The 144,179-nt window shown below is 41.2% G+C and overlaps 2 protein-coding genes across 4 annotated transcripts; one reads left to right on the top strand and one right to left on the bottom strand.

Annotated features, from left to right (window-relative positions):
• Positions 1-47,157: 47,157 nt before the first annotated feature.
• On the bottom strand, positions 47,158-94,528 carry LOC131250680 (uncharacterized). The gene is made up of 6 exons (XM_058250964.1): positions 94,176-94,528; positions 78,336-78,466; positions 53,219-53,329; positions 52,991-53,141; positions 49,560-49,834; positions 47,158-47,701 (listed from the first exon to the last, which is right to left on the bottom strand). The coding sequence occupies exons 1-6, from the start codon at positions 94,467-94,469 to the stop codon at positions 47,455-47,457; spliced, it is 1,209 nt and encodes a 402-aa protein (XP_058106947.1). The 5' UTR covers positions 94,470-94,528; the 3' UTR covers positions 47,158-47,454.
• A 26,525-nt stretch (positions 94,529-121,053) lies between these two features.
• LOC131250664 (elongation factor 2) lies at positions 121,054-128,728 on the top strand. 3 transcript variants are annotated; one of them, XM_058250954.1, is made up of 4 exons: positions 121,054-121,188; positions 125,492-125,546; positions 125,647-125,734; positions 125,970-128,728. In XM_058250954.1, exons 2-4 carry the CDS (start codon positions 125,544-125,546, stop codon positions 128,408-128,410), a joined length of 2,532 nt encoding a protein of 843 aa, XP_058106937.1. In that variant the 5' UTR covers positions 121,054-121,188; positions 125,492-125,543; the 3' UTR covers positions 128,411-128,728. The 3 variants fall into 3 exon arrangements, with proteins under 3 accessions (XP_058106937.1, XP_058106941.1, XP_058106932.1); XM_058250958.1 differs by having other exon boundaries at positions 121,073-121,092; XM_058250949.1 differs by lacking the exons at positions 121,054-121,188; positions 125,492-125,546 and having other exon boundaries at positions 125,641-125,734; positions 125,970-128,448; positions 128,502-128,728.
• The last annotated feature ends 15,451 nt before the right edge of the window (positions 128,729-144,179 follow it).

The raw sequence follows: 144,179 nt of genomic DNA, 5'->3' as shown, positions 1-144,179 counted from the left end.
CCAGTCCTAATCAAGATGATGATGGTGATGTCAATTTGATTAATATATCTGACTCTTCATCTAAATCAGACAATACTAAGTTAAGGTTAGTCAAAGACTGTCCAACTAATCAAACACTTGGTAACCTTCGCACTTGCGTTCAGACAAGAAGAGAACTAGAAAGTATATGTCATCATGTCTACTTCACTTCTCAAATTGAACCACGAAATGTAGATGAAGTACTCGCTGATGAAAGTTGGATTAATGTCATGCAATAAGAACTAAATCAATTCATTAGAAATGATATATGGTTTCTGGTTTCCAGACCTAATGATAAACATGTGATTGGAACCAAGTGGATTTTTAAAAATAAAACTGATGAAATGGAAAACATTATCAGAAATAAGGCACAACTAGTGGTACAAGGGTATACTCAAATAGAAGGTATTGATTACGATGAAAACTTTGCACCAGTTGTGCGCCTTGAATCAATCAGGTTATTTATTTCCATTGCATGCCATAAAAAAATCAGAATTTATTAAATGGATGTCAAAAGTGCATTTTTAAATGGTGATTTGAATGAGGAAGTATATGTTGAATAACCAAACGATTTTAAAGATCCCAAACTTTTAAATCATGTTTACCATCTTAAAAAGGCTCTTTATGAGTTGAAACAAACTCCTAAAGCATGGTATGAAAAATTGACTAAATTCTTACTTAGTCATAATTTTATTATGGGTAATGTTGATAAAACTCTATTCGTCAAGAAATATAATGATCATATCCTGATAGTTCAAATCTATGTTAATGATATCATTTATGGATCTACGTGCGCTAACTTAGCTATTGAGTTTGCAGATCTAATGAAAGCCAAATTTAAAATGAGTATGGTTGAGGAACTAAACTATTTCATTGGATTATAAGTTAAACAACTTGAAGATGGAATGTTCATCCCACAAACTGAATATACATTAAACCTTGTAAAAAGGTTTCGCTTTGAAAATAGTAAAGATTTCGATACTCCAATGAGTACAACTCTTAAACTCTCAAAAGATGAATCAGGTAAAAGTATAGACTCTCAATTATACTGAAGTATGATTGGTAGTCATTTGTACTTAAATGCTAATAGACCTGATATTGCATTTACTATTGGAATATGTGCTAGATATCAATCTAATCTTAAAGAATCGTACTTAACTGTTGTTAAACGGACAATCAAATATGTCGCAAGTTCTACGAACTTAGGACTATGGTATCCATATGATACGTTTGTACAAATTTTCGGATATATAGATGCAGACTGGGCAGGAAATGTTGATGATAGAAAATCTACCAGTGGTTGCTTGGTATCTTGGCTCAGCAAGAAACAAATTTTCATATCTTTTTTTACTGTTGAAGCTGAATATATTGCAACAGAAAATGGTTGCACTCAGCTAATTTGGATGAAAAGAATGATAGCTGATTGTGGAATTATGCAAGATATAATGACTTTGTATTGCGATAATTAAGCGTAATTAATATCTCTAAAAATCCCATTAAACATTCTCGTACGAAGCATATCAATATACGATACCGTTATATTCAAGAATTAGTTAAAGATAAATCTATCATGTTGGAATACATTCAAACTGAGAAGCAGCCTGCAGACATACTGATTAAGCTGCTTGACAAAGCTAAATTTTCAAACTTGAAGCATGATATTGGTTTGTGTATCGTTAAATAATTATTTTATTTCTCTTTATAAATTAATGTTTATGTTTATTTTTAATAATGAAATGCATAAATTAAAAATAAATTTTTTAATAAAAATTAAGTGTCAAAAAATCCAAATTTTTGAGATTTTTCGACTAGCCAAACACATGGGGGGAAAATCCCCAAATCCATTTCATTCCACATCTTCTTCCTCAGCTAGCCGGTGCCCATTCGACCAACCCATCTTCCAAACTTGCTAGTAAGTGATTTCTTTTCAAATTTCTTTTAGTATTTAGTGGTCTCTTGCTAGAAAAACATATTTAAGTAGTTTTTTTTATCATTTGAAACCCTATTTGTTGTGGGTTTTGATCAAAATCTGATCTACACATTTTCATATCATTTTCTTTGATATTTTTCTTATACAAACTGATATGGAGCATAGATCTAAGAAAATGAATCGAAAGAATCATGCTAGTTCTTCTTCTAGATCAACTCCCATTAGTGTTCAGACCCTACAGTCGACGGAGGATGATCTAGAGTATGTTCGATATTTTCGCACAAGAGATATCATCATTGAAAAAATATGTTAACTTAGACCATGTTGCTTGATTTGGTCTTGTTCCTATTCTCTCAAAGGTTGGATGGGAAAGCATCTTGGGTTGGGGTGGAACGGCATATCGCTCCATTGTACAGGGCATGTATGCGTCCATTTGTGACGTCTCACTTGAGAATTTGACATTCTCAGTTAAATTTGTTGAAGAGACATTCAAAATAACCCTGCAAGTTATTTAGACATTAATGGATATAATTTGTGTGGATGATGGAATACCAATAGCCACATTATCAGAAAAAATGTCAAACTTTGAAAAACAAGTCATCACCCGTAAATTATGTCACTTTAATGCTAAATAAAGATCGGATAATGCCCTCCCCGTAAACCAAATGCTCCCAAAATACTGCATATTGCATCAAATTTTTACATCCAATGTTTATCCTCAAGCCGGGAATAAGACTGATCTTACTCCCTTCATGGTTAGAGTCTTTCATTATGTTGTGTTTGGTATGCATGTCAGTTTTCCGTCCTTAATTTGTTATATCATCATTCAGTTTCGCTTGCATCCCAAGCATGATTTGATTCCCTTTGCTCATCTCATGACTTGTCTTGCATTTCATTACAATGTCCAAATTCCTACGTTTGAGGCACCAGAATCTGAACTCCTATTTAATAACTTCAATCTGAATATGATGAACCTCGAACCTCTTCCTGGATAAAACGAAGAAGAAGAGGAAGCACAGCCAGCTACAGACACGACCATGGAAGATATTTTTAATGAGTTGGATGATTCAGATTATCACGCCCCAAATCCGGGGACGGACAGCTTCCGTGATGCCCCAAATCCAGTACTCGATTCCATACACCAAGTCCCGAGTTCGGCGCACCACAAGGAAGATTTTTGATTGAATTTTTTTTATTGTATATACATATAATAATACCTGAGCATGAAGATCCATGATCAAAATACTAAGCAATACTCTCCATTATAAATCCTGATGGTTACAAGTACAATGTTTTCCAAAAGGTACACGATGTCAACATTGTCAAATTGAAAAATACATACAATGCATCAAAAAAGCTAAGTCTTCCAAGCTACTCCAACCCTGAAAAAAATGGAAAATAGAAAACTTCGACAAAAAGCCTAGTAAGTACACATGTGTATGCAGTGTGTCCTACGTGCAAGCAAGATAAATATGCTACAAGGAAATCATATATGTGAAAGGCGTGTAGCACATAAGTATGATGTTAATGCCAATGCAATGCATATGCATTATAGTAATACTCTGAGTCAATACTACTAGCATCACCAAGTCACGTTTTCATTTCTTCTTTACCACAGCCATAACCGTATTACACGCATCTGTAATCACATCATCATTATCATATTGTCATATCATATCATAATTATATATCTCAAGAAGCACTATGGTCAACACCCATGCACCAGACACTAGCAATCGACCTCGCATACCCACCCTGTTGTGGACTTCCACCAATTGTATATCATGGGAAACACCGTGGTCGACACCTATGCACCAGATACCAGTAATCGACCTCACATACACGCCCTGCGGTGGACTTCCACTCGGCATGCCAGTAGCAGACTTCATTCGCGCTTCTCCTCGCCGACGAGTCAGACCGGTCCCTGTTTGCACCTCAACCTTTGAGCAGGTTGGACCCACCTCTTCTCAACCCGACGTCGTCAGTGGGAGTCAAATCCATGACCCATGTATCCACTCAGCCCGAAGATGAGGCAACCCTAGCTAACATAGGGGTTTAGGGACTTTCAACCCAAGGGGCACATCATCCCCTACTATTTCCACACTTCCAGTGTCCCTAAAAATTCCAAGTCATCATCATAGATGTACATTTCATCATCAAGATCCAACTCATGTTATACGGCACGACTGTGGTATTTCAATCATCATGTATGTCATGATTATACATGAATTCAAGCAACCATAATAAGGCATACATTCAAGTGCATGTGGTATGCATATAATGTCATGAGTTTAGGGTCTGCTTAACCTTTAAGGCAAAAATGTCGTATAATCATCATATGCCACTATCAACTATATCAATCCATGATCATGTGACTAAACTGAAGAGGACATATCTTACACATGAACAAATGTATTGAAGTACACTTACACATACCATCATTCCATAGTACATGAGTATGATCAATATCAACATGGTTAAGTAGATGAATTTAGTATGCTAGGGAGTGGAACAACATTAATCAAGTATTAAATCACATGCTTCTATTAACCACAATTACTGACATCACTAATATCATCCATAACTATCATAATCACGAGCATTAATTGTAATAAGAGTTACATTATATCCTTCGCAAGATAAATATTCCATTAGTGGCTTTGGCCTGATATGATTTTCTTCTATTGGGACCACATGGTTATACCCTAACTGGGCCTTATGGTTAATGAGTGGTGGTGACACGAAGTACATGCACCAAGTGGTTATGAGATGAAAGGCTTAGACATAACATATAGTAAATGAGCCACAGGATGAATGGTGCTGGCGAAACTCATATAATGTAGTGAACTTCATCTTCACATGGGTTGTTAGTAGATTGGATTTATAAATAATTATTGTAGTAGTTCTACAATAGTTTGGAAGGCACATGTAAACTTCATAAAATATAGTGAGCCCTAAGTTGAATGACTTAGTATATAATATACACATAAGAGTTAGTTACGGTTGGATAATGCGGGTTTGTCTTATACAACGTACTGGGTCCTACTTCCAAATGGTACTACAAGCAGACGGGTCTACACATAAACATTATAGTGGGTCCCAACAAGTAGAAAGTATAGGTATCTCACATAAATTAAGGTAGTACAAGGAAGAACAGTTCAAATGCACAAGGCACACGTCAACGGGTTCCATCATCAAACTATTTGGTTAGCAAAACAATTGAACAGTGTGGATAAAATACATACATTGAGTGGGTTCACAAGTGTTTGAAAGTTATACATTCAATTAACACTATTTCATGTCATTTAACTTATTTAGGAATTGGATCTAGGTCATTTTGGAATCATATTCTAGATTTAGCTAGCCCAATGAATAAATGATGAAATATGCAATACTCACATCAAGGTAAGGTCTATAATCAATCTGACACATGCCCTAAGTTCACATATAGAAGAGGTTACACCATCAGCATAGTCCACGAGTCTGATAAATCACATAATTCTCATATGCCCACATGGTCTTATGGCTACTCCATTATCAGAAGTCCGTATGGTTGAGTGGCCATAGAAATGTTACTCTACTTGTCATAATAAGAGACTTAAGGTGAGATGGTTACTTACTATTATTATTATTATTATTATTTTAATTATACCATAGCTCGCATAATGGGGCAACCACTTTACTAAACTTTCACATGGTCAGGCGGTAAGTACCACAATTTCACATAGTTTAGTATGTATACGATTACTATCATGATCTAGTGTCCACATTTCAAAATATCCAAACTAAATCGAGCAATCATAATCCTACACACTAATACAAGGCTACACCAATTATGATAAGTCTTATATTACAACCACTTCACATGTCACATAGTTAATGACTCATATTCGGTGTCGCATGGTTAAGGGCCAAGGGCCACATTTCATCATACCATTTACGATTTAGAGATCACATCGCATAGAATCTAGGACCTTGATAGCATTAGCTTTGGTAACATAACCCTCCATCACATTTGGTTTAGTATACAACTTGGTCATATGTGATTCAAGTGGCGGTATCTATATCGATAAGCGCAAACCTACATTGTTGAATGGCCATCAATGCTACTTGATTTCATATGGTTAGGTGGCCTTGTACGTATTTCACATTCATATAGTTAGATGACTATATATACTACATATACTCCACCATTACCTATGATTAGGTGGCTATACATATATCAAATACCCACATGATTAATGGGCCAAACATGTATATCACACCCTCACACCACTAGAGTCTACATATTTATTATAATTAAACATGTTTAAGGGTTTAAACACAAATCACATGATCATATTACTTGGGGCCGCACTCTAACCAAAGTGCCAAGTGATCAAGGGTTGTCCACAATCAGCCCATTTAAGGGATTAATCATTATTACTCCAAAAATTACAATACCAGTTCGTCATATATTTAACACATGGAGATTACAAACTCTTGTCGAAGAGACCCAATGGTTGGCCCAAACAAGGCTACCACTGATGGGCCCACATGGTATTCACTTAAAATGGGCCTTAACATTCTTGAGCCAATACATCAATGGAATTCACAATGGGTCTTATGCAGTGGAGTCCATGGGGATTCCCATGAGGTTGAATTGTGTGTGACCCACTTAAGACTTAGGTCTGCTTTGATTTTAGTCCAAATCCTAAAATGATATGAGGAAGTGGATGGTCCGCATGGATTAAATAAATACACCATGGTGGTCTTAGCTTGGATTCAATAGTTAGGTACTTATTCTCACAGCCTTGTATTGTATGGTCCAATTCAGGTTGGATTGACTAATCTTTTGGACAATGCCCTAAAGGGGACCCGGTACATGGGCTAGATGGGTTGAATATATAATACATCATCTGGATGACCCATAACAAATTTTTAGTGATGAGAGTTCAATTTACATTATTTCATAATGTACGACTATCTAATCATTGGATGGGCCTGATTCATGGTAACATACCGTCAAAAGGGTTAATAAAATAGATAAACAGTAAGGATCTTAAATATATATCATGTCATAGCCATGGTAGATTAAGTGGCATAACACTTACATCAAAGTGGGTCATACCACACACAAGTTAAGAGGGTTATCCTCCATTAAATATTCATAATCATTTGTTGGGCCCACGAAGATGTGGTCCATGAATCCAGCCCATCTATTATGTGTCCCACTTGGTTAAGGGGTCAAACCAAGTTTCACATGCATCAAAATTTCAAGTGGAGCCCGCAAGTGCTTTTATATACTTAAGCTCCGAGTTATATGAACGGTTCAAGGAAATCAAAGTTACATGGGTCCCAAAGTGATGTATTTATTACATATACAGAGTTCATCTATTTTTATTTTTATTTTTTATTTATTTATTTTAGAGATCATTTTATAGAATTATTCAAAAACGAATTATATCCAAAGATTATCTAGACCTCACCACAAACAGTAGTGGAGATAATGATTTCACCATTAAACAATTTACAGGGCCCACCTTAATGTTTATTTTCCATCCAATCTGTTCATAAGGTCACAAAGACCTGAATTAAGGGGGAAAACAAATTTCACACTGGTCCAAAACTTCTGACCCAAAAAGGGTTCCAATGGTAGATGTTCAATCCCTGCTGCTTTTGTAGTGTGGCCCACTTGATAGTTAGATCTATCTTATTTTTCTTCTCAAGCCTTAAGGCAAGCTCACCAAATGGATGGACGATTTGGATATAACACATACCTCATGATCAGATTGATGCAACTTCTTTTTTTTTCTTTTTCTTTTTTTTATTTTTTTTTATGGTGTGGGCCATTCGAGTTCCATGTACGGCTGAATTTTGGGGGTGACCCATTTTTAAAGGGGACCCATCAAATGCATCGTGTAGATGCTCGACAAGCATCAAGGTGGGGCCTGTGGTGGGGCCCACTTCCCTGCCCGTTCTAGGAAGCAGCGTCCTCTGGATGCTGGACATTAGCAAGGGGCTGACACCCTTGCCATATATTTTATTTTTATTTTTTTTATTTTTCAATGGTTTTTCACAGGTGAGGCCTATATCCTGGTGATCCACTCCATCTATTGGATTTTATCGCCCGAGACAGATTTAAGAAGCCCAATATTCAGTATTTTTCAATGTATAAACATCACAGAGTGCCCTAATAGATTATTACTGTTAAAATAATATTTTTGATGGTGTAGCCTACTAGAGATTTGGATTGGCTCCATTTTTCGGCTCAATGCCTAAAATGAGCTGGGAAATTGAATGGACGGCGTGGATTGAATATATACATCATGGGTGGGGCCCGTTATGGACCCACATCCTCTTCCTTTTTTTTCTTTCAACAGCAGCAAGGTCTGGACGCTGCAGCAAGCAGCGTCCAGCCTTCCTCTCTCTTTCTTTCTTGGTTTATTTGTGGTGTGTGCACGTGTGTGCATAGGTGTGTGTGTGTGGCCAGCCCAATGGGCCATATTTGGATGGTTTAGATGGCTTAAAAACATCACAGTGGATCCATGCCCTTTTGTCAATTAATATTCATGTATTCCCTTCATCTAGGTCTTGGAATGTTATGGACAGTGGATGAATGTCAAACATCATAGTGGGGCCACGATCAACAAGTCCCACATCCTCATCATCATCAATAACAACAACATGTTATCATCATGATCATCATTATCCAAACCATAAAAGAATAAAAGACTAAGTGAAAAGGGGGTGTACTCACCTTGATGAATTAGATGGATGGTTAAGATGGATGGAAGGGATGGGGTTGATGGCCCACCAAGATCACTCCTCTCTCTCTCTCTCTCTCTCTCTCTCTCTCTCTCTCTCTCTCTCTCTCTCTCTCTCTCTCTCTCTCTCTCTTTGTGTAGAAAAATGGTGAAATGCTAAGGGATAGAGGGGTATTTGTAGAGAAATTGATAAAAATTTGGTTAAGTTAGGCTAATGTGATTAATATTAGCTTAGGCTAGGATTATGGCAATTAATTCATGATTAGTAATTAATGATGGATTAAAGGAGCATGGGATGGCATGGTGTGATGATGTCATGCATGGGGTATGACATGGAAAAGCGTTGACTTGAGGTATACATGAGAGAGAGGTATGGGTATGTGAAATCACACACATGGGTAGAGATTCTCTCACCCATGTGTGGCATATACATGTGTGCATGGCATGTGTTGTGCACATGTGTGGAATGGAGTACATGGCACATTGCGCACATGATACACTGATGATTCTTCACGGCGTATCTCACTAATGGAGTATCGTATAAATGCATGGGTTGTACCTACGCGATCGCAACGACAGGGCGATCGATATGAAATAAGTTTCGAGGTCTTAAGGTTCCGGTTAGTTGGGTGTGTACTATGAACGGCTAATTCAGGTTTAGCTAAGGGCATCAATCATCATGTACATATGCATAGAAAATGGTACGGAATGGACGGGGTGTAACACAGATGATCCAGCTGATTCCACTACCAACCCTCTTAAGTTGATAAGAGACTTAAATCACTGGAGGAGAAAGTCGAAGCCTTTCATGTATCGCGTGAATCATTGGTCCAAACCCAGAAGTCTATAATGAAGTACATGAAGAAGCACTTCCATCACGTCACCCAGAGTTTGAGCCAACATGATCCATCGATGCCTACTCCTTCTTCCTCTGGGTCGAATTGAGCCTGATTCTCTTTCTTGTTCAAACTTATTATGGTTCTGTAACTTAACTTTATTTTGTGTCTTGGTACTTGGATGATTTCACTGACACTTAAACTTTAATCCCTTTCATATGCTTTCCTTTATGATTTACTGTTATTAGCACTTTCATATGCTTAATACTATTCTCTTTCTATATGTTCCTTGGTATTGGAAATTTCATATGCTTTATGAGATTTATCTTATTCTTCCTTTATCAAACTTGTGACAAAAGGGGGGAGAGTAGTTATAGAATTATTGATACCAATGCTATTATTACTATATTAGTATGGGGAGAATTAAATGGAAAGAATGGCATGAATGTTATGTATATGGAATGTTATATGTGTATTTCACAAGGGGAGTGCTAGTTGAGGGGGAGTGCCAGTTGAGATTCATCGGTTACTAAGCTGAAGATTATAAGAAGATCCTTTACAAGACTTACTTCAAATTACCAGACTTCAATGATTACATATTTGTAATGATAATTGTCTTGTCACAAAATTGACAAAAGGGGGAGATTGTAAGTGCTAAAATGTTGAGCACACTTTAGTTGTCAAATTTCATAAAAACAAAACCACTTAATAATAGATTTTCAAGATCGGTCTATGTTCAAGAGAAGGTCAAGCTTAAAACTGGTCTATACTCCAGAGAAGATCAAGCTCAAGATCAACTAATGTTCAAGAAAAGATCAAGCTCAAAGTCAAGATGAAGTCCGATACTAAGTTTAAGTTAAAGAAGTATCATATATTTGATATATCTTAGGTGGTATAAAACCCCTAGAAAGACCTGAGGACTAGATACTTTTAAAAATGTGTTTTTTTGGGCTTTTATACTTGTTTTGCTTAGAATTGGGCCAACCTAAGCTTTCTCAACTAGCCCAACTTCAAGCCCGAATTAACAACTAATTTTTGTTCCAAATTCGGCTAGCTCGAGTTTTGGTTCCGCTAGCCCGAGAAAGTTCGAGTCAAATTCCAGCAACAACATCTTTTGGAATTTGGGGAAATTTGACCAGCCGAAGGGCAAACTCGGCTAGCTAAACTGTGTTGTTTGGCCAGCCGAAGTTAACCTCGGGCCAGAAGATTTTTGGATAAATCTTATCCCATGCGATCCAAAATCTGTTGAGCCGAATCCGCTGAACTTAGGGTAGTCGAAGACTAACTCGGGCTAGCCGAAGTTCTAACTTCTTTCCTTATAAATTGAGTTATTCTCTCATTCTGAATAACACAAGTTAATTATCAGAATCCTTCTGTAAGAGAAAGAGAAGCTCAAGTTATTAGCAAGCTATTGAATAATATGTATAATTTAATTTATATAGCTTTTTTTTAATTCCCTTTATCTCAGAAATTTCAAGTTTGATTATAAAGAGAGTAAACTATACTCCTCTTTTGAGATCTAAGAGAATTAATTTAAGTAGCCTTTGGGTTTAATATAATTAAAATCAATAGAACCCTAGACCCTTTCTATCAGACTGAACCAGGAACAATCTACATTCAAGAAAGAGGTTCTTCTGCTACAAGCTTCTGAAACGTCTTCTATGGTGAAGATAAGTATACCTTCTAAACTCTTTTAGGTTTTTCTAAGATAGCCTGTTAAAATCTCAGTTAAGGTTTTGTCTGAGATAGCCCGTAAAATCTCAGTTTAGGTTTTATTGTGATAGCCCATAAAAATCACAAGAATTGTATAAGGTTATTAAGGTAAACCTGAGAAAACCTTTTCATAGTAAAAGCCAAAATTACGAGGGAAGTAATTTTGGGAGTGGAGTGGGTGTGGTTGTTTTTAAAGTACCGAACCACTATAATCCATGTGGCGAATGCCTTTATTTTATTTGTGGTGGATTGATTATATTTAATTTTAGTTGAGTGGTGAATGTTCTAATATTTTTAATTTACTCTTACAAGTTTGAGGTTTTGATTTTAAAGAAATTCATGAAATTAGGTTGTCCTGCCTAAAACTTTAGGTGAAAGTTGTCCTATGAATTATTTGGAATCAACGTTTCAATACTTAAGCAATTGATATCTTTGCTTTATTTACATATTCAACACTTATTTCAATTATTTGACATTGTCCTATTCATTCCCCCCTCCCCCAAGGACATCTTAAGCTCTTCTTTTCATTTTCCATCTAACATATTGGTCAAATCACTTATATCTAGATTAAGGAATAATGTAGATGTAAACTTAATCCAAGATCATTGGACCCACCCCAAGATGGCCAAGCAAATGGATGGGGTGGATTGTGTTGAGATTCAAATATTGCATATTATCCCCTATTTATATCTTGGTTTTATAAACATGATAATGCTTAATATTTTATTTTACTCATGTTTGTGTTGTAAGGTGAATTTAAAAGCTTGAATTAAAAAGGGTGCTTAAAGCATAGATTTGATGCTCAAGAATCACCAAGGCAAGGGATGGATCTTAGGAGACCAAGATTAAAGAATTCACATGTCAAAGATCCAAGAAAACTAAGTGAGGAATGAAGAGAATCAAAGATTTGAAGTGGAGAAAAGAAATCCTAAAATCGTCCTGAAAAAGCATATTTTAAAACTCTAGGTCATTTTGTGAAATTGCGCAAAGTGAAGTATATTTTTAAAAACTGCGTAGAGTGAAGTCTATTTTATCAAACTACGTAAATTTGAGGCAGTTTCGAAAGTTTTCCAACTAGGTGCGAAAGTTGGAGTTCCACAACTATAAATAGGACTCCCTAGGATGTTCCTAAGCATCTTTTAGGGTTTAAGGAGTGGACCAAAAGGGTGGAGAAGTCGTCGCCAAGAATTTTTCTTCTTCTTCCTTAGTTGTTTTCACGCTTTCTTCTAGGGTTTTAAATCCAATCATGTCTATGGTTAGCTAAACCTCTTAGATAGGGCTAAGAGGTGAAACTTGTAGCATGATGGGATGTTTCTATTGCTTTGATTCATGTTTATGTTGAACTCAATGGATTCTAATTTGATATTTAAGGAATACTTTCAGATTTTAATGGTTTATTATGACTCAAATTACAGTAGATCTACAATAGCTTTGAGTATCTTCTTTTTCTGATTTGAGATTGTGAAATTAGTAAGTCCTATTATTCACCATCGTCCCTTGGGCATGGTAGGGTGGTGCAATCCTTCCTAATCTTCACAATTCTCCTTCTTTGAGATTATGGGATTGGCAAATCATGTTGTTTGTCATTGTCTCCTATGCATGGTTTGGTGATGGAATCCCTGCCAATTATCATACTTCTCCTTAATTAAGAATTAGGTCAATGAAAGTTTAGATTTGGTTTTATTGAGATATCTTCCAATTAGATAGGATAGGACTCCAATTCCAATTGTGTTACATGAATCAAGTAATAGGGATCCCTGATCACTACAAGTGGATCCTTAGCACCGTAGTTCCCACCTTTAAATTCTTAGTTTTAATTACTCTATTCACCATTACTCTCAAATACTTCAGAATTAGTTTCACATCTTCTTCTAGTTCTACTTCTAGTTAATTTCAGAAACGTACAAGTTTTAGTCCCTGTGGATTCGACCTCGGTCTTACCAAGATTATTACAACATCGTGACCCTACACTTGGGGTTGTGAACAGATTGCCACTTGGATGAAGAATTAAAAAAAAAAAAGTTTTTAGATGCTGGTTGTCCAGTGACCAAGGGCGGAAGCTCTATTTGGGCGTGACTAAAGGCCCAATTTGTAGGGCCCATCTTGATGTATATGTTTCATCCATTCCGCCCATCTACCTTGCCATATCATTTTAGGCATAGAGACCAAAAATCAAGTTGATCCAACTCTCGAGTGGGCCACACTGCAAGGTGCATGCATCATAAGCTCTTTGCACGAGGAAGGTTGGGGTGGGTTTCCACTAATTAGACCCACCCTGATGTCTTATTCTAATCCACACTGTCCATCTGTTTCTTAGCTCAAGTTAGTTGTAGGGCCAAAAAATCAGGCTGATCCAACCATCAGGTGAACCACACTATAGGTGACAGTGGGGGTGGGAGCACCCCCTCACGTCAGCCATGCAATGTGGAGGGGGGAACTCCCCACTCGTGCACCCCACCTTGATGTATATGTGAAATTCATGCCATCCACCTATTTATCCAGATTATTTTAGGCCATGGGCTGAAAAATGAGACAAATCTGATTTATGAGTGGGCCGCATGGAGGGAAACAATCCCCTACTGTTAAAATCTTCCAAGGCCCATCGTAAGGTCACTATTCGCCCAAACCAGTCCAAGTCAGGCCCATTAGACCCTGCTCGAGATGGCCTACTATTAAGTGTGAAATATTGCATATTTCCTCCTATTTATACCTTGGTTTTATAAACATGATAGTGCTTAATTGATCTAATTATGCATGTTTTCATGTGCGAGGTGATTTCGAGAGCTTATGGTGAAATCGATGCCAAACGGAAGATTTATGCTCGAAAGATTACTAAATGAAGATTTAGAGATTTGAAAATTATTAATGAAGAATTCACATGCCAAAGATCTAAGGAAACCAACTAAGGAATGAAAAGAATCAAAGATTTGAAGTGAAAAAAAAGAAAAGGAATCCTAAAAATTGTCCTAAAAAAATATATTCCTGAAAATTATCTTGAAAAAGCATATTCTGAAACTCTGAGTCTTAAAAAGGATAATTTTGAAAGTATATTTTGGGAAACTGCGCAGAGTGCGTAAATTTGAGGCGGTTTCTAGCTTTTTCTAACTCCATGCAAGAGTTAAAGTTCCACAACTATAAATAAGACTCCCTAGGATGCTCCAAAACATCTTCTAGGGTGGGTTTGGAAAGGGAGAAAAGGCCTAGGCGAAGCGCTAACAACGTTCTACCACTTCTATTTCTTCATGTATTCAATATATCTTTTACTTTTTCTTTTGTTTTTGAGTTAGCTATGATTAGCTAATCTTTTAAGTAGGGCTAAGAGATGAAGTTGTAGTTTATTTTGATGTTTCCTTTACTTTGATTCTTGTTTATGTTGAACATCATTGATTTATAGTTTGAATTTAAGGAATATTTTCAGTTTTCTATGATTTATTGTGACACAAATTACAATAGATGTTGTAATAGCTTTGAATATCTTTTTTTTCTATTTTGAGATTGTGAGATTGGTAAAACTCGTGATTCACCATCGTCTCCTGGGCATGGTAGATGGTTGAATTCTTTTCTAATCTTCACAATACTCCTTCATATGTGAACTAATTCGATAAAAAGTTCAGATTGTGCTTTAATTGCCTATCCTCCAACTGGATAGGATGGGACTTCGATTCTAGTTGTGTTTATTAAATCAAGTGAGGTATTATCCTGGTAGCTACAAGTGGAGCATTAGTGCTCTAGTTCCCTTTTAATTATTGATAATTCATTCACAATTATTCTCAAATATTCCAGATTTCAATTTAGATTTTATTTTTCTAGTTCTAGTTCTAGTTATTTTCAGAATACGTACAAGTTTAGTCCCTGTGGATTTGACCTCGGTCTTACCAATTTATTACTACATCGCGACCCTACACTTGGAGTTATGAACACCTACATGGTGGACGGAGTAGATCATCCTCGTAGGGCCTATTTTTCTGCTGAGACACTATATATAAAGAGGACATTGTTACTAGCGCCCTGGTTAGGTGGACGCCTAGCGTGGGCGTGAAGTGGGGCCCACTCGTGGGACCCCCCATGATGTATGTATCTTATCCACTCCGTTCATTAGTTTTACCGTTTCATGTTAGGCCATAGGGCCAAATTTCAGGCCAATCCGAATCTCAGGCGGACCACAACTAGGGTAACAATGGGCTAGTTAGTGTTGTCCATTTTGGCAGCAAATGGGGCCCACTCATGGGACCCACCTCGATGTTTCCGTGCCATCCACATTGTTCATCCTTTTCTTCAGGCCGTATTGGGCCATGGGCCCAAGGTTCAAGCCGTTCCAGGTCTTAGGTAGGCTGCACCACGGGGAACTATGGGGGTGGAAACCCCTAGGACTTTAGAACTCATGGACTTGGAATTTTCTTGGATTTGGGAATCCCTGAATGTGGGATCCCTTGGATTTAGAGCTCTCTTGGACATTGAATTCCTATATTTTTGGAATCCTGTGGTTAAGTTTGGCACCCTGGATTCAGAATCCCTATAATCCTAAGTTAAATGCAAGATGCATTTGCAAGGTTTGAAATTAATTATTAAATCAATTTTAAAATCCTTAATTGGTGTGTGTATGTAATGTTGACACTATGGTTGTATTAAATCCGTTGAGGCATGTACTTTGCTTGAAATGATGAAATTCCAAGACTCAAATGGCCACAAGCACAGGATCACATCCTAATGACTAATCAAATGTCGATTACATCGGCAATGTTCAAACTATGCAAATCATCCTATTAGAGTAATTATAGTGATGTTAAAGATATTCTGGTCATTTTGGGATATCATTAGTGGGCCATGTGCCTAATAGATTGATAGCCTGATGGCACATATTTTGCGCATGTGGGTGTCCATCCAAGTCTTTGCCAATGGACCCTGCCTTTGCATATGTATCTTATCCATGTCTTACATCCAGTTACTAGATTTTTACATACAGGCTACATGAGGAGCCTAAAATTGCCCTTATTTGTCAATATATGTGAATGGTAAGTTTGTCTGTCAAGTAAGCCCCAAATTGAAGACCACAAGTTCAAGACTCATCAAGATGAAGATATACGAATGTGATTAAAAGGTAAACTAAGCCTCATCTACCCAAACAAAACCTAATCAAGTATATGCCCTAATATAAAAACATAAAACTTACCCAAAACTGCTTCTGGATATCCCTTGGTAATCTTGGTTTTGTACTTTGAGTATTGGAGGAAAAATGAGCTAAAATAGGTAAACTCAATGTCCTAACAATTACATCGATATGCAATCGAGGACAATTTTGATGGCATCGAACATGGTTCGATTGCATCGAAACCAAGCCCATATAGTCCAGCAACAAGCTGAACATATGCTGGGGATTGTCGATGACATCGAAACTTCTGTTTCAATGGCATCGAACCCACTTTGATTAAATCGACCTTGGGCTTATTCCCTCCATTTCTAAAATACTAAAAGTGTTCCTCGATGTAAATGAACCTTCTTTGATAGCATCAAGAGTAAGTTACAATGGCATCAAAGCTCGTTCGATTACATCGATATAAGGACTAGTTTGTCCAATAAGCTTTTTAGGAAAATTTAATATTTGCAATTGCATCGAAGATAGTTCGATCACATCGAAATTTAAATTTTGATGGCATCGAAGGTCTGTTCAATTGTATTAAAAAAGGGACAAAAATTCCAACAACCAAAGAGAGCCTTACAAAGAAAATCTGGATGGAATCGAAGCATGTATTGATGACATCGAAGACCTCTTTGATAGCATTGAAGTATGTTGATAGCATCGGACAAAATCTACTCCGCACCTATTTGAAAAACTTTGGTACATTAAGTCGATGGCATTGAAGACTATTCGATGACATCAACAAGAGCAGATTTCTGCCCATTTTTTTGTCATTGGGATTCCTCTTTATATAAACTATTGGGTTACTACTTGTGAAAAAGAGCTAAATTTGAAGAGAGCTTGAGAGAATTATTGTAATAGTTAATACCCTCATCCTCAAGCCCTATTTCTCATAAGAGTTCATCATTCAATCCATAGCTCAAGCATTAATTCTCATCTTCCTTGCTTGGATTGAATTATGAACTCTGGCATTCATTAAATTTCCAACAACATCCTTTAATGGCAAATCATTGTGTTGGAATACTTGAATGCTTAGCTCATGGGAATCTTCTCTAACATCTAAAGACAAATCATTTATTAAAGAAGATCAGACCAAACCTTAAACCAACAACCTTAGATCATTGATTAGATCATCAATAGACGGTTGCGGTTTGAGGGAGCTGAAGACTCTTCAACAACAGAAAGATCTTCACCAATATGTGATGACAAGGGGCTCGCTCACTTATAAGTAATAGAGTCCATAGAGTCTGAAGCCTCTTCCTTGTGTAGGATTTGGTTTTAGAGTTTGTTCTCAAACTTACTAAGACCTTTTGTAGACCTCCGACAGGAGAATATGTGTAGTGTCCTTGTGTAGGACCTATTTCCTTGTGTGGGCATGTGTGTTAGCCCTGTGTAAGCATAGTGTGTTTTCCTTATGTAGGCATTATGAGTTACCTTGTGTAGGCACCTAAGGATGTCTTATATAGACTCATTAGTTAACCTTGTATAGGTTGTAAAGGTTTATGGTTAACTTGATTTAAAAGCATCGATAGTAAAATCTGGCACACTTTAGGATGGAGTGCGTCAGTCGAGAGTGGAGTAGGCATGTAGCCGAACCACTATATATTGTTGTGTTTGTGATGATTTCTCTTGCTCAATGTATTGATTATTAGAATGTTTACATTATGCATAATACATGTTTGATATAATGCAACACTTAGATTTCTCACTATCTTAGAAATTAAATATGAATGACTTCGTGATAATCCTACTTAACTTGTTTTTAAATTGGTGGAATTTATAGTTTAGTAGGATTAGAGTTTTAAAAGTCATATTCACCCCCTTTAGGACACTTGAATATATATCCATACTTCAATAGTAGCGGTCCTACCGCAATTTCAAAGCCAAAGTTAGTCTAACGTGTGTCACACCACATAGACCTCTATTGTAAGGCCTATATCCTAGTAAGTACCATTCTGTTGGCTTCCGCGGTCCTTTCGATCAAATTTCAGCAACCTTCGACCCGTATCCGACGTTTGCACGTGATCTTAAGCCGAGTCCTACATGTCGAAGTCAGGTCAAACTGAAACTTGTACCTTAGCGACCGCGCCGTCGCCGTGGTTCTAATGCTACGACTCGCGCATCGATCCGATACCCAGGTCAAGAGATGTGGGCCTGCATTCATTCTGAAGAAATGCCGCACGTTGTGAACTACGAGGGAATCTCTACGATATGTCACATCAAATCAAGTCAGGTACACCACCTTACCTCCATGCCACCTCACCCAACAACAAGTACAAGTGGCCTCTCTCTCTTTTCCCATAAGTCCACTCTCTCTCTCCCTACCCATCCCTCTTTTACCAATTTTCAAATCAAACCATACCCATCCATCTCCTTTCCTTACAACCACCACATCATCCCATCCATATCATTTCATCCCCTCTCTCTCTCATTTCTTAACCCTCCCAAACAACACCACACGTCCAAGCTTTTCCAAACTATCCCAAAGCAACAAGTGTGGCCCACCCTCTCATCTCCCATCTCAACCATTCATCTTTCATCAACCTCCATTAAAATCGAAGGCAAGAAGCATAGGAGTCCAAGGGATCAAGAAGAAGGAAGATAGGTGGGTGATTTACCATTGTTTTTTATTTTAAGGGCCACTTGTTGTGGGACCCACATGATGTATGCTTTGTATTTAGGGAGGGCCCATAGTGGCGGGGTCCATCCCCTTCTCACCGATCTTCTCTCTCTCTCTCTCTCTCTCTCTCTCTCTCTCTCTCTCTCTCTCTTGTAATGGGCGTGGCCACTGGATCAACACCGATCGTGGACCCACCATGATGGATGTATTTTATTGATGTCGTCCATCTGTTTTATCCAAGCGATCCAGTGGGCTTGGATGATGAGAAAACACAAATATTAGACCCATCAGGTGGGCCACGTTCATGTGGGACCCACCTTGATGACACGTGGGCCACCTACATGTCGGATCCACTATGATGATTGTGTTATATCCATGCTGTCCAGCGTCTAGGAGACGCTGGACAGGGAGTGGCTAACATGGAGTGCGTGTGCTGACATGGGTAAGTACTAACAAGCTAACAAAAAAATATATATATAATAATATAATATTATATTGCAAATTTGGGGCAGACTGCTCCTACAGGCCTCACTTTGATGTATGTAGTTGATCCAAGCCATCCATCCTTTTTCTCAGATCATTTTAGGCGTTAAGCCGAAAAATGAGGCTGATCTGGTTTCCTGGCGGGCCATAATATAGAAAACAGTATTCCTACCATTGAAATACTCCCTGGTGTTTCTATACATCAAAAATCATCCAATATTGGACTTGATATGTTTGTATTGAGCCACAGGGACCAACGGCTTGGTTGGATTTTTCTGATGCGGGCCCCACCTATGAAAAACCGTAAGAAAACATTTTTTTAAAAAAAAAATGAAGGAAAGGAAGCAGCCGCCGCTGCTGCTGCTGAGGACGTAGCAGCGTCCTGCGCTGGCAGGCGGACGGACGGGCTGGACCCATGGTCCAGCCGTGGGCCCCATCATGATGTGTGTTTTGTACATCCACGACGTTCATTTGTTGGCCCCCCTCCCTAGCTGTGGGCCACCCAAAAATAAGCCATATTCAATGCTCAGGTGGCCTACGACAAAGGAAACAATGGGATTGAATGTATACCATTGAAACCCCTTTTTGGGGTCAAAAGTTTTGGATCAAAATGAAATTTGTTTTTCCTCCTCAATTCAAGTCACGTGTGACCCTATCAATAGGTTTGAATGGCAAACAAACATTGCAGTGGGCCCAGGTCACGTGTGACCTTATCAGCAGGTTGGGTGGAAGATAAACATTATGGTGGGCCCCACATGGGACCACTGATGTATGTATTGTATCCACGCCCTTCATTGGTGTGGAACCTCACCATGAAGTAGGTACTTTATCTATGCCGTCCATCCCTATGGGACCCACCATAATGCATGTGTTTCATCCAAACCGTCCAACCATTTTGGAGATTATTTCAAGGCCTGTGATGGAATATAAATATATATATATATATATATATATATATATATATATATATATATATATATATATGTATATGTATATAAAAGACAGATCTAGGATCAAGTGGGTCATATTACAAGAAACAGTGAGTTTGAATGTCCACCATTAAAACTCTTGGGGGCTACCAGGTTTGGACCAAAATAATATTTGCTTTCCCTCTTAATTCGGGTCTGTGAGACCTTATGATCAGATTGGATGGGAAATACATGATTTGGCAGGCCTTGAGAATTTTAAATGGTGAAAATCATTATCACCACTTATATTTAGGTGTGGCCTATTTGATATAGTTAGGGCCTATTGGCGTAGCCCATTATAATGTACATAAGGCCCATTAGTGCGGCCCATTGATTTGGCCCACCTGATGAATATAATGCCCATGTGATTAGGCCCATCTTGATGTATTTATGGACCGTTGTTGAGGCCCACCTTGTTATATATACGAGACCCATGTTATAAGGCCATTTGATGTATTAGAGGCCCTTGGGTCGAGGCCCAACAGGATGTACATAAGGCCTATTGCAATGTGTGATTCGTCATGCCTTGGGAGCAATGTTGGTTTGATGTCCACATTGTAAGGATAATGTTGGTTAAATGTCCGCATTACGACTCTCCCTAAGGCCCATTAATAGGCCTATACTTGTAGTGTGTAGGCCGTCAAGGCCCATCTTCGTTATGAACAGAGCACATCACCACATAACATGCTTAGTATATATCCATGATTCATGATCATATGCATCATATGTATGCCTGATGTGAGGAGTGACTGATCATAGCATATGCCTTTGGGTAGATTGTTTATGGGCTCCCTGATAGGCAAAGTTACCCTACATGAGCGCGTAGTACGTGCAGGATTGTTGCATGACTGGTAGTGTGATTCATGCACTTACATTTGTGTGGTTGTGATTATTATATGCCCTAGCGACATCAGGGCCATAGCCTCCATAAACACATCGTGGGTGGCTAAATTGGATAACGAAAATATTGTTACTAAGCATCGGGGCGCCATAGATGTCCCTGGGTGAAAATTCCTAAACCCGATGGTACCAGAGGATGACTCCAACGTCAAGACCCAGTGGATATATGAGCGCACAAGGGTCGAATACCAGGAGGTCGCATCTCCCACTGTGCCATGGTCCGTTGGAAAGGGGTGTGGCCTTACTCGCCCGAGAGTAGGGGGCAATGCTAGGCTGAGTTTGACCAGCTCGTGAATGGTTCCGCTATTAACGTGCCGGATAGGTATTAGCAGACTATTAGCCAGGCGGATAGTGAGGTTTCTTACGCTCACTTGGACTGTGCGGCTAGGAGAGCGACAGTGCCATTTAGAGTGTACTGAACCCCGGTGATTATCGAGAATGAGAACTGTACTGATATCTGATTAGGATTGGCATGCTTGAGCTGCATCTCGCATTGCATGGTCTGGACATGGCCGATAGCATTCATGTTCTACACCGTATAGCCTTGGTACGGCTGATTGAGTTCATATACCCATTAGTATGACTCCGCATTACTCTGACCTTGTATTCTGAGCACGCTTATCTTGCGCACACACTTACACCACCCTCTAAGCTTTCTATAAGCTTATGTACGATTGATGCGTGCAGGTGATGCCAGGACGCAGCCGTAGCCTCGTCAAAGTTAGAGTGTGCAGTCGAGCTTTTGGAGTTTCTGTTATTATCATTATCTTGTATTTTCATTTCATACGCATTGTACTTAAAAGTTTTTTATCATAGTGGATTTTGTGATGGTGTTCTTGTGGTTATTGTTCATGGGTTATGCTTATGGTTATGCTCATTATGAATTAAATTGATATTAGAAATCCTCCTTATAGGATCCCAAAATCGAAACCTGGTAAATGGGTGCCGGGAGCCGAGAATGGGGTTCTATGGAGGTTGTCGGCACCGGATTCGGCGATCGAAAATTTTGTGAGCCCAGTTTTCGAGTTTGGGGCGTGACATCTATATTTCTGGCAGGGCCTATCATTCGGCTCTCACTCTCTGTGTATGATGTGCCAATTAGGGCCGATTATATCATGATATGTTTAATAACATGCTAGTGTGTTTGGCCTGATAGGACACATTGATAACATGCTTAGTGTAATGGATATCATGCTCGGTTATATGTCCATACGCATCATTTATATGCCTATTGTGGAAGAAAATTGTTCATAGCATATGGCCCTTTGGCTTAAGACACTTAGAGGACTCTAGATGAGATAGGATCGCCCTGCATGATTCATGCAGTACGCACGGGTTTGATGCATGTCCTAGATAATGTGGTTCATGCATTGTGTATTATGTGCAACACATTACATCAACTCCCTGGTGACATCAGGGAGGTGGTCCCGTAGCCTTGTTGTGGTTGGCCGATGATTTTATGGATACTGTTGATGCAAATGTCCGATTCCTCCTCTTGGACCTTCGTGTACCTGCACAAAAGAAAAAGGGACAAAGGAGACCCTGGCTTGAGCAGGGGACCCTCCGATGCCAAAGTCAGGCCTGGATTCTAGGTCTAAGAGTATTGAGGAGCTTTTTAGAGAGGATTTGTTCCGTACCTCTCAAGGTGACAGGGGTCCTTCTTTTATAGCTACTGGGGCATGTGTCGCACGAGGATTCTCTTCTCGATATTGAGCGCGGGATCTTCTCCTGGGATCACGGGGATAGGATCGTGCCCATCTTGAGCCTTCATCCGATCCCGTGAGCTTCGGGGTCGGAGATCTTATCCCAAGATATCCGGGATGAGGCTCGTCCTAGCGATGGTCGGTCTGGCAGGGTGGTCCGCCCGACGCATGCCCGGGACGCTGATGAGTCGTCCGAACCGACTCAACCTTTGTCTCGGTTTAGCGCACCATGCCTCGGACTTGACACATCCTTTTGTGATCCGAGGCATTAAGTCCGAGTCTGCGGACTTGTATTTTTTATCCCCAACAGTAAGCCCCCCCTACTCCGTGTGTTTCATATGACACTTAGGAGTAGCGAGTTTTGAGTCGGTTCATAACCCAGTCCGAGACAGTAGGTGGTCATTTAATGCGTTCCATGTCGCCTTTGACGGGAGGCGGTTCGGTTCCTGACATCGCATGCGCCGTCAGCCGTCAAGTCGCTCATCCCGCCAATGAGGGTTGGACACGTAGCAAGGCCATTATTGTCGTCAGTCGACGAGCGCCACGTGTCGAGTGGGGGAATCGATGCAGGCGTCGAATCATTTCCTCATTAATTACTCCCGCCGTATGGCGATCTTATAAATTGGTGGGGGTCCGCATTTTGAACTTCTATTGCCATTCCTACTTTTCATTCCCTTTGGAGCCTTCTCAGTCTTTCATCTTCTTCCTTTCCTCTCTCTTAACCGTCAGCGCTTCCTTCCGCCATTTCCGTTTTCCTTTCTCCCTCCGGTGAGTTTCTCCTTCCTCTCTATTAGATAATAATGGCGGATAGGGGTTCTCGAAGTCCCCAGGGGGGAGCTTCCGGAGACGAAGGCGAAGCGCAACGTTTTTGGAATGTTGCGGAATCGCCTTCCTTACTGACGGAGATAGCAGTGGATGCCAACGCTGCTTTTCTATCTGAGAGAGTCATTGAAGCTCCGGCGGAGCGCCGTGCTTCCGTTGTTCCTTCTCGTGGTGGGTCGTCTTTATTAACCCGCCCGGGAAGGCCTAACTTCCCAAGGGGCATGGAGGAAGATGAGGAGGAAGAAGATGAAATGTTGATTGCCGAGGGAACCTCTGACCCAGTTCCTGTCGATGAATCGGAGCAAGCTCGGGGGAAGATTTAAGCGGTCCAGTTCCCTCAGTTTTAACTGAGACGGACTTAGACAGAATCCGGATCGGGTATCACATCCCCGAGTCGGTCATCACCTATCTCCCCCGTCCAAATGACTTGCCGGATCACCCTCCTGCCGGGGCGGTCGCCATTTACCAAGTGTCAATGCAATGCGGCTTGCGTCTGCCCCTTCAGGCCATTGTCCGGGGAGTATTGTCTCGCATTCAGATTGCCCCGGGGCAGATAGTCCCGAATGGGTGGAGGAACTTATTCGGGTGTGCGGTGTTGTGGGCCGAGATGGAACAGCCACCGCTTACAGTCGACGAATTTCTCCACCTGTACCAAGTGCGGGTGAATCCGAACTACCCTGGCTTCTACGTCTTCGCTGCTTGGCGAGGCGGAGGCGGTTCCTTGATAACTGACCCTCCCACTTCCAACAAACATTGGAGAGAGCGTTGGTTTTGGGCGTGTGGTCGATGGGAGACTGATGACTCCGGGTCTTACGAGGCTCGTGTTCCTCGGACATTCTAGAGAGCAGGTGACTTGGGTCTTCTCTCTCTGGCCCTTCTTCATTTTTTGTAATATTCTGGGTCTGAAGGACTTGTGTCTGGCAGATATCCCGAAGAAGCGGGCGAAGCTCGGCTCCTGTGCCTCGGCTCGGATCAAGGAGTTGAGGACGTTGGATCCGGCAGACAGGTCTTGGAAGGTGCTTCTACAGCCGGAACGCCTTCATCTTGCAGGTCTAGACTCGGAAGTCACAGGTAATTGAAAACGTATCTTCTGAGTATTCCGAATTTCCCCTGACTTACTTCGTTTTTTTTTTTTTTTTTTTTTTTTACAGATCTGCCTGAAGCCCGTCCCAATCTCAGGGTTATTCACGAGCCGGCTCCTTCTGAAATGACTGGAGCTCGTCCTCCCCTTAGGGCAGTCACGAAGTTGAAGGCTCCTCCGCGGTCAGTTCTTTTGTCGGAGCCTCGGCCGCCTAAGAGGCAAAAGGTGGTGCGGAAGGAGAAAGAACCAGCGAGTTCTTCTGCCCCTCCCGTCGTCGTAATTCCCGACCCAGAAGAAAGGGCTGAAGAGACGGCGGTTGCTGCCTCGGAACCTCAGGCGGCACCCGACTCGGCGAACGTTGAAACGGACGTTCCGAGACGGGAGGAAGAGACCAGGGCCGCGTCTTCCAGAGGGGAAGGTGAGACGAGGACCGCATCCTCCGGAGGGGAGGAGACGAACCAGGAAGGGCCGTCTGTCCTGCAGCAAGTGGTATCGGGGATGGTTCCCTGGGCCTTAGCCCACGGTGGCGAAAGAGAGTTCGTGAGGCTCTATAACGCCCCGTCATCGCAAACCGTCAGCCATGCAGCGAGGATGCTTTTCGAACTCGCTCCCTGCTTGATTAAGGCCAGCAAGGAGCTATCCTCAACTCATCGGCTGCAGACCCTTCTGTCAGAAGCTGAAGGGCGGCGCGAGGAGGCCGAAATCTGGGTCGGCATCCTGACAGGCGAGGCGGCTCTTGCCCGGAAGGCTGCCGAAGATGCGAGAGCAGAGGCGGCTTCCTCCAGAAGAGCCTTGGATGAAGCGAGAGCGGAGGTCGCTCGGGTACTGGCTCTGCTCTCCGAGGCTGAAGAAGAGAACCGGCGAATTCTCGCAGTTCATGCTTCGTGCGCAGATGACTTAGCTCAGGCTAAACTTGAGGCGGCGGAGCGTATTCGACAGGCCGACGAGAAGGCTCGGGAGGCTGAGAAGGCCAGGGACCAAGCCGTCCAAGCTTTCCTTGAGTCGGCAGAGTTCGAGGACGAGAGGGACCGCTTGTTCCAAAGCGGATATCTGGAATGCGTCAAGGATATAAAGGAATCTTTTCCTGACCTTGACCTTTCGGAAATCGAGGATGGAGCAGCCCCGGAACCCAAGAACCCGGACGCCGCTGCCGAAGACACTGCTGCTGGGGGCGAGGCCGGTGCATGAGGACAGTTACCAGGGCCCTTTGATTTTTTTTTTTATTCACTTTGATGTAGTCACACATTGTATTTGTACGTGCTTTGATGAATGAAAGAAAAATACTTAGCTTTATTCTTTTGATTTGGCTTTAACCTTTCTTAGTTCAGAGTCTTTAAACATTGAGTACCGAGCTAGGGATAGTAGACCTTGAGGTGTTCAGCGTTCCAAGGGTGAGGCAATGGTTGTCCGTTTAGGTCTTCTAGCCGATACGTTCCTGGTCGTATGGTGCCCGAGACGATATAGGGTCCTTCCCAATTGGGTCCCAGCGTACCCGATCCAAATTCCTTGGTGTTGGAGAAAACTTTCCGGAGAACCATATCTCCCATTCGAAACCTTCTAACCTTAACTCGGGTATTGTAGAACCGAGCCACTTGTCGTTGCCGCGCCTCCGTGCGCAGCCGCGCCACTTCCCTTTGTTCGTCCAAAAGGTCGAGTCCGAGTGCAAGGAGTTCTTCATTCTCTTCTGCATTGAATGAGGTGATTCGAGCCGAAGGTAATCCGACTTCAACGGGAGTGACGGCTTTCGAGCCATAAGCTAGTGAAAACGGAGTCTCTCCTGTGGCTGTTCGAGCTGTAGTTCGGTAAGCCCAAAGAATCTTCGGGAGCTCTTCGGCCCATGCTCCTTTGGCCCGGCCAAGCTTGGTCCGAAGATGTTGCTTGATAATCTTGTTAACCGCCTCAACCTGTCCGTTGGTTTGAGGGTGATGAGGTGAAGAATAAACGTTTCTGATTCCGAGGTTGTCGCACATCTCGCGAAAGCTCCTATTATCAAATTGCCTTCCATTGTCTGTGACAATGGTACGGGGGCACTCCGAATCGGCAGATAATGTTTTTCCACACAAACTCGGTGATCTTCTGCTCGGTTATTTTAGCTAATGGCTCCGCCTCGGCCCATTTCGTAAAATAATCTACTGCTACCACAGCAAACTTGGTCTGACCTTTTCCCATAGGGAGCGGGCCTATGATGTCGACACCCCATTGTGTGAAGGGCCAGGGACCAGTCATCGGCGTCAGTGCCTCGGGGGCTTGCCTCGGAATTGCTGCGAATCGTTGACATTTGTCGCATTTTTGGACGAGCTGGCGAGCGTCGTGTTGGATAGTGGGCCAGTAATATCCCTGTCGTAGGACCTTATGGGCGAGAGATCGCCCTCCAGAGTGGTTTCCGCAGATTCCTTCATGGATTTCCCGTAATACATAGTCTGCCTCGCTGGGTTTGAGGCACCGCAGCAACGGGGCGTAGTAACCTTTCTTATAGAGGGTTCCGTTGAGTATGGTGTAACGGGAGGCTCGGATCTTAATTCGTCGAGCCTCGGCGCGATCCTCGGGCAACTTCCCTTCGTCAAGGTATTGGCGGATTGGATCGATCCAGGATGGTTCCGAGTTGATTGTATTGACGGCCTCGCTAATTGGTTCATCTATACTCGGCTTATCGACGTATTCGACGACCTGGGTATTTCATCTTCATCGGCCGAGGCGAGCTTTGCTAGTAAATCGGCTTTGCTGTTTTCCGTGCGAGGGATCCGAGTGACACGACAGAGTTGAAATCCGTTGATAAGTTCTTTCACTTTCTGCATGTACGCCCTTAACTGGTCTTTTCGTGTCTGGTATACACCGGTAACTTGATTAACAACCAACTGAGAGTCGCTGAAAACACTGAGGTGCGTGACCTCCAAGCTAGCGGCGAGACGGAGGCCGAGTAACAACGCTTTATATTCCGCCGTATTGTTCGACGCTTGGAATCCAAGTCGTAAGGCATACTGTATATAGGTATGATCGGGGGTTTCTAGCACAACCCCAGCCCCACTTGCCTTCGAGTTGGAAGAATCGTCGACAAATAGTTTCCAGGGAATAGGGTAGGTAAGGGTCGGGGGAGCGGTTGTTGTTGGAACTGCAACATCCTTTGGCATATCGTTGACCGGGAGCTCGAATGGTGGAGTTCCTTCGGCGATAAAATCAGCTACTGCTTGCCCTTTGATTGCTGCCTTCGGTTTATATTGAATGTCAAATTCACTCAATTCGATGGCCCATTTCGTGAGTCGGCCGGAAGCTTCTGGTTTCTGCAATACCTGGCGAAGCGGAAGATCGGTCATTACGATGATGGTATGGGCATGGAAGTACGGCCTGAGTCGGCGAGAGGAAGTGATTAAAGCCAAGGCCATTTTTTCCAGGCTTGGGTATCTTGTTTCCGCCGGCAATAATGCTTTGCTGACATAGTAAACCGGCAGTTGCTTTCCTTCGGATTCTCGTATCAAGGCCGAGCTAACCGCTGCCTCGGACACCGCTAGGTAAAGGAGCAGAGACTCCCCCGATTCGGGCTTTGATAAGAGAGGTGCGGAACCGAGACATGATTTTAATTGTTGGAATGCCGCTTCACATTCTTCCGTCCAGTCCATTGTTTGTCTTCCTTTCAACTGTCTGAAGAAAGGGAGACATTTATCGGTGGCTCTGGACAGGAACCGATTAAGTGCTGCGACTCGTCCAGTCAACCTTTGTATGTCCTTTATGGTTTTAGGGGATTCCATATCAATCAAAGCCTTTATCTTCTCAAGGTTTGCCTCTATTCCTCGCTGACTAACCAAGAAACCGAGGAACTTTCCAGAGCGCACCCCAAAAGCGCATTTATTTGAATTCAGCTTCATCCGAAACTTTCGTAGGGTGAGAAACATTTCTTCTAAATCATTCACATGATCTGCCGCGTGTATACTTTTGACGAGCATGTCATCAATATATACTTCCATGGTTCGGCCTATCAGCCGAGCAAAGATTTTATTAACTAATCTTTGATAGGTTGCGCCGGCATTTTTCAGACCAAATGGCATCACTCGGTAATAATAAAGGCCTTTGTCGGTGACAAAGGTAGTTTTTGATTTATCTGTCTTATGCATTGCAATCTGATTATATCCTGAATAAGCATCCGTGAAGCTAAGGAGCTCATGTCCGGCGGTGCTATCTACTAGTTGGTCTATCCTTGGAAGCGGAAAGCTATCCTTTGGGCAGGCTTTATTTAAGTCAGTATAGTCAATACAGACCCGCCACTTCCCGTTGGATTTCTTTACGAGCACGACATTCGCGACCCACTCTGGATAGTATACTTCTTCTATGAAATTAGCCTGGAGGAGTTTGTCGACTTCTTCCTCAATGATAGCGTATCGTTCAGGGCCGAGCGGTCGCCGCTTCTGTCGGATCGGTCGATACGACGGATTGATGTTGAGTCGGTGAGTTACCACAGAGGGGTCGATCCCGGGCATATCTTCATGACTCCAGGCAAAGACGTCGGCGTACCTACGGAGCAGGCCTGTCAGCTTTTCTTTCAAAGGGGACTGCAGAGACGAGCCAATTCGTACCGTCTTGGATCCATCTGTCTCGGCCAAGGGGACCGAGACAAGATCCTCGACCGGCTGTCCTCGTTCATAATTCTCGCCCCGAGGGTCCAATGATTCAATCGTTAATATGTTGGTCGAACTTTTGTCGGCGGCTCCTTTTACGGCTATCATGTAACATCGCCTTGCATCCTGCTGGTCTCCTTTGACAATTCCGACTCCCGACTCGGTCGGGAACTTCATTGAAAGGTGGTATGTGGATATCACGGCCTGGAGGAGACTCAATGAAGGTCGGCCGAGTATTGCGTTGTATACTGAGGGTTGATCAACGACCAAGAAGTCAACCATCATCGTCGTCTGACATGGGGCACTACCAGCGGTGAGCGGCAACGAGACAATCCCTTCAGGCAGTACCTGTCCTCCGAAAAAACCGGTCAATGGGGTCCGAACTGGGCGTAGTGTGGACCGTTCGATCCCCATTTTGTCGAACGCCTGGGTAAATAACACGTCTGCAGATGACCCCGTATCGACGAGTATCCGAAACACCTTTCGGTTAGCGATAGCCAGGGTGACAATCAATGCGTCATCGTGGGGGTGATAGATGCCTCGGGCATCTTCGTCCGTGAAAGAGATGCAATATCTTTCTCTTTTCTTCTCCTTTGGTGGCCGATCTATGATCATGAGCTCGGACTGAGGCTGAGTAAGTTTTCTTGCATGATTCCTTCGTGCATTGTTTGAGTCGCCCCCACCTTGTGGACCGCCGATAATCGTCCGGATTTCTTCCATAGGCTGGCTCTCGGTCGGGCGCGCCTCGGACAGCTTTAACCATATGTTCTCTGAGTCGGCCGTCTTTTATGAGTCGTTCGATCTCTTCTTTTAGATGACGGCAATCACTTGTGTTATGTCCGTGATCACGGTGATAATGGCAGTATTTATCCTTGTCCCGCCGATTAGGATTACTCCTGAGCTTACTGGGCCAGTTAACAAAGCCTTCATTTTTTATTTCCATCAATACCTCTTCCTGAGTCTTGTTCAAGGGAGTATACGCGGAAAATCTTCGGTCCGGCCGCTTTCCCGACCTTCGCTCATCGCGCGCTTGATCATCCTTGCGTTTCCTTCCTCCGGCCGAGTCGGCTTCCTTTTTGGTTGACTCTTTGGCTAAGGTTTTAGTTTCACGCAGGATTCGCGCTTCCTCGGCATTCGCATACTTATCCGACCGTGCCATAAATTCTGCCAGAGTATCGGGCGGAGTTTTGTCTAGAGATGCCAGGAATGGCTTATCTCTAACTCCTTGCATGAGCGCATTGAGAGCCGTTTCTTCCGAATGTTTTCGAACCTGAAGGGATTCGAAATTAAAACGCTTGATGTAATCTTTCAGTAGCTCTCCCTGCTTTTGAACTACGTTGTTCAGATGTGCAGGGGGCTTCAATTTCTTCTTTCCGCCGATGAAATTGGTGAGGAAGGCGTCACTCAGCTCAGCGAATGAACTGACGGACTTTGGTTTCAACTGTTTGAACCACAGTCGAGCTACATCGGTCAATGTAAGAGAAAAGGCCCGACACATTACTGCGTCCGAGGCATCGTGGAGCTCCATATAGGTTCTGAAGCATTCGATGTGCTCCGTTGGGTCGGTCTTGCCGGCGAAAGGAGTGATTTGAGGTAATCGAAACCTCTCGGGCAACCGGGCCTTCAGTACCGAGTCCACAAAGGGGGACGCCTTCGCTTCGGATCCGGTTGGATATACATTCCGGCCGTGCTTTATGTCCGCCATCTCTTTCGCCATTTCTTCCCGCACTTCTCTTTTAAAATTTTGAATGTCGGCTTTCCAAGGTTCACTGCTCTCTGTCGTGCCTTCCATGGATGGGCGATTGCGCCTTCTTCGTTCTATCTCGTGCCGAAGATCAGTCGGGGGGAGGGAAGCGTTGGCTGACTGCGCTGGAGATGGTTCTGATCCGCCTTGGGGTTGGCTCAGTCGGAAAGACTGCGGCGCGGAAGGTTGAGGATCAACCGCCGCCGCCGGTACGTGCGCTGTCTCCCCTTGAGGATGCGGGAGTGGCTGCATTTGCTGCTGATACATTCGTTCCAGCATCTGCTTCATCATATTCATATCGGAGCGGATTTCTTGAACCTCCTTGTCCAACCGCCCATCGTCGCGACCCCGCTGATTGTTGCTTGTTCCGGTCGCCCCTTGTCGGCGGTTGTTAGGTGGGTTCTGGGCTGCGGGAACCGCGATTGGACCCACTGGCCCTGTAATCGCATTCTCATTCAAATCTTCTTCTGGGACCGTCCTTCTAGTCATCACCATTGAAATCGGTATAGAGATACGAGATGGCTTTTTGTACGTTTCCCACAGACGACGCCAAGCTGTTGATGCAAATGTCCGATTCCTCCTCTTGGACCTTCGTGTACCTGCACAAAAGAAAAAGGGACAAAGGAGACCCTGGCTTGAGCAGGGGACCCTCCGATGCCAAAGTCAGGCCTGGATTCTAGGTCTAAGAGTATTGAGGAGCTTTTTAGAGAGGATTTGTTCCGTACCTCTCAAGGTGACAGGGGTCCTTCTTTTATAGCTACTGGGGCGTGTGTCGCACGAGGATTCTCTTTCCGATATTGAGCGCGGGATCTTCTCCTGGGATCACGGGGATAGGATCGTGCCCATCTTGAGCCTTCATCCGATCCCGTGGGCTTCGGGGTCGGAGATCTTATCCCAAGATATCCGGGATGAGGCTCATCCTAGCGATGGTCGGTCTGGCAGGGTGGTCCGCCCGACGCATGCCCGGGACGCTGATGAGTCGTCCGAACCGACTCAACCTTTGTCTCGGTTTAGCGCACCATGCCTCGGACTTGACACATCCTTTTGTGATCCGAGGCATAAAGTCCGAGTCTGCGGACTTGTATTTTTTATCCCCAACAGATACCAAAAACTATTGAGGTTACAGGACGTCACATGTGTCCCTAGGTGAAAGTCCAAAAACCCTGTGGTACTAGTAGGATGCTCCAATGTCTAAACCGAGTGGATTTATGAGCACACGATGACTGGATATTAGTAGACTACATCTCCCACTGTGTCAGGGTTAGTTGGAAGGGAGTTTGACCTTACTCATCCGAGTCTAGAGGGTTATATGCTAGGTTGAGTTTGACCAGCTCATGAAATGGGTTCGCTATCGATGGGCCAAGTGGTTTTCTGTGTACCACTGACGAGGCTAATAGTGAGGTCTTTTGCACTTACTTGGTCTTGCGCACAATGGGCGGTAACCAGTGTCGGAAGTGTACTAGACCCTGTTGATGATACAATTATGAACTATTCTGACATGTGGACTAGTGGAGGATTGGCACGTTAGATTACATCTTTAGCATATGACATTTAGCCATGTAGGCCCTTGCATGGCATAGCTTGGGTATGGCTTATAGCATTTATGGACTTACCAATTTGTCCCTCCATCATTTTCGCTTACTCTAATATTTGTATGCTTGGCACATGCATTGCGCACATACGCACGCACTCTATAAGCTTCCTAGTGAGCTTACGCACGTTGTTTATGTGCAAGTTATGCTAGACCGCAGCAATATTGAGGCAGGAGAATGTGCCTGATCTTTTAGAGTTTTGTTATATCATGTATTTCAATATTGTACTCAAAGATTATATTAGTGGATATGTGGTGATGATGTTTTGTGACTTGGGTACACTTGTGGTTATTCTCCTTTACAAAAAAAATACCCTGAAAATCCTCTTTGTGGGACCCAGGATCGGAACCTAGCGTATGGGAGCTAGGAGCCGAGAATAAGGTACTATAGAGGTTGTCAGCACCGGATTCGGTGGCTAAGAATTTTGTGAGCTCGTTTCCTAATTTTGGGGCGTGACACTGCCCTTTCCTCCCCTTAGGCTTTATAATGGAGGAGAGATGGGCAATGATATCTTGTGGTGATCTATTGATTAACTTTTGGTAATGGTTTTCCCATCAAACAATGAAGGTGTCCATCACCCGAGGCTGATTTGGATAACAGGGAAAGATGAGAAATATGTTGTGTTCTTGAAAAGAAGAGATGAGAGAATGGTAAAGCTCGACGTTGTCTATGATCAGCCGATTATAAGGTGGTTGATTGCATGTTAATTAAGTAAATGAGCAGAGGATACACTGGACTAGGCCAAATTGGAGAGCAAGCAAATTCGGGCAATATTGTTTGACCCCGACTTAGCATTCTTGCTAGAGTCAATCGTCCATAAGGTAGGTCTCTACAGATGAGATAGCTTTCCCATGACTAGTGGAATTGGGTTGTCTCTTGATTATGTCTTAGTTCGAATAGGACAGTGAACTAGCCAAGGCCATATTATCCATCATGGAATGGAGTGAATGTCCAATTTTTCTTATCCTTATCTAGAGAAAAGAATAAAGTGCTCATAAATTCAGAAAATGATCAAGTTTCTTGAGGAGAGTGGATAACGCATTTACCGTAAGAAGAATAAACGGCCTTAGTGTGGATGGAATGATGTACAAGAGACAGATTTAAATACTCATAAATACACATTTGAAGAAGCCACAATGGTCATCCTCCTTGATATAGACCTTTGGTGGTGACTTCGTACATGCCTCTGTATAGGTGGCCAAGTACATAAGGTGCTAGAGCAAGTTTCCGACCTTGAGCTAGTGCCTCAGCCAGTGGAATATATTTAGTTGTATTTGCAAAGCATTCACACGGATTAAATGTCGGCAGATTCAGAGTAGCAAAAAATTTATATGTTCATCATAATCGATCGATCCACTACACTCGCGATAAGCCTATAAGATGTGAGAATAGGCTTTTCCGGCCTTGTTTGTGAAGCGCTTGGTCTCTTTTTACACAAGACCAGGAAACACAGCTTCACCAAAAGGAAGAAGCTGAGTCAGGGCCGTAACATCCAAGACATTTGGACTCATGGGGCCGCAACTAAAGAAAAATGTGTTAGTCGACAACTCCAAAATGTTGAAGCTGTGGTAAGGAGAGTAAGATCTTATAGATAATCGTGGATGGAGATCTTGATGCATTCATAGATACCCGATTCTCTCCATGTTACCTCATATTGAGAGGAAACACGAGCGAACCAAGCATCCCATTCCAGTAGTGGCTTCAGCTACGTCCAAGGATCATTCAGAGCATTGGCAGAATCAAGGATCGATTCGGATTGAATCAACGGAGTTTCACTTAGACAAATGGGAAATAAGGGGTCCATCATGCTAACATCATTAACATCTGTTATGGGGGAAAAGGGTCGACCAATGGGAAAAGGTCAGGTCAGAACCTCACATGCTCGACCGAGCCATGCAATGACAGAAACTCCATACCCGACCTCCAGCTCTAAAGCTGAAAAAGAAACAAGGTCAAGCTCAATGACCCGCCAGCAAGCCGGAGGGACCATGGACCTCAATGAAAGAAATTCGGCCACTCAACTAAGGAGACAGGTCGACATGCCCCAGCTCGGCATGACCCAGCTTGGCGGGACCCAGACCGGCACGTCCCGGGTTAATATACTTTAGATCAACACAGACCGCCTACTATCGAGATCCGACCTCACCCGCCTGAGATCTTGGCCGAAGATCAAGGAAGCCTATTGCGATACGGATTCACCCGACCTCAGTTGAGAATCTAGGGCAGATATTAGGACTCCCAATAGGATTGTAATCCTATTATGAGATATCATACTAAATGAGGAGACACCTCTTACGTCACCACCTCTCCTAAAACTATAAATACAGGTACCTCTAATGGTGAAAGGTACACATAATCTTCAGCCTACAACCCCCTACTCAACTAAGACCCAAATTCCCTACCTGACTTAAGCATCGAAGAGTCCCTTGCTGTAGCAAGGGTTTCCTTTATCTGCTCCCTGTGGAGGTATTCAAAGGTTTAGGGATGGCTACCAGATTTCTGCATTAATAGTTACCAGAAAACTACAATGGTAAAAAGAAAGAAGAAAGCTCTAGCTGTCATTGTTACAGCCATCCCAGCTCTTCCTGAATCATCAGCCAAGCAAGGTGCCCAACCCTACCAGCATACCAACCAACATCCAGAAAGTTACTTCCATTGGTACACTCCCTTGAACACCTAGCTAGAGTATGTACTGAAAGAAGACGAGTTGAACCAATTGACCAAGCTCGGTAATAAGACTCATCAACCAACTCTAACCTCGACATCAAATACTGAGAGACTTATCGAATAGAAGACATGGGGGGCTCTTACCTTGCCCATGGAATACTGGCCACTTAAAATATCTACTACTCCTGAGGACTCAAGAAGTCCTCTGACCAGAAGTGCATTAACTGACCGACCTACTTGATGAGGGTAACCTCCCTTTCTAAAAGGGAAAAAGGTGTTCGCGATATTATCGCCGTGCTTTCTACTATTTGACAATTTTCTACAATAAAAGAACTTCCCTAGGTCAGGGAAGAGAACTTCTTTCAAATTTCTACAATTCGAGATATACGAAGTACTGAGGACTTCCCTTAGTGCAAGGGAAAATTAATCCTCAACTAGTCGTCCGACCCTTAGAGAATAGGTCGGACCATTAATTAATAACACTACTCGGATTGCGGGATCTACAATAAGGACTTCCCTTCGTGACCGACTAAAAGACTCCATTTCTTATGTTACTTTATATGTATTGAAAAGTCTTTTCATATGGAAGGCAAATGTGTAACACATCATCAGTCGGTGAGCCCTACCGTCTGATTATCGCTTGATCATGTTTACACATTGAGTGAGTAGCTGAATAGGTGACCGATCTCATCAGATATCGATCATATGCTACGTGTCTACTTGTAACGTCTCGAAAAAATCCGTACAAAGACCCGAGTACCACCACAGGCAGAAATCTTTAATAAGCGAATCCTTTAGAAATTAGATGAAAATTAATTAAGTAATAAACTAAATTAATCAGTAAATTATCTTGAATCACTATCTATATGAACTGCAAGACCCAAAACCATTAAAATCGCTAACTCAACATTACCTAGAAACTTAGGAGAAATCTCAAAACCCAGTTGCCCTCAGGAGCGCATTGAAACTCCGTATCGGACCTGGACTGCGCATCAAAAGTCCGATTATCATGAAACTATAAGGTTATGACTACCTTATTGGGCTTGACAAGCATCACGGGAATCGAACCTAAACGTGTCCAGAAACGCATAACTTGAGCCCTGAGCAAAGTGTGTGAGAAACGTAAATATCTTTAGAAAATGAACTCAAACTTAAGTGAATTAGACCATTCGCTTGCGGGCCAAATTGAAGATTTCAGATTGTCAGTCTCTGACCAAACTTTACCCATGGATCAGGGAAATTTCGCTACACATGTCAGTATACTTGTGACCCTGATCGAGTAACGATGACCGTTGAACTGAAACAGGTCCTCCACAGTCGATCTACAAATTTGATCAGACCAAAACCTTAACCTGGCCTAGATCCATGGTCAGGGAACTCACTCCATGACTTAGGTGAGAAATGGGCCTCCAGACGAGTCCCGTTAGCCCAAAATGAACACCCTTTGGCTATAACCTAAGTATACAATGACCCTGGGGCCATTGACATCAGTTCTGGGCCTATATAATGCCCTTAAATCACCCCTCTCTCATTCCATACGAATTCTCTAACCCTAGGAGAGAGAAGAGAGAAAAGAGAAGAAAAGAGTGAGGAGAAGAGAGAGAGATCTGTGGATTGTCACTGGGATTCACTCCCACTACTCCACGTACCGAATCTCCACCACCCCATCGCTACACCATCGATTCCAAATACGATTTGGGTAAGAAATCCTAGCCCTAATCTTATTTTAGGGATTCAAATAGAGGAAACGACAAAATAGCTAACCTATTTCGTGATTTAGGTAGTCGTTGTACTGTAAACGGAAGCGTAGTGTACGAACCGAGTTCGTAACGAGCAAACCGACGAAAGGTGAGGACTATGTTTAGGTTATGGTTTTTAAGGCCTTCAATGTCAGCAATGATTTATGTCTGGCTTGATTGCGACCACATGACCTTAGTTACAATATATTTGATAAGTTATACATGTGTGTGAACTATGCGAATATATTATGCATTCCATGTGTTTGTTGAAATGTTTGAATTAAAGTGAAATTATGATTTATGCTTGCCATGACTATTAATCTATGATACATGTGTGTTGTGTGTATGATAACTCCTTTATAAAAGGATTTGCCAAAATATATGCTATAACTAATTTAGTTTGTGTACATGGTATTATATAGTTTAAGTGTTTGATAAAATGTTTGAATGAGAAAGTGTTTGATAAATTGCTTCCAACAAGGGTGTTGAGATAGGATTCTCAACTACCTTGTCCACAATTATAGTTTCTTTCATGTAATGTAATTTGCTACTACGCAATTTATGGTTGAAATGCATATGTATGACAATAGGTTCAATGTGTTCGATAAAATGCTCGAATGGGAATTATATTTAAGTTGTCTGTTAAATGTTGTTATGAATATCACATGTATCCACATGTTGCGTTTGAGTATGTTTGGGACTACCACATAGTCTAGTCAATCGGTAACGATTCTCGATTTAGTGGCTGAATTTGTTTTGCCACATTAGACACGTTCAATGAATCCGAGTCGTAAGCCGATTATCGACAGTGGTTAGGCCACGCGGAGGGCTTACGGGCTCCATGTCGATCAATTCAACGTGTACTCGTACCAGTCACACTTGTCAAATAACCCGATTAGCCTATTGAGTGTTTACCATGTATGGACACTACTGTTTGAATCTAAGGTACCACTTACCAATGTAAAGCCTATTTAACCATGGTACCAAGATCCCCTAAGACTCATGAGCTGGGCATGGTGGTGTATGGGACACCGGGGTCGAGTTATCGGCCTACGCTGGGGTGACGAGCCTCCCCGTAGTGACCAGTGAGCAACCCAAACTCGTGAGATAAATATGGTGGTGTATAGGACACCGTATTTGAGCTGTCGCCCTATGTTCAAGTGATGAGCCTCTCATAGGGACCTCGAGTGTAAATTTAGGCCTACGCTGAGGTGACGAGCCTCTTCGTAGTAACCTCGAGTGTAAACTCAAGAACTTACCTATCCACTGCTTTTCAATAGGGGTGATGCCCTACAACTTGTTTATCGTATGTGATTAACTAGGACTAACGACCCTAGATGGATCATTGTTTGGGTAAGTGATATAAAGGGAGGTACCTTAGCTTCCCGAATCTACTGTGTGAATATGCCTAATAAATTACTTGGCTAACACATTCATGCACCACATTGCATGTGCATTGGCGATGAAGCGCACGTTTAGGGAGTTTGTCATACGCGACTGTGAGATGAAGTCACTGAGGGAGTGCAGGCGAGGGCATGCATTATTACGCATTTCATTCCTGTATTAACAAGAGTTATTAGGATATGATTGTTATACTGCTTTATCATTACTGTTTGACTGAATTGATAACATGTTAACCTTTGCCTTATAGTACCACTGAGTTGATCACTCACTCCCACTCTGGGATGATGTTTTAAAACACCAACCAGACTCTGATTTAGATGCAGGTTATGATGCGGCTTACATGGCGAAGCCGGACTTCATGGATGAGGAGGAGGAATTCTCCTATATTCAGCTATCAGGCGAGTCTCTATAGACCTTATTCTAATTCGATGGGATTACAGGGTTATATGGACTAGTTGGACAGTTACATCTTGATATTTTGTGATTTTTGGAACAAACACTTGTATATATTCAGCCTAGAACAGATTCATACTCCGGATGGTGAAACACTTTCATGTCATAATTCAAGTACTTAAGTCTTCCGCTTGCTTAATTTAAATGCACCTGGAGTATGATAAGTTATTTTGGATTAATCCCACTCATGTTAAATGCACTAAGATGAACAACATTTAATCATCATTATCTATGCTGCATAAGTGATGCGTTGTAACTCAGGAGTTGAGTTTTGCTCGACCCCCAATTTTCGAGGCGTTACACTGCCTATCTTAGCACTTGGGGGTCTTAGCTATTCGCTTTAAATTGAGCCGCAAATCCAATTCTGACGCGTCCGCACATATACACTCGAAAACCAATCACCAATAATAGTTGTTCGGTTGGAATTGGGCCACAAATTCAATTCCGACATGCCCGCAGTTATCGCGTGACAAAATTGGAAAAGACTGGCAACAAATATCAGTTTTCATTAGGGTTGTACATTCAGCCGAGTCGAGTCGAGGTGGGTCAAGGTTGGCTTGGCTTGTCCGTGCTCTCCTCGAGCTCGAGTTCTGCATTGAGCTTACCATTGGAGCTTGGCTTGTTTGCCAAACCTTTCAAGTCGAGAGCTCAAGGCGAGCTAGGGATCGAGTCAAGCCGAGCTTACCTCGAGTCGAGTCGAGTCTGCTCCCAACCTGACCCAACCCGTACCTGACTCAACCAAGCAACCAGACCCAACTGACCCAACCCCATGAATCAAATATTCAATTAATAATTTATATATGTATATAATATTAGATAGAGTTATAGAGAGTACCTTGTTGTTTATGCAGAGAGAGAGTGAGAGATAAGTTCAAGTGTGACGAGTTATATAAGGAATGGAAAGGGTAAGAAAGAGACGGACAGGTATGGTATGTTTTAAGTTTTCTTATTTTAAAAAAAAAAAATTAAATATAATATATAAAATATAAAATATATTCAAGTCGAGTCGGTCAAGTCGGGTTCAAGTCGAGTCGACTCAAGCTCTACTATATTCAAACTTTGGCTTGTTTTCAAAATAAGCCGGGTGATATGAAGTTTGGCTCACCTCGGGGTCATCGTTCGAGTTGAGTCAAGTCGAGCTGGATCGAGGCAAGCAGAGCGAGCTTTTCGAGCTATCTTGTCTCATGTACAGCCCTAGTTTTCGTGCAAGTCATGCCGAGGCTAGTTAGATGAATAGATTAGATGGCATGTAAACACCATAGTGGACCTCCCATACAAGTAATGCTGGCCAGAGTTTTGGATGGTCCTGATTTTTTAAATACTGGATGGACATGGGGCTGCACACCTGATGGACGGCGTACATCTTATGCACGTTTTCTCCTCCACAAGTGATACGCTGGCCACGCAGCGGTGTTGATGTATTTGGGAATTTGGACGGCTACGAGAAGATAGTTTTACCGCATGCCTTTCCCAACGTGGGACAGGAAGCGGATTGCATGGTGTGCCAAACACCACCAACCTCGTAGTGTGTTGACGTCACCAAACCTCTGGGCTACCATGATGCATGTATTATATCCAAACGGTCCATCGGTTTGGCAAGATCATGTAAAGGCATGAGACCAAAAATACAGTGGATTCAAAGTTCAGGAGGACCACAATAAGGAAATCAGTGTGGATAATGATGTGCACCGTTGAAAACTTGTGGAGGGCCACGGAAGGTTTGGATCGATTGATATATATTTTTTCCCTTCACCTAGGTACGTATGACTTTTGGTTGGATGGCAACATGGTAGCCTTAGGAATGTTTCAACGGTAGAAAATTAAAAATCATTGTCCCCATTGCTGTGTGTGGTGTGGTGTGGTGTGGTCCACCAGAGATTGTGATCTGCCCCGGTTCTTCAAATAGATGAAGGGGGTGGAAATGAAACATGAATCATGGTGGATTGAACTAGTGAACTTAGTGACAACAACAAACCATCGAGGTCGGTGGTGTGCAGCACACGACACAATCTGCTTCCCGTGGAACGCGACTTTCCAAACACGGGCTTTAACGGTAACTTTGTGCCACAGGAAGTTAGGTGGGGCCCACCTTCATGTTAGTGGGAAATCCACCTTGTCCATCTGTTTTTTCAAATCATTTTAAGTAGGGGTGTACATCGGGCCGAACCGAGTCGAACTGGGCTCAACTCGGCCTGGCCCGGTCACCAGCCAAACCCAACCCGAACCCGGCCCGGCTCGGTCACCGGGCCAACATGTCTAGCCCAAACTCGGCCCAATTGACAATCAAGCGAGTTCGGGCTAATTTTGGACCTTACAGCAAGTTCATGGGTCGGGCGGCGTTCTCACTTTTCTATCTCAAATGGTTAGAGTAAGGATTTAAGATATATATATATATATATATAGTCGGGTCAGGCCAGGTCGAGTCCGGTTTCGGACCGAGTCGAGCCAAACTGGGATCTGTTGGAACTCGGCCCCATCTCAGTTTCGAGCTGAAGAAAATGGTCCGTCCCGGACCGAACTCAGTTCCGGGTCGGGCCGAGTCAAGTGAGTTAACCGGGCTAGCTCGGTTCATGTACAGCCCTAATTTTAAGACATGGCGAAGAATGACACAAATTCAAAACTCAAGCTGACAGTACAACGTAGGATTGAACGTCCACCGTCAAAACATTCGTAGGGCCACCAAAGTTTTGGGTCAGGTTACTATTTTGTGTTTTCAATTCAACCTAGTAGGAATGCACTTATGAACGGTATGGATAGCACATAAACATCACGGCCGACCCATGATAAATTTCAACGGTAGGCGTTAAGATGGTCCCACCTAACTTCAGGTCGCAGGAAGTTCCCGCCAAAGGCTTTCTTTCGTACGGAATCCCGTCCCGAATTTCCGAAACCAAAGCGGACTGAAACACCACCGACCTTAGCGGTGGGATGATTTCACCAAATTCTGTGGGTCCTACGACGATGCATGTGTTATATCCTTACCGTTCATCCATTTTTTGAGATCATTTTATGGAAAGAACTTAAAAGTGAAGTAGATATAAGGTCAAGTGGATTTAAATGCTTACTATTGAAAATTTGGAGAGACCACTCTTAGATATCTTAAGAAGGTTTCAAAACTGTGTGCGTCTGCTTCCTGGTGTGGTATGGTCACGTGAGCTTTGGATCTTCTTCACTTCCTAAAAATCACGGCGAAACTTTCTAACGTGAACATACCATCGACGTCGGTGGTGTGTGTGACACGACGTGATCCGCTTTCACGCATAGGGACGCCGATTTCCTGCGAAAGGCTTTCACATAAAGTTCCCACGCAAGGATTCTGTGTGGGGCCCACTGTAATGTTTGTGAGAAAGCCAATCCGTTCATCCGTTTTCTGATCTAATCTTAGTACATGCGACCAAAAATAAAGTGTATCCAAAACTTAAATGGGCCATACGAGAGGAAACAGTGGGGATTTAGTGACCACCGTTGAAACATTTATATGGCCACAAAGTTTTGTATAGGTTTAAGTACTTGCTATTTTCACTTCATCTCAGTAAAAATGACCTTATAAACGGTTTGGATGGAATATAAACATCAAGGTCGAGCGTAGGAAGGTTTCAACGGTAGGTATTCCTTTATCCACTGTTTCTCTCGTACGGCCCACTTAATTTCGGATCTGCCGGACGCGGATTGCCTAATACCCCGCCCGTCCCTAGCTCCGAACGGGCAGGTCTGTGGGTGGGCCCACTGTGATGTATCTGTGCAGCCAAACCGTCAATCCCTTTTCTTATATTATTTTAAGGCATCGACACAAAAGTGAGGCAGATCCAACGCTCAAGTGGGCCACACCATATAATAAGCTTGGTTGCATTAAAATGCACAAGCATTAAATGTCAGCTGCATTAAATGCAAGAGTCATCTTTGGTGTGGTCCATTTGATCGTTGGATCTTACCTCATTTTTGTTTTGATGCCTTTAAATAATATGAGAAAAGGGATTGACGGTTTGGATGTACAGACACATCACGGTGGGCCCACCCACGAACTGCCCGTTCGGAGCTAGAGACGGGCGGGGGTAGTACGCAATCCGCGTCCCGGATCTTCCTCATTTTTTGCCACGGGTACTAAAATGTGCTTGGAAAACGTACGGACGGGTTGAATTTCTCACGAACATCATAGTGGCCCCACCCAGAATCCTTGCGCAGGGACTTGTTGCGAAAGGCTTTGGAAGGAAATCCAAGCCCCCCGCTGAGAGGCAGAAGCGTCGGACCAACACGATGTCCGTGTGATAAATCCACTCCCTTCAATCAGTTTCGTCAGCTTAATGTGTTAGAGGCAGATCCGAACCCTAGTGGGCCACTCCATGAGAGGCAGTAGGGGTCCGTCCATTCATGATGACATGTAACCGTCACAGCAGGCCCCGGAAGGTTCCGACGGTGGGCGTTTCCACGTTGAATTTTGAATCTGCCTTGTTTTTGGGGTCAGCGAAACTAATGGATGGATTGGATTGGATTGGATTGGATTGGAGTTCATGCGGACATCGCGGTGGGCCCCATATAGCTTCTGCGTAACTGGAGTAAGAGAGTCGCGTGGAGACGACTCCTTGTCCTACTACAACAACGTTAAGGGTTTTATTTTATTTTGTTTCTATAAAACGGTAAGGCACTTCCCTCTTTTCTTACTGCTTCTGTTTTCTTGTTTTCTGTTTTTATCGTCGAAATATGGATATGGAAGAGGAAAGGAAAGAAAAAAGTAGTTTCCCTCCACCTCAATCAGGCCCTTGGCTTGTATTCCATCATGGAAAGCGTGGCCATCGCCAAACCTTTTTCAGCTTACGCGACGGAATCAATCGTGTCACAAACATACCGAATATGCGCCGTCAATACTGTTTGGTCTCCTCCAATGGCTGGCTCCTGCTTCACGGTCGCAAATCCAATGACTGTTCCTTGTTGAACCCTCTCTTCCCTTCAGAGAAAATCCAACTACCCCCGTGGAACACACGCAACTACTTCATCCCCGTGCTCTCCTACTCATCTGAGACTCAGACCATCCCCACCGTCGTTTTCATTCGAACCGACATACCTTTCTTCTTCTTTTGGAGGCCCAACGACCGTGAATTCACTAAGCAAGAGTATAATCATCTTAGAGAAGATGATTTTTTCACTACTGCCATGGGTTGCGGCAATAAAATATATGCTTTAACGCTCAAAGGGATGGTGGCAGTTATCGATTTTTTTGTTTCTTACCCTATAATGAGAATGACGCTATTCCAACCGGAGATCTCCGAAAGCTTTTTTGGACATGGACACAGGAACTATCTTCTTGAATCTTCCGGCGATATCTTCCTTGTCACTATGATTATCTTTGGGCTAACAGAAAGTAAAGTCCGCACCTTGCATGTTTTCCGGTTGGATTTCACTAGGACGGCATGGGTACAGGTATACAGCCTCGACGGTCGCGTTTTCGTCATAGACGTTGATGGTTGTATGTCATGCTCCGCAGACGAAGAATCTGGATTTAGAGGAGACTGCATCTATTTTACACAGTGGGACGATGAAAGCTTGTACATGTTCGACGTAGTGGATGGAAGTCTCACTTTGGATTCGCCATTTCCAAATTTGTCCAGCCCTTGGTTGCTACCGTATTGGTTGATGCCTAATCAACCTAACCATTCTTCTTCTTCTTCTTCTTCTTCTACTTCTTCTTCTTCTTCTGAATCTAGTAACTAATTAACATGAAGCAGAGCGTAGCATCTCTTCTTATCAGCCACCTAAAATAAGTGTATTTACAATCCAAATTACATTAGTTATTGCTCATTTGTGTAACTAAATAGCTTATTTATATTTCATGAACTAGTTTTATCATCTGAATTCATTGTTAGGTGTGGATCCCTTCTTATGGCTTGGCCCTTCATGAGAAAAAAAGAAAAGAAAAAAAAAAAGAAATCACATTGATTGTTTAGGTGAAGGGAATACATTCATCTATATGTCAGCATGAAATGAATTTGTTCACAGGTCAGGACTCAAGATTACACTGGATTTAGGTATAGCTCAAAACATTGCTTCTATTAATGCAAATCGTCTAATTAGCAAGCTGCCAATGCACAGTCAGATGACAACAGAGTAATCAACCACCAAAACTGTTTTCTCTATTGTCTATTGGCAATCCTGAAATTTGGAAGTTCGGTTCCAAGTGTTTGTTCCGACTTACGTAATAGGGTGTGTTGGTTCAAGATCAAACGAGAAAATACAGACAAGACTCATAATTTGCTCCAAATCCCAACTCTTTTATAAATAATATAAAATAAAAAAATCATATAAATAGTAAGATAGATAATGAAACCAACAAAGAAAGCAGCTACTCCAAGCCCCCAAGGTAATAACTTTGAAGTTAAAAGGCTACAAAAACGCGGGAAAACTTGCCCGTTTCCTGATATTTTTTTTTAAACCCCCACCATGTCTACATTAATTTCGACATATCCCTATTCAACTCACCGAGTCAGCCAATTTTTTTTCTTTTTTCTTTTTCTTTTTTTAATTTAAAATGCCCACAGAAGGCAGGAAATCCACGTCCCGCTTGTTCGGCAATACAGCCACCTGGCGCTCCTCCAAATCCGCATCCAATTCGCTAGGCCCATTATAATATATGGTACATCCACATGACCATTCATTTTGTAAGGTCATCCACCTGCATTTTGGTTTCTTGACTTCTCCATCCACAATGCAACCATAAAATTAGGATGGTCAGATGATAAGTCACTGCTGTATTCTCAGAATGTCACCCAACTACCACAAGAGAAGAAGAAAGAGAAGGTTGCTTGGGTCAAGGGACTCATCTGAGCCACCTGAGTCATACAAAAACGCAGGAAAACTTGCCCACTTCCTGCAATTTTTCACCTTCCACCGAGTCTACATCAATTTCAGACATTCCTATTCAACTCACCGAGTCAGCCAACCTTTTTTTTTTTTTTTTTTGAAACATGCCCACACACTCACACCACAATACGTACTCGAACCCATGACCCCATGTTGAAACTCTTGTGAGTCTACCACTAAGGCATGAGTAAAGACCCAAGTAAGCCAACCTCAGGCAGGATGAGAAATTGATAGTTTACACTAGTAGAAACCCAACATTGACTCTGATTCTGAAATAGACCAACTCACCCACACTCCAAAATAGCAGTCTACACAATGTCGTCGGATCAAATGGTGAATCGGTGAGGGATCTTATGTTCACCAGCTGGAGATAGCACAGGGATTGATTGCCAGGACGATGTGGATTTATTTCAAGTGCAGCTTTGGTAAGCTTGAACACCAAACCTCCACATTCCAACCACACCGATGACCTCACCTTTTAATAGTGGATAGCTTAGATGGGTTGAGAAGTCTCGACTTGTCCCACACGTGCAGCTATGCCTCACTTAAGGAAGGTCTGGTGGAGATTTTACATGAATGTTTCAGGCTTTTCTAATTCGAGGATTCAAAATAAGATATATGAATCCATGTGGAGGTTTCTTTCTTTGCAGCAAAAGGGGCAAATAAGAGAATATTAAGATCTGGAAATTGTTGTTGCTTCATGCACTCGATGATTTCAAGTGAATCTAGATATTCCATTTCAGAAAACATTTTGGATGCAGCTACCATTTTGAAATTTCAAATTTCAAAATATCATGAAATTTCACCATACATGAGGCAACCAAACACACCCTAAATTATAAATGGCTGTTAGGATAAATTACTAATAATGAGATATCCAACTTCATTAATTAGTGAGAAGCCCCAAAATGGCAATAGGGTGCTTTTCATTCATTTGACAAAACAATAACCAAAGTAAAACCTCCCATGGAAATGTGTGGCACATCATCGGTGAGTTTGCAGGTGCTTTTGGTTGCACCAAACATCAAGGAGTTTCATGTGATTATATCATGGATCACCAAAAGAAATTGGAGTTTTGTTTTGGGTTTCTTGCATGGAAACAGGCCTTTATAGCAACCTAGCCTAACATCCATGACTGCAAATTAAATCAGGTTACTAGCTTATACAAGCTTAGTTTTATATTAAAACCTACCATACCGGAATGAAAGTTGAACACTTCTGTAAAACGTTCAATTGACGTTGTTAAGCAGAAATACAGAATTTACATATGACTTACAATGCCCTGATGGAAATGTACTCTCTAATAAACAAACCTTCAACCCATCTTCAAAACTTGATTGTTCGGATGGATTTTCATGTGATCTGCTCACAATCTTACACCTGTTCCAAGACCACACTGGTATACAGGAGATCCACAAGGAAATTGAATTGTTGTCTCCTCAGTTGACCAGGATGCTGCCAGACATGGTTGGAATGTACTGCTCCCAAAAGTTACTGAGATTTGATTGTTGAATGTCATGATTGTCTTCTGATGAACAGATTTTCCTAGGCCCGTCAAAGCGAAAGACCTTTGTTTCATTGTTGTTGGTTTTAGATGGTGTTGAATCGCTGACCTTCCAAGTGGTAGAAAGCTCAAGGTATTTCCCATAGAGTGCTAATGCCATTGCAGGATTGATTTGATTACTCCTGCAAATGCACCCACACTACAAAGTGAGCAATAGAACAGCAGGACAGGACATCAAATCCACTGATAAGAGAGAGAATCAGTATTGAAACATTCATACTCAGTCAGATTTACTTCCAAAAAGAAGATTATATGCCTTTTTTCCAAATATTGATTTCTGATTTCTTGATTGAGGAAATATGGAGTGCTGGCGCATCAGGGCATGTATAGTGTACTAATGCACCAACTCCATGCGAGTGGCCCATGTTGGGTGATCCAAACCATTGATCTCTTGGGCCACACTTTATATGGGAGACATTAAAAACCTCCCAGCTTGGAGGGGTTCATCAATGTGGTAGATTCTGAAATATCCCCATTCCATCCATCTACTTGGGGCTCATCAAGGAGGATGTGAATTGCCTATAACCAGGGATTACAGGAATCCCCTGTAACCCTTGAGATGGCCCGATGACAAAGCATTGAGAAGGTCAAAATCATCATTTCGCACAGGGGAATCTCTGCGTTTCACTGCAAGCTCCACATCTGACACACGCACGTGAAACTTTTTTATTCGGCCACCTCATGAACTCTGTAAAACTTGGTTACAGGCAAGTCAAGTGCCATCAAATAAGTCTTGACCACCAAATTCATGGGACCCACTTATACAGACTGAGTGCATCAGAAGTCTCTCAACTCTATACATTTCCTGATGCCTTAGCATCTATAGTTCCTCTTTATAACGGGTATCTTCTTCAATGACGTGATAAATATCACCAATTCGCGGAAGCATCCAACTCAAAGTCGTTTGGATGCTAAAATTCCACAAGAGATTGAGCACCAACGAGATCAGCTAAAGTAATGCTAGGGCGATTCATTTGAGGCTATTGGCCCAAGAAAATTGCCCTGTTCTTTTGACACGTCTTCATTTGCACCAATAAATTCGACAGAGTTCATTTGAGTAACAGAAATCTGTGTGGGCTGTACAAAATCCAGTCCATCCATCACACACCAAGTCCTTTTAGGATATTAAATAAACAATTAGATTGATCCAAAATTCTAGTGGGCCACACCATAAGAAACAATGGGAAGGTGAATGTCCACATTGAAACCTTCCTGGGGTCCATTGATATGTTTATATGACATCCAACCCGTTTAAAAGGTAAGCACGGTTAGGTGACCAGGAAAATCAAAGATCAGCCCGATCTAAACTTCAATGGGTCCTATACTGTTTCAAAGTTGCGCATCCTGTCCACGTTGTTCCATTTCAGGTGGCCCACTAGTTTTTTAATTTTTTTTAGTCCTGATGTATTATCTCAAGCCTAAGCATGAGCTGGTGCACATGATGGACGGAATGGATTTCGCATGCATCATGGTGAGCCCCATGGCGATTTATGATAGCTAAGACTCCATTGCAATAACTACCAGCCAAGAAAAAACATTTAATGTGGGTAGAGGGGGCACTTGGTACAATAAGGTGTCAAATCGCCGTAGCATTACTTTAGGGAAATGAATACCCATTCGGAAGGTGAGATTGTGTTCCAAAACTTCCGCCATGGCAGAAATCCCTATGCACATCAACAAGGGACTTTTTTATATAAGATTTGAAATCCCATGTTGAATATGCATTGGGATTCCTTCCCATAGTTAATGGACAGTGGGAGATCGGGAAACATGAATTGGGAACTTATCTTTACAGTAAAATGAGGTCAATCAGTGTATGAGAGGTGTAATGACTGCCGAACCTCACGCCAAAATGAGTTAATGGTCTTCAGAGATTAGAGAGGCAATAATACTTGAAACCAGAAAGGACCATAGCATACAAGATAACAATGTAACTTCAGTTAAATGCTATCAAATGGAAGAAGATGGAGAGTATCAAACCATTTGTGCCCACTGTTCAGAACTTTACTCCACCATACAATGGCTTCCACGAGATCTTTCTCCATTTTTCTTGCACTAATTAAAAGCACATTAAGATCGGGCGCGCAGGCAGTCTTCTCATAAGGCTTCATAGACACCCAAGGCTTTGCAGCCGATCTTTGTATGGCATCCAAGACATCAAAATTAACATAGTCACTCAAGTGTTTACTGCAGTCCTCAGCAGCTGCAATGGCATAGCTTCTCAAATCAATTCCAAAGAGTTCTTCAATGCTTCCCTGTACATGCAAAACAGAAAACACCGACAGTCACTGAGAGAAGACGAGAATCATTGGCTTCATGCAAGTTGCAAGGGACGAAGAAATGAAATCTAATCCCGTTACTTTGGGGTTCGTTAGAATCTTTCTGATTTTTTGCAGCAGATGGAGTGGACTCACCCAAACTGATATACATTTCCTTAGGACTACCAAAAGCAGCATATGATGATATGTGGTGGAAAAGGTGGGAAGACAGTTCGCATTTTCCTTGCCGCCCAAATGCCAAGCATTGGGTTTCACCCAAGAAGCAAACCGTAAGTGATTAGAGAGTACATCCAAAGAGGCCTTCATATTACCATTTATACCTAATCAACACATAGAACAGCCCAACCAGTATCCATTGGGAAGAGGACCTCAAACTTTGAACTATTTTACCCAAGTAATGCATGGGTCCACTGTTGTCATGTGTATATCCATATGTGCATATCATATGTGCATATCCATATGCAATCATGGCACATATGCAATCATATATGTGGCATATTGATGCAGACAACAATGGTGCACCCTTTAGAGTGTACCAAAGGAGGAGGCGTCGCCGATAGAGTACCAAAACGGAGGAGTTGATATGAATATACGTTAGGTCCATCAGACCCATTTTCTGACGCGCTACAAGTGCAGGAGCGGCATAACCGCGCCCTGACCACAGGCCCATGAGGCGAATTTCATAGCCTGTCGCACGGGTGTTTTAGTTTTAGGCTTTTTTTTGTTATTTTCCTTGTTCAAGGGCTTTAGTGCACTTTTTTTCTCGTCTTTTTATTATTTTTCTTGTTTTCGGGAGCTTTAGTACACTTTTACTTTTTCAATGGCTCATATATACATTGAGAAATCCTATTTTGAGGATAGAATGAATAAGAATTCGTATGTTTTATTTTCTCCCTCTTATATCAAAGATATTAGGGTTTCAGGATTAGCCCTTGGGTGCTGAGGATTCCACCCCAGTTTCAGGTTTCCTTCTTTCTAGATCTTCGAAGTGCAGGAAAAGGTAAGAATCAGTCGTTTTCTTTTCTTTGATGCCCTAGAATCCATACCTTCTTCATCTCGAACCTATTTCTTCTTCATCCCTTTCGTTCCTTTCTGGACATTCCCTTTTGGTTTGAACGGAAAAGAGTAATGGCTAGTCAGGAGAATCAGATCCAAACTTGACCGTGGACTGACTTATGTTAAATCCAGGATATCCTTATATCCCTAGGTCCTCCCTTTTTACTGTTTACGTGATTTTAAGCTAAGGGGCATGATCCTGACGGAATGATTTCATATCTATGTTGAAATTTGTTTAATCCCCTTGATTGAAAATGGTTAGTTGATTAATTTATTTATTTGAATCACTTTACCGTGATTATACATGCATCTAGGGTTAGTTTATCACATGTCCCTGCATCACATATGCGATGTACATGATCGCATATAGCATATGCGATCACATATTGGCCATGGCATATTAAATTTTTATTTTTATTTTTTGCAAAAAAAAAAAAAAAAAAAAACTTTTTGCCTATAAAAAGGCTTCCAAACCTCCTCCATTTGCAATATTCTCACCCCAAAACTCTCTCTCTCTCTCTCTCTCTCTCTCTCTCTCTCTCTCTCTCTCTCTCTCTCTAAAGTTGGAAGATCAAGATTCAAGCACTTTCAAGTATCAAGGAAGATAGCTTGTTGATTTTCTACAATAATAAATAAATAGATTGTTGATTTTGTTGTTACTTCTTACTTGTTAACTATATTGTTTAATGTTGATGACTTGATGTTTAATTCATTGTTTAATTGATTTTATTTTTCTCAAATGTATTTTAAATATGTAAAATTAGTTATCTATTAACTTAGGAAAGTTCCCCTTTGTTTTTTTATGTTTTTTTACATTTTTTTAATTTATTTTAGTTTCTTTAGTTATTTGGAAAAAAAAAAATTTGCGGTCACATATGTGATTGTGCGATCGCATATGCACATAGGCATATGCAATCACACATGATCACATATGCGATTCGACAACATTGCATGGGTCCACCATGGGTATATAGGTCTTGAATCAGCTTTATGTTTTGGAATTAGATACAACCCCTTTTTTTTATGTTTACAGGTAATATAGTTTTCAGATGGCTCGTTAGAATCATGGTTCAAAAACCCGAAAACTTGACTGGATGTGCAGCCAGGTTGGGCTGACATGATGACTTGACCAAGTACTTGCTTGACTCAACTCGATATTGAATAATAAATTAAAAATACTTAGAGGAATAGTAAATATTTGAAATAGGTAAGTTAAAATATATAAAAAGCATAAGACAGTAAGATGGGACATGGCACGCTGGTTAAAAACTTGGACTCAATCAAGACCATGTATATTATACTGGACATTGAGCATGGCTAAAATGTTCACATTGATTCAACGATCCAGAGTCCCAACCATACAAGCATTGGTCATCAAAAGAATAGACAGAGAAGTCATAAATGGTCCAATTCAACAGCCCAATATCCATATATTGGGCTACTCTTATCCAGTGGGGCTCACAAGATGGTCTAAATTGAGTGGAAGTACTCGTGTACAGTGGATGCATGCATGGGTATCTGCAATATATCATATTAGCTCATGAAATAATATTATCTGGAAAAACATGACCAGATAAATAAAATAAATTAAGAGCATCTAAATAGTATCTAAATTATGCCAGGAGATCACTGAAAAAAAAAAAAAGGATCAACTTAGACTTCTTACAATTCTGTTGATGTGTGCGTCTGGCACATATTTGACACTGAAACTAGTCCGATAGAGCGAATTTTTAAGTTGAGTGCCCTTTTTACATAGGATGCAACCAGAATATAAAATGATATCAAAATATATTTTCACGTTTAGGTAAACTAATCATGATAATACGAAACAGCAACAATTAGTATAAAACATCAGACGTGATGCTTGTGAACAATATCATAACCACTGTTTTTTTAACCCCGAAACCAAAAAAGAAAAGAAATCATCATCAACATGCCTTATCCCAACTAAATGGGGTTCGCGAAAAAGAAAAAAAAAATCTGAATGATTATAAAAAGTGGAAAATAACTAATAAAGTAATTTATCAAGATTTGAAACAAAGAAGAGAAACAACATGAACAATGGAGTCGACAAACCTTCAAGATTATATCCGGCGAAACATATATGAACCTGCTCAAAGATGGATGGGTGCTTGGGATGATAAAAGGTGCTATTTCATGAAGAGAGGGCCACACATTTTCACCTAGAGAGGTAGCAATCTTCAATTTCTCTTTGACTTCCTTTTGCCTGTATTTGAAAAACCTCATAAACATATGAACTCAAACGATACACCAAAAAGTAGCTGTTAACTAGGCTATGCTTACCCTATGATATCAAGGTTTGAATGTGGAAATAGCACTTTCAGCTTATAGTAGGATACTTTATCTTCATTCCCTTCAGGTGTGAAGAAATGGAAATGAATGCGCTCTGGATATCTGGAAAAACAGAAGCAACGAAGCTGAAAAGCGTGAGATAAATATTCAAATATAGATAACAAATATTTAAAAAAAAAAAATTGAGTAATTGGTGTTGATAGTAAAGGCCTTGTCCCAAGTTATTGCACTTGAGAACTTCACTTTCGAAGCCAGGTTCTTGATTCCTGCATAGTAGAGTTTCCCCTTCATAGTACTATGACCATTGGAGCTAAAATGTTCTGACATCGCATATGTTTTCTGAGAATTTTCAGCTTTAACAAAATGAGAGGTATTCCAATCACAAGGGGATACTAATGGTCCTTCAAACTCTTGCATTAGCCATCTCTAGGGCCATGAATGACTTAAAAGCTTCACTAAGATTGTTGTTAAATATTTTCTATGTGCATGTTTCAGTACCACCAACAAAAAAAGGTTATGGCCGACATGTCAGAGAAACTGTCCTCACCTTGAAACTGTGTGCCAGATGTGTGAGACCCAAATGCATAGAACAAACATGTAGGCTGAAGTCGTGGGGCATAATCTAGCCAAGTACAAGTTCCCAAAAAAACTCATTAAACCCATTTTTCACTGGCACCCAAACGTGCCTTAAGATTCTTCTCGTTCAACTTGCAATTGATTCCCTCTAATAAAAAAGCATAGTTTCATTCTGATTAGGAGGGCGACACCATTTGATTTGAATTTGTTGTTCTACACATCGGTATTGGCAAGCATATTAGCTCGACCGAAAAACAATACGGCGTGAGTGCGTGCGTGCGTGCGTGGTGTATTGGACCATTCTTTGGTAAGAAAGCTATCCTGTTGCAAACTATAATGTTGAGCCTTTGAGCTATAAATTTTTAATGTATGTTGTAAATTGACATGATAGATGATATAATGATTATACTCTTTTAAGATAAAAAGTCCAAGAAAACAACATATAATTATAGACATCCCACTGTGAGTAAATCCATATAAAAAATACAAACTCAAGTTGATGAAATTTCGAATGAATTTGGATGATCTATGAAGATGTGTGTGCCCACATGTCCATTGGATGGCCCACCTTGATTTCCGGCACGAAAGCCTTGTTTAGGCGAGTAAAATTTACACGCTTGTCAAGGCGAGTAAATTTTACTTGCCTATTATTGTGCAGGAGTAGCAAACTTCGGAACATGATCCCTCATTTTGAATTTGATGATCTTAGAGACTATCAAGTAGTACTCAAAAAGATCTACACAATGGTAATGTATTTCTGGGATCAAATGAATATATTGTGATTACTGGGCCCCGCAAGTGAACAATATACTCACCCACCATTGACAGATGAGGCTAGCATTGTCCAAAGATGGTACATGCTCCCACTTTACGTCCGATTGGGTTGATCATGGACCCATTCTGAAGCACTTTGAAAGATCTATCAGTCCTAGGAAAGCTTTTGTCGAATGGATGCGCTGATTTTGAATAATGAGTCCCACGAGAAAATGTGACTCATTGGGCCCAAGTGAGTGGACCATGATCAGGATATTTTAACCATACTTTGGATAATGGTCATAATTACTCTTGATATTCTATACCATCGTAACAATTAATGAAATAGCTTTCTGGTGGTATAAAGATCATGAGATTTAGGCCTAGGAATTGGAAGATTTGTAGCCTTATTTAGCCACTTCTAAAGGATTCTAAGCCTAATCTATTTTTTCTCCTTTATAAGCTTGATTATTGAATAAAATCATTTTTTTAATCTCTTAAACCCAAGGATAAGTCCAAGGAATCTTTCTAAAAACTACATGAACCAAGAAAATTCTAAAAATAACCTAAATGGGCAACTTCTAGGAAATTTTCCAAGATTCCTTCTTAACTACCTATTGTTATCCAAAAGAGGCAATGACAATTTTATCCTTGCAGATTTAATGGAGGAAAATAAGCCACCCAACTTTGTTCACGCCATTTTTATTGCCACTAATATTCTCTTATTTTATAGGATTTCCATCAAGGATGCTTATAAAATAGAGGTGACTTCTGCAAGATAAAGACTTTTTGACCTTTAAACTCTCATGTGTTAGAAACCTAGCCAATAGAGATAAATGAGAGTTAGAGAAAGAGAGAGAAATGAGCAACGAAGGAGGAGAAGGGATGGTATTTGAGTGGACGGGATCGGGGCTCAAAAAGGATTATTTTGGCTCGAGTCTGTCTTGATAAGCCAAATACCGTCAATCGAAGAGAAGTTGCTGACATGAACCATGAGACCAAGGCCTAAATAAGAAAATCAACGGGAGTTTAGCTCATTTAGTTTCATTTCATGTGTCCTATTTTCTGATATTTTTATTATAACTTGCATCATTTTCATATGAAATGCAATGAAATTTGTCTTGAATCTTCACTTCCTTTCTTCGTTCGATGTTGGAGACCACATAGTCGAGCAGGAGGAGGTGCCTAACACCTTCTCCTTCCGTAATTGGATCCCTTGACCATGTATTCTTTGGGATAAGTCAATGAGTTTGGATTCATTTTTCATTTTCATGTAGTTCTAACTCTCTACATGTACTGATTTGCAAGAGCTAGTGGCAACTCCCATTTGTTTGACAATTTCAGTTAAACCATACCTAGCTTCAAATAGTGATCTTGTAGCCACAATAATCATGTTTAATATAAAATTTAAAATAAAAAATAAAAAAATAATAATAATAATAAAGAAACAAAGTTAAGAAAATCGTTTTAAAAAAATTTTAAAAAAAAAAGAGAGAATGTGAAAATAATTGGATTGATCTCATACATGCATAAATATATGTTTAAAATACTTACAACATCTAGATCCCCAAAGAAACTAAAAAATGTCCCCAAAAAAAAAAAAAAAAAAAAAAAAACGATGAATAGTAGTCAAGTTACCATCCCCAAAAAATGGCTCGAAAATGCAAAAATATTTGGAATTGAGCACATCGATGCTAGATCTATGTTCTACACACATTGAACAATAATTCCCCAAACTGTTTTTAGATTTTATTTTTTATTTTTTCAAAAAGTTCTGAACAATGGTAACCCATGCCAAAAAATGGCCTGAAAATGACCAAAAATACTCAAATACCTTTAAAATGTTCAAAACAATTGACTTAATGAATGACACTATAGATCTAGACTACCATCATGTTATTCATGCATTGTTGTAAGAAACATTTGAGAAAAAATAAAAAGAAAAGAAGAAAATATGGAAATTTATGAAAAAACAATGACAATTGAAACATTGGAAAATAACCAAAATGCCCAAGTTGAAAGAATCTTCCTTGGAATTTTGATGGGGACATCACGCGCACACGCGCACTCAAGCTGCCCCCCTACGCACGTACGCCAGAAGAAGGAGGGCCCCACCGTCAATCTGGATCGATGACGACGTCCAGGGAGGGCCTCCTAGTTAAAAGACGGAATTTTGGTTCAAGAGAGTGGGCCCAATAGCCAAGAAAAGCCCATCATGGGATCTCATGATCGTGGCCCACTAGTCGGATAGATTTTATATTTTAGGTTTTATTTATTGTTATTATTTAGAACATCATGAACATTTTAGATTTCTTTGATTGATTTTTATTTTAGTTTACTTCATCGCCAAGTAATAGGTTGCGCACATGGTGCAAGTTTTGGGATATAGAGTTTTCTTATAAATAGGCACCCCTTGTAGCTTTTTTTCATTCATTGAAGATTAATAAAAATTCTGCGTTTTCCTACTCTCTGAGTTGTGAAGCCTAATTGGGTGCGAAGCCCTCTCTTTATCGAAGGGTTAACTACCGTGGTGCGAAGCCACATCTATCCCGATTCGCCCCATCCATCGTCATATCTAATACCCATCTTCTACCATCCATTCTTCTCATCTCACTCCATCATATACACTTCGAATCAATCATCTATTGCAGCAATTCTCCTCCCCACAGTAGAATTTCAGAATCTGGCCCTACAGGAGGGCTGAAACTTCGGCAGAGCACCACGCATAAACCGTACATCGGATCGAGCTGAGATTTGGGGTTTTGAAGTCCATCCTTGGCCGACCAGGGCCAAGGTAGCCTTTTTCTGAATAGTGGGCCTCACACACATGCGGCCAGGATCACACGCACGTGCATCTGGGCCATTATTGTTGTCCACGCGTGCGGTACTTCTCTGGTTCGTCTCTCTCCTCTCTTTCACTCTGTTTTCACCCAAAATCCCTAAACCTAACCCTAAATTACTCAAATCTCCAATTTTATACCCTTTTTCTTACCCTAAGGTTCCCCAAATTGGAATTTCTGAATCCCTTGGATTAGGGACTGATTACTATACATGTGTGGATGATTATTTCTTATCTTTGAGTATTGTTTGGTTCATAATTTTTATTGATCCAGCCCTATCATGTGTAGGTCTGGACCTGTATAGATTTCCCTTAATTGAATGTTTGGACTTTCATGTGGGATATGGAATTTGTGTAAATGTTTCTGAACTAACGTGATCTTAAGCCTGAAATCTCGCATATCATATTTAATTTTTATGTCCTGCATCAAATTTGGTATCAGAGCCTAGGGTTCTTGTAGGGGAATTCATTACATGTTTAGTGTTTGGTTGTTTATGTCCATTATGCATCAATTCTCATCATATATGGCTGTTTAGAAGTCCATAAACCCTGACATAAGCTGCTGAAATTTTTGTTGTCCCCTTATTTGAATTATTTTAGAAATTAACTTAGCTTTCTATTTATAGGTTTAGAAACTTTCCTTGTCTGTTTTTTAGAAACTTTCTTAATCTGTTTTTAGAAACTAATTTCCTTTCCTTTTTTCTTTTTTAGAAACTAGTTTACTTTCCTTTTTGTTTTTTAGAAACTAACTTACTTTCTATTTTTAGAAACTTTCCTTTTTCGTTTTTAGAAACTAGGTTGCTTTTCTTTAGAAACTTTCCTAATTTGGTTTTTTTAGAAACTTTCCTAATTTGGTTTTTTTAGAAACTTTCCTAATTTGTTTTTCTTAGAAACTTTCCTTTTTCATTTTTAGAAACTAGGTTGCTTTTTTTTAGAAACTTTCCTAACTTGTTTAAAAAAATAAAATAAACTTTCCTTTTCATTTTTATAAACTAGGTTGTTTCTTAAAAATAAAATAAAATAATCTTATATTTTGACAACTATATTGCTGAATTTTGGTTGGCACCCTACACTAAACATGGAACAATTGCAAAAGTCACTAAATAAGTTGTCCCAGAAGTTAGAGTTTTTGATTAAGCGCTTGGAAATTGACCAATGCTTTAAACAGCTTGATGTACGTATTACCCGACTAAAGACCATCGCCAAGACAAACCCCACTATTGGGGTAAATGTCCAATCTCAAGCAGGTGGCCTGGAGGATAAACCAATGAATGAAGTTGGTGAAGGAATCAATTATGGGTGTGCACCCGTGCACCCACCCCATGAGAGACATTAAGACCACTATTTTGAGGGGTACGACATGTGCGGCCTTGTAGCAGGAGAGAGTGCACCAGAGGCTAGTATAGAGTTACCCACTGAGGCCATTCCGATAATGGATGAGTTACGTGATGTCTTTCCAGATGATCTACCGGATGAGTCTCCCCCTAGGAGGGATATAGAGCACACCAGAACATGGGACACCGTAATACCTACAGCCGAGTTTGCATTTAATAGTTCTGTCGATAGGTCCACAGGTCTCAGTCCTTATGAAGTCGTTACTGTTTATAAACCTGGGAAACCTATTGATCTTGTCCCTATGTCACTATCCCATAGGGTGTCAGAGCCTGCAGAGTCTTTTGCACATCACATTCATTCATGGCATCAAGAAATCAAGCAGAAGATCACTACTAGTAATGAACATTACAAATTTTCTGCAAACCAACATAAACGTTTCAAAGAATTCAATATTGGGGGACTTTGTGATAGTCCGCATCTGGCCCGAGTGGTACCCTCCGGGGGCCGTTCGTAAGTTACACGCGCATAGCGCTGGACCCTTCAAAATTATAAAACGAAACGGTCTCAATGCGTATGAGGTAGATCTTCCACCCTCTATGGGAATTCGTTCCACATTCAACATGGAGGATCTAGTTACTTTTCAAGGGACCACTGATACTTGGTCCGGCCCTTCGCCTACCCGTCCTCATTCCCCATATTTATCCCTTGAACCATGGCCCCTTCCCGACCCATTTTTCCAGCCTCTACCTCCCATACCCACTCTTCCTGACCTTTCTTCCCAACCTCTACCTCCCATACCTACCCTTCCCGACCCATTTTTCGAGCCTCTATGTTTCATACCTACCCGTCCCGACCCATTTTTCCAGCCTCTACCTCCCATACCTACCCGTCCCGACCCATCTTCCCAGCCTCTACCTCCCATACCAATCCTTCCAACTCATTTTCCCAACCTCTACCTCTCATACCTAACCTTCACACACCCAAAAAGGAAATAGATGATATCCTGGACCAAGGTGTCCCGTATCGGTATCGGTTGGCGTAACGGTGACCTCCAAAACCGATACGGATACGGGGGCGTAACGGTGATACGGGGGCATAACGGCCCGTAACGGCGCAAAATTTCTTTTTTGCCAAAAAAATATGAAAAAATATGAATTAAATCCGGAATATTCTAAGCATTCCAAATATGCATTCATTTATAAATTGGAACATGTTTATGGTGGTGTAACGGTCCACTCTTTGGTGAGAAGTTGTATCGGACTGTCTGATGAATTTATGAACCAGATAACCTGAATTTGACTACAAAATTCATATATTTAATTTTCTAACTATCTACTATCAATGATAGACATATTAAAATGAATGTAATATGAAAATATCTTACATTTAGGTGTTTGCAATTATTTTTGAGGGCCAAAATTCATGCGTAAATAGAAAAAAATATTTAAAAAAATATAAAATGGCACCCCAAATATGTAAAATGCACATTAACATGTTCTACTATGATTAACACATCATATGACATCATTAAAACAGCAAAAGAATCATTAAAAAAATGAATTTTCGAATTTTCAAAAAAAGGGCCGAAATAAATAGAAAAAAAAAATATTAAAAAAATATAAAATGGCACCCCAAATATGTAAAATGCACATTAACATGTTCTACTATGATTAACACATCATATGACATCATTAAAACAGCAAAAGAATCATTAAAAAATGTTTTTTCGAATTTTCAAAAAAAGGGCCGAAATAAATGCGTAAATAGAAAAAAATATAAAATGGCACCCCAAATCTGTAAAATGCATATTAACATGTTCTACTATGATTAACACATCATATGGCATCATTAAAACAGCAAAAGAATCATTAAAAAATGATTTTTCGAATTTTCAAAAAAAGGGCCAAAATAAATGCGTAAATAGAAAAAAATATATAAAATATATAAAATGGAACCCCAAATCTGTAAAATGCACATTAACATGTTCTACTATGATTAACACATCATATGACGTCATTAAAACAGCAAAAGAATCATTAAAAAATGATTTTTCGAATTTTCAAAAAAAGGGCCAAAATAAATGCGTAAATAGAAAAAAATATTAAAAAAATATAAAATGGCACCCCAAATCTGTAAAATGCATATTAACATGTTCTACTATGATTAACACATCAAATGGCATGATTAAAACAGCAAAACAACCATTAAAATTTGATTTTTCGAATTTTAAAAAAAGGGGCCAAAATTCATGCGTAAATAGAAAAAAATATTAAAAAATTATTAAATGGCACCCCAAATTTGTAAAATGTACATTAACATGTTCTACTATGATTAACACATCATATGACATGATTAAAACAGCAAAACATATTAAAAAAAGTATAAATACCTATTTTTGACGAATTTCTGAAAAATGGCCCACCGAGCTTTGATTCAAAAAAATCTGTAATATAATGTGTTTTTATCTTAAATACCTAGCTAAGGTTGGTCGAAATTAGTAGTAGAATGAGTGAAAAACAGTTTGGAAGCAAGAGGTTTCAAAAAAACAGCAAAAAATGAAAAAAAAAAAAAAATTTTACTGATACGGCCCCAAAACGGGTAACGGTTCGCACCGTTACCGTTACGTATCGGCCGATACGGCCGATACGTAACCGATTTGGCACACCCTGTCCTGGACCATCAGATGGTTTCAACGTCAGACGTTGGGTTTCAGAAGTACGTGGTTAAATGGAAGTCACGCCCAGCTTCAGACAGCACGTGGCTCACTGAGGAGGAGCTTCAGAGACTTGATCCTGGCATCCTAGAGCAGTTCAGGAGTTTTATTTCGCCAGTGGCGAAATCTTTACAGCCGGGGAGAATTGATGGGGACATCACGCGCACACGCGCACTCACACCGCCCCCCTACGCACGTACGGGAGGAGGGCCCCACGGTCGATCTGAATCGATGACGACGTCTAGGGAGAGCCTCCTAATTAGAAGACGGAGTTTTGCTTCAAGAGAGTGGGCCCGATAGCCAAGAAAAGCTCATCATGGGATCTCATGATCGTGGCCCACTAGTCGAATAGATTTCATATTTTAGGTTTTGTTTATTGTTATTATTTAGAACATCATGAACGCTTTAAATTTCTTTGACTGATTTTTATTTTAGTTTACTTCATCGCCAAGTAATAGGTTGCGCACATGGTGCAAGTTTTGGGGTATAGAGTTTTCTTATAAATAGGCACCCCTTATAGCTTTTTTTCATTCATTAAAGATTAATAAAAATTCTGCATTTTCCTACTCTCTGAGTTATGAAGCCTAATTGGGTGCGAAGCCCTCCCTTCATCGAAAGGTTAACTACAGTGGTGTGAAGCCACATCTATCCCGATTCACCCCATCCATCGCCATCTTTACTACCCATCTTCTACCATCCATTCTTCTCATCTTACTCCATCATATACACTTCGAATCAATCATCTATGGTAGCAATTCTCCTCCCCACAGCAGAATTTCAGAATCTGGCCCTACAGGAGGGCTGAAACTTCGGCGGAGCACTACGCACAAACCGTACATCGGATCGAGCTGAGATTTGGGAGTTTTGGAGTCCATCCCTGGCCGACCAGGGCCAAGGTAGCCTTTTTCTGAATAGTGAGCCTCACACACGTGTGGTCGGGATCACACGCACGTGCATCTGGGTCATTATTGTTGTCCATGCGTGCAGTACTTCTCTAGTTCGTCTCTCTCCTCTCTTTTACTCTGCTTTCACCCAAAATCTCTAAACCTAACCCTAAATTAGTCAAATCTCCAATTTTATGCCCCTTTTCTTACCCTAGGGTTCCCCGAATTAAAATTTCTGAATCCCTTGGATTAGGGACTGATTACTATGCATGTGTGGATGATTATTTCTTATCTTTGAGTATTGTTTGGTTCATCATTTTTATTGATCCAGCCCTATCATGTGTAAGCCTGGACCCGCATAGATTCCCCTTAATTGAATGTTTAGAATTTCACGTGGGATATGGAATTTGTATAATTGTTTCTGAACTAACGTGATCTTAAGCCTGAAATCTCACATATCATATTTAATTTTTATGTCCTGCATCAAATTTTCTCTCGACTAGATTTAGATGAGATAAGTAAGCGCTTCCAATCTCAATCTAAAAATAGGAACTCCATGGAAAACTATAGATATCACTTGCTCACCTTACAGCATCAGAAGAATCACTTTCCACTTTAAATGGAATAGAGTACCACGTTGGTAACTCTTTACAACTTGTATACAGCTAAGAGTATCTGCCTCATTAAAATTGTAAACCCAAATCAGCCCTTGTAATACCCTTTTCACCTCCACAAGTGGTTCCAAAATAATGCAATCCACTTCAGCTGGATCCGAAAATTGCAATCAGGACACCAGTTGAGACCCTTTGTCTAATATTCACTCAAAATCCAGTATTTTACCAACTATGCATAGCAACCTCCTTTTTCGTCATGTACAGGAAATGCAAAGATTGTCTGGAACCTTGTTACAAATAAAATATTTTAAGAAAAATCTCATTAGTTCTTTCCTGCAGTCTACACTTCACATACATAACTCAACATTTGGATAAATTGGCATAATGTAATCCTCATGATTCTGATTCTATTGTTTCTGATCTACGTATGACCACCTCAAATATCACAATCCAAAGCTAGCTTTCTAAGGCCCCATTTGGATGTTTCTGCCAGCAGATACCAGTATCCTTCCAAGGGAGAGTTGGGACAAGGCTATGATGATGATGATGATGATGATCCTTCAGAGGGATAGCTGGATTAAACCAATTATGATTGTTAGTGAAAATGCTGGAAAACAAAGAATCTTACTTAATGTGATTGCACTTTCCTTACCACCCCAAATGCCAAGCGGGGCGAACATTCAAAAATATGACAAAGCAAACGCAATTTTGGATGGCTTATCAAAAAGAAAAAATTGAAGTTACACTCATTTGGACCCTAACCAAACAGGTGATAGGAATGAGATTTTGAACTCTCAAAAGCAAAGTAGATCCAGGGGCACTGTAGCAGATGTAACCTAATAAAGTAGCTTTAGGATTGTTAGAAAGATTCAACCAACTTTGGCAAAGAAACCATTATTCTGTCTCTGTAATAAATCCAACTGACCAAGAATCAGAAAGAAATATGCTGGACGCACGTTGCAGATTGTCACTCACAGAGAAAATTTACATTGCATTGCTTCACCAGAATGACTTTGACCAACAAAAATATACCCAGATAGATTTATTGATTTATTGGCCTATCAAGTTGTCAACACCTTATCTATGATAATTTGATAACACAAGTGCTTTAAAAGGTTCTTCCAGTCAATAAGCAGGGATCGGCATACCATAACAATTTAATTGGAACTTGAGCTATCATAAAGAAGGGCAAGTGACTTGTGAAACTTTAGAGCGCAGGGAAAATTGTCCCTGGGAAGTTAAAGCATTGGCCACTATCATTAGAAGCCTCTCAAGCTTCTCACAAATTGGTCTTATCATATACAGTTGGAGGGAATGTGCCAGAGCTGCCATTCCCTTGCCAAAAAAAAAAAAAAAAAATTTAATAATAAAGGATGGTTCTTATCAGTCATCATATCCTCAATTTGTGCCTCCTGATCCCCATATCTCCATAGCCAAAATATATTACTAACTGTAATTTTTGTTTGTTTACCCTCTATATGATAGCTTAAACTCCAAGTAAATCATAAAAGTATATTTGAAGGAACATTCCTTGCAAAAACAAATCCAAGAACCCAAGAGCAGTAGCAGGAGCGTGAATACAAGAATGGAAGTGCAAGACTACAAGTGCAAGAAAGGCATGGATTTCACATTTTGATTTGATATAAAACATATATATACCTCTTGGGCCTTTTATCTTCTTGGGATGTAATTCACTTGGGCTGTATTCTTCCCCCACTTTGTGTGTCTGTGTGTGTGGATGTTAACTACTATAGATATCTATTTTTTTTCTTATTTAAATAACACACCATCATGTTAGTATGTATGAAGTGTTTGTTTGTATATATAGACAGAGGCTTACAAATCTCAAATGCACCTTTACACAGCACACTCCCAACTACAAGCCAGTTGGACATCCAAGTGGTGCATATGGTGGCCCCAACCATAAAGATGACCATATGATCAAGTGAAGCATGTGACTATGTTGAACATGGAACGTTGGGTAGTTCTTTTTTTAACCATCCATTCTTTCATCATATTGTTTGGATTCATGATGAAAGTTACAGCTAAGGAAAATTAACAGGGAAGAGTATGTAGCAGATTGATGAAACGAAGGCGCTAGCATAGCCTGCGTTCAAGAGACCAAGTGGAAAGGGGCTAAAACTAGAGAAATTGATGGATATAAACTTTGGTCTATAGGAAAGGACAATAATAGAAATGGGGCACTGATAATGGTATATAAAGATTTAAAGAATAAAGTTGTAGACGTTATGAAAATGATAGGATTTTATTAATAGAACGTGTGTTAGAAGAAGAGATAATCAATGTTATTAGTGCATACGTGCCATAGATAGGATTAGAGAATAGAATCAAGAGACAACTTTGATAGGGTATTGGATCGACTAATGCAAGGAATTCCAAACATAGAAAGGATATTTGTAGGAGGAGACTAAAATGGTCATGTAGGAAAAGAAAGTAGAGGATATGAGAGGGTATGGAGGATATGGAGGATATGGTTTTGGGAAAAGAAATGAGATTGAGGATGCTATCCTTGATTTCGCTATACCATACAATCTAGCTCTAGCAAACACATACTTTAAAAAATCAAGTGAACATCTAATAACTTTCAAAGTGGACCGCTTACAAGGCAAATAGCTTTCTGTCTACTTAAGAAGATGGAACAATCAAGATGTAAGGATTGCAGGGTTATAGTAAGAGAGAGTTTGACCACGCAACACAAGTTAATGGTTATGGATGTTTACATTAAGAAATGGAAGAAAGGAAATCAAATTAATAAGTGTCCAAAAACTAGGTGGTCGAATTTAAAGGGAGAGAAAATATTGTTATTCATTAACACATTGATGGAAGAACAAAAGTGATATTTAGAGGAAGAAGTAAATGTTATGTAGAATGAGAAGGTTGAGTGCAAGATATTTTAGAAGTATCTAGAGGAAAATGCAAATCATTTAAGGAAATCTAGTGATGGAATAACAACATACAAAAAGCTATGAACAAGAAATGTTCATGTTTCAAAGCCTAGAAAGGACTAGAAATGATGAAATTTTTGAACAATATAGAAATGACAAATGGATTGCTAAAAAAGTAGTGAGTGAGGGTAAATGTAGTGCTTATGATGATCTTTACAATACAATGGGGATAAGAAAAGGCAAGAAAGATGTCTTCGAACTTGCAAAAATGAGAGAGGAAGAATAGGGACCTAGAGCATGTTAGATGCACTAAGAGCTATAATCAAAGGGTACTAGTCAAGGACAATGAGATGAATCAAAAGTGGAGAAGCTATTTTCAGAACTTGTTAAATGACAACCACTCTGAAAACATAAGGATAGAAGGAACCATAAACTCAATTCACGTCAGAGACCATACATACTTTCATAGAATTAGGATATCTAAAGTGAAAGAAGTTTGAGAATGACGAAAACAAGAAAGGCTGTCAGACCGAATGGCATACCAATAGAGGTTTGGTTTGAAAGTCTATAGGAGACACTAGGTTACTTTGGTTGACAAAGTTGTTCAATAAGATTGTAAGATCAAAGAAAATGCCAGAAGAATGGAGGAAAAAATGCAGGGGCATTTTCACGCCGGGCTCGAGTGGGGTTGCCTATGGGATGCAAGGGCACACTCGGGGTAAGCGGCCCGTGTGAGGTGAGTGGTTTGTGTGAGGCAGGCCCCACCCGTGTAAGGCGGGTGGCTCATGTGAGGTGGTACTCATGTGATTTGGGGCCCATGAGGGGGGTTCGGTTGAGGTCCTAACCCATGAGACGTGGGGCCTGGGCTATGAGATAAATGAATCAATTTGCCATGCTCTATTAATTCGAACTTTTAGAGCAAGTGGTTAATTGTCTTGCATCAAATTGGTATCAGAGTGGGAGATCTCATGTTCGAAACTTCTCACCAAAGGTGATTAATGCAAGGGCATTTTCACACTGGGCTCGAGTAAGGTTGCTTGTGGGATGCAGGGGCACACTCGGGGCGAGTGGCTCATGTGAGGCGGTACCCGTGTGATTTGGGGCCCACGAGGGGGGTTCGGCTGAGGTCTTAAACCATGAGATGTGGGACCTGGGCTATGAGATAAAGCGATTAATTCACCATGTTCTATCAGTTGGAGCTTTTAGAGCACGTGGTTAATTGTCCTGCATCAAAAAGTACCATAAAACCTATTTATAAGAATAAAGGTGACATATATAGCTACACTATTTATCGTGGAATTAAACTTATGAGCCATACTACGAAACTTTGGGAGAGAGTGATTAAGTGAAGTCTAAGGCATGGACAAATATCTGAAAATCAGTTTGGTTCATGCCAGGCAGGTCTACCACTAAAGCTATCTTCCTACATAGACAATTGATGGAGAAATAAAGGTAGAGGAAGAAGGATCTTCACGTGGTCTTTGTTGACTTATAGAAAGCATAAGATAGGTCCTTAAAGAGTTAATCTCGTGAGTGTTGAGAGAAAGGAGTTTCAAGAGGATATACTAACATAAAAGCAGTAACAAGTGTGAGGATTACTAGTGGAGAGAGAAGTGAGTTCCCGATTACTGTAGGCTTGCACCAGGAGCATTGAGCCCATACATTTTCACATTGGTTAATTGACAAGGCGTGGGCAAAAACACAAAGCTGGATTTATGTAGGAGTGCTTTACAATCTAAAGAATTAATTGAACTAAAACAGAGTATATGTAGTACAATTTTACTAACAATAGGAGTGCAAACGAGGAATTAGTTAAGGTTTTTTTCCAAAGATTGAAAATTATTATTAAAGGGAGCTGAAACAATCCGAGAGAGAGAGAGAGAGAGAGAGAGAGAGAGAGAGAGAGACTAAAACAAAGCAAAGCTAGAAAAAACTAAAAACTATACAACTCAAACCAGCCCTGGAGGCAATTCGAACTAAAAATATATACAACTTGAACAAACCCCGGAGACCACCCGACCTTTATATATATCTATATATATATATATATATATATATATATATATATATATATATATATATATATATATATATATATATACACACACACACACGGAAACGCTCACCTGCGAACCAGTTCGTACGTACTACGTACGAACTTTTTTGAGAACCCATCATACGTGATGTGGATCCAAAATCTGAACCGTTCATGTGAAGCAGCACCTCCTAAAACCCCCCAGGCCCAAGTTTTACTTTGATCTAAAACTTTGATGGGCCATGAAAAATGAAAACAGTTTCCTCTCTTGATTTGCATTTCTCTTTTCTATGGCCCACCAGAATATTAGATCGGGGTGAAAATTTGTCACATGAGGTTTTATGGGATTCCGCATCACATGGACCGTTCAGATTAGACACCCATGGCACATGTGCAAAGGTGCGCACGTGCGTAGGTGCGCAGGGGAGCATGACTCTCTCTCTCTCTCTCTCTCTCTCTCTCTCTCTCTCTCTCTCTCTCTATATATATATATATATATATATATATATATATATAACTCCCCGATATCAGTGTAATCTTCTATATAAAAAAAAAAAAAACAAAAAGAGGACTCTTGGGAGGCTAAGTCGCTTAAGGAGACGAGCCAAAAGAGCCCAGGAGCGAATTGATCAGGGAACCGTCACTACAATTGATGTTTAAAGACTAGTCCTTCAGAAGTCTGCAAGCATGCGAACGGGTACATGAGGCAAGGACAGCTTTGTTCCGGAAATAACGAATATTTCTCGATCCAAGTTGCCTAAAGAGTAGCCATAAGGGCCAATCATCTAATCTCTTTGAGGTCTCTACCGGGACCAGAACTATGCCAAGATGACAGGAACCCGATAATGGTGCTAAGCATCACCCAGCTAGAGTGGAAGATGGCGCAGGAGGAAAACCAAACTTCGAAGGCGTAGGGGCAATGCTTGAACAAATGTGGGATAGATTCGACTTCCTTGTAGCAAAGAAGGCAGATATTTGGGATGATTAAAACTCTCCGTTGAAGGTTGTCAACGGTGAGGATTCTCCCTCCAACAAGCGACCAGACAAAAGATGTCACCTTGGGAGGATCTTCGCAAGACCAGTGGAAGCAAGGAAAGTTCGCAGCAAAAGAGGAATTATGAGTCTGAATTAGATTCCAAAAGGATTTGGAGGAGAATATGCCGAAGGGAGAGCATCCAGAAGAAGAAGTCTTCCGAGTCCTACGAAGCCTAAATACCTTGCAGCATCTTTAGCATTTCTAGGAGTTCAAACAATTCATTGTCCAAGAGAGCTCTCCTGCGCAAAGGGCACCAAACACCTGACCCAACCATAGAAAAGCAATCAAAAACTAAAAATTAGTTGATCAAGATGTTTCCCAAAATTACCACTTATGATATCTCGGGCCGATAAGTCATGAAAGCAAAGAGATTGAGAATGATGTTGCCAATAAAATTCAAGCTAGGTGGAAGAAATGGAGATGTCTCTAGAATTTTATGCGATCACCGTGTAACACTCAAACTAAAAGGGAATTTTCTAAGATAATTATAAGACCAGCCATGTCTTATGGGATATAATGTTGGGGAGTTAAGGAACAACATTGTTACAGAATCAGTGTAGCTAAAATGAGGATGTTGAGATGAATGAGTGGCAAGACAAGGAAGGGTAGAATTAGAAATGAATGCATTCGAGGGAAGTTAAGAATTGCACCAATAGTCAATAAGATAAGGGGAAGCGGAGTACGATGGTTTGATCATGTGTAACATTGACCAAAAACCGCAACAATTAGGAGTGAAACGGTATAAGTTCAAGGCTCCAAAGGGCAAAGGGAAGCCTAGAAGGACGTGAATGGAGGTAGTAAGAAAAGACTTGATGACATATGGTCTAATTGAAGGTATGGCCTTAAGAGTGTAATGGCATAATAGGATTCATGTAGCCTACCTCAATTAATTGGTATAAGGCTTATATGATGTGGTATACCATAACAACCATTATAGGAAACAATAACTGTTGAGGGTCAAATATTGCATATTATCCCCCATTTATATCTTGGTTTTATGAACATGATAATGCTTTATGTTCTATTTTACTCATGTTTGTGTTGCAAGGTGAAGTTAAGAGCTTTGATTGAAAAGGGTGCTAAAAGCATAGATTTGATGCTCAAGAATCACCAAGGCAAGGGATGGATCTTAGGAGACCAAGATTGAAGAATTCACATGCCAAAGATCCAAGAAAACCAAGTGAGGAATGAAGAGAATCAAAGATTTGAAGTGAAGAAAAGGAATCCTGAAATCATCCTGAAAAAGCATATTCTGAAACTTTGGGTCATTTTGTGAAATTGCATAGAGTGAAGTCTATTTTGGGAAATTGCGCAAAGTGAAGTTTATCTTAGCAAACTGCATAAATTTGAAGCGGTTTCTAGAGTTTTCCAACTAGGTGAGAAAGTTGGAGTTCCAGAACTATAAATAGGACTCCGTAGGATGTTCCTAGGCATCTTCTAAGGTTTAAGGAGTGGAGCGAAAGGGTGGAGAAGTCGTTGCCAAGATTTTTTTTCTTCTTCCTTAGTTGTTTTCATGTTTTCTTCTAAGGTTTTAAATTCAATTATGTCTATGGTTGGCTAAACCTCTTAACTATGGCTAAGAGGTGAAGCTTGTAGCATGATGGGATGTTTCTATTGTTTTGATTCATGTTTATGTTGAACTCCATGGATTATAATTTGATATTTAAGGAATACTTTCAATTTTTAATGGTTTATTGTGACTCAAATTACAGTAGATCTGTAATAGCTTTGAGTATCTTCTTTTCCTGATTTGACATTGTGAAATTAGTAAGTCCTGTTGTTCACCATTGTCCCTTGGGCATGGTAGGGTGATGGAATCCTTCCTAATCTTCACAATTCTCCTGCTTGGAGATTATGGGATTGGTAAATCCTGTTGTTTGCCATTGTCTCCTGGGCATGGTTTGGTGATGGAATCCCTGCCAATTATCATAGTTCTCCTTCATTGAGAATTAGGTCAATGGAAGTTCAGATTTGGTTTTATTGATATATTTTCCAATTGGATAGGATAAGACTCCAATTCTAATTGTGTTACTTGAATCAAGCAAGAGGGCTGCCTAATTACTACAAGTGGATCCTTGACACCATAGTTCCCACCTTTAAATTCTTATTTTTAATTACTCTATTCACAATTACTCTCTCAAATACTTCAGAATTAGTTTCACATCTTCTTCTAGTTCTACTTCTAGTTAATTTCAGAAACGTACAAGTTTCAATCCCTGTGGATTCGACCTCGGTCTTATCGAGATTATTACCACATCGCGACCCTACACTTGAGGTTGTGAACAGTAACTACATGTCATGGGCCCATAGCAGCTGTAAAAAATAAAAATAAATAAAAATAAAATAAAAAGGGACTTGTAATGGTCTGTTACAGAGCCGATATAGGTTTTCTTCGCGAGGGGGGGGGGGGGGGGGGGGTGTTAAGTTAACGTTAGGGAATACCTTGTTAAATGATGGTGGTGGTGGTGATTATGCACTCTTTTTGTACAGGTGTGGCCCACACAATTAGTGGACCAGCCTAACTTTTGTTTATGACCATTTTCACAACAGAGGCCACCTTCTTTACCACTCAATGCCCCATGCAATTGCTCACTTGGCACTTGTACTGCATCTTAAGCACTAGTGGCACTTGCAAACCTCATGTGCTAATACATATTTTATATCTTTCGCACATTGATTTTAATCAACCTGTGAAATTGACTGCTAGATGGCTCCTGTGGGAGCTTCGTGCCCTCATTGCTAGTCCCAAGCCCAGAAAAAGGAGGGTTGCATCAGGATGGCAACCAGAGTGAAACTTTTGACACAACTTTTAACGTGAATCCCGACAATATGAGTATATGGTCCGTGATAGAGTGGAATGGAGTAATAAGATTCGTGTAGCTGACCCCAATCAGTTGGGATAAGGTTTTGATGATGATGATGATGTGCTTGAGTAATTGACATTGTTGATCAATCAATTTTTTATGAATAACAAATTATTAATTTGAAGAGGCAATAGCTACAAAGAGTAAGTAACTACAACAATGGGAAAGAGTCACCTACACAAAACGAAAACCACACCATTCCTTCCTTGGAAAGAGCATCAATGATAGAGTTAGGTGTTGGCTTGTGTGCCCTTGAGAGCCGATCAAACATTCACTTTACCCACAACCATCGTACTATAGTTGTGGAATGATGATGTTTGTTCCCATTCCATATGATTGTGCATCATATGGTTTGTATTTTATACATTCATTGGTTCATCGAATGTCCACAAATGACATCATAGTGGACCAAGTGCGTTAGTTCGACCAATGACACAGAGAGATGTTTCCATGCATGATCCTTATATGATTAAAAGTGATTTGTGGCCAATGATGGTCTGGACGGCTAATCAGTAAGGTTGTCATATTACTGGATGACTGCTTAAGCAGAACGGCTAGATCTAGGCCAGTCTAAGTGGTTTATGAAACTCAGTACATGAGTGTGCACATAATTGGATACGGCATATCGAGCGGGATAACCGTGAAGCAATGCTCTTTTGGCCACAATAAAAATGCATATACTTCCTCTGTGCCACTTACAAATTCGCTGACCTAAGTTTCGACATGGAGATTTAGAGTACTCCTTGGCGGACCTAATCCACTAAAAATGAGCTTCACAAAAGAGATTCCTAGGTGTTTTGGGTCCACTAAAAGAGAGGCTTTGCATGCCCATGTGTACTCAAATGGAATCCATAAGATAGTTTCTTAAAGACTATCTACTGGTGAAGATCATCATTGACCATCAGCCCATACAAGTCATCTAGCATCCATCTTGTGTCAAAGGATGTTTTCTCAAAAAACATACTCTTTTATGAAGAGATTTTTGTCATGGTCAATTGGTAAATTGGTGGTAGATCATCACGTTCCAAAGAATGGGCCCCTACTTTTGAGGCTTGAGCCCACTTTTGGAGGGTACTAGACGAGTGTAGGGAGAATGGATTTATTGAAAAACGAAATATGGGTGTTGGATTGGACAAAAAGACACCTCTTGCTTATGAATAATAATTGAATTTCATAGTTTGCCAATTTCCCCCATAAGGATCCCGCGCCTAAGCAATTATAGGGTCTTCTCTATCTCTAAAATTAGTGTTTGGGAAAGAATAAAAGGAGATCACAATCCCCATCATCATCATCTAAACCTTATCCCAATTAGATGGGGTCGTACATGATTCTTGTTCCACCATTCCACTCTATCAAAATAAAGGACTATCAAAATAAAGGGCCAAACATTCTGTTAGACCATAAGTCATCGTCCTTTCTCAATACCATGGCCATAATCCTATTGAGAGAAATTCCAAGTGGTCTTTGGGGGGTGAGAAACTTACGTCGGAGCTCGGATCACAGAGACTGCAGCTAGTCCTCTTCTTTGTTGTTCCTTCTTCAAAGAGGGCTGATCTCTCCTTTTTTTTAATTCCCTATTGCATGAATGAATGAAATGTTTATATTCCCTTTTGCTTCACATGATCACACACCCACCTAGGAAGGCTATATGAGTCTTTTTTAACCGAAATTACCTGGGAAAACAAAATGTTTAACCCATCTGTAATTAACCAATTTCGTCAAAATGAAAGCAAACCTTCAAGGCTTGGTGAAATCATCCTCATCCGAATAGATAGCATCTCTGGAATCTCTTTTGACTCTTCAAGTGTCAAAAGCATTTGAGAGTATACAAAGACCTCTCTAAGAGCTTGAGCTCTGCCTCACTATAATCTCGAATATTGGCAAAGCCAAAGCAAGTTATAATGATATCTCCATTGCTATCCCTCAAAAAAATGTCAATTCGAAATGCCTTGGGTTAATGATAGAACTTAGAAGAACCATCAATATTTAGCTTCCAACTACCAACTGATGGGGACATCTCGAGCACATGCGCGTACCCCCCCCCCCCCCCATACGTAAGGAGAAAGAGGGCCCCACCATCGATCTGGATTGATGGTGACGTCCAGGGAGGGCCTCCTAGTTAGAAGACGGAGTTTTGGTTCGTTGGAGTGGGCCCAATAGTCAAGTAAAGCCCATCATGGGACCTCATGATCGTGGCCCACTAGTCCAATTAATCTCATATTTTAAGTTTTGCTTGTTAATGTTACTTAGAATATCATTGATGCTTTAGATTTCTTTGATTAGTTTTTATTTTGGTTTACTTCATCGCTAAGTAATAGGTTGCACGCGCACATGGCGTGAGTTTTGGGGTATAGGGTTTTCCTATAAACAAGCATCCCTTGTAGGGTTTTTGAGGCATTGAATTGTAATAAAAATTCTGCGTTTTCTTACTCCTCTGAGTTCCTGAGTTGTAGAAATCCAATTAGGTGCGAAGCCCTCCCTTCATTGAATGACTAACTACCGTGGTGCAAAGCCATATCTATCCTGATTCGCCCCCATCCTCTATCATCCATATCCCTCACCTTCTACAATCATCCTCACTTCGAATCCGCCAGTTTTTGCAGCAGTTTTTCTCCTTACAGCAGAATTTCATATTATGGCCCTGTAAGAGGGCTGAAACTTCGGCGGAGCACCACGCACAGCCCGTAGCTCAAATCGACCCGAAACTTTGGGATTTTGGAGCCCACCCCTGGCCGACCAGAGCCAAGGAGGGGCTTTTTGCGTTCGACGCCCCCTTGCACATGCGGCCAGGCCCCTACACACGTGCAATCGGCCCGGCCCGCTGTCCACGCACGGGAGCTATCTTCAAGTTCTGATTTCTTGCTATTTTAATTCTCTCATACCTTTTTTCCCTAACCCTAACCCTATATTGCAAAACTTTCAGTTTATTTGCCCCTTTTCTAATCCTAGGGTTTTCTGAATTGAAATTGGTGAATCCCTTGAACTAGGGGCTGATTGTTGTGCATGTGTGGATGATTTTCACTTTCCTTTGAATATCGTTTGGCTAATAATTTTTATTGATCCAACCCTAGCCCGTGTAGGCCTGGACCCATGCAGATTCCCCTTGTTTGAATGTTTGAGCTTTTGTGTGGGATGTGGAATTATTATGTGATTGTTCCTAAATTAGTATGATCTAAAGCCTGAGATCTTGCATATCATATTTAATTTTCATGTCCTGCATCAAATTTTGGTATCAGAGCCTAGGGTTCTTATAGGGGAATGCATTACGTGTTTAGGGTTTAGTTTGTTTATGTTCATCATGCACCCAGTCTCATCATATATAGTTGTTAGAGCACCATAGTTCCTGATATTAGTTGCTGAGATTTCTGTTAACAGTAAGTTAGCAATTCCCATTGCTGTAACTTTTTGTTATCCCCTTATTTTGACAACTATATTGCTAGATTTTGGTAGCGTTGTGTAGTTTTCCTCATATAGAGTCTCATAGGGTCATTTAGTCTCATTTAGTTGCATATAGTCGTAGTAGAAGGTCATTAGGTGGAGTTAGCAATTGTATGCCCACACGTACGGGTCGTGGTTTTGGCATGCACCCTACACTAACATGGAGCAATTGCAAGAATCATTGAACAAGTTGACCCAACAGGTTGAGTCTTTGGGCAAGCGCTGGAAACAATGTATGGACCAACACTTTGAGCAGCTTGATGTGCGCATTACCCAACTAGAGACCTTCGTCAGGCAAACCCCACCATTGGGAATGATGCCCAATCTCAGGCAGGTGGTCAAAAGGCTAGTGTAGAGTTACCCACTGAGGTCATTCCGGTAGTGGATGAGTTTCGTGATATCTTTCCTGATGGTCTATCAGATGAGTTTTCCCCTATGAGGGATATACAACACACCAGGACGTGGGACACCGTACTACCTATAACCGAGTTTGCGTTTAATAGTTTTGTCGATAGGTCCACAAGTCTAAGTCCTTTTGAAGTCACTACTGGTTATAAACCTAAGAAACCTATTGATCTTGTCCCTATGTCACTGTCTTATAGGCCGTCAGAGTCTGTAGAGTCTTTTGTGCATCACATTCATTCATGGCATCAAGAAATCAGGCAAAAGATCATGACTAGTAATGAACATTACTCACTTTCTACAGACCAACATAAACGTTTCAAGGAATTCAATGTAAGGAACTCTGTGATGGTCCACATCAGGCCAGAGCGGTACCCTCAGAGAGCCGTTCATAAATTACACGCCCGTAGTGGCGGACCATTCAAAATTATAAAATGAAACGGTCTCAACGCATATGAGATAAATCTTCCACCTTCCATGGGAATTGGTCTCACATTCAATGTGGAGGATCTAATTGCATTTCAAGGGACCACTGATACATTGTCCGGCCTGTCACCTAACCATCATGAGTCCCCAAACCTTTCCCTTAATCCATGGCCCCCTTTCAACCCATCTTCCCAGCCTCTACCTCCCATACCTACTCTTCCCACACCCAGAGAGGAGATAGAGGATATTCTGGACCATCAGATAATATCCACGTCGGACAGCGGGTTTCAGAAGTTCTTGGTCAAGTGGAAATCACGCCCAGCTTCAGACAGTACGTGGCTCGCTGAGGAGGAGCTTCAGAGACTTGATCCTTACATCTCAGAGTAGTTCAGGAGTTTTGCACGTCCCTTCGTCCCCCCCCCCCCCCATACGCAAGGAGAAAGAGGGCCCCACCATCGATCTAGATTGATGGCGACGTCCAAGGAGGGCCTCCTAGTTAGAAGACGGAGTTTTAGTTCATTGGAGGGGGCCCGATAGTCAAGTAAAGCCCATCATGGGACCACATGATCGTGGCCCACTAGTCCGATTAATATCATATTTTAGGTTTTGCTTGTTAATATTATTTAGAATATCATGGACGCTTTAGATTTCTTTGATTAGTTTTTATTTTGGTTTACTTCATCGCCAAGTAATAGGTTGCGCATATGGCGCGAGTTTTGGGGTATAGGGTTTTCCTATAAATAGGCACCCCTTGTAGGGTTTTTGAGCCATTGAAGTTTAATAAAAATTCTGTGTTTTCTTACTCCTCTGAGTTCCTGAGTTGTGGAAGTCCAATTGGGTGCAAAGACCTCCCTTCATTGAAGGGCTAACTACCGTGGTGTGAAGCCACATGTATCCCGATTCGCCCTCATCCTCTATCATCCATATTCCTCACCTTCTACAATCATCCTCGCTTCGAATCAGCCAGTTTTTGCAGTAGTTCTTCTCCTTACAGCAGAATTCCAGACTCTGGCCCTACAGGAGGGCTGAAACTTCAACGGAGCACCACGCACAGCCCGTAGCTTGGATCGACCCAAAACTTTGGGGTTTTGGAGCCCACCCCTAGCCGACCAGAGCCAAGGAGGGGCTTTTTGCTTTCGACGCCCCCTCGCACGTGCAGCCAGGCCCCGGCGCACGTGCGATCAGCCCGGCCTGCTGTCCGCGCACGGGAGCTATCTTCAGGTTCAGATTTCTTGCTATTTTAATCCTCTCATACCTTTTTTCCCTAACCCTAACCCTAGATTGCAATACTTTCAGTTTATTTGCCCATTTTCTAATCCTAGGGTTTTCTGAATTGAAATTTGTGAATCCCTTGGACTAGGGGCTGATTGTTGTGCATGTGTGGATGATTTTCACTTTCCTTTGAATATCGTTTGGCTAATAATTTTTATTGATCCAGCCCTAGCCTGTGTAGGCCTAGACCCGTGCAGATTCCCCTTGTTTGAATGTTTGAGCTTTTGTGTGGGATGTGGAATTATTATGTAATTGTTTCTGAATTAGTATGATCTAAAGCCTGAGATCTTGCATATCGTATTTAATTTTCATGTCCTACATCACCAACCAAGGAGAACTTCATGTGCACGCTTGTTTAATGTGACTTCACCACTGCCAAGTACAAACTAGCACCTTGGAATCTCTAAGGAGATCTGCAGCCCAATAACCTTCGTAGCCATCTAACACCCAATTTATTGGGGAGTTTTTTCTTATGGCCTTTTTATTCTTCATAAGAACATATCGATGCTTTGAATGAAAGTTCTGATTGTGAAGAATCGTACAATTTATGATCACTAACTCTATCATGGTTTAACATCCGTTCACAATTTTCATAAAAAATAATGAGTGCATTCACCCTTTACTTACAGTTTTGGATGCATATATGCACCTCATTTTGGCTTCATGTACATTCGTTCTTTTTATATTATCAATTTGTCATTTGGTAAAAAAAAGGTCATGTGCATCGGTACCTAGGATTTTGGTCCATATTAATATAGAATGCAATTAATAATTTAACTCCTCATTTTTCATATACAACCAAAGCTCATGCTTTGTAGCCTGGTGAAATTGAGATACTAAAGCTATGTCAGAAAAGATATTTTTTCATCAAATATAGCTTTTTCACATAACAAAACTAGCAACACTGATTGATGGCTGTGCACTTCATCTTGAATTATTAGTGCTCATACTTATTACATCACATTATATCCAAATATTTACTAACATCCCATATCATAAAATGAGTAAAACAGACCTTGAATTTGACAATGTTGAATTTGCAAGAACTGCAAGCATTCGAAGATCCAAACAGTCCATCCAAGAAACGACATGAATAGTTCCAACCTCCCCGCCTCCTGTTGAGTTAGGTGCTCTTGAATTGCTAGACTGTGAACACAAATTGTATCAGGATTCAGGTCCTAATCTAGCTACTAATAAGGAAAAGCTACCAAATGCCATTTTACATAAATCATTGAAACAAGACTCTCCATAGTGCAAACATAAGGTTGCAAGCAAGTTTGGCTGGCATGTGCATCAATTGGGACCCAGCTTGCTTTGAACCAGGGGGTTGACTTGAACCTAGAGGCCCATGGTTGGGCTTTGGTCCTAATTTTTTTAGCCCCAATAGCTAATCAACCCGGGCATGTGGTTGTGCTAAAAGACCTGACCAGGCCTGAACTGATCCAGTTAACATTCCTGGCTGAGAATTTGATTGGAAGTCGCAGCCCCAGTCCCATTTCTTAGATCATAGGTGAGCTGGCTTGGGCTTGAGTCTCACCTAGACAAGCTTCAGCTCAACCTAGCCAAGCCCAATTGCAACTCTATGCATATGTGCACCCACACACGCCGGCCCATATCCAATGTGATGATTACCAGAAATAGAACAAGGAAATTGTGATAGAGAAGTACAAACAACATCAAACCTGAAATAGATACAAAAGGAACAGGTAAAGTGCAAGGTTTTAAAATTTGATCATGAACAATCGCAGAAGCCAACTGAGAGTGGCAAATCATTTCTATGATTACATAAGATGCAACATACAACTTCCTAATCATTTCTATGATTACATAAGATGCAACATACAACTGCCTTCTATGCTTGAGAATTATTAAGCTTATCATGGAACATAATATTTACATTAGCACCACCTTCAACCTACCTCAATTTGGGAAGAGATGAAGGCAAGGGTGAAATGGAGATTCCAACCATCAAACAACGAAACCAAATGTTCAGGGAACTTTGGATCTGCAACAGGAGAGGTTGGTTGTTGATGATTACACCGAAAATTACATGTACTGATGGTGAGATGGAATCATGTGATCCAGTGGAGCCAAAAAGTGTAGCAGGTAGCATGATATTGTCGAGGATTCAGAAGGGACATTCTTAGTGAATTGATAAAGGTTCAACTGGGAAGTAAAGACGAAGCATATCAAATTGCATTTTGAGCACAAGAAAAGTACACAGTGACAGATAGACCCAATGTTCGAAATATCGGTATCGTGTTACGTATCACACCCTTGGTATACAGATACGTATCGGTTATCGCATGGGATATCTCGGTTGTATCGCTTAATGTATCGTTGTTGTTGGAAACATGGGGGAACATTGGAAATTGGTCGAATTTTTCAACGAAATTTCAGTGATTGTTAAAAAAGACATCAATACACACTTACAAATCAAAACATTACAAAAAACAAGTGCACATAATGGGTTTTCTTTGTATGGGGTCCTAATCCATGCGTTGTCTAACTGAATTGATGCAAGTATATTCAAAGTCTATTCGTATAATTTATAAATGTACGAAGACATGTGGAAACACAAGCAATACATTCAAAAGCAAAAGAAGAATCACTAGAATAGGTTACATACATGTTCGACTTTGATTTTATTTTTTTTTTCAATTTTCCGCAACTCGGTCCTCCTCCAAATCTCGAAATCGAAGTTCCCAATCCATGATTTTTCATGCCATGCAAAACATGAAAAATCATGGATTTGTAACAATTTAACACTGATTTAACATGATTTCTAGAGAAAAAAAGAAAATAATAATAATAATAATAATAATAATAAAATGTTCGCCGGATTGAACATGTGGGACATATCCCACTACTAGTGTGTTTCGTATCGCACAGGTGGGATACAAGATACATCATGGGATATATCGGCCGATATCGTCGATATTTAAAACACTGGATAGACATAGCAACTACCACTCTAGAATGTATCCATCTCGAGCTACCCCTACTCATGTAGTAATACCTCACCTAGACAACCATCACTAACTCCCATTATCACCAAAGGCCACAATCAATGGACCCCATAAATAATGGTCCTGGGATGGTTAAGGATGCAAAAGAGACATTAAAGGGCAATTGTAGTGATGTCTCCTGTTAGAAGTCCAGCGGCACAGGCCGGTTTGTAGCCATGAGCCCGACAAAAAACCTTAACCTTTCTGAAGAGAACGTGGATGGGGAAGAGCCATAAAAGAGGAACCAAGTGCAGACAATGCTAATGTAGCACTGGATGGTCTACAGGAGAGTCCATATTGTGTGCAATTAAGAGCATCCTGACTGCACCGGAGGAAAAAGAGAATGAGGACCTGGTTGTGTATTGATGTCTTCCACACATGGGCAGTTGCGAAGGAAAGACTGTCCCAGCCGTTCTTGATATCAGCAGCAGAAAGAACTTTGCCTCACAGAGACTGGTTGAGCAACTGAAGACTAAGACAAAGGAACATCCACAACCTCATCAGGTTGCTACAATGAAAGATAAGACTTTTCACGTAACCCATCGTTGTCTAGCGAATTATTAATTGCAACAACATTACACCATGTAGGCTGAGATTTTGTACCAATGGGGTTTTTCCATATCCCACTTGGTCATTCGTAGATGTACGATACATTTAAGGTACCTAATACAGGCCAAAACTCCCAAAGACAAAAGAAAATGCGACCTCATCTGGATAAATCCATTTAATGATGGAAGCTGAGACCATTTAATAACAGAAGATGAGAAAAATCCACCAGTTTTATCTTCTAGAGCCAACGTGTATTATATACACGACCAAGCTTGATGGTTCCCTGCAAAACTATAATACGGAGGTTGAATGTGACAGGTACGTCAAGATAATAATAAATGAGTCAGTGGGCAGACCACATGTCAAGTTGTATTTTTAAACATGAAGTATTTGAATTGCAAGAACCTTCTGGTGAAGGTACAGTTCCTGCCATGGTATCAAAAATGGTTACATTACGGCCACAGGGCCATTACACAAGGAAACAGTCACCCCCATTACGTGATATGTGGATCAATCGGTCCATTATGAAGGGGGGCTGTATCGGCTGATACAGGCCGATACACCCCATATCGGATTGTAACAGTGTTGATAGAGCCATTGCAAGCCGATATGGCCATAAAGGGCCCATTGTGAAAGTTCTCATTTTCAAAATTTCTCTCATTTTTACACTTCTTTATTCATTAACTTTATGGAGCCAAGCTTTTTGAAAGATGGAAGAAATTCATGCAATCACGCAACATCCCACATGTGTGCACAAGAAAAGGCCCAATTTCCTTTTTTAACTTGTTTCTAATTTCCTTTCTTTCATATTTCTATGTTATGAAAAATATCTCTTTGCTAGGAAATAAGTATTATTAGATTTTCATGTTTACAGGCTTTCGATTTTAGATATCCTGGCTAGCAAGGAATTCTATTTTTAGATTATGTTAGAGATTTTCCAAATGAGGAAACCTTGTAAACACTCATTATAAATATGAGATATTTTCTTTGAGCAAGTTTTCTTGTTTCTCTACAGTAGTGTGCAGGGGGGAAGTTGTGATCTCTAGTATAAGACTACAGGACTGTTGAGCTTGCTCAAAGTCATTGCATCTTTTCCTGTGTGATTCTAACTTTCAATTAAGTATGTTAAACTTCATTGCAATTAATTTCTTCCTTGATCTAGTTGATTATTCTGGTAACAAAGCAAGTTCTGCTCTCGGGAGATTATTTTCTCTTTTGCTTTTCTATTCTTTTCCCACATCTTCAGCAAATTTTGTCCCAATATTCAGCCCAAACATGTCCTTAACACAGTTCTCTAAACCAACCTGTTATTTCAGCCCTTCACCACAAACTTTATACAACCTCCATCTAGCCTTAAGCCATCACCCTATTTCTATCCTAAATAATAACAAACCCTACCTGTTGTTCAGCCCTCAAACAGCAAACAGCCAAAGAAAAAAAAGCCTTATAAAAACCTTCCCCATCAAATAAAATACAAAACCAAACTGTTCCCTTTTCTTCCTTTCCAAAAAGGAAAACAAAAATCCAAAGCCATTCTGCGTGTTATGCCTAGACCTGTTGTCACGTGAGCACCAAAAGGGGGGACAATTTACAACCCTGGGGTGGCTACTGACCTTAAGATGAGACCGTATCGACCTTGCAACGAGTGGTTGATTTGATCACAAAACAGTTAGACAATATAGAGGCTCATCCATGACCAGAATAGATATTGAGTAAGGACAGGTTACTTTTCTTGAAGAAAAAAGAAAGGGAAGCAATTCAAACCATCAATCATCTACGGATGGCCTTAAGGGAGACTTGGAAGGTTTGATTAGAAATAAAAAGTACGTGGGCCCCAAGAAGGTTTCAATGGTGGGCATTTGCCTCCCACTATTTAGAATGGTGTGGCCCACATGGGTCTTAGATCTGCCTCATCTTTTGTCCCCCATCCTAACATGAGCCAGTGATATTGATTAATGGAGTGAATTTCATGCAGACATCATGATGGACCCCACGGAGCCTTGGATCATATGGTCCACACATATGACGCATATGATAACCCTTTATAGGATTATATCATATATGATACTCAGGTTGCGTATGACGGTCGATACACAGGCACTCAGAAATTGAACATGTGGAATTTATTAACACAAGTAAAACCACAAAATTGTGCAGTCGCCAATTCATGGGGGCAAGATCAAACAATCCTAACCTCTGTTTTGTGGACACTTGTTTGTGGAAATAGGACCATTGGATTTATTCACTTTTAACCATCCAATAAATGTCCACCAATCCAATAGTAAGATAATCAAATAAGCTTAATTTTTGTTTCATGACACATATACACTAGTTACAATAATTTGAAAGGTTTAATCTGGCTAATTGCATACCACGTGTGGAATATCTTAGTGATTTATAAGTGCCTAAATATCTTCATCATACTCTGACAGTGTATCAAAGTTTTTCTCCATTTTTGATACTCATGTAGCGTCACATGCACAAAGATTTGAGGCCCATGGCGATGTGTACAGGGGATCTAGTGATGCAAGACCGATGCATGAACTAAGCAACATGTGAGATCAAATAGTTGAATTAAGATATTTAACAAAAAAAAACACAAACATCGCTATAATAATCACAATTATTATGAAAATCAAAGAAAACCATGCATAATCATATCCTAAGCTACCAACATCATAACTCAAGATCATTAAATAAAAAGAAACTGGGATCTAATGGATGTAAGGACATCCAATTAACATAGGAAATAGTCTATTTCAAAATAGGAAACCTAATACAACCTAAGGTGAAATTTAGGGTTTGGGTAATTTGGGAAAGTAGGAAAATTAGGAATTTTAGGTCTAGGGTTAGGGTTTGGATTGCGGATGGGTATGAGAAAGTTGGGTTTGGGAGAAGACGAAGATTTGGGATGGGAGAATTAATAATCTGAAGGAAATACCTGGATGGTGAAGAAAAGAGAAGGTGTGGGGATAGATGGAGACCTCGCACCTCCGTTGATGAAGATTAGCCTCGCACCAATCTTCCTAGAGGTCACACACCCTCCTCCTTTTATAAATCCAAGAAGTTTCAAAATTTACAAAAATCCCCCTCTTGTGAACTTTAACAAAAATAACCCTAATCTAAGTAAAATCAACTAAAACACCAATAATGTGTCCAAATATAAAATAATCAAAAACTAAATCCTAAAATATGATAAGTCTAAAACTGATGTGGACGATCAACGATCAATGGGCCGATCATGTGATCCATGCGATCTAATGGCCTGATCGTCGCGTCCCTCCGATCCAGCGGTCTGGATCACTCCATAAAGCAGCCCATGTGCATCTTCCCAGTGTGGGGTCTTCCAGATGCTCGCAAATGCACGTGGAGTCTTCAGCACGATCACGGGTACTGCCCTAGCCACAGGGAAATCGGCGCGGCCTACTTCCTCCTCTGATACATACGTAAGGGTGTACGTGACGTGATGTCCTCATCATCTAATCAGTGCATTTTGTGTGTCATATGATGCCCTCATAAGGTCCTAAATAATCTACGGATTGATTGATCAAGTCTCACTTGTTTCTTAAGTAGGACCATTGGATATCATTAATCTCTTATCCATGCATCTGATTGATCCAACGTATGTACTGATGGTATGGCCTAACTGAAATTAATATCAGCATGATTTTTCAGGGCCATGAAGAAGATGAGGGGATGCGAATGATAGATGGTTGGATGTACTTCACACTAGATGGACCATTGGCACTTGTTGTGCAAATAGGTTAGTCTCTCATCCATGGGCACTTGTTTGTTAAAATAGGATCATTGGATACCATTAATCTATTATCCATAGGCATTTGTTTATTGAAATAGGGCCATTTGTGGGCCCACTTTTGTGGCCAACCAGATGATTGGTTTAGCCAAAGAATCGGATCAAAGATTTATCTAGATGTGCTCAACCCAATGACATATCTTATGCAAGCATTTTTATGTGATTTGAAAATTTTGGACTGATTCCTTACTCTAAGCTTTGTTTGGTGTGAATACACACTTTATTACCTAGAAACACCTTACAAGTTGCCCAAACGCGAAAAATTGTATACATATGTAAGTGACTTACATCCAAAAAAACAACATGTGAACAAGTTACACCTGAAAGTAAGTTTCAGCTTAAAGAGTTACAGGCATCCAAACAACCTCTAGAGCACTGTTGAACTTGCTCACAGTCATTGCATATTTTCTCTTGTGTGAGTCAAACTTTCAATCTGGTATATTGAACTTCATTGCAATAGTTTCATCATCGATCCTGTTAGACATAGGCCAGTGGGGCCCACTTGTGAGCAATCACTAGTGGGTGGGTCCCATGTGTTTAGGCCTCTTTCGGCCTCTTCCTTTCAGTTGCATTTCAAATTCAAATTTGAATTTGGTTTTAGATGGGGAGATTAGGATAAGACCAGATAACTTCTGGTCTCATCCAAACTCCCATCCTTTCCTATAAATAGGATAAGGCTCTCTCGTGAAAGGATATGAAAAATAACGAGAGTAAAAAGGAGGAATAGTAGTACATAGAAATTTGTCCATTTAGCTTGTCCTTGGAACAATCTAAACCATAGATCGTGATCTGGGGCCATCTATACCATAGAATTAGAGGGGTGATTAGATCCATCTGCTCCAATAGTGGTTAGGCAGACCGCTAGATCTGGACCGTTCATCTTCAGCTTTGTGGAGGTTCCATATCGTGTAGACCGTCGGATCTTGAAGGCTCACCCTTCTGCACATTCTATCAGTGGTATCAGAGCAACTTAACAGCGGATCTCCGATTTATTATTTTCATCACGAAAGGTAAGTGGCCCTCCTTTTTTTAAGGTGAAAATTCCTTTCAGATAATCTGCTTTGGACAAGATTCCTGTCCATGGTTTTTGAATGGTATCAGATCACTCAGTGTGCGCACCATGACTCTCGATGTGCACATATGCACCGAATTTAGGCCTACACGGATGCATGTGCACATGTAAAATCTGGACTCATGAATGTGCATGTTGAGGACAGCGCACACCGCACGGTTCCGTTTTGGAAGCGTCAGAATGCATGTCATGTGGAAACATAAGAAAGCGTAGAAATTCATGTAGAAAAAGTTAAAGCCTCTTTTCTCATCCATTCTCCCCAGGAAATGATGACTTGGCCTCAACACGGCTTAGAAACGTATTGGGTCATTTGACTTGCCTCTCATAAGTGGGACCCATCCTTTACGTAAATCGGACTGTAGTTTTGTTGGGTTCTTACATGCATCATGAAAATGGATGGTTAGAGAAAGAAATAACAAGATGGCCCACAACTTGTGACTAGGATCTTTTGATCTTGGATATTTTGGGGACAGCATCTATCAATGGTGGGTGGTAATAGAACAATGATTTGGATCACGGATGCATGGTTCCCGTTTGTCAGAAACGCAATCAGCGTCACTCATGTGGAAGTATCAAAATCACGGAGTAATTCGTGCAGAAAAGTAACGCTCCCTCATCTGTTCTCCCTAAGGGATGAAATGACTATATTGCCCTCGTTTACATCTTTTTCTCAAAAAAAAGGGGGCATTTGCGGGGCCACGCTGTGTGCGTGACATCCAAACCGTCCAAAGGTACATCTGGTATGATGATCATAGTGGAACTAAAAATTAAGCCGATCGGATCGTCAAGTGGGACACAAATGAATGTGGAGATGTTTGGGTGGTGTATGTTTTCTTATATAATGTGGTCCACTTGCCGATTGAATTGGCCTGATTTTATGTTTCATCATATCATCACGGTGGGGTGCACCATTGGAAGTGTTTGATGTCATAAACACATCTTGTGGCCTTGGGATATTGAAGCTCGCATGGGCTGGGCGTTGACCTGACTGGTGAAGCCCACGATAATTGTGGGTTGGGTCCTGGTTTTCTAAGGAAGGCCCAACTAGGGTTTAATGCATTGGTGGCATTCCATGGTACGAATGCGGAACATGGGGTGGCAATACCTTCCAGTCAACTAGCCCAACCCGCTTAAATGGGTAGCCGGGTCGGGCTTGGGTTGGAAATGAGACACGTTTAAGTAAATGGGTTGGGCCAGACAACCTTACCCAACCCAAAACCTGTGCACCATTGGAAGTGTTTGATGTCATAAACACATCTTGTGAGCCCAAAATGCTCAACTTCATTTTTTAGAGAAAAGTTTATGGCGGGCATTTTGGCCATTTAATCTCTCATGAAACATATTCAACTGCTCAAAAAGGTCAAGTAAATTTTTTTTTTGGGCCACCTAAACATATTTTAATTCTTAAAAGGTCACGGCTAGAATTATCCAAACCATGTGATTAATTTTTGGCATGAGCCCACGGAGCCACGCTTAAATAATTCCCCTAACAGGGAACAGAGAACAACGAATGAGACAACAACCATTTATGGGCCCATGTCAAAGACCAACAGGTTGGACGACAAATAAATATCACGTTAGGCCCCAGGAAGGTTTCAACGGTGAATGACCTTCGCCCACTATTTTCAAGCTTATAATATGCTTCAATCTTGGGCTCATGCTTACAATGAGCTAGCAATACAGATGGATGGTGCAGATAAAATCGACTTTGAGAATTAGTGATCTAGAGATCATTGGTGATCGAAACGATCATCAACCATGATGATCAATGTTGATGATAGGATCCATCATCGACAATGATCATTAACGATAATGATCGGATCCATCGCTAATAGACATGATCACTGGTGATGATAGAACTCTCTTTATATCTAAGCACTACATTTTTTTTAGATCTGATGATAATGTTTATATGTGTGATATAATTTGGCTTGATGTGATTAGATCTAAGCCCTCTTCATTTCTCATTGGAAAATAGAAAACTTGGTGCTAAAATGCTACCTATATAAAAAGGTTGTGCTTAACCTGAGTGGGAGTTAATTCTCCTCTACCAAATGATGCATGCAACCAAGTAATGAAAGTTTGCACGTTATACAAATATATTCTTATAAAAGCATTAAACTCATCTTAAAAAGAGAACTTGATTGATCTACACTGCCTATTCGGGTATGTGGACTTTCAGATCTCGTTAAAATGTGTTGACTACTTTTATACTTTGAAAATTTGAATAACACGTAGAAATACTGATGATTACTATTAATACCTTAGATCATAGTTAAGTAGTGATACTTGATGCAATGTAGAAATCGCCACCAAAGCCTTAATCGCTGAATAGCTCAAAGGACAACAATTCAACAGTAACAACTACGAAGACTGGTCCCGCGTGGTGCAAAGCCTTCTGAACGAGGACGACATCTCGCATACACTCGATGAGGTTCAAGAGGAACCTATATTGGCTGAAAACGAAAATTTAGGAGAACATAGGGCTGCAATGACCCACCACAATAAGTGGCGTAAACAGAATCATTCTGCCCGTAATATCCTAATTAGCACTATGCACAAAGAACTCGTACCAACGTATGAAGTGCATGACACCGCTAAAGGAATCTGTGAAGTACTGACAAATGCCTATGCGCAGAAGTCAAATGCAAAAGTTCGGGCAATGGAATTAGAATTCTAGGAGTATAAGATGTCAGTCGGCTGCCCCATTAAAGATCATATCCGTAAGATGGAGCAGATGATAGGTGCCCTTAGGAATGTTACATATAAATTGACTGAAAATCAAAAGATAATAGCAATGCACCATTCCTTGCCTGAATCTTGAGCCCCAATCAAAAGAATCCCGAATCATACTGATTTTATCACTACGTTCAAAAACTTTTGTGGCCATTTGGTACGAGAAGTTGAAATGAATGCAATTCAACCAAATTCGGGCAAGGCCTTTGCAGCAGAGACCCATAAGCGGAAAGCTAACAAGAAACGGTTCAAAGCTCGCAAGAAGGTGAAAAAGAATGACCAAGAACATAAGTCCACAGCACCTACTCTAAATCTCAAGAAGGGAAATGGAAAAAAGAAGCAGAAAAAGACTAACATAATCTGCTTTATCTGTGAAAATTCCGGTCATTATGCACGACAATGTGCTCATAAAAAGATGGTAATTCTTAGGTCACTAGATACTTTATATGTAGGGGTTTGTTTTGAAATCCTTTCCATTGATACTATATCTAACGAGTGGATTTTGGATTCAGGCACAACACAGCACGTGACACGGAATCGTCGAGGACTTGAGGAATTCCGACCGGTAGCCAAGGAAAGTTACAAGGTGTATATGGGAAATAATATTGTTGAAAACGTACTAGGGATTGGCGTTTACCATCTCCATACGCACATAGGGCAAACAATAATCCTCCGTGATACTCTTTATGCACCGGGCATGCGTAGGAATTTAATTTTTGTTTCTGGATTATTATTTGATGGTTTTGATATTCCTTTTTCCGGGACACAAATTTCTTTAAGACTAAATAACCTCATCTTTGCATGGAAAAATTTAATTTCAGATTTATTTATTCTGGACATAGAAAGTGATAATCCACCTCTTGTTTTATCTGCCATGTCGAATGAAACTATACTATCTAAATCTTTAAAATGGCATGCGAGGTTAGGTCACATCGGAAAGGATCGTATGACAAGACTAGTACGTTCTGGTCTATTAGACTCCTTATCCAAATTTGATTTATCATTTTGTAAACATTGTGTGTTCAGGAAGACTTCGAAGAAACCATTTCCTAAAGTGGCTTGGTCCAAGGGCCCACTAGAGATAATCCATTCAGATATTTGTGGACCCTTCAATGTACATGCCATAAATGGATATCAATATTTTGTCACTTTCATTGATGATTACTCGCGCTATGGATATATGTATCTCATCTCACACAAATCTGAGGCTTTTGATTGTTTTCTTAAATATAAAGCTGAGATGGAAAATCAGCTTGAGAAAAAGATTAAAATCCTTCGATCTGATAGAGGTGGCGAGTATACATCTGAAACGTTCAAATCATATTGTGAAAACGTTGGCATTGTTCGGCAGTACACAATGGCTTACACTCCACAACAAAATGGTATTGCAGAGAGAAATAATATGACACTATTAGACATGGTGAGATCGATGATGGCACAAGCTAATCTCTCTACCACATTCTGAGAAGACGCACTGCTAACAGCTGTCTACGTCCTTAATAGAGTCTCATCAAAATCCATTCCTAAGACCCCATATGAGATGTAGTCTGAGAGGATTCCTTCTCTAGCCAACCAACGCCCTTGGGGATCTTTGGAATATATTTTGCTACCTACTCCGCATAGAGGTAAACTTGATAGTAAAACCATTGAATGTATGTTCATAAGGTACCCTATGCATTCAAAGAGATACGTTCTAGTTTATGAGGACCATGGACGATGGATTAAGATAGAATATCAGGACATGACCTTTGTCGAAGATAGATACTCCAGCCGAATGAAGCAAAAAGTTCCAATAGAACTTTTTGAAATACCCGATATATCAGGAGAGTGGGAGTTCTGCTTCTCAAAATGATGACGCTCCTATAGTTCGTCAGGACAGTGGGAGAACATCTCAACAGGCTCCTGAGTTACGTCAAACCGAAAGAGGATTGATTCTCGAAGATACTTCGATATTGAGGGGCAGACATTCTCTTGCATTGCGGTTGATGATGATAAACCTGATTCGTATCAGGATGCGTTATTATCTTCTAACTCAACCAATTGGGTGACTACTATAAACGAAGAGATCGCTTTCATGGAGAAGAATAAAGTCTGGGAACTTATTGATCTGCCTTACAATTGCAAAGCGATAGGTAATAAGTAGGAACTAAAGATCAAAAGAAAGGCAAATGGTAGAATGGACAAGTACAAAGCACGATTAGTTTCTAAAGGTTTCACACAAAAAGAAAGCATTGATTACGAGGAGACTTTTTCACCTGTTGCAAAGTTCTCCTCAATCCGCATGATCTTGTCCATTGTCGCAAGTTTAAACTTAGAGTTATATCATATGGATGTAAAGACCGCATTCTTAAATGGTGGCTTGGATGAAGAGATATACATGCAACAGCCCAAGGGTTATGTGGACAAAAAGCATCCAAAGAAAGTCTGTAAATTATTGAAATCTATAGATGGGCTGAAGCAATCTTCAAGACAATGGTACATGAGGTTTCACTTAGCCATCACTACTTTTGGATTCACAATAAATGAGGAAGATTATTGTGTATACATGAAACGGTCTGGAAGATCTTTTCTGATACTATCTCTATATATAGACGATATCTTGGTAGCTGGTAATGACATTGAATTGTTGATATTGACTAAAGATTAGCTATTCTCGAACTTTGAGATGAAAGATCTCGGTGAAACCAACTCTATTCTTGGGGTAAAAATCATCAGGGATCGCCCTAAGAAATTTTTACGCATATCGCAGGCCACCTATATACAAAAGATCTTACAGTGGTTCAGGATGAAAAATTCAAAAGCTGTTGAAACCCCTATGGATAAAGCTACCAAGTTATACAGAAAATCGTGTCCCCAGACTGAAGCCGAGAAATTAGCTATGTCCTCAGTACCTTATGCAAGCGCAGTAGGGAGCTTAATATATGTTATGCTTTGCACTAGACCGGATATTAGCTATGCAGTTGGCATAGTCAGCCGTTATCAAAGTAACCCGGGACAGTCTCATTGGCAAGCCGTCAAACGTATATTCCGCTATCTCAGAGGAACAAAAGACCTAATGTTGTGTTATGAAGGCACAAGCCTCGAACTTAAAGGATATTCTGATGCTGTTTGGAGAAATGACGCTGACGAGAGAAAGTCTACTTCAGGATATGTATTCTTACTTGGAGGGGGAGTTATCGTATGGTCAAGTAAGAAACAGACATCTACAGCTCTTTCATCTATGGAAGCCGAATACATTGCATATTGTGCTGCAGTTCAGGAGTGTATATAGGTTCGTAGATTTTTACTAGGTCTGGGTGTTGTACCGAGCATTCGTCAACCTATATCATTGAAGATAAACAATACTTCTGCCATTGACTTGGCGAATGACCCTAAACACCACCAGAAGTCCAAGCACATTGAAATCAAGTAACATTATGTCCGTGATCAAGTAAGAGATAAGAAGGTCACTCTCAACTACATTTCTACTAAGGAGATGATGGCTGATCTCATGAAGAAACCTCTAGCCAGAGATCTATTTTAGGTTCACGTCAGGCAGATGGGATTGAGGAAAGCTTGAGTGATATGCTTGTATTTAGTACCTTTGATCTTTCATTAATAAATAACACATTTCATTTATTCAATATTGAATACTAATATAAACTAGGTAAGTAGATCATTAACATTTACCATGAGATCGTGTAAGATTTCTATTTTTTTTGTCAGCAAGCCGGTCACCCACTCGCACGGGTTGATCAACCTTGAATGTACAAGAGAGGTACATTTGGGGTGATGTTCATACACTGAGGTATGAACTTCTGATGCAGGACAATTAACCACTTGCTCTAAAAGCTCGAACTGTTAGAGTATGGCGAATTAATCCCTTTATCTCATAGCCCGGGCCCCACATCTCACGGGTTTAGGACCTCGGCCGAACCCCCTTCGTGGGCCCCAAATCACATGGGCCGCCCACCCCGAGTGTGTCCTCGCATCCCACGGGCTACCCCACTCGAGCGTGGTGTGAAATGTGCATTAATCACCCCTAGTGAGGAGTCTCGAACATGAGACCTCCCCCGTGGGCCCCAAATCACATGGGTCACCCACCCCAAGTGTGCCCCTACATCCCACGGGCGACCCCACTCGAGCCCAGTGTAAAAATGCCCCTACATTAACTTCTCTTTATTGTGAAAAATAAGGATAAGGATACGAGTGAGTCGTATCCGCCTACAATCTTTTAAGATTGAGGATGAGACTGATCAAGTCGAATAACATAATCGCGACATTCTTTTTCATGCGATCAATGTTATGGCCTAAATTAATAGCCAAGTTATGAGGTTATGAGATAAGTCATACCTCATATAGAATAACCTGCGTATTGTAGACCCGACCGACATATACCTAGTATTGTCTACTTTACGACATGGATTGTAGCCACGTGCAGGGACCTTTTACCTACAGATTACTTTGATTCGATCTAATCATTGCAATGTGCAAGTATCCAGTCCCGTAGGTGACTCTTTGTGTCCTTAGCTACCCTCCTCTTGTGTATAGGAGGATGAGATTGAGTGTCGCTACTTTAGTGTACTATGATGAAAGGTCCTTGATTGGCCAGACTCAGTTACGCTAAGAAAGCAGCTTGATTGATTCCAAATTACGCATCTGCGTAGGGAAGATCCCGTGACAGCTACAACAAGTTTCTAGAACTATAAATACACATTTGAAGACTTATCCACCAGCAGTATCCAGTTGTTTTTATTAGACTTTTGCAAACAAATACTCTTTCTTAAAAGAGTGTGTGTGTGTGTGTGTATTGCTTTAAATTGATTTTAGTCGAAGTTTGTGAAAATTAGAGTTTCCAGAATAACTCGATAAGTTGGATAAGTGCGTATGTTGGCCTAGTACTCCAGATCGGGAGTTTAACTCATCTGGTGTGGTCATGCGGACTAGGACAGGCATTGTAAAGCTTGGGTTATTAAGTACTAGTTAGGTGATCACTTAGTACTTAAACACCTATGAGAAGATTACGATGATCCAGCTGGTCCTATGCCTCTGATTGTTTTGATCACTATGTTTGTTTTTTTTTTTTTTATTAGGCAAGTTGGATGGACAGATTTTTGTGCCTATCCCACAATGTGATTAAATGCTAGACATAGGCCAGTGGGGCCCCCTGGTGGGCAATCACTAGTGGGTGGGTCCCATGTGTTTAGGCCTCTTCCGGCCTCTTCCTTTCCGTTGCATTTCAAATTCAAATTTGAATTTGGTTTTAGATGGGGAGATAGAGATAGTGGTACATAGAAATTTGTCCATTTAGCTTGTCCTTGGGACGATCTAAACCATAGATCGTGATCCGGGGCCATCTATACCATAGAATCAGAGGGGTGATTAGACCCATCTGCTCTAGTAGTGGTTAGGTGGACCGCTAGATCTGGACCGTTCATCTTCAGCTTTGTGGAGGTTCCATATCGTGTAGACCGTCAGATCTTGAGGACTCACACTTCCGCACATTCTATCGGATCCAGTTGCATTAAAAAATATTATGAAATTGGTGCAACCAAACGCACCCTTAAATATTAGGAAATAGCAACCGATACTTTCTCTCCTCTATATAGACTGTAATCTTCACAGCTAAGGAATAAAACCAACGCGTAGACATCCAATTCTTTCAGTTTTCAAAAGGAAAGAAAGAAAGCAACTTACAGAGGAGGAGTTGTCAAAGGGAATCCAGCTGCGGAAGGGATCGGAGGGATCACGGAAATGGGTAGGGGGCAGGAACTGAAGGTATGAGAAAAAGAGGATGAGACCAAAGGCAAGGAATTGAGCAAGGGGCCATGGCTTGGGAGGAGGATCTATGTCTGGATGGATAACAACAACGGGTGCAGCAGCAGGAGTTTTGGAAGCGATAGGTCTTCTTGAGATTCCTTGCCTCCACCACCAACTCCTCTGCTGCTGCTGCTGCGGCTGCTGGACTACCGAAGCTGATGGAGACGACATGGCTCGCTCTCTTTCCCCCCTCCGTGCCTCTTCTGGCCGGACTTTACTCGAGGGAATTCAAAGCCGACTGTATTATGCTCTGGCTAAGTGCGATGGTTCATACGCACACACTTGACGTGTACGTGTGCAATCGAAATTAACCGTTTAAATATTTGGACCCAGCTTTGAATGGATCCAGTGTATACTCATCCGCCCTGAAAAGATTCTCTCAACATAACTATGACTGGACATCTAATGGACGGTTGAATTGAAAAAGATTCAATAGATCAAATCTGACAAACAAGCGTCGTAGTCGATCCCATAATGCGAACGGTCGGATTCAATTTTACATTTGGATAGTCGTTTATCAACCCTCGCACTCAGCCAAAGTATCCTCCCACGCCTGCAATGGCAACATAACTATTTGAACCATGGACACACATCCCCACCTCCTCTGCCATAGCACGCGACTTAGCCACGACCCTGGATCCACCTATTCCGGCGGCGTTCGACCCTATTTCTAACCATTCAGGCAAGAGCCCGTGAGGAAAGGTTGGCCGTAATTTGGGGTAATTGAAGATCTTTAGACTTATGCCAGGAAGATTTTATGGTAATCCGCCCCGTGTTTATCAAGTAACGTTACATTATCTATTAAAAGACACTGGTTAAAAGAAAAGTGGTCATACAAAAGCAGTTATCGAGACAAATAGCAAGATTAAAAGCTATAAAAATAAGTAGCACTGAAACGGTTATAGCAACCATCACAACCTGGGAAACATCCAAATAATCGGGTTAAAGCTATAAATAGTAAATGAATTCATTAAAAAAAATCATCTCATACCAACCAAACCAAATCAAGCTAAAACTTTTTTTCAATTATCTATTTATCTTCATCAATCATATATATTCCTTAGTATAATCATTTTATCTTAATCAGTCATTTACATTCCTTAATGTAATTTTTACCTTTATCAATCATTTACATTCCTTGGTGTAATTTTTACTTTCAGTTGTCATTTACATTACTTAGTGTAATCCATAGTAGTAATCAAGTAGTTGTTACCTTTAGCTGTAATTCGAGACTACACTTGTACGTTGAATTCAGTTCGATTATTAAGCAAAGTTCTCTATCCAGAGAGGCGTTCTGCAGTTGTTCTCCATTGCCGATTGTAAGAATTTCTTTTTTTTATTTTATTTGTATTGAAGAAAGAAAGTTCTTTCATATGGAAGGTAGAGGTGTGACCCACTTTCAGATGATGAACCCCACCTTCTGACTATTGCCTGATCAAGTCAAGAAATACTATGCGAGTAGTTAAATAGGCGACCGATCTTATTAGAACTCAGTCATATACGGTTGATTTCCAACGCATCTGTCTATCTTGGTGCTTAGTGTCATAGTTATTCGATTTGAATTAAGCCGCACATTCAATTCTGGCATGGCCACACTAATCACATGACCGAATTTGAAATCGAACCACAACAAAAGTTTGGCATGCTCGGTAGGACCGTTGTCCTAGATTACTTATCGGTGCGATATTGTTAATCGATCAATCGAGAATATGAACAAAATAAGCAATCGAATTGCTAGGGTTAGACCCTCAACACCAACCACACCACCTCTGACTGATGAAGTGACAATTCAAGCAGCCCCTGAATCATTGAATCTAAACAATAGTCCAATGCTTAGTCTCACAAACCAGGAGGGGGCATCAACCTCTTGGACCTCATCTCTTGAAGAGATAGCAATCGGACTTTGGAATGTGCAAATGAGTATTCAACACGTTCATGAATACGGAAGAGCTCAGGCGAAGCTGGAACACGCTCAAGCCGAGCAATTCTGTGTTTAAACTGAGATTGTAAATCAATGAATGGCTAAGTAAGTCGAGGCATGCACCGATTGATGGCCATCATCACCGAAAGAGCCAAACGGCAACACGATATAATATCAAATAAAGTTCTATTAGTAACATGGCTCATCTACCACCGATACCTCCCCTTCAACGGACCTCGCCTCCCGTCCCAATGCAGGAAGGGTGAAGTGTTCCATTGCATGCCGAGTTCAGGCAGCCAGAACGGGATGTTAGGAATTTTATTCCTGAAATTTGGAATCAGGGTACACCGGGGAGGACAGTATTTTCCTATAAATTTGTTATTTCATGAGGGACAGAACCGGGTATGTTCTGATCCACCGCACGTGGTTGAACCACAGCGGATAGATCGTGATCAAATCATGCAAATGGTCCAAGAGATTGCAGGCCAGATTATCGGCCACAATACCATCCCGGTCTACCATAAGCCTTATCCCGAATGTATTGACCGACAACACCCATTACCGAAGAATTATCGACCAGATTTTGCCCTACTCTCGGGCGACCCTGGTCAATCGACCATCAAGCACGTAGGTCAATGTACTATGCATTGTGGTGAACTAGCTAACAATGAATATCATAAGTTGAAACTATTTGCTCATTCATTAACTGCAACAACCTTTACTTGGTACTCCAACTTACTGCCAAACTCAGTCCATACCTGACAGGAGATGGAAGAGAACCTCCATGCCCAGTTCTTTTCCAAGAACAGGGAGATGACTATGGCCAATCTTACATGTTTCCGACAATTTCTTGGGGAATCTTGCAGTAGTTACATCACATGGATGAAAAGAGTGAAAAGTTGGTGTAAGGTTGTCACGACTGAGGCTGAATTTGTGCAACTTGCACGAGACAGTCTATAATACAAACTCTGGAAGAAATTCATTAGAATGGGGTCTGCCGATTTGTACGATTTAACTAGGAAAGTTTCTAGGTATGAAGAGGTTCTCCAGGAGGAGCTAGGCAAAAGAATTTGTCAATCAGAACATATTATCACAACCCCAACTACGAGGTCGTTATTGTAGAAGTAGAGGCAAAAAAGTCACTCATTTGCTTAGCACTAGTCAAGGCGGAAAATTTTGCTCTGACCACACAAAAGGCCCAGAAGATATGCACCTTTGATATCACTGAGTCGATGAGATATTGGATATATTATTAGCAAGAAAGTTCACCAAAGTACCCAGTAATCACAAAATACCCACGACCGATGAATTAAAAAAGGTCAAATATTATAAGTGGCATGGAATGTGTTCTCACTCCGCTAATAAGTGTGTTGTGTTCAAGAATGTCATTCAGGACAACATCGATCGCGGACTGTCGAAATTCTCGAAAAAAATGGGAAGAAGCAATGCCAGTAGATATTGACCCAATCTCACATAATATGGATGCCAACATGGCTATAATGAACCTGCGGAGATTAGCAGAGGGTTGATCGAGTTCCTGGTCATTACCGCAGTGCGCTGCAACCGCCGAGAGCAAGACGATACTAGTCCTATCTACAACCACAAGTTCCACAGAACAATCGAGAACAACGCAACGTAGTAATCAAGCCTCGCCACTATGCAGCTGATGCACCAAAATGACCTAGGACATGGAAGTTCCACGTCGGCCAGCAAGGCAGGTCGACACATGCAACTCCGAGAAGGACCGATAGGAGAGATATTGATCGACCATGGAAAACATTCACATCCCTCGACCACTAGCTTTAGTAGAGAATTTTGAGTCAAAGGATAGTCAAGCCTCCACCAACTCAGAAAAGAGTCTGAAAAAGGGTCACACATCCCAAATTTCTGGTTGCCCCTAAAGTAATGACTTTAATGCAAAAGCGTTGATGGTAGTGGCATCAAGCGGCCGTGAGAAGAGAATTAACAGAGGTTGAGAATGCATCTCGGCCAAGGGTCGTGCCATTGTGACCATTCTGGAGGATTCCTCAATCAGAGGAACAGCTAACCGTGAACACGATCGAAGAAATTTTGAAGCTTGTTGTGCATGATCAGGTCATGAAAGATCGTATCCAGCCAAATAGTACCGCGAAATTAAGCAACATTAGTGATTGTGACGGTTTTATCTGATTATCTCAGTGATGAGCGATTTTAAGGGGATGATCTGCTAATTGAGGAACTGACGGTGACAACAGAAGCGTTGGAGGTGTCATCACCCGTTTTCAAGCAGGTAGAGGCAATTTCAATAGCCAATGAGACTATCAAGCGTGCCAGTATAAGTTTTGAAGAGCATCACGGCTTGAAAACACTTGGAGGGCAATGTCCAAGTTTGGAAATTTTTTTTGGATCATTATCACCTGTGGTATTTGATTGCAACATGGTGCTCACCCTTCCATCCAGTTTTCAAGCTAGATCGTCCTAACCTAGTTGAATGGCGGGCAATATGAAAGAACTCAGTCCCCCTGTAGCAATACGACATGCTTCTTTTCTCCTATGAGATGTGATTAAGGAACCACCGAGAACGAACGAGATACCATAGGTAAATACTATTACCATGGAGTTAGGGGCATCGTTCAAGAAGATGGTCATAGAAAGGCTCACTTATGATATGACCCAGCATCTTAAACTACTATACATATCTACTCATCTTGAGGGTTGCCTAGTCACCAGAATCCTAGTTGACAACGGAGTCGTTGTTAATCTTCTCCCAGCAAGAATGATGCCAAAATTGGGAATAACTACGGCTGATCTTATTCCATCTGAGATAGTGGTCAGTAACTTTGTCGGACATGTCACCAACACATATGGTGTGCTACCGGTCGACTTGACTGTAGGCACTAAAAGAGCATTGGCTCCTTTCTTCGTGGTCGATACCTCATCTAGTTACAATGTGTTGCTCGGGAAGGACTAGATCTATTCCTTTTGCATGCATCACATCGTCCCTACATCAATTATGATATTTTGGAATCAATATAAAGTTGAATTAGCTTTGGTTGATAACAAGTCATTCTTGGCTACCTTAAATGCGAATGAAGCTTATTACTCCGAAGATGAAGTGGGACCAATTAACTTTACTGAAAGAAATAAGCACGAACGACCAATTAGGATATCTATAAAAAAGAACCCAGATAGCAACATGCAGGATATTGCCGTTGTAATTTGTCCGGTCAACATCATGCCAAGGGACATTGTACCTTCTTAGTCAGTTCCACATTGTACCATCGAAGATGTCCTATGGCCAATACATTGATAGATGGGAAGTAAACGGCCGATTTCAAGGCTAAAATAAAAGGGCTTGAAGAGAGCTTGAAAAATGTTGACGATGGTTGCTTTATAAATCTAGGCGACACGTTTGTTCCGGCCGATGAGTATGAGATAGACATGGAATTAAAGGAAGCGCCCGATAAACTGGAAGACTCTCAGGCTTAGGTTCTGGATCTCTTAGTTGAGGTGAATCTAGGAATCGAGTAGGACCCAAGCCATTTGCTAAGAGAGTTTGCCAATTGTTTCGCGTGAGATTATCATGAGATTTCAGGACTAGATTGAAGTTTGGTCAAGCACAAATTACCAATAAAGGAAGTTTATCGATTACACAGGCAACCACTTAGGCGGATGACAATAGAGGTCACGTAGAAAATAAATGAAGAGATTGAATGGCTACTAAAGGCCGATTTCATCACGCTCATTAAGTATGCCAAGTGGATCTCAAATGTGTTCCTATAGACACCCCACCCAGGATAACAACCCGATGAAGCCTGGATGATCTTTATGAACAAATTTAAACTCTAAAACCTTACTCATTTCCAAGCCTAATCCAAACCCTAGCTAAACCCAAGCCATTATCTAAATTGATTCGTACCCAAGCCACTACCTCAATCGAGGCATACATAAGCTATTTCCAAGCCAAAGCCTTAAACCCAAGCCTTAAGCCGCTTTCTAGGCACGAATGAGCCAGCTGGCTAAAATTGCAAAGATGAACAGTAGACAGAGGTAATCCAATTACCACCTCCTCTCGGAATATGTGTCTTAAGGTACAGCTTTTACTCCCCTGAAAGTCAACTATGTTGGGACCTGCTATACCCCTAGACTTCCACCCATTTACCATTTTACCAAGGCCTTTTAACCCATAAGAAAAGTGTCATGTGGTATATCCCTTCCCTCCACCAATGTTAGGCTGACACATCATCATTTACCCTTCATAATCCTTATAATTACCAAAAAATCATCCCAAGAGGCTATAAATACCCCCTTTTTTATTCATTTCATGCCAACCCAACTCTCACAGAGAGAGAGAGAGAGAGAGAGAGAGGGAGAGGGAGTAAGTGAGTGAGAGTGAGAGGGAGTGTTTGAGTTCTCAAGCTCCCATCTTCTTCAACCATCTTTAACCTCATCCAACCCTCTCTTAGCCTCGTAGTCCCGCTTAGGTCAACCCTTCCAAACCATAGTGCGCCCAAACATCCAAGTCATTTCAAGTACAAGCCAAAGATCGTGTCATCATCACTATAATTCATGCATACTTCGTCAATCGCATCATTACTTCCCCTCCCAACTACCCTGCTTCTTTAGATTTTCATTAAATGTATGCTATGTGACTTGCCGGAACTCCAGATCCTGTCACATCATAAACTCATAATAGCCTAGTCCTCTTATGTAACATTATAGTATCATCACATCTCTTCTTAAACCCCCTTTCTAGATATTCTCTATACGTAAGCTCCGTGGCTTGTCGGAATTTTGGACCCTGTCACATCAGAAAAATGAGTATGCCTGGTCTCATTTTAATAATTTACATCCTATTATTTTATCCCCTAAGGTTAAATTACCAAATGAAGTAGAGACTGCACACACGTACAGGCATGGAGGGTACCTTAATACCTTCCCTCTCTGTAACTGAGGTCTCTTACTCAGAATCTCAAGTCGTATATCAGGAGTCAACTTAAAGTAAGAGTCTTCGGATTCTCTAGCTTTTACAGATTCTGCAGGTTCTAGTCGACTGCGGGATTTTAAGCTAATTGGCTAGTGACGACTCTAAGTCTACTACATCATCAATCCAAATCAACCCATACACCTAAAAAATAAAGATAAAAGCATGGGCACCGATTTCCATCATTCACAAGTCTCAATCGTCAAGAAGAATAATAAGTTGCGCGTATGTATTGATTTTAGAAATTCAAATTTAGCAATACCCACAGACAAATAACCTATGCCTATAGTTGATTAGCTGATCAACCAATCAACCAGCCATCAGATGGTTTCTTTCATAGATGGCCATTCTGGTTAGGGGTGCACATTAAACCGGTAGAACCATGGAACCGACCAAACGGTTCGGTTTGGTCCGGTCCTAGAGTGCATTGGTTTCGGTTCCAAAAATTAAAGAACCGTTTAGTTTGGTTCGGTTCTAAGTTCCGGTTCCGGTTCCAAAAATTAAAGAACCGTTTAGTTCGGTTCAGTTCCGGTTTGGGGGTATGTAAAACCAAACTAGAACCGAACTAAACCGAACCGTGATCCGAACTGTGGATCCGATCCGTGGAACCGAACATGGAACCGAACCTAGAACCGTGAGTTTACAATATATTTTAGTTGTATATTTGACTCATGATTTATGGTTTACAATGCACCTTTTGATTGTTTTCATAAATGTATTTTTTCACACCATATACAATATCTAAACCACTCATCAAATGGATCACAACACGAATGGACATGGGCTAAATTATAAAATAGAATATGCAATTGGGCTGGATTATAAAAAGCTCAGAACCATGGAACTGATCCGGTTTTCACGGTCCGATTCCGATTCGGTTCTAGGGTGGTAACGGTCCGGTTTCAATTCCGAAAAATCTTAGAACCATAAAGAATGGTTCGGTTCCGATTTCACCCCAGAACTGGACTGAACCGAACCGTGTGCACCCTTAATTCTGGTTATAATCAAATGATGTACTTAAAATAACATTCAGGTGTCCCAAGCCTTTAGGAACCTATTACTGGATAATCATGTCATTCAAGCTAAAAAAATACAAGGGCTACATATCAAAGGGCAATGAATGTCATATTTCATGACATTATCGACTAGTTCATGGAACTCTATGCTGATGATGTAGTGGTGAAATTGGCCGATGTGAATGATCATTTCACTCATTTACGCAAGTCATATGAGTGAATGAGGTTCCAAGGTTGTCGGCCGATATTTTTTTGAGTTTTCTAGTACATCAGCATAGAATCGAAGTAGATCAGAATAAAGCTCGGACGATCATAAACACTCCCTCATCAAGGAACAAGTCAGAATTACAACACTTCATTGTGTGGGTCAATTTTATGCGAAGATTTATTTCTAATTGTGTAGGAAAGACTAATGTTTTATCTCCTTTGATAAAATTGAAACAGGGTGTTGAATGCAAGTGGGAGGTAGAACATTAGTAGGCTTTCGAAAATATTAAGGAGTATTTGATGAAGCTGGCAATGTTAATGCTACCAGTCAAAGGTCGACCGATCAAGCTGTATGTCAGAGCAACGACAGAGTTGGTCGGAACACTACTGGCCCAAGATGACGATGATAAAAGAGAGCGATCGGTCTACTATCTGAGTTGGACAGTCCTTGATACCAAGAAACAATACTCGATAACATAGAAGTTGTGTTTATCTCTATACTTTGTGGTTACCAAGCTGAGACATTATTTATTGGCTGAAAGAGCTAATGTAATTGCATCGACCGATCTAGTAAAATATATGTTGAACCGACTGGTTTTGAGTTATCGAATTGGTAAATGGGTTTTGATTTTATTTGAATTTGATCTTAGGTACTTCCCCCACAAATTACTAAATGGTGAAGCTATAGCCAACTTTCTTGCCAATCATCTGTCTGACCTAGAGAGATAACTTTCCTTCGAGGTTCTAGACATGTATCATGTGTCTTTGACTCCCTGGAAGCTGATTTTTATGACTCAAAGACCCATAAAGCTTCAAGTGCTGGGATCATTCTAATTGCACTTAATGGGGACAAGCAAGAATTCGCATTCCAGTTGGAATTCGAATGCACCAATAATCAGGCCGAGTACGGGGCTATGATAATTGGTTTAGAATTACTAATGAAATTTGGGGCACTAAATGTGATAGTAATGAATGATTCAAAATTAGTGATAAATCAAATGCCAGGACTGTTCAATTGCACCAACCCAACACTATTGCCTTACCATGCCTTGGCATTCCAAATATTGGACAACTTTGATGAGGTAGAATTAATGCATATAACCCAAGATCACAACATAGACACTAGTGAATGGTGCAGCTGGCCGCAGGGATGGACATCCTAAAAGGGTTGACTGAAAGGACAGTTACCCTGTAAAGTTCTTTACCTTCAGTCTTCGAGAGATGGGCAATCATGGAAATATATCAAATTGAGACAGAAGATGACAACTAGAGAGATCCCCTCATGGGTTATCTTCAAAGGTCGTGGATCAAAGCTAGCTAAAATATGAAGAGATCGACCGTCAATTATGTCATGATTGACAATGCGTTGTACCGAAAAGGGGTCGATGGTGTGCTACTGAGGTGCTTAACTACGAGAGAAGTTATGCTGGCAATGGGTGAGGTTCACAAAGGATTATGTGGAGCCTATCAGGCTGAGAGAAATGTGAAGCTTACACTCAAATGTTACGGATATTTTTAGCCGACAATAACGACCGATTGTATTCGATATGATAAAGGATGAGAAGCATGTCAAAAAAATGAGTTGATAAAACACATGCCCACGATCGAGATTCACCATATTATCAAGCCATGGCCTTTTCTAGGGATGGGTGATCGATTTAATAGGCCAGATCCATCCGCCCTTGTCGCGTATGGACTCGTTTATCATTATGGCCACTGATGATTTCACCAAATGGGTGGAGGCAAGACCAGTGAAAGGAGTTAACCACAGGGAGATTATTGATTTCATTGAGACCCATATCATCCACAAGTTTGAGATTCTTGAATCAATTACCATGGATTGAGGCGCAACATTCTTAGTAAAAGATGTTAACGATATGGCCGACTAATATAAAATTAAGATTCTGCATTCGACACTATATTATGCGCAAGCAAATGGCCAGGCCAAGGCCAACAAAGAAGTGATAAAGAATATATTAAGAAAAATGATTGAAGAAAATTTTCGAGAGTGGCATACAAAACTATCTAAGGCACTTTAGGCGTACAGGAATTTACCTCGTACCAATACATTGATGAGTCCGTTTACATTAACATATGAACATGATGTAGTTATGTAACGCCCTGAAATTCGGGGGTCGAGCATAACTCAGCTCACTGGTTTTCCAAGGTCGTTACAAGTTATGCCTTTGGAAATCATTATGCCATCATTAAGGATCACACATCAAGCCAAGTTAACCCCCTTTAAGTCTATAGACGCCATGCTAGTCAAGTTTGAAAGGTTAGATGAAAGTCATATGAAGGCCTTAAATTCTATAATCATTAACAAGGTTGATGTCGCTCGGGCATATTATAAGAGGGTAAAAGGAAAATTCTTCGGAGACGGGGATAAGGTTTGGAAGGCAGTGTTGCTGATAGGACGTAGAGACCAACCTTTGGAAGGCAGGATCATTAACAAGGTTGCCCACTTGGGATGGACAGTCACACCCCAAACTCGAAAACCGGGCTCACAAAATTTTCGATCGCCAAATCCGGCCCCGACAGCCTCTGTCGTACCCCATTCTTGGCTGCCAGCGCCCATACGCCAGATTCTGATCCTGAGAATCCTACAAGGAGGATTTTTCAACATACATTTTTCTCGTAAGAAGCAAACCACAAGTTTACCCAAATCACAAAGACAACAACATCATCACATATCCACTAATATAAACAGTTGAATACAGTGCTAAAAGAAAAATACATATATCGATAATCAAGCTCCAGAAGACAATTGCATGCTCCAAGCTCAACGCTGCTGCGACCTAACGCCACCTGCACGCATCTATCATGCATAAGCTTATAGAAAACTTAAAGAGCGGTGTAAGTGTGTGCGCAAGGCAAGTGCCAAGTATGCAATATCAGAGTAATGTGGAAATATGCTGGTAAGTCCATGAATGTTATCAACCGTACCAAGGCTATGCAATACAGAAGCATAGTAAATCAAATGTTATGTGTTGAGGATGCAATGCAATGTATGGTGCGAATGAAATGACCAAGCTGGAGTGTGAAGTCGGGATGATAGTACGTAGTATCGCAGGCTACAGGGTCCATCACAAGAGACTTCTATCCAAACCAGTCTCATACTTAGTCAGATTTAATGTGGTAAACTCCTGATCTCAGGTTAGTCGCGCACCCCAACCGAAATCCTGACCATTGCGAAGGTACACATAATAATTAGTTGCGCACCACCAGCCCAAGTGGATAGTGAATGAATGAATGAATGGGTAAAATGCCGAGTATGCAACTCCTGCTCAATAAGTCCACATATCAATACTGTATATTTCTAGGATCATCACCGGGTTCTAGGGCACTCACACAGGCTGCCACCTCCCTAGCCGCACAGCCATGCAAGTAGAAAAAACCTCACTACTTGCCTGCCAGCAGTATACCAATGCCTACCCGGCTCGTCGATAGCGGACCTATTTGGGAGCTGGTTAAACTCAGCCTAGCTTATAGCCTCCTCATTCGGGCGGATAAGGTCACACCCCCTTCCAATCGACCATGACACAGTGGGAGCCCGACCTACTAGTATTCGGCACTTGGGCGCTCATGTATATCCACTCAGTTTATACATTGGAGTGTCTCTTGGCCACGGAGGTTTAAAGACTTTCACCCACGGATATTCAACGTGCCCAGATGCTTGAACCAAATATTTTCGGTGTCCCATCTGACCATCCAGGACATACCTGTGGAGGCCACAACCCTGATGTAGCTAAGGCGTATAGTAACCACATCACATAAGGCAAGATGCACGAGTCATACAATTCAGTCATGCATCAATCCTACACGTACCGTGCGCTCATGAGGGACGACTCCGCCTATCAGGGAGTCCCGTAAACAACCTGTCCAAATGCATATGAAATAGTCAACCACATCTTATCACTAGAATGTAGGTGATGCGTATGGGCACGTATCATGATGCTATGCTGTCAAATACTTATAATCGGCATCGATAATTGGCCTATATGCAAGGGCCTAATGGAAGGTCACAATGTGGACATTTAACCATCATTGCCCATCAATATGGACATTTAACCAACATTGCTCCAAATGAGTGGCTCATATAAAGCCTAAAATATAGTGGGGCCCATGGCCTCACACAAGGGCCTAATATACATGACATCGGGCCTCATCATTTGGGCCAATATACATCACATCGAGCCTTGCTCATGGACCACATGCACATCATAATGGGCCACGTCATATGGGCCATATATACATCATATTGGGCCTCGCTCATGGGCCACATACACATCATAATGGGCCACGTCATATGGGCCATGTATACATCATATTAGGCCTCGCTCATACACATATTGGGCCACATACACATCATAATGGGCCACGTCAAATGGGCCATATATACATCATATTAGACCACGTCCCATGGGCCTCGAATACATTACAATGAGCCACAACCCATGGGCCTCCAACACATCATAAAGGGCCTCATATTTGGGCCTCAAATACATTATAATGGGCCACAACCCATAGGCCTCAAACACATCACAATGGGCCTCATATCTGGGCCTCAAATACATCACAATGGGCCTCATATACATTAAGTGGGCTGCATCACATGGGCTGCACCAATGGGCCCACCGACCTAGCCGGTCCATCTACACCATTCATCTAATTTAAAGATCATTTTAGAGCATTTTCTAAAAATGAATCATATCGAAAGATCATCTGCACCATACCACAAATAACAGTGGAGATAATGATTTAAAGATCATCTGGACCACACCATAATCTTGATTTTCCATCCAAACTGTTCATACGGTCACAAAGACCTGAATTAAGAGGAAACAAATTTCATATTGATCCAAAACTCTCGTGACCCCAAAAGGGTTTTAACAGTAGACATTTAATCCCCACGGTTTTTGCAGTGTGGTCCACTTGATAAATAGATCTGTCTTATTTTTTAGTCTCAAGCCTTAAGATGAGCTCACCATCCGGATGGACGGTTTGGATGTAACACATACATCAAGGTGGGCCCGCGGACGAATGGCACGGACATAGAATACATACATCAACAGTGGGTCCCACCGTCCAGCCATCTGGATGGTGTGGATAAGGCCCATACATCAGCGGTGGGTCCCACCATCCTGGACAGATGGACGACTGGGAGAAGCACATATATTAGGTGTCTCCCACCGTCCCATCTGGTGGACGGTGCAGACATCACACATGCCAGGTGAGTCTCACCGTCCAGACAGTGGACGGTGAACATATAGCACATACCTCATGGTCAGCCTCACTTGCTAACGTCAGCATAACAGCAAGGCAGGTGGGGCCCCAGCAAATGGACATTTTGGATGCTGCACACGTGTAGTGAGTGGGGTCCACATCCCAGCCCCAGGACAGACGGTTGGGATATAACATATACTGTATGATGGGGCCCACAATACTTGCTGACTTCAATACAATAGCTATATACTGTTGTAGGTACACCAGCCAACCTGCTATCCATACCAGGTGGGTCCCATGTGGGGCCCACCAGATATACCTATATATATTATGTATATTACATATATATATATTATTATATTTCTCTTCTCTTTTTTTTTTTTTTTTTGAGCAGCAGCGTCCAGGCCCTGGACGCCCTGGATGATACATCATGGTGGGGTCTATCGTCAGATGGACAGACGGATGGACGGTGTGGATGATGCATATGCCAGGTGGCCACACCGTCCTACATACATCATGGTAGATCCCATAGCTTGGAAGAAACGCATGCATCATTGGTGGGTCCGCACGTGTGGCACACCATAACTTTGGGATAAAGCCGATATTTAAGCTTTCCCTTTAACCAGGCCTGTCCAAACGGACAGCCGGGTGGGTCGTCTGGACCGTCATAAGGCGGGCCCCACGGGTGGCCGGTATAGATAAAATACATGCATCATGGTGGGGTCCACAATACATGGGAAAGAGAAACAGATAGAGAGAAAGAGAGAGAGAAATCGATGGAGATGGGAGGAGCTCCGCCACTATGAGCTCCTCTATGTACATGCATACATCAAGATGGGTCCCAAATGGGATCCATACCATCAATCGGCCGGCCCCACTTGGTCCATCACAAAAATTACAATCTAATCCTATAAACACCCATCGATTTCGCTCCTTCTTGGCTCCTTGGAATGCTAAACTCCTAAGCTTTCTCTTTGATGGTGGGAGATGGAGATTGAAGGGTTGGATTAAGAGATATGGGGTAGGGAGTGGGCCACATACTTGGCTCTCTCATGGAAGAGCTTGGACGGTCTCTCCTCTCTTAGGTTGCTTGGTAAATGGATGGAGAATGAGAGAGAAAGGAGATGTAAGGAGAGAGCGATGGGTGTGATGGATGAGTGATGGGTTGATGTAAGAGAGGGGACATGAGAGTTAACTTGTGGAGGGTGAGGTGGCATGGGGTATGGGTTGTTTGTCTTTTTTTGGTAAGAAAGGGATGGGTTGGTACTTGACTTGATGGGTTGTGTACTTGATTGATTGATGTGATGGGTTGTAGAGATTCTCTTGGGATTTGCAACGGGCGGCGTTTTGTTCGAAATAAACGCGGGCCCACAACTCCCGGCCTGGGTATCGCATCGGCGCACGAAATGTAGCGTTGGAACTGTAGCAACGGTGTGGTCGCAATGGTATAAGTCTCGGGTCGAATCGACTCAGATCTACAGGATGCAACTTAAGGTCGCGCGTAAATGCTATCTACACGTCATGGGTTGCCGAAATTTGACCGGAAGACCGCAAAAGCCTACGGAACGGTATAGAATAGGATACATGCCTTACATGAACCTTAATCCTTAAAGGTGTAGCCTATCTCTTACACAATAAGGACGAAAAAATTGCAAAAACTCCAATCAACAACCGATTTTTAAAGGCCTAGTATCCCTCCTTATGGGAAATAGTGCAGGGTTAGATCGAGTAATATGAAGGGAACCGATGAGCTCCTTGCTACTGGTTTAAAAAAAGGAAGAGATTGTAAGTACTATGTTATAGATCTAGTACCCTATATTGTCAAATTTTGTTGTGACAAACCACTTCAGAATGATTGACTTGTTTGATAGATGGAAAGTTCACCTTCAAGTTCAATAGATGGAAAGTTCACCTTCATACGAAGATGAGCTTCAAGTCATCTACTTCAACATCAATTGTTACTACAACTTCAAGTCAAAGTGCATGTTCAATTGCAAGTACAAGATTAAGTTCACGTATTAGACCGAGTGCAAGTGCGACTTCAAGTCCATGTGCATTACATGATCAAGATCAAGTTTCAAGTTTCAAGTATACAAGCTTCAAGTTTCAAGTATACAAGTTTCAAGTTTCAAGTATGCAAGTTCAAGTTTCAAAGTATACAAGATCAAGCTTCAAGTACTTCAAGTATATTATCTACCGAAGCGACCGAAGTTACAAGTTTGATGTTAATATTTGAGGTATATATGACCCTAAAAAGACCTTAGGTTTAGGTCATTCATCTTGCATATTTAATTTGGGTCATTGTACTTATTTTAAACATTGCTTCGACTAGTCCTAGTCAATGTTCGACTAGTTCAGGTACTGGCTCGACCAATCTAGGGTTTTTCTCGACCAGTCCAAAAATTAACTAAAATTTTCGGATAATTCTGGTAGGCCCTTGACCAGTCGAGCACCCTACTCGATCGGTCGTGGAGACTGGCTTGACCAGTCGAGCAGGGCTCGACTCAAAGTCCAGCAACCATTTTGAGCCCCACTCGACTAGTCGAGTAGGCCACTCGACCAGTCGAGAATCGGTTTTATCCAATCACGCCATAATTTTAAAAATTTGGTTGATGCCACGACCAGTCGAGACAAACCTTAGACCAGTCGAGGGAACCGAATTTCAGCCTATAAATAGAGGACTTTTCTCAGCTTTTTTCATGAATTCCAAGTTAATTCAAGCATCCTCTCTGAGAAACAAGTCCTCGTGACCGTGAAGCTATTGTACGGTAATTTAAGATTCGTATTATAGTTTTTTTATTTTTACTTTCTTGATCTCTTGCTATTCAATCTTATTTGATAAAAGAAAATTTTGTTTTACCCTTTTGAGATCCAAGAAATTGAACAAAAGTAGCCCAAGGTTGGATTTAATTTAAAATTCATTTAGACCTAGAACCCTTTCATTTGTGAGATTGAACATTGAACATATACGTCTTTAAAGAAGCGGTTCTGCCAGGCTACATCGTAGAAGAATCTTCAGATAAGTATTATTTTTTCAATTTACTGTTTTTGGTTTATGAGATTGCCAGAAAATCTCTATTGTGGTTTTGACTAAGATAGTCAGAAAATCTCAATGTGGGGTTTTTAATTGTGGTAGCCTATTGAAAACGCAATTGTAAAGGTTTTAAGATGAACCTTGGAAAACCTTCTTTCATAGTGAAAGTCAATATTACGTGGGTTGTGGATATTGGGAGTGGAGTAGGTGTGGTTGTTTGAGAACAGTTGGTGTACATACCGAACCACTATAATTCTCGGAGTTTGGATGATGATGATGATGTATGTGATGTGGTGAATGCTTATATTTATTTTCATATACTTGTGATGAATGGTGCAATAGCTAGATTTGTTTCATTTGCCTTTTGTATTAGTTTGAGTTTTTAATCCTTACTGAGTTCAAGTAATCAGGTTGTCCTACCATAAACCTTGGTTTTTGGTGTAAAACTTTCCTTTAAACAAAGTTTGTATCAACCTCTCAAGACTAGTGCATTTAAGGTTGCTATTTATTTTTGCTATCTGCATTTATTTTTCACATTTATTTTTTATTTGGCATTGTCCTACCCCCCCCCCCATCTCTAGGACTAAGAGCTCACCCTTTTCAGAGATTTCATTACTATGGGAAGGGACTTAGGCCATCAACCAATACAAAAATACATAAGAACAAAAAATGTGTGTAATAAGGATGTGTAATCGTCCAATCGAGTAACTCAAATATAAGCTGCCCGAATTTCTTAGAACTCCTTGAGTGCTGATGCTTTAGCCTCCTTTGACAGTGCCTGCTTACTCCATGACAGTCTCTCGACTGAAAATCGGTTGAGGAAGCTTATCACTTCATCGATGTGACGACCGATTTCGACAACATCACTATCAGCTTCTTCCTTGTGAGCGCCGCTCTCTTTGCGATCGAGGATATGAGAATCGATGAAGGCTAGGAGCTTGTGGGAGTCAGGCTGTGTGGACGCTGGAGAGAGGATTTCCCGAGGGGACGGAAGATCAACTCTCTTTTCCACTGGTCACCTCGCTTGAGGGCTTTTGTTTAGGGGCAAGAGTGTATAATATTTGACCAGAGTCACCACTAACCAATTATTACGATCCTATAGTCGGCTAGACCATTTAGAAACGCTTAAGGTTGAGAACCCAAAGATCATTGACTCTAAGATGACTTGTGAGTTTACGTTTCAAAGATTCCGAGTAAGGGACCGTGGTTACAGAGAGGGAAGGTGTTTGGCACCCACTCTACCCACATGGATGTACGATCTTTGCTTCACAAGATCTAACTAATTTATGGAGAATGAGACTTGTTCTCACATGCAGAAGATGTAATGCGATGTAATGGAAATGATGATTAATTGATCCGAATTTCTAATGGACAGGATCCAATTATATCAACAAGCCGCAGAGCATAAGTTTAAAATAATCAAGTGTAGGGTGCAAAGTATGTATGTGTAGGATGCTTAATGCTGTATTGATGCTTATAATAAAATGACAGTCAACTGGCTAAGGTTTCTAGTGGACCTGCTATGATTATATCGGCAGGTCTCATAGCATACGCCCCTTAGTCAGATATGAGAAATTGATGGAATGCAATATATATCTCAAAATGACAGCTAACTTTTAGCACCTGCACTAAAGGAGTTCGAGGAGATCCATGCAGCTTATGTATGAACTGCTCAATCGGCCGATTGACCCTCCCCCCTTATATATGTATTTTTGTAATCCCACATGTAATAATGAAATCCTCTTTCTTTTCATGACCTATGGTAAAATATTTATTAATCATCTCTTCTTTTTTGGCTACTCAACCTGATCCTGTATTACCTCCCACAAAGAAGGGTAGTAAGGCTTTAAGAATCGGCCGTTAATTGAAGTCTTCACGATATTTCCTTCTTTATCGCGCAAGAGATAAGCTTCACCCTTCAGGACTTGGAGGGCAGTATAGGGCCCATCCCAAGTGTACAACCACTTCTTGCCCAAGGTTTGGTCTTTGTGCCCTATGGGTAACACTACCCTTTAGACCTTATCTCCTTCCCCGAAGGACTTTCCTTTCACTCTTTTATTATGCACCCGAGTGACTTTGGCCTTGTTAGTAATGATAGAGTCTAAGGCTCTCATGCGGGTCTCATCTAATCTTTTTAGCTTAACCAACATGACTTCTATAAGCTCAGGAGGGGTCGGTCCAACTTAATAAGAGACCTGCAATGATGGCACAATGACCTCTAGGGGTACCACTGAATCATGTTTTATATCAACACAAATGGACTCATTTCGGTACTAGTAAGGGGCGAATTTCTATAATATGCTTAGAGTGTCACGCCCCAAACTCGGGAACCGGGCTCACAAAATTCCCGATCGCCGAATCTGGCGCCGACAGCCTCCGTAGAACCCCATTCTCGGCTCCCAGCGCCCATTCGCCAGGTTCCGATCCTGGGATGCTACAAGGAGGATTTTTAACATCCGTTTGATTCGTAATAAGCATAACCAAAGGCATAACCCACAAACAATAACCAAAAACTCCATCACATTTCCACTATAATCAAAAACTTTACAAGTACAATGAGCATAAGGGAAATACAATGAATATAGACCAAAACTCCAAAAGAAGATCAGCCACGCGTCCAAGCCTCAGCGCTGCTGCGATCCAACGTCACCTGCACGCAACGGTCGTGCATAAGCTTATAGAAAGCTTAGAGGGTGGTGAAAGTGTATGCTCAAGGTGATAATGTAGTCATGCAGTATCAGAGTAATGCGGAACATGCTGATGAATGCTAAGAATCCCATTAGCCGTACCAAGGCCATGCGGTGCAAAGAATGATGTCGGCCATATCAAGGCCATGTAATGCAAAATGCAAGTCAAGCATACAAATCCTCATCTAAGTCCACATGTCAATACGGCTCAAATCTGGAATATCACCGGGGTCTAGTACACTCCAAGCCAGATTGCCGCCCCATCGCGCGCAATAAGGTGAGTGGAAAAGACCTCACTATCCGCCTGCCAATATCGGGCTCGGCTCGTCAATAGCGGACCCATTCCTCGAGCTGGTCAGACTCAACTTAGATATTTCTCTCTGGCATGTAAGGCCGCACCCCATTCCAACCGACCACGACACGGTGGAAAGCGCAACCGTCTGGTAAACGGCACCCAGCACCGCTCATGCACCCACTCGGTCCTAGACGTTGGAGCAACCTCCTGGTGGTTTAGGGACTTTCACCCAGGATATCTATCGCACCCCATGTAGAACAAGATTTCTAGATCCAATCCCGCCAACCACGATACGTGTGTGGACGGCCCTGATGTCGCTAGGGCGTACAGTAACTATACCACACAATGCGAATGCATGAATCACACTATTCAGTCATGCAGCAATTCCTGCACGTATCGTGCGCTCATGTAGGGCAACACCCCCTGTACGGGAGCCCCTAAACAATCTGCCCGAAGGCTATGCTATGATCAGTCATTTCTCATATCAAGCATACGGATGATGCATATGATCATAAATCATGGAATTAAATATGTTATATGGGGTGGATGATGCTCATAATGAAGACGGGCCTAGACGGCCTACATATTACACATATGGGCCTATCAGTGGGCCCAAGGGGAAAGTCATAATGCGGACATTTAACCACACTACACTTACAACGTGGACGTCAAACCAACATTGCTCCCAAGGCACAACTGCCACAAATATCATTTCATAAGTTATTTGGGATCATACATTGCAATGGACCTTAGGTACATCCATTGGGCCCTTAAATACATCAAATTAGCCAAGTCATATGGGCCTTATATTCATTAAGTGGGCCACACCAATGGGCCTTATGTACATTGCAATGGGCTATAACCCAGGGCTTCAGAACATATCAAATAGGCCTAAGCTTATGGGCCTTTCACGTGTCAAATGGGCCTCGACAGTTGGGCTCCATATGTACATCAAATGGGTCTACTCACCTGGGCCTTATATGTATCAAATGGGCCTCACCAATTGGGCCCCATGTGCACATCAAATGGGCCTCAACTCATTGGCCCCAATACATCAAATGGGCCTCGACCCATGGGCCCCTAATACATTAAATGGCCTCGACTCATGGGCCTTATATATACATTGAATGGGCCTCGACCCATGGGCCTTATATATACATTGAATGGGCCTCGACTCATGGGCCTTTTATATACATCAAGGTGGGCCTCAACCATGGGTCACAAGTACTGAAGTGGGCCTCAATCACGGGCCTCAACATTAGTAAAAAAATATATATATATATTCATATAATGTAGTATATAATATGTATATAGTATATAATATATATACATAATACATGTATATAATATTATATGAAATATAATATTATATATATATATATATATCTATATATATATACACACACACGCACACATCACAGTGGCTCCACGTCCACCGTCCAGGCGGACGGTGGGAATGAAACACATACATCAATGTGGGCTCCATGTGGGGCCCACCATAGTGTTTATATCCCATCCGAACCGTTGATAAGGTCCAGCAGACCTAGATGAAGGGTGAAAATAATTTTCACCCTAATCCAAAACTTCTGTGGACCCCAAAAAGGTTTCAAAGGTAGAGGTTCAGTCTCACTATTCCATACGGTGTGGGCCACCTGGGTCTTGGATCGAGCTGATTTTTGGGGTGGGCCCACGTCAGGTAGGGGCCCACCATATGAACGGTTTAGATAGCATATAAACATCAAGGTGGGGCCCACGGCTACAGCCGTGGGTGGCCGTACACAGACCCGTCCGCCCGGACGCTGGCGCAGGCAGCGCCTGCCGCGCTTCTGACGCAGCAGCAGCAGCAGCTGCTGCTGTTTTGTTTTTTTTTTTTTTTCGTTTTTCCACAGATTTTGCAGGTGGGGTCCACCTCTTGCAGATCTGCTCCGTCCAAAGACTCCCCATGCCTCGCGACAGTCAAAACAAGCCCAATATTGGGCCTGTTTCAGCATATAAAAGGATTAGGAAAGGTTTCAATGGTGCAAACCTCCATTTGCCACGGTATGGCCCGCCTGAAGGTCTGATCTTCCAGGTCAACGGCTAAAAAGAGCTTGGGAAGGGAATGGATGGTGTGGATTTAATACATGCATCAAGGTGGGGTCTACACAAGTGCACCACCCCAAGGCTTGGGACAAAGATGATATTTGTGTTTTTTTTTTTTTTCCCATTTAAACGTCCAGCGTCCAGGGACGCTGGACGGTCTTGAAATTTGAGGTGGGCCTATTCAGGTGGGCCACCACTGATGAATGGCGTGGGTACTATACTCATAAGGTGGGCCCCACTCAAATAAAATGCTTACTACATGGTGGGGTCCATTCAAGTGGGCCACACAATCTCATTAACATCACAAAAATAAAATAAAATAAAATAAAACAAAGGAGCGAGAGATAGAGAGTGAGACCGTGTGATGGAGGGACCCCGGCACTATGGGCCCTCCCTTGCACTAAATCATACATCAAGTGGGTCTCATTTTATGTGGCCCATTAAAAATTAATTCCAACGGTGGAGATCCCTTCTCCACCAAATTAAACGGTCTAGATGACCCTAAACATACCAGAAAATAAACATCATGATGGGGTCCATGGAGAATGGCCCCATCATGGAATGATCATGATGATCCAAGTGGGCCATCGGCCACATCTTAGGGTCCAAAGTGAGATCCAAACCATTGATCGGTTGGCCTCACTTGGCCCAACTTAAAAACATCAAAACCTATCCTATCCAAACACCCACCGCTAGATCTTCTTGCTCCCTAGGCTTCCTTAGTTCCTTGAGCTCCTCTTTGATGGTGGAAGATGAGAAATGGATGGTTGAGATGAGAGATGAAGGGGTGGGAAAGGTGGACCTCACAAATAAAATTCTCTCACCATGGGAAGACCATACGTATGGGACTTGCTATGGGAGAGTTTGAATGAGAGAGAGACTTGTAAGGGAGAGAGAGAGAGAGTGAGATAGGGTGATGGAGTGATGGGGGATGGTTTGGGTTGAAAATGGTAAAAAGAGGTATGGTTGTTGTTGAAATTTGGAAAAGAGGAGTGGTGAGGTGGAAAGAATGGTGGACTTTTGTAAAAGGTGGTGATGGGTTGATGTACTTGAGGTATGGGGTGCTTTGATGGTTGATTGATGGGACTAATAGTAGAGATTCCCTCGAAATCCGCAACGCGCGGTGTTTCTTCGGAATAGACGCTGATCGGCATCTTCTTGCCTGGGTATCGGTTCAATGCGCAAGTCACGGCGTTGGAACCGCGGCGACGACGCGGTCGCTCTGATATAACTTTCAGACTAAGCCGACGTCGGTGCGCGGGACCTGGCTTAGGATCGTGCGCAAATACCGAATACGGTGCGAAGGTTGCCGGAATTTGACCGGAAGGACCGCGGAAGCTAACGGAACAGTACGGATTAGGACACGGGTCTTACATAGAGTGCCTCTAACAACTTCGTATGCCACTCACGGAAATTCTCTTCAATCATCTTCATCAGAATGTTTTTATTACCTTATTACTAGCCTCGACTTTGTTGTTCGCATTTGCATAGTATGTTGTTGAGTGCATAATCTTAATTTTATATCGATCGGCCATGACCCTGAGTTCTTTTGTTGAGAATGATGTGCCTTGATCCATAGTAATATATTTGGGAATCCCAAAACTATGGATGATATGAGTTTATATGAACTCGATAATTTTCTTATGACCGACTCCCTTCATGTGTCTTGCTTCCACCCACTTAGTGAAGTAGTCAATGGACACAACGATGAATGAATTCATGCATGTGAGGGTAGATGAGTTCGGCCTATCAAATCAATTGCCTCATCCCCGAAACGGCCATGGCTTGATATTTGGATGATTTTCTGCCGCAGACACATGTTGTATTGGCACATTCCTCTAGTATGCCTCGCATCCTTAGGCATATTAGATGCAATCGGCCATCATTATTAGCTAAAAATATCCATAACATTTGAATGTAAGCCTCATTTTCCTCTCGGCTTGATGAGCTCCACACAACCCTTCATGGACTTCGCTCATAGCCAGCATAACTTCCATTTTAGCTAGGCATCTCAAAAGCACACTATCAACCCCTTTTCCGATACAATTCACTATCGACCATGACATAATTGATAACCAATCTTCTTAGATCTCTATTAGCCTTAATCAATGGGCTTTAAAGATAACTCATAAGGAGAGCCCTCTAGTCATCCTCATCTACCTCGACCTGGCATACTTCTATAATTACTTTCCCATAAAAATTGAGGGTAACGATCTCCTTTGCACCGTGATCGTCCTCTCGGTCGATCCTCTTATAATGTTTAGTCCTACGGCCATCTACGTCATTTCTTTGGCGTCCATGTTGTGATATCTAGTTATATGTATTAGTTCCTCCTCCATGAAGCTATCCAATATCTGGGACGTCAAGGTATAAGACTAGTGCGCTTGACATAGTCCTGCCATTTGATTTATCACTAATTTTGAATTACTCATCACCATCACATTTTGCACACCTAGTTCTGTCAGTAATTCCAAACCAATTATCATAGTCTTATACTCAACTTGATTGTTGATACATTAAAATTCCAGTTGGAACGTGAATTCTTGCCTGTTTTCATTCCTTGCAATTAGGATAATCCCAGCCCCTGAAGCCTTATCGGTCTCCGAACAACTAAGAATCAACTTCCAATGAGTCAAAAATACATAATCGAGGAAAGTTGGCTCTCTAAGTCAGACAGATGATTGACTAGGAAATTGGCTGTAAGCTAACCCTTTACTAATTTATAGGAGAATTATCTAAGATCGAATTCAGACAGAGCCAAAACCCATTTATCAATCTGGCCGCTCAAAATTGGCCGATTCAACATATATTTCACTAGATCGATCAATGCTATTACATTAATTATTTCAGCCAACAAATAATATCTTAATTTGGTGGCAGCAAAGTACAAAGATAAGCATAACTTTTCTATTGTCGAATATCATCTCTTAAATAATAGATTGCTCACTCTTTTTGGTCATCGTCATCTTGGGCTTATAGTGCTTCGACCGACTCTATAATTGTCGCAACATACAGCTTTAGCGGTCAACCTTTGACTGGTGGCATTAACATTGACGGCTTCATCAAACATCCTTTAATCTTCTAAAAGCTAGTTGAGGTTCTGCCTCCCATTTGAACTCGATTCCTTACTTCAGTTTTATCAGTGGAGAGAAAATATTAGTCTTTCCTGCATAGTTAGAAATAAATCTTCACATGAAATTGACCTAACTAAGAAAGTGTTACAATTCTAATTTGTTTCTTAGAAGGTGAGCATTTATGATTGCCTAAGCCTTATTCTAATCCATATCGATTTATTGCCGGTGTACAAGGAATCCCAAAAAATTGCCGACCAACACCCTAGAGGCAAATTTAAGGGGATTCATTTTAACTTGTGGAGCATTATTCGCTCAAACGATTTGCGTAAATGAGCGAAATGATCCCTTACGTCGGCCGACTTAACTACAACATCAATGACATAAACTTCCATGAATTGGCCGATCATATGATGAAAGATAATATACATTGCCCTCAATCGATCAACTAGTCGCCTCATGGGCATCGTATATTTATCATTTGGCATGACCAAATTTAAAATTCTAAAACCTATGTATACCAGTATCTTACCATCTACTTTGATTATTTTTACGGTTTACACTAAGGAATATAAATGATTGATAAAAGTAAAGAATTATACTAAAAAATGTAAATGATCGATAAAGTAAATGATTACACTAAAGAATGTAAGTAACTAATAATTGAAAGATAAATTTGGTCTCTTGATTGGTATGAGACTATTTGTTTTGCTTAACTCCGTTGTTATTTATAGTCTTGAATTGATCATCTGAATACCTTTAATTTTCTAATAGTTACTATAATTGTTTTCTTATCATCGATTCCTTGAAATCTTTTTCCTTCTTATCTTACCAGAGGTACTTAGTAACCTCTCCAAACATCCTTGTTGAGTGGACCATCCGCCATTGCTTCATGGATGATGTGGCATTGACTGAACACGCCCGTGTACCCAAAATCCTACATTTACTGGTTCAAAGTGCGTGCGGACAAAGCTTTATTCACCCATACAACAGCTCGAGGAGATATTTTATGGGTAGCTACCATTAAGCCCACCACCGATCTACATGATAGGCGTTTCTTCGCATACGATTGATGACAAATCCCTGCAAGGGTATGCTGCTATGCCATAAGTACGTATTGGTCTGGAGTCAATTCAGCAATGGTGGGCAAAAGTACCAAACCCATATATTTTTGACGGGTTACGCCCATTTCATCTGCACGCAAGCATCCGTGCCATGTATGTCACATATGTATGAGATCCGAGATATCCATAAGATGGCCACACCTTTAAATACTGGGACATTAAAGATTAGGCCACTTCACTCGTTAGGTGGGCAACACAAATGGATGGCTAAGAAAAATAGTGTTAGCTGTCGGTCGATTTTGTACATTCCTGGCTTGAGCTGTTAAATGGCCCATCGTGATGTATGTGTTTTATTCATGCTGTCCCCAGGCCTTAGAGCGGAAAAATTACGTAGATCCAAAGCTCAAGTGGACCACACCACAGACAACAGTGGGGATTGAACGCTCACTATTCAAAACCTCTTTGGGCCATTGGTAGGCTACTGATTCCTTTGGTGTGATCCACTTGAGATTTGGATCTGCTTATTTTTTGGAATCTTGATCTATAATGATTTGTAAAGACTGATAGACGGCGTAGATATACAACACATATATAAATGTGGGCCCCACGATTAGGGAAACACCCACTGCCTTGTTACCGGGGCAACACCTGATCCGCTCCACAAGCAGTGAGCGCTTCTCTTCTCATTTTGAGAAATGTAAAGGCTCTTCGCGCGAGTAGATATTGAACAAGTGAATCGCAGTGAACCTTCAAAATCGATAAATGTAAGCGATATCCTGACCAGGTGGAACTCTATCTTGGGAGTCCTCTTCCAATAACCATGATGGACTGCTTATCTGGTGGGCCACACAATTACTTACAATAAAGACCCTTTGAGTTTAGTTTATAACCGTTGGTTTTCTGAAAGAAAGTAGGGTCTACATGATGTATCTGTCTCTTACAGAAAAGCCCACATAGCGATTGGCGTGGATTTCTCCACGCAAATCAAATTGACATCTGTGCAGCGACTCACTTCTCTTCATCTCAACTCGCGGGAAGCGCGGAAGAATTCCTGTGTCATATTTAACATTAGCGATAGATGGGATCGGACTCCACCACGATTGCGAATATGCGGACAATCCAACGGCTGCGGATTCTCAAAATCCAACGGCGACGATTCATTTAACAGCTTATGTTAGGGTTTCGCAGCCTCCAACGGCGAGGATTTTTTCAATAGCCCATATTAAACGTTTCGCAACCCTCCCCTCTTCCTCCTCTATTCTCTCTCAGGAACCGAGTAGGCGACTGAGAGCTCTCTTCCTCTTTTCTGCTCATCTTCTCTCTGGTATAAAACCTAGCCTCCCCTTTCCTCAATTTCTCGTATTCGTTTCTTCAAAATATCTTCTCTTGCATCGAATTCATGCAAAATAGCTCGATTTTCTGAATAGATTGGTACTTTTTTTTTCTGGGGTAAAAATCGCTTCTTTCCAGAATCGATTTCCGATCTATGAAGTGTTTATGCTTTGATCTGTATTTTTTTAATCTTTTTTTGTGAGTTTGATGCTGCGACTGAAGGGATATCTGATCTCTGAAGTGCTTTCGTTTGATCTGTGTTATTTATCGTATTTCTGCAGCAGAAATGATTTTTGGTTGGATTTTAAAGTAGGGAAATCGTTTTTTGTTAGATGTTATTGGAACATATGTTAACTTGCAAAATGAAATTCGATGATGTTATTGACACATGTAAGTGGTTGGGTTTTTTCTGATCTTGATTTGCTTGATTTGATATGACGATTTCTAATAAAAGTGGCAAGTGGATGGTGTTTGTTTGTTAATGGATGTAGCAGTTAGTTCCTCTCATATGCATTTTCCCCCTAATATGCGGTGCTAGATCTGGAATAAGTAAATTTATAGTGCTTGAATTTCTGTGTTAGTTCTCTGAATATGTTTGTAGATCCGTGGATAATTATTGATATGGATCTTGGAATTTGGAATTGATATTTAAAATTGGTGTATCGGTTGCCATCGATATGGCCTTATATCTCTCTGCGTCAGCCTTTATTGGGCTGATTCGGGCTGATACCAGCCATATTGTTAATGGATGATACTATTATGCATCGCGTGATACATACTGGTTTCAAACAATAAACCTTGGTCCTGCCAAACCATGTGGATTGACCATGTCTTTCAAGTTTCTATAAATGTGTTAGTACTGGGAAGTACTTCAATAGATGCGAAATTGTCTTTTCGAGGGACTTTTGGCATGCACATGCCAACATGGTACATGTGTGTAGATCCAAGCTGCTAATCACAAGGCCCCACCGTCATGATGCCCTTCTCATGATGATCTGCGCATCATGTGCTGCCACATATTAAATACAGACTACTCTCTGTATTTTGTTGGCAATCCATGCGCTTTTGTGGCCTGTTCTCTCGTGTAAGTGCCCAATACGTCCTATTTACGGTTGCTTGTCCATCCCATTATTTTCTCTGCCAATCAAGGTGTTCCATAACAATGACAGCCACCACCGTTACCCTTATGATATGGGCCATAAAGGCCATTACGTTCATTTATTTATTTTTTGAAAAAACCTGTTTTGGGACTGTTACGGGGCCATTACAAGTCTTTTTTTTTTTTTTTGGTAACGGCTGTTTAGGCCATTTTGGCCCCATAACATGTGACGGTCACAACCGGTACTGTTACGCAACCATTTTGGCATACCATACTCCCATGTTGGTAAGCTGATAGACAGCTGTCAAAAACCATGTTGGCAATGAATTATGAACTGTTTCATCCATAGGCAATACAGCTGTATTGTCCTGTTATAGGGCCCAAAATGCTCTGATACAGGGCGATATGTCACGGTATCAGTGGTGACTAGTATAATACACTGGAACTGATTTCAAACCTTGAGATAAACACAGATCTCACTGATTAGTGGCCCCTGGGCACTAGGTGCCCTGACAATCTATATTCTCTGTTTCATTGAACATTGGGGTACCTTCTAGATATTAAATTGTCTCTACCTCATTGGCCTGAATTTTGTACCTGGGATATTGACGCCCATCCAGGGAAAAAAAAATGGGAGAGACTTAGTCAACGGTTTTGCTAGTCACCATTTTGATTGGATTTTTTGGCTTTTGGTTGAGTTAAAATGAGTTCTAGCAGCCTTATCTACAGGAGAAGGCACGTTTTGTTTTTAAAATAGGTTTTTGATTTCTTGTTGCTTTTAAAAAGGGATTTTGATTTCTTGTGCCAACTGATGAGTAGTTTGGTTATTCGAAACTTGCCTTTTTGAATATTTTATCCAGTCCCTTGGGAAATTCAGATATGTGAGTTCTACTCAGTAGGGTTCGATTCCTTATCTGGTACTTTATTTGTAGTCAACTGACTTAAATCTGGGTGGCATACTGGAACTATTATCAATTTTTGATATCTTTGGTTTTGGAAACTTTGCATTTTTATATAATATCCTAGAGTCCCATGGGATGTGCAAATATGTGAATTTTACTGAGCAGGGCTCCACTTCTTATCTAGAACTGTCTTTTAGATAGTTTATTTCTGGGGAACCGTTCTCATTCTTTATGACTCGATGTGCTGCTTAGAAAGGATGTTCGACGGAACCCACGATCATTACTCTTTGGTTTTTTTTATGGTTTATCCGACTGCTGTGGACTTGAGGCAGCTCACTAGATGGTAGATGCATTATGACTTTTTTTTCTACCATCGTCACATTCGAGATTGGGTGAGTGCATCATCGCCTCACTCGAATGCATCCTGAATCATACTGCCGTATATCATTATGGATGTTGTGAATGTAATTTTCTTTTCTTGCTCTCCACGAATTGGATGGTTGTGGAAGCTCGAAAGCTCTCATTTCTCTAATAGGTAGTGGTTCTTCTTAGCTATCTCGATTGACTTGGTTGCTAGTTATATGTTTGGATCATTTGCTGCAGCTTATGTTGATCATAATTTTTTTGTTGGCTTATCTCATTACTTTGTGATGTTTTATTATTATTATTTTTGCACCTATGCAATAGACTGATGCCTTGAGTTTTTCCCTGTTTTCCATGGATATCATTAATCTTTGTTTATCGCAATGTGGTCCCTATCTTGCTTAGACAATGCATTGTCTGTCATCCCTTTTTTTACTACCTGAGCCAGCCTCTGCAATTTCTTCTGTTAGTAGTACAAGTCACAATTTGTGAAATTTCAGTCATTTGTCAGCATTGCTAATATTTAACTTACCATTTCTTCTTGAGGCATGTCTCTGACTTATGAAAGCATGGATGTGGGAGAACTCATGTTCTGTTACCAGGGTACCTGCAAATATATAACAAACTATCATTAAACTTATACTCAAATGTCATACTCTAGAGGGGTGCATAGGAGGTTGAGAACTTAGTTTTAAAACTTGAAAACTTGGCTCTCCTTTTCTTGGCTTGCATATCTGTCTAGTTGTGGCTCACTATATGTCCAGCTGAGGCTCGCATATTTGTCATGTTGAGTCGACTAACTTGGATGTGTTTTTCTGAGTCGTGACACCACAAATCAGTAAAATGTTATAACTTACAAATATTGTGTAGTCTTGACACCACAAATCAATAAATTGTTATAATTTACAAATATTGTGTAGTCTTGTCGAGCTGTGACAAGTGTTGTTGATTTATCCTAAAATTGTATGGAGTTGAGTTTGCTGAGGCAATTATGTCTCAGCAATATGACCAAACCTGAGTTAGTCGTGTAGAGTTCTTTTTTTTCCTCCTCCAAAGTTTACAGATGTAGGCCTAGATGGAATGTTTTTCTGTATAGTCTAAGAATGTTTTAGAGTCATGTGCCTCTTAAGTGATGCCTTGCTGATGACGTATTGATGTAAGTTGAGTTTTTTTTTTTGGGTACAGATATAAGCTTAGACAGCATTTGCGTATAGTCAATATGAATGTTTTAGAGTCCTCTTCTGCTGAAGAGATGCCAATTGGCTCACCATTTCTTCCCCCTAGCCTGCATAGTATAAAAGCTGGTAGAAATCTTATCCAACAGGCTTTGTTTGATTTCCATCACCAATCGATGGTGCATTGAATGCATGAAATGAGATATTTTGTGTTTATTCATCCTGGAAGTTGCCTAGAGTTATTATTTTTGTGGCCCACAGATATAGGCTTTAGACAGTTTGCATCTCTGTATTGTCTATGAATATTTTAGAACCCTCGTCCACTGAAGAGATGCCAATTGACTCACCATTTCTTCCCCCATAGACTGTATAGTAAAAAAGCATGTGGAAATCTTATTGGACAGGCTTTGGTTGATTTCCAACAGCAACAGATGGTGCATTGAATGCATGAATGAAATATTTTATATATTTGTTCATGCTGAAGTTTCTGATGCACATACCATTTCTTAGAAAATTGTCCTATTTTGATTGCTATTAATGGAATTCTCTCTCTCTCTTTTTTTTTTTTGTTTTTTTGTTTTTTTTTTTTGATGGCTGAAGAACTCTTGTCACGAAAATATTGCAGGCCTATCAACTTTTGAGCTCAGTTCTGTTAGACGGATAAAACATTTATCTCTAGTGTGGAATTGCTGTTGTTATTACTAACTGTTGGTCAGTTTTTGCGTGGTGCTTGATCATATTAGTTTAATGATGCAGGAACTTGTCTGCTGAAGTGCCATTTCTCCGGTGAACTTTAAGAGCAGTCAAGATGGTACTGTTGCTGTTTTATTATTTGAAATTGCCAGGTGGCTCCCTTGTGATTTTATTATTATCAACAGCTAATGTCTGTGAATGTTTGATGATGTATGCAGGTGAAGTTTACAGCAGAGGAACTTAGGAGGATTATGGACTTGAAACATAACATTAGGAATATGTCTGTCATTGCTCACGTCGACCATGGTACGAAGTCTCCACTGTTTATATTTGGTGCTGTTGTCAATTTGCATGCTTAAATAACCATACAATGATAATGCATATTTTTTTTTAAATCTATTGTGTCATATGATGGTTTTTTATTTCTTATGTATGTGTTAAAGATATTTTATATTACATAATTTCTTAATTGTGTTTACCGCAGTGTAAGTTATCTAATGGATATATCAGCAGGCTGACCTTGTATTTCTGGATCTCACAGGCAAGTCGACCCTTACTGATTCTCTGGTGGCAGCAGCCGGTATCATTGCACAAGAAGTTGCAGGGGATGTTCGGATGACGGATACCCGCCAGGATGAAGCAGAGCGTGGAATCACCATTAAATCTACTGGCATCTCTCTTTATTATGAGATGGCAGATGAATCTCTGAAGAGCTTCAAGGGTGAGCGTCTTGGGAACGAGTATCTGATCAATCTTATCGATTCCCCTGGGCACGTTGACTTTTCTTCTGAGGTCACAGCCGCGCTACGAATTACTGACGGTGCATTAGTCGTCGTAGATTGTGTTGAAGGTGTTTGTGTTCAGACAGAGACTGTTCTCCGACAGGCACTGGGAGAAAGGATCAGGCCTGTCTTGACTGTCAACAAGATGGATCGCTGTTTCCTCGAGCTTCAGGTGGATGGTGAGGAAGCCTATCAGACCTTCCAACGAGTCATCGAAAATGCCAATGTCATTATGGCAACCTATGAAGATCCACTTCTTGGTGATGTTCAGGTCTACCCTGAGAAGGGTACTGTTGCATTCTCTGCTGGTCTGCATGGATGGGCCTTCACTCTGACCAATTTCGCCAAAATGTATGCCTCAAAATTTGGAGTCGATGAATCCAAGATGATGGAGAGGCTTTGGGGTGAGAATTTCTTTGACCCAGCCACCAAGAAATGGACCACCAAGAACACGGGTTCCCCTACCTGCAAGCGTGGCTTTGTTCAGTTCTGTTATGAACCCATCAAGCAGATCATCAACACTTGCATGAATGATCAGAAGGACAAGCTATGGCCTATGCTGCAGAAGCTTGGGGTTACAATGAAGGCTGATGAGAAGGAACTGATGGGGAAGGCATTGATGAAACGTGTCATGCAGACTTGGCTGCCGGCAAGCAGTGCCCTTCTTGAAATGATGATTTTCCACCTTCCATCACCTGCCAAAGCACAGAGATACCGTGTTGAGAATCTGTACGAGGGCCCTCTTGATGACATTTATGCTAACGCTATTAGAAACTGTGACCCGGAGGGTCCTCTCATGCTCTACGTTTCAAAGATGATTCCGGCGTCAGACAAAGGCAGGTTCTTCGCCTTTGGTCGGGTTTTTGCTGGGAAGGTCTCGACTGGTTTGAAGGTTAGAATCATGGGTCCCAACTACGTTCCGGGCCAGAAGAAGGATTTGTATGTTAAGAGTGTGCAGAGGACTGTTATTTGGATGGGGAAGAAGCAAGAGTCAGTTGAGGATGTGCCTTGCGGGAACACAGTTGCTCTGGTCGGATTGGATCAATTCATCACCAAGAATGCCACTCTGACAAATGAGAAAGAAGTGGACGCACATCCCATCAGGGCGATGAAGTTCTCTGTCTCACCGGTTGTACGTGTTGCCGTTCAATGCAAGGTTGCATCAGACCTTCCCAAGCTTGTTGAAGGGCTGAAGCGACTGGCCAAATCAGACCCCATGGTTGTTTGCACGATCGAAGAATCTGGTGAGCATATCGTTGCAGGTGCTGGAGAGCTCCACCTCGAGATTTGCTTGAAGGACTTGCAGGAAGATTTCATGGGTGGGGCTGAGATTCTTGTTTCGGATCCTGTCGTCTCTTTCCGTGAGACGGTGCTTGAGAAGTCAGTTAGGACTGTAATGAGCAAGTCCCCGAACAAGCACAATCGTCTCTACATGGAAGCCCGTCCCTTGGAAGATGGGCTTGCTGAAGCCATTGACGAGGGGCGTATTGGCCCTAGGGATGACCCAAAAGCCCGCTCAAAGATCCTATCTGAAGAGTTCGGGTGGGACAAGGATCTTGCCAAGAAGATCTGGTGTTTTGGACCTGAAACTACTGGCCCAAATATGGTTGTTGACATGTGCAAGGGAGTTCAGTACCTGAATGAAATCAAGGATTCTGTTGTGGCTGGGTTCCAATGGGCATCAAAGGAAGGAGCATTGGCTGAAGAAAACATGCGGGGTATATGCTTTGAGGTCTGTGACGTTGTTCTTCATGCTGATGCAATCCACAGGGGCGGTGGACAGATCATCCCGACAGCAAGAAGGGTCATATATGCCTCCCAGCTGACTGCGAAACCCAGGCTTTTGGAGCCTGTCTATTTGGTGGAGATACAGGCACCTGAACAAGCGCTTGGTGGCATCTATGGCGTCCTGAACCAGAAACGTGGTCATGTCTTTGAGGAAATGCAGAGGCCTGGCACGCCTCTTTACAACATCAAGGCGTACCTGCCTGTCATTGAGTCGTTTGGGTTCTCAGGGACTTTGAGGGCAGCAACATCTGGACAGGCCTTCCCACAGTGCGTGTTTGATCACTGGGACATGATGTCGTCTGATCCATTGGAGTCGGGATCGCAGGCGGGGCAGTTGGTGGCTGATATCCGAAAGAGGAAGGGTCTGAAGGAGCAGATGACACCCCTTTCTGAATTCGAGGACAAGCTCTGAGGAGTCTGATTGGCAATGGAGAGAGATTCAAGTAGTAGGTAAGTTGGTGTCCATTTTGTCTGTTTTTTTTTTTTGTTCTTGTTTGGTTCAGATGCTGCCAGTCTCTGTTGGCTAAGTGGCTGTTTTTGATCCAGAGTTTCGTCTGTCTACATGTTCTTCCAAGGGGATGAGGATATATACTCTGTTTTACCTAACTTTTTTTTATTTTTTTAAATTTGTGATTCTGTTTTGTTTTGAACAAACTTTTTACGGGATTTATGCTTTTTAGGAAGGAATGTTGTTTTTATAAATCCTGCTTATGAAATGTTGCTTTTGTTATTTGCTTTTGAAAATTTCTACACTTGTTTTAGGCTTTTTCCATGGTAGTAGGAAAATACTCTGCTTGCGGAAATAAGGCTTCTCATACTTTGTAGTTCATTCATGCTTGTTTCAAATATAGGTCCTGTCCATCAGCTGGGCCTTGCAGTGAACGTGTGAATTCAGGTTGGTGCACTGACCTGTTCGGATGAAACATGATGATCCGGGATGGATGTGCACTTGGCCCCACCTAACACATGGGCTGTCCTGACATTATCAGGGACCTTTTCCATCTGGTCTGCTTGATGAATGATGGTGGATCGTCTCTTCTCTGTGAAGAGACGCATTTGTTCAGAGTAGCATTAGCTGATGCTGATGGGTAAATGCATCTACCTTCTCTTTGGTATGTGTGGGGTGCTTACCTTTGTTGGTTTAGGCCCAGTCTCATATCAGAGGGCTATGCGGAACCATTGAGTTTATTATGCTTGCATCTCCAAATTACAGTCTAGTTTGCTAATCACTAGTGTCCGAAAGTGTCAATGTGATGCTTACCATCCAATTCCAACGGATGGGTTAAATGGTACCTGTTCTAGTCAGAAGGATGGGTTCACCTAAACACATTTTTTTCAGTTGAGTGTTGTCAATGTGTAATGGTTCAATGGTTAAGGTACACCAACCCAATTTTAATAGATCAGCGGTTGGGTGTGGGTCGGAAATTGCCAACGTAATTTAAAATGGGGTTTGTTTTGTGTTGGGTTAAGTACTGAGTTTGGGTTGAATTCGGGTTGAATTCAGAGTCGGCCCCATGTGTTCATGGATCGCATCTGTGGTGTTAGCAATTGGAAGGTCCCGAAACAATTTAATGAGTCCGTGTTCAATCTTTCGACCCATTAAGAATTTGTGTCAGGTTCAGGTCTCACCTTTTGTATCCTGTTAAAAATTGGGTATAGTTGAGGTTGGTTCCATCAGATGGACCTGGTTAGAGTTGATCCGGTTGGGCCAGGTTGGTTTTTATAGTACAATGATATAGATTTAATATAATATTTTGAAGATATTAGCAACAAAATGTGGTTTCAAAAAGAGAGCCCTTCTACACACCATGCATGTGTCAAAGAGGCACGTATACAATCTAATCCAACCATCCATGCATCCAGTCAGCCCGGCCATGTCAATACTGTTGTTTTTCTTAAACCCAAACTCGAAATCTGTAAGTTTCAGATGGGGTTGCTCCAGCCAGCATGTAAAAAAACTCTTCTTTTCTTTGGCCAGAAATCCCGTCAAGCTCTTTGGCAAGAGGGCTCCCAGCTGATTAAAAATGTTAATGATACCCAACTGATTAAAAATGGTTAAAGATATCCTGCTCTATTCATCTTTTTGGGTCCATCAGTGGCAGATAACTGAAAATTGCATTTCAACCTTTGGTCTTTTGAAGTTGCGCTTGGAAGTGTTTCCATATGGAAAATTTATGGAACCCATTAGAACCAGTGTCCACCAGCTCACCAAAATGGTATCCCACTCCATGATTCCTTGCTAATTTTCTAGGCAACCATATAAACATGATCCAAGTGAGTCACAACTAGCCAAACAGCCGGGAACGAGACACCCTCCATGCTACTATATACATTGGTATTTGGATAGTTTAGACCTGGATCAAGGGGCATGAAAAAAAAATAAAATCAGGCCATTTGCAAACCTGGTAGGACCTGCTGAAATCAAGGGCCGACGTTCCCTCCCAATTCTTTCCCTTGCAGTGGCCCAAAGATACGGACTAGGTTTCGTGGTGAGATGGTCATTGAGAAACGACAATCCGTTCACTACTCCACATGATTGAGCTTCGCAGGTAAGTTGGCCATTGTTTAGACGATTGACCATTCGACACTCAATCGCAATACTTCGTGGTGGGAAGGTCAGTGGGATTACATTTTGTTCGTCTCTTCGGGTCTTCACTCTGTGGCAAGAAGTTGTGGAAATGACTATCAATTTGTTGCTTAGATCCCTACTTTGTGGGCAAGGCTATCATGGGATGACCACCTATTCATATCTCGACCGAGCTTCATGGTGAGGCAACTACAGCTAAACGATGAACTGTTCGTAACTTAGTTGAACCCTCTAGTGAGATGGTCCAGCGGAATCACTAGGCACGTGGTAAGATGCCCTTTGTCCATATGTTCCAAACCTAGGGATCTTCTGGGTTTGATGGCATAGTCGCATATAGAGGGTGTCTAATCTAACTTTAATTTACTCAATGTGGGCTTGTTTTGTAGTGGCTTTGGCAATAAAAGAGTTATATTGAAGAATTATAATGATGATAAGTGTTTATGCGGGTGAAGCAACGTAGAGTTGAAAAGTAGTGTTGTGTTATATTGGAGTGGCATGGGGCCCCAAGTGTCTCTGCTGAATTTATAGATGCGTAAGGCGGTTCACTGGAGACACGTCTTAAGATTAGCCCCTGGGATCTTTTCTTGATTAATTGGTCAATTAGCCGACATGATTGATTATACTTCTAACTCAAGATGAGTTTATGAGGTTTTCTTCCACTTTGCCAGTCGTTAGACAAGTGTAGCTAATCATATTTCTAACTTAAGATAATCTTCCATGATTTATGATAATATGTAATCTGAATAGCTAAATAAACATATCATTTATGCATAAATAATGGAGATTGTACACTTTAATCTTAAAGGCGTACCTTGTAGGGAAGACATTCCCGATGTCGTGATGTTACCTAGAAAAGATCTTAATCTTCCGCACCTTACACCCTTAAGGAAAACCTCTTAACGAGACTAGGATTTATAGGAAAGAGGCTAGAGAAGGTTACTCATCACGCTTCTCCCCTCCGAAGTCTCCAGACCATAGGTTTCCATATCCATCTTAATAATCATGTATAAGGACCTCGATTCAAGCATCCTGCCCTAAACTTATTTATAATAATCATAACTGTAGTGGGATCCATTGTATCGCTCAATCTAAATAATCCAATAGTCAAATCAAAACCGATGATCATGTGTAGCCTACCTAATAGGAGTCTTACATTCTCCCACTTGGGCTTCACTGATTTCCAAAGGAAAACAAACCATTTTATTTTATTTTACAAAAAATATTTTATAAAATGTATTTGTTTCAAAAGTTCCTAATGGGCGCCTACTAATTTTTAAAACATCATTGTTGGATAATTATAAGCAACGCTTGTTAGATTTGGTCCATTAAGACCACTAATATTAGATCGTAGTAGTCAACACAACATTTAATCTTATAAAGATGCGACGGATCACGGTCACGAATACCAATAACCTTAACGACATGGATCAAGAATATGGAGTGTGGTATGAAGATTACACGTCTAATGTGGATACTTAAGGGCGGATTCCCCGAGGGCATGAGAGATCTACTCTCTTCTTCCACCAGTTGCCTCGCTCAAGGACTTTTGTAAAAGGGGGTAAAAATGTAATATTTGACTAAAGCCGCCACTAACCAATTATTACGATTTTACAGTCGGTTAGAGCTCGTAGAAACACTTAAGGTTGAGAACATGAAGATTCTTAACCTTAAGATGACTCGTGAGTTTACGTTCCAGAGATTTCAAGTAAGGGATCAGTGCTAGGCACCCACTTTGCCCGTATGAATGTACGGTCTTTACTTCACAAGATCTGACTAGTTTCTGAAGAGTAAGGGTAGTTCTCGCGTGCAGAAAATGTAATGCGATGCAGTAATAAGGGTGTTTGATCAATTTAAATTTCTGACGGGTGGGATCCGACTATATCGACAAGTTGCAGAGCATATGTTTGAAATGATCAAGTGCATGATGCTTGATGCTGATGCTTATGATGAAACGTCGACCAACCGGCTAAGGTTTCTAGTGGACCTGCTGCGATTATATTGGTAGGACTTAGAGCATATGCCTGCCACTCAGATACAAAGGAAAATGATGAAATGCAAGGTATATGCTAAAATGACGACTAGCTGGCTAAGGTTTCTGATGGGCATTATTCGATTGTATCTGCAAGCCACAAAGCATACGCCCGCTAGTCAAATGCGTGAAAATGATGAAAATACACTATGATGTTAATGTATATGAGGTGTAGGGGGGTTGAGAAAGGAATGAATCTTGTATAATTTTGATGCACTGATTTGATGAAACTGATAGAGGCTTGAACTGTTGGATGAATGGTTGCAAAGCTAGGTTAAGTGGCTTAGATTCGAGCTTAGGTGGCTAAGGAGCCTTGGCTAGGTTAGACTAGACCAGGGCTGGGCGCTTACTCTCACTCTCACTATAACTCTCCTTGGAGGAAGGGTGCTTCTTGGATCTCCTCCTGATCCTTCTCTCTGATGCTTTGAAATGAGAATGGATCCCTTAAGGATGGTAATGGATGCTTGAAATGAGAAGGGGAGGGGGCTATTTATAGTCTCCTAACCTAGTTTTCAAGTAATTCTTGGTGATCCTATGGGCAAAATTTGGTTGAATGGCTGAGATTGAAGATTGTCATATGACATCTTCTCATAGGTTGGATGATTGGTAAAATGGTAATTTTGGGTAAGGAGATGGGTATCAGAGTAAATGGACCTCTACCGCACACTTAAGGTTCGAAAAAGGAGCAACTCACATGTTTGAGGGATGCTACCCAAAAGAGCGGGAGTGCCACGTGGTCGGAGGTAACTTGGTTACCTTTGGTCCCCACTTAGACTCCTTGCTTTGGTAAGCTACATCCTTCAAGCGTGTGGAGGCTCTGCTACGAGGGTTGGTTCTTTGAGATTTTGACCATTTCTTTAATCGGGCTTGGTTTTGGGCTTGACTAGGTAAGTTGACTGGGTTATGGGCTTGGGTAGGTTGACCATGTGAGTTGACTCATGTTTTTAGGATTTTAGATTCATAGGGTTTAAGATCGGGTTGACTAAGTTAATTGGTTTGATTAGGTTGGATGGGCTAAGTTTAGGATTATGTTTCCTAGAGTTTAGGCTTCTAGGGTTAGGGTTTAAGACTAGGGTGTGGCTGTCCATCCATCCGTTCAAACTCAATAAGCTCATCAGCCTATAGTGGGATGTCTACAGATGCTCCTCTTTGGTAGAGGTTGTGCGCGATTGAATGCCAAAGCGAGTGGACACCCCCGCCTTTGCCAGTCAGTCATGAATTACGATATGGATTTGTTGCCTTCCTTTGTGTCTGTGTTAGATGGTTGCTTGAAAATAGATAATTCGCACATATCGCGAAGATTTGAGGAAAACGTTGCGATTGTCCCTGCGTGGGACGCTAATTGCAACCCTTTCACTCCTGATCTGTACCAACATCGAAAAGGTACAATAGAGTCCTTACGCTTTCTACAACCTTACAAGGATATTGACCCAGTACTGGATTGTCCGTTGCTTCCCAGGTTACCTAAGGGGTACTCGTTTTGTTTGATCCTCAAAGTGGTTAGCTGCCATGCGCTTTCTGCGGATTTATGGGGAGCTCACTTTGCTGACTTGGACTCGATCAAATTCCGCAAGCATCTATGCCTAGGTATGTGTGGGTAGCCTTTTTCCATGCAATCTTCTGGTTTTGACACTTAGGTTACAATTTGTCTTTTTCGTCGTTTAGATGATTCCTTCTGACTAGGCTTGACCTATTGTCTTTTTAGAGCATTAGCATTTGATACAATGTAGCTGACACTGGAGTTCAGTCCGATAATATTTTGTCGTGCATTCGGATCCAGTAATCTTCAAGAAAACCATGAGATATCGGATCTTATTTGATTTTGCGCTGACTCCCACATAGTGTAATGCCCTGAAATTCGGGGGTCGAGCATAACTCAGCTCCCGAGTTCCAAAACATCACTTATACAACATATGCAATGATGGATGTATGTTGTTTGTATGAGTGCATAAAACATGGAATAGATTAAGCCAAACTGCAACATAATTCAGGGATAAGTGAAAGTCGCAAGCGGAAGACTTAAAGAAGTATAGATATCAGTATATGTCCCTGAGATATGCATACTCTGCCAGGTTATAATTACATTCATGTGTGTCTCAAAATGCAAGTATCAAATGAAATAAACTATTACAAAATAAACCTTGTATCCCCGTAGATCAGGACACGGCTCACATGAACCCGCCTGAGAACTGCATAAAAGAAAACGCGTCCTCATCATCCTCATACTCCTGCTCTGCCTCAGGGGTCACGTCATCATCTGTATCTAAGACAGAGTCTGGTTGGTATTGAAACACCATCCCAGAATGTGGGAGTGAGTGATTAACTCAGTGGAACTACATAGTAAAAGTTAACATGTTATCAAATCAATCAAGCAGTAATGATAAGGCAATACGATCAAACACGTCCTAATTATTCTTGTTAATGCAAGGATGTATGTAGATATGATGCATGCTCTCGCCTGCACTCCCTCAGCGTCTTCATCTTACGGTACGTATGACAACCTCCCACAGTGCTAACGACGCCAATGCACATGCAATGCGGTGCATGAACATGATTACTAAGTTGTTATTAGTCCTTTTCATACAGCAGGATTGGGAAGCTAAGGTACCTTCCTCATATCAATTCCCAAACGGTGATCCATTCTAGGGTCGTCAGTCCTAGACAATCTCATAAGATCATATGGTTTTAGGTTGCTGCAAAGGGCTCGTCACCAATCAATGCATGCCTATCATACCTTAGTCCTACCCTAAGGCTCGTCGCCTTAATGTAGTATCAAGGTATGCTCGAGGTCACTACAAAGGGCTCGTCACCAATCAATGTAGGCTGACAGCGCGAATATAGTGTCCCATACCACCATAATCGGCTCACGAGTCTGGTGTGCTCACTGGTCACTACGGGGAGGCTCGTCACCCCAGCGTAGGCCGATAACTCGACCACGGTGTCTCATACCACCATGCCCGGCTCACGAGTTTTAGCGGATCAAGGTACAATGGTTAACGGGATTGCATCGGTAAGTTTGGTACCCTAGATTCAAACAATAGCGTCCATACATGGTGCACATCCACCGGGACAATCGGGTTACTTGACGAGCTCGACTAGCACGAGCGCACGTTGAGTTGAACGACATAGAGTGCGCAAATACTCCGTGTGGCCAAACCACTGCCGTCAACCTTAATACGACTCGGGTTCGTCAAACACGTCCTACGTGGCGGAAACAACCTCGGCCACGAACTCAAGGTCTATTACCGATTCCCTGGACTATTTCATAGTCCCAAACACATTCAAGTATAACAATATTCATACCATCAATTTAGAACAATAATGGATCAACAATTCTAATCATACAGTATATGAGCATTTGATGAATATCAACTTAACAAGGATATACACATAAGTAATGCCTGAATTTAAACAACAAGGAATGCAAATTGTATGTAGGAAATCATTCACACCAACAAGATAGTTGAGAATCTCTTCTCAACACCCATAAAAAGTACCATATATAACACACTTGAGCATTCAGACATTTCTACAAACACTTAGACTACATATTCCAACATACATAACGTATGTTGGTGGTAACACACATTTGGACAATTCCTTTCATCAAGGAGTTGCTACACATACAACTAACACAAATACACGACAATTAATCATGGCAAACACATGCTCGTATTTCAGACGTATACGATACTTTCTATATACACAAGGAATACACAAATCTTAATATAACTCATATATATCAGGAACGCAATATAAACATCGCATTTGGTATGTGAAATTGCACCCACAACAATAATAAACCATTATCTGACATTGAAAGCCTTGAAAACCATAACCTATACGAATATAGTCCACACCTTAAACCAGAAAATGAGCAACAGATCTGATTCAGACGATAAGTCTTCGTCAACGGCGACTAGATAACCTAAGGCCTGAATAGAAATGAGCTACATCAACACTTAAACTATTCTAAGCTCTAAAACAGACTAGGGTTTGATTGACTTACCCAAGAATGAACTTAGAATCGCCGGAATAACGATTCAGAAGTGATGGTTTAGGGATGCAGAGTAACAAGGAAGAATCTCAAGATGATTCACCAACTTCTCTCTCACTTTCTCTCTCTTTTCCTCTCTCTCCCTTAGCTAGGGTTTGGAAAATTCGTATGAAATTGAGAGTGAGGGTTTTAAGGTCTATATATAGGCCTAAAATGGATGAAAATAGCCCCAGGGCCAAGGTATACTTAGGTTATAACCAAATCGGGTATATTTCGATCCAACGGAGCACTTCTGGTGGTCCTTTATCCACGTGCGGTCGGACTTAAGCTCACTGACCATGGATCTAGGTCAGGCTGAGTTTTTGTACCGATCGGATTTACAGATCAGCCATGGCGGACCAATCTCAATTCAATGGTCACCAAACTCGATCAGGTCCACCGGCACTACGACATGCCAGGGCCATCTTCCCTGATCGGAGGGTGAAATTGGGTCAGAATCCAACGGTCAGAAAGCTTAGAATCGGTGCGCAAGCGACACGACTCAGATTTCATAAATTCATATTTAATTTCTCAGCTTTCTCACACTCTTTACTCCGAACTCAAACAAATCGACCCAGGACATCATCTGGACTTGATTTTTGAGGTGATGGTCAAGCCCAACCAGGTGATCATAATTGTCTAAGATCATCGCTATCGGACCTTCGACGCGCGGTGCAGGTCCGATACAAAGTTTCCAAGTACTCCAGAGAGCAACTGGATTTAGCGTTGAATCCTAGATTTCAGGGTAATATAGCGTCAACGATTCTACAAGTTTTGAGTCCTGCAGATCAAATCTAAAGTGATGGGTGCTAATTTCACAAGCAATCGAGTTTAGCGCTAAATAACCCACAATTAACTTCTAAGGAATTTGAGGTAGTACTCGGGTCTTTGCACGAAATTTTTCGGGTCATTACACATAGAGATATGGAAGATCTCTTAGTTCATCGGAACTCTGATACTTTATTTTGAAAATATTTTGTGATTTTGAAAATTGCTCCAACTTGGGGAGTGATACTCTATGGGGGGTTTTTATTGCCGGTTGATTTTGTAATGTGTCTAACTACTGGTTGTCTCCACTAGGTATTCCTATGAGACTTCAAGTAAGCTGGTTTTTATTAAAAATATGCGATGGGTTAATGAGCAAACTGGTTGTGATGGTATCTGACTTTAGCTGGGGATTACGAATTTTGAAGATTTTGCATTTTATTGCTTGGATTTTGGTTGTCACAACTAGGACTGAGATCGGTTGGGAGTAGTTCATTTGAGGCAAGTCTGATTAGTTATTATGATCAAGAATCTAATGGTTAATCAGTTTGAAAGTACAAGCTATAGATATCCTAGAGGGGGAGGGGTGAATAGGACAATACAAAATATTTCAATATAATACGAAATAATAAAACAAATACTCTTAATTGCTTAGAGTATTGAAATCTGAATTTCAAATAGTTCGTAGGACAACCTTCACCTAAAAGATTTAGGTAAGAAAACCTTATTTTACGATGTCTTTAAGATCAAAATATCAAACTTAGCAAGAGATAATCAATCACAAAGAAGATATATAAAGAATTAAATAATCACCACAATGCACAAGGAGTTATAGTTGTTCGGTGCTTAAACTGTACAACTACTCTACTCCTAAAATTACTACCCTTGTAATTTTGGCTTTTACTATTTTAATGTTTTCATAGGTTCACCTTAACAACCTTATACAGTTCTTGTGATTTTTACGGGATATCACAACAAAACCTTCTTTGTGATTTTCACAGGCTCACCACAAAACAACCCGCTAAGATTTCCGGGCTATCTCAGAAAAATTCAAAATGAAATTAAAGTAAATACAGTACTTATCTTTAATTGGTGAGTCAAAGACGTAATTGTATCTTGATTGCAGCGATCTTCTTTCTTGGGATATTGATGAAGCCGTATATGTGTTCAATCCAAAAGGAATATAGGGATTTAATATATTTTCAATGTAATAAATAATATCATAATGCTGCAAATTCAATTGTCTAATTCTCAAGTAGAGTGTGGATTACTCTATTAAAAAAGATTAAACTAACTTGAGAAAAAGAATAGAATAAGCTAAATCAAATATAAGAATTACTGCACAAATAACTTAAAGAGGCTTGGACTTTCACTCTTTGCTTGAGAAAATAAATTTCTAATTTTCGTGTTTTGAATGAGTGAGAGAAAGCCTCTATTTATTGCCAAAGGATTGGAAATTCGGTTGGCCCGATTTTAGGTTTGGTTTAGTCAAATTCTAACGATTGTGTTCCAACGGACTTTCAGATTTCACGGTATGAAATCTTTCAAAAGTTCGGTTGACCCATGCCAAAATTTGGTTGGCTAAATACATGGATCGGCTGGCCGAATCTCTATGAGATCCGAAATCTAATCTTACTGGTAACTTGACCGAACATACTTCGGGCTATCCGAGCAGACAGGTTGCGCTGGACGAACTTGCTTCGGAAAAAATCTTTCTTACTGTATACTTACCCAAATTATGTTGGGTTGGCCAAAGGTAGTTAGGCTGACCGAACTTGAGGTCGGGCTAGCCTAACTCCAGTGTATTTTACTTAGAATCATATGTTATCGTGATATCATATGAAATACACCTAACCTAGGGTCAATCTAAGGTTATACCACCTGATGATCGACACATACAAAGTGTTCTGATCTTCGAACCATGTAAAACTTTTAAGGCTTCAGATGTTAAGTCTTTCTTAAGATGATGATTGAGTCTTTACGAGTTCTTCATGAGTTGTTGAAAAGTATCTTCATGAGTGCTTTCGCTCCTTTTAGGACTACGAAATTTGACAATCCTAATTGTGCTTAAGTATAAGCACTTACACAGTTCCATTGTCTCACTAGGTAATTAGACTCAATTGTTTTTGGGCTAATCTGGAAGGCTAGTTATGATTAACTCTGGCTTTAAATGAGGTGGATCAGTTCGTGGTTAGGGGTCAGGATTTCGATTTGTGACTAATTGAGTCCATCGTCTTGCGTGCTCATGGTCAAGATTTTGATTTATGATCGATCGGATCAATCGTCCCACGGGATTTTGACTCTTTTGGGGAAATGTTTTATTATTATTATTTTTTTGGGATTTTTGAAATGTGATATGGTCTATCGGATCGCGAGTTGACGATTACGTTCAATGCCAATTTTTATTGAAAGAATCCAGTCCATTGGACTGTGAATCAACGATCGTGATTGATGATGGTATTTTGGATTTTGAAAAGATCCAGTCCATCGGATCGCGAATCGATAGTCATGATTGATGTTGGTTTTTTAAAAGAATCCAGTCCATAGGATTGACGGTCATGATCGATGTTGGTATTTTAGTTTTTCTGAAAGGATCCAGTCCATCAGATCACGAATCGATGGTCGTGATCAATGCTACTTTTTATTGAAAAATTTGTGAGGTTTTTGTAAATGATCCAGTCCATCGGATTGCGATTTGATGATCGTGATTGATGTCGGTTTTTATTAAGAATTTTGTGAGGTTTTTTTTTAAAATGATCCAGTCCATCGGATCGCGAATTGACGATCTTGATCGATGCTAGTTTTTATTGTCAATTTTTTGAAGTTTTTTGAAAGTGATTCGATCCATCGAATTACGAATCGATGGTTGCGATCGATGTCAATTTTTATTAGAAAATTTGTGAAAATTTTGAAAATGCATCACCCTTCCAAATTCTCATGAGTTATTGGATTTTGGGATTAGATTTGAAATTTTCCCACCATTTTCATCATTTACTCTCTTTTCTCTTTTCCATCACATCACAATGGAAAATCAGTGGAAGATTCCTTGCAAGGAGGTCTTCGCAAGGTCCCTTTCTTCCCAAGGGAGACAGCCAGGCCAAGTCTCATCAACGAAATGGAGACTGGTGGCAACCTGGCTGACGTCAGTCTTCCCTTTGCCCGCTGGTTTCTTCCTAGCGTTGGGCAATGGAGTCTACCTCCTTTATTTATATATTTCGGCTTGAGGTGGCTTGTTCTAGCGTGTGGTATTTCAAGTTTCCTCCTCTTTCTCTCTTTCCTTTCTCCCTTTCAAGTTCTCTTTCTCTGCTTCTCTTAGCTTCAAGTAGGAGCTTTGTGGGGAGTTTTGGATAGCAAAGTGGTGCCCTCTTGGTGTGAGGAGATAAGGGTAAAAGGTAGGGTTCATTTATGCTTTCCCTTCCCTCCATTCGTCCCTTCTTCCTTCGTGTGTTCTCATGCTTTCTCTCTTTCTTCTTATAGGTGCTCTTTGGAGATTTGAGTGTGGTGTCAAGTGGTGGGCAACAGTGACACTTCAAATTTAAGGTGGTGCATGGAGTTGTACTTTTAAGATTATCTATTTTTTCTATTTTTGCTCTCTTGCTCCCATTTTTCCACAAGTGCAAAATGATGCCTTCTTTCATGTGCATGAGGCTACATGTAAGGAGTATTGTTTTCTTTTGGGAGCTTTTTTGTGCTATGTAAATAATGGATCCAAAGTGATTACTTGGGCCTTATGTGCATTTGGGTGGGCCCAAGCTTCATTTTGGATCCTCTTTTCATGCTTTCATTTGCTCATGCCGCCATGCTCTTTTCATCTCTTCCTTTTCATTTTCACAAGTGATTAGGCCCATTGAGTGGAATGGCCCACATTAGATTTTTGGCCTTCAAAATTTTCCGCGGTGGCCCAAGTGTCTTTTGGGAATCCTATGGACAAGAGAAATTGATTTGCAGTGTGCTCTCATGTTTAAACGGGTTCGAGATTTCGTAGTAGGCCCGAATGAGACAAGTGACTCATCCCTCTTTAGGGACTTTTGGGTTGGCTTGCTCCTTTTGTGTGTGTGGGCTTAAGTTGCATGGGCCAAGATAGCTATATCCTCTTATCTTCTTTAGTGGGCCTTGAACAACTTTTGTGGCCCACGTCAATGCTAGTCAAGGGCTTAGCTTCTTGATATGTATGTAAGGCTCAAGTGGGCTCACTTTGGTAAGATCGCTTTCTTTGATATGAGCCACTTTTGGGTCTTGACTTGGAAATCCCGATCTCATTTGCACATGCAACCGTGTGACTTTGCCACTCTTGACCTCGCCTTCTATCCGAGGACGGGGAGCTCGTGAAAATTGGTTCGCGGTCCTCAGCCTTGTCTTAATGTGATCTTGGAGGCGTCCCCGTTTGTAGGCTTCTTAAGTCTCCGATTTTCTCAGGCTAGTAGGATGCTGGTGGTGGTGTTGTGTGAGCGTTGGTGGGACCATACTCACACGTTCCAGCTGCCCTTCGGTGAGTGGGGAATTACCCCATTGGATGTCTTTATGCATGTGGGGCTTCATTCCTGTGGTACACGCGTGCCAAATGCCGAGACTCTTCTAGCCGTTATGAATGCTAACTAGATGAATCACCTTGGTGCCATTCCTCCCAGCTCGAAGTTCTATTACAACTAGTTGAAACTTCGATGGCTAACGACTACCTTCATGCACATCATCTCGAAGGATGATTAGACGACCATCTTAAGGCTCGAGCCATGGTGATATTCTTCTTGGGTTCTCTCATACTTTGCTATGGTAATGAGTGAATGAACCCTAGATTGATCTTTTTGCTGGAGAACATTTTATTCCCGTACAACTGGAACGCAGCTTTCTTGGCTTGTCTGTACCATGGCTCGGACAAAGTTAGCTGTGCCAGTCATTCTTTGACCGAGTTTTAGTCCACCATCGAGGTGACTGCCACTTCCTTAGCTTGATTTCTTGATCCCTTGGATGATAACCATGCTTACTTCTCTTTTTTCTTTTTGATCATCAGACCTATTTTTATGACCATTTCCCCCATTTTATCCCGCCCTTGAAGGATCAGGATCCTCATCGCTACTACTTTATGCCGTGGGGGCTGGAGAATCACCACCTGTCCCACGAGTATTAGAGGATAACTGAAGGGCCGATATCGACGGCCTCACCTAGAGTGATGTAAGTGCTGATCTTTGACCATTGTCTTCCGCTTGCTCTGCTTGATCGACTAATGATTTTCTTCTCCCTTGTTCAGTTTCGAATGACGCCATACGCTCGTCTTCGCATGTTCTCGACCTTATCGACCAGGATGGCTTTTTAGGTGTCTCGTCAGTATCGCTTGCTTTCTGATCCTAATACCTATAGATGGTATGTAATGGCCGTATCTTATTCCGTACCATTCTGAAGACTCCCGCGATCCTCCCTGTCGAATTCCGGCGACTCGCCACCTATAATCGATGTTTGTGCGTGACCCTGAGTCGCACCCTGTCAACCTGAGTCGACTCAACCCGAGACTTGTACCTAACGACCGTGTTGTTGCTGTGGTTCCAATGCCGCGTCTCATGCACCAAGGCGATACCCAGGCCAGGAGATGTGGGCCCACGTTCAGTTCGAGGAAATGCCGCGCATTTGCAATTCCGAGAGAATCTCCGCCTAATGTATCCCATCAATCCCATCAATGGTCAAAGTCAAGTACACACATCACTCAACCCATCACTCAACACATCACTCAACCCATCACAACCCATACCTCTCTTACACAAGCAACCCCAAAAGTTAACAAATCTCTTACACAACCCATCTCTCTCTCCCATCCATCACTCCATCCCATCTTCTCTCTCTCTCTCTCTCTCTCTCTCTTATCTCTCCCTTCTCTTCCAAGCAACCCAAAAACAAAAAAAAATCCCAACTTCCAAGCATTTTAAAGCTCCAAAAAAAAGCCAAGTGTGGCCCACTTCCTACCCTTTCATCCCCTATCTCAACCTTCAAAACTTCATCATCTTCCGTTGAGATCGAAGCCAAGGAGACTACCTTTCCAAGGAGCCAAGAAGAAGAGGATGGTGGGTGATCTTGGACCAACATTTTCATTTTTTTTGTGATTTAAGGGCCCACATATGGTGGGACCCACCATGATGTATATACTTTGTATTAAAGAGAGGCCCATAATGGTGGGGCCCCTTCACCATCGCCGACCTCTCTCTCTCTCTCTCTCTCTCTTTCTTTGTGATGTCTTGTGGCCCACCATTGATGTAGACTGCACCATTTACATGTGTTGTAAGCACACTGTCACGCCCCAAACTCGAAAACCGGGCTCACAAAATTTTCGATCGCCGAATCCGGTGGCGACAACCTCCTCGGTAACCCATTCTCGGCTACCGGCGTTCATACGCCAGATTTCGATCCTGGGATCTTACAAGGAGGATTTTTTTAATGTACATTTAACTCGTAATAAGTATAACCACAAGTTTACCCAAATCACAAAGGCATCATCATCATCACATATCTACTAATATAAACATTTGAATACAGTACTGAAAGGGATATACATATATCGATAATCAAGCTCCAGAAGTCCTCTGCGTGCTCCAAGCTCCACGTTATTGAAACCTAACGCCACCTGCACGCATCTATCATGCATAAGCTTATAGAAAGCTTAGAGGGTGGTGAAAGTGTGTCTGCAAGATAAGCGCCAAGTACACAAATACAATGCCATAATCATACAATGTCGAAAATACTGGCAAGATCATGAATCATACGATATCAGAGTAAGCGAA

The sequence above is a fragment of the Magnolia sinica genome, chromosome 1 (assembly GCF_029962835.1).
Source record: "Magnolia sinica isolate HGM2019 chromosome 1, MsV1, whole genome shotgun sequence".
Lineage (NCBI taxonomy): Eukaryota > Viridiplantae > Streptophyta > Magnoliopsida > Magnoliales > Magnoliaceae > Magnolia > Magnolia sinica.
This window is presented reverse-complemented; position numbering and strand designations above follow the sequence as displayed.

Excerpts from the sequence above, each read along its gene's own strand:
- LOC131250680 (XM_058250964.1), bottom strand. The coding sequence starts at position 94,469 with ATGTCGTCTCCATCAGCTTCGGTAGTCCAGCAGCCGCAGCAGCAGCAG. Across the intron at positions 78,467-94,175 it reads CCTTTGACAACTCCTCCTCT|TCTAGCAATTCAAGAGCACC; the intron begins GTAAGTTGCTTT and ends TTGTGTTCACAG. Across the intron at positions 53,330-78,335 it reads TCAACATTGTCAAATTCAAG|ATATCCAGAGCGCATTCATT; the intron begins GTCTGTTTTACT and ends CTGTTTTTCCAG.
- LOC131250664 (XM_058250949.1), top strand. The coding sequence starts at position 125,641 with ATGCAGGTGAAGTTTACAGCAGAGGAACTTAGGAGGATTATGGACTTG. Across the intron at positions 125,735-125,969 it reads CATTGCTCACGTCGACCATG|GCAAGTCGACCCTTACTGAT; the intron begins GTACGAAGTCTC and ends TGGATCTCACAG.